Below are 136,243 nucleotides of genomic sequence, written 5' to 3'. Positions count from 1 at the left end.
TAATCTGTACCTCTAACCTGCAAAGCACTTTCATTACTAAAATTCCAACCACTTCAAAGATCATTGGGAAAGATGACTTGAGAAAACTATCCATTGTCCAAACATATGAAACATCCCAACTTTACTAGTGAGATGAAGATGATGAAAATGATCTTAGGTATATGTACATGCTTTTAAGTCCCAAACATCTGTTTTCTTTTTCCCCTTTATGGCATGTAACAATGAGTATGAATTTTTTTTCAAATGATTAATGTAGGGTTTCCATAATTAAATACAGTGGGCTAGTCATAACTTTAATAACCAAACCTATAACTTCATCAATATCAGTTAATTACACAACAGCATACCTTTAGCCCAGGAATAATGCCGCGAGCTGCATCAAAACAAGCACCTGATATTCGTCCATGCTCACGAAGCTCAGGTCTGGGGGCTTCACCTAATCTGCCCTCTGGATCCGACCCAATCACATTGAAGTACCTGAAAGGTTCCAAAATTTGAAAGAAAAAAAGTTTTGTGACAAGTTGCTCAGTATACAGAAAATATCACATGGGCTTGAAGTTTTATTGTGCTCATTATACAGGAAATGAGACAAGTTGCTGACCTTCCCTAATCCAAAGAAATATAGACAAAGATGAACATAATTGTGAACAAAAACCTAAGGAAACTTGCAATTAAAAGAAAAAGTAAAGCATACTAGCTTTGCGCAGAGAACCAATTTGTAAAATGGATTAGAGCCATAACCATCAGAAATCACGGAAAGGTTCTCAAGCTTAACAAAATCCCCATCCAAACCCCCGCATTCATTGCACCTAAGCCAAAGCCCAGGTGGTGCACCAAGGTTTCAAGTCCAACCGCCACATGACTTTAAAGAAGAAAAGCAGGACTTAAGCTATGAAAAGTTCAAGATGACAAAATGGTCAAAAATATTGCCACGTGATTCATGTTTCACTGGCAAAGGAAGATAACTTCAAACCAATGGTCACAAAATGGTTACTAAACAAGGTTACTCACAGGAAGGTACCTGCGTTAAGAACAATTCAAAAAACACCCAAAGGTTTGAAAAAAAAAAATTTGTTATTGGGAAACCAACCTGAGGATCATGACTGCCATGTCTGAATTCTTAGAGAAATCCAAGATAATATCTTCTGCCATCTTCTTAGCTTTTCCATATGGATTAATTGGCACCTGAATTATGCAGTCATGTGAATTTATTGCCATACCATCAAAGTCAACAACTAAACAAGTTTATTTCTTGGAAGCAAAACAAAAATCAAGGTACAGGACAACCCACCTGTGGAGTTTCTTCAGTAATAGGCATCTTCTCAGGTTCCCCATATGTTGCACATGTACTAGAATATATCAAAGTCTTCACACCATGTGCAGCCATTGACTCCAAAACCACCAAGGTATTCGACGTAATATTGTGGTAATACCTGTGCAAAAAACCAAAAATATCATTAATAAGATTATTTGCAAATGTTATAGCAAAAAATGCACCATTTGACTTGCTTATATCAAAGGATAGCCATATAGGAAGTCTTTTCTTTTTCTGGATAGGTTATATTAGTAAGGTATAAAAGGGAGTAGAATCAATGTGGACCAGCAGTCCACAAAAACTTAAGAACTACCCACAATAAAACAAGCCGCCAGAAACAATGCAAATGAAAACAACAAGAGGTCATCAAAGAAACAGAAGAGCAAATGTCAAAACCTCAAAACTGAAAACAATATATAACAAGGAAGTTAACACCAAAAACAATATGATTCCAGCACAAGTAGAGACATTTGAAAATTTCAATGTGGAAAAAGTTGAATATTATAAAGGAAAGCTGAATATATTTCTTATTAAAATTTTAAAAATAATGGTGCAGCCCAGTGAAAGCAATTCAACAAATTCCAAAATATCAGTGTTGTTTGTCACTTAAAACTTCTATAGGCGCCCTCTTGTGGACTAGAATGAGCTACAATTCCTGTAACCCTTAGCGCTACAACTCATGTATTCTTATCCTTGCAGCCATAAGAACAAAAATCCAAAATTTCTTGAATCAAAGAAGTTCCACTGAAAACTCAATGAGCCTTACTAGCTAGACAGATCACACAAGTAAAACAAGCATGCTTTTCAGAAATTCCAGAAAGTCAGGCTTTCTGTCATCCAAAACTTTTATACGCTTTTTTGCCTTGTAATAAAGGAAGCACAAGACTTTTCCTTTCTGTCAGCGAGAAATATAAACTACCATATCAACATCCAACATTACCCCCTAAGTTCCTAACCCTTAGCTGCAATTCATGTATTGCAATCCACATAGCATCACCAAGGGAAAAAATCAATAATTTCTTGAATAAAAAGAGTTCCGGTGAAAACTCATTCACTTTTACCACCTCATGTACAAAAAAACTGCACAAGCAAGACAAGCATAATTTGAATGACAAGCATAATTTGAATAATAGTAAATGCCTGCTCTAGTTCATGCATAGTACTCACTTAAGTGGATCAAGGGTGCTTTCCCCCACGTATGCAACAGCTGCAAAATGCATCACAGCATCAAAAGCATTTTCTGAAAAAATTTTGTTAACCTGGAATATTCAGTTAAGGGCTACATTGGAACTTATCCCTGTTTATTTGCATAAATATTTTGAAAATACTTATCAAGGACATCACAAGGATACAGATTTTGCATCCCCCAAGTCAGCATAAATAAACTGAAGCCTTCCAGGTTCAGGAAATAGTTCTTGGAGAACCTTGATTGCACCTAGGTTTCCCCGTGAGAGGTTATCCTGTCAAAAAAAAAAAACATATCCTTAAAGATATACAGTAATTATCAAGTTAAATTACAAAGAAGACTCGCAATTTAATCCAAAAGAAACCTACCACAATAGTTACACGATATGAATCCTTTAGAAGTCGAAATGCAGCATGTGAACCAATATATCCAGCACCTCCTGTTACTAGGACATGGGTCACCCCTGATTCATGAAGGGAGAACTGGACAGAAATAAATTGTACATGGTAAGAAAAAGTTCATAGAACTTCCTTTCTTGTATCCAAGTTTTCATATCTAAGTATTAAAAACAAACAAAATACGCAGAATATGTGGCCAAACCAACAAATCAAAAACAAACAAAAAAATATGTGCTATCACTCTGTCAAACGACAAGAAGATTGCAGAGGACACTTCAATTGAACCCAAGCAGGTAATAGACAAAAAGCGAAAAGAAAACACGCTGGATCAAGTTTGATAATCCCAACCAGAAGCAAGATGATAAAATGATGATAATGATTTCTCCTGTGAGGATGACTAAAATTAACATCATCTTCTGATCCCTGTTATGATGTCCTAGAAAACGGTGAGGCTATTTGGACCCCTTAAATGTTCAGACAGCCTCATCTATTGTACTATGTCCTTGGATGCATGGTTGCCATATATTATGGCAACTTTCATTAACTAGACAGCCACAAAGACACTTTGTGCTGTTTTGGAGAAACGCATTCAATATCTCTAGACACATAGAAATCACAGTCCCATACAACTTAACAAAATGTGAGATGTCCTATGTATCTTAAGAAGTAATAGTATTCTTCCACATTTAAATGCTCATTCTTCAAGTTTAAACAATAAAAGCAAACTATTGTATCATTAACACTGTTAAAAGCAAAGTCCAAGCAACCAAAGTGTTATGCCAACATACACAATAAGCATATAGGACAATAAGAAAACCTTCACAAGTTTAAATTCATGGAAGATTGCTTTTAGCGGCATGGTAGATAAAATAAATAAACAAGCAATAAGTGTGCTACAATTGAACTGAAACAGGCATACCAGCCTATGCAACTGAAACATTCTCTAATATGTCAGACCTAAAAACTAAAACAATTATTGTTGGGTAATGGTCAAATGGGGCAAGAGTAGTAAAAAGAGATATTGAAAATTATCTAATCAGGAAGGGATTATATTGCATTAAGAAAAAAAGGATCATTAAGCTGATAATCACTTTGATACAAAAATTGTAGGATTAAGGGATTACCGTGCTTGGGGTATTGAAAGATGGGGACTGTTTCAGCATGATAATGCATAATGCTGTAAGGGTAGCAGCCAGAAGAATTTTTCCTACAAAATTGTTCTTCCTCTTGGGATCTGGATAATCCATGCCTACAAGCACAACAGGGTTCAGTACATAGGCTTAAAACTTTCATATAATTCAAGCAGAAAATTCCTACCCAATGCAGTTAAAAAAAAAAAAAAAAAGGGTAAATTAGAGTATTCTTTGAATACAAAACCTACATAATAAACACATTGCGAGGACTCTTATTTCAGTTCAACCTCCTTCTAATCTCCTTTTATCAGAAGGCACGGTGATAATAACAAGATTCATTCTTTTTAGAATGGTGAAATTGAAAAGCTTAAACTATAATGCAATAAAAGAAGAAAAGAGAAAAAGGAGTGGGGAAATCTCTAAAAGAAAAGCTGTATATATACCAAAATAATGTTAACCACTTGACGAAATTGAATTAACATGACAGAACAGAAAAGATTATCCAAGGAAAACGAAATGTCACCTCCAAGAGAAATGGATCTATTGGTCCTTGACTGACTTCTGGCCCTGCCAAAATTTAGCATTTGGGGAATGTCCTCAATGCTTATAAACAGGAATCAAATTTTATGCCTCAATGTCAATGACCAAGTATAACCTATCCTTGAATATGCTTTTGGTGTAATGAACTGCAGTGCAAACCAAACACAATCAGCAAGAAATTCAAATTCATGGGAAATTTTATTAAAACTCAAAAGTGGTTATTACTGGGCCCTCTCTAGAAAAAGGACCAAACGAAAAAGTTCAAATCCCAAAGGGAAAAAATTTCTGAACAGAGAGACACACATAGGAGCCCTGGAAATTTCACCGTTCATCTTCAAATTTCAAAACAGAAGAAAGAGACGAATTCCGAATTACAAGATCCAAGGAGACCCAAAAGAACACACCCATATAAGTTTTTGAAAAAGAAAACATCAACAGGCCCAACATTCCCATATATATACGGGAATCACATGCACATCTTTTGATTGTCAGAACATGTCTGCCAAAGGAAAAAGACGAACTTTAAAGGACCATTTTTCAGAGGTGAAACCGTTGTCTGGAATCTGAAATAGCTGAAGAAAAACAAACCCAATAAGGTAGAGAGACCCAGAACAAACCCCACCGTGAAAACTCGAAATTTCGAGATCCAAACAGACCCACCGGCAATAAACACCACAAATTTTACTCAAGAAAGGTAAAAAATCAAATAGGTACCCAGTTTCTCTGTGATGATCACAGTTATTTATTGTTATAAACAAAAGTACCTGAAGGCTGAAGCAAAAAAAAACAAGCAAACAAACAAACAAAAGCATTAATAGGCTCTGATGCACAGAAATAGAAACCAAAACTATAAGGACCCAGATGCAAAAACATGACAATGAGAACAAAAAGCTTACAAATTTAAGGGCAGAGATGCATGAATCCAATAGAAAACAGCAAAAGCAAAATTAAAAACGTACGAGAGAGAAAGAGCGAAGAGAGAGAGAGAGAGGAAACGTACAATGAGCAGAGGAAAAAGAGAAGAGGGTCACGAGCTGAGGTGTCTTTGTTGTTGTTGTTGTGGGTGGCCTTGGCGTTTGAAAATAAAGAGAGAGAGAAAGCAAAGGAGAGGCTTGTAATTCTAATAGGCGGAGATTTCTCAGCGAGTTCATGTTTGTGAGCTGTTGCGTTCCTATTTGTTTTTGTGCAGAGAGAGAAAAGAAAAGCACAAAGAAAATCGTAGACTTTGAAATTTCTATAAATACAAAAATAAAAAAAGATTTACAATTTTTCCTTCATTTTTTGAGAGTTTAGAATCTAATCTCTCTGTTTCCAATCATCTGCTTTCCTATGAATGTCTTTTTTGCGACGAATGCGGGTCGAGTTTCTCTACACCCACCAATAACATGCCACCACCTCCCTTCCTTTTTTATTTATTTCTAATTCTTATGGACCCACCACTTTGTAGGACCCGTTTTCTCCATGTCTTGAGACAGCTTCTAATTTTTTGTTTATTGGTTTTTTTTTTATAATAACTTTTCTCAAATTTTCTGTTTTGGTAAAAACAAAAACAATCAAGAATACTATCCAAAGAAAGGAAAATTAATAAAATGAATGTAATTATGAGATATACTGTACCCACAATTATAGTGTTTCTTTTGTTGGGGGTGAAAAGACAATTATTGATTTACTCTTTTTTTTTCTTCTAAAATTTATGAATGGATCAAAAAACGTACACGTATCATGAGAGTTTGAACCCAAAGACCACTTAGAAGCACATCAAAAGCGACCATCCGATTGGTATTGATTTACTAGTTTAGTAGTACTAATATTCCTAGCATTGAAAGAAATCTGAAATTCTTGACAGAAAGAGAAAAGAAATCTGAAATTCTTGACAAAAAAGAGAAAAAAATCTGAAGTTCGAATTTTTATCTCTCATTAAGGAAAAATATATATATAATATCATACTCAAATGATGTAATTAATTGGTAGTGGAAATTTGACTATAATTTTATGTAGTAGAAGTAGGGTTTTGCACTTTACTAACTTTGGATGGGTCTCCTTGGACCAGCCTAGAGAAGCCAAAAAATTCATAAATCTATGCCCAGAATCTCCTATCTGCTTGGCCACGTGTCGTCAAAATGAGGTCTCAATTATGTTAGAGATAAACTGATATAATTAAAGAACTAATTACGTAATTAATGGATTGTATTATATGACATATTGCGACAAAACAAAGCATAACAAGGGAGGTGAACTATGCTGATAATTACTAAGTACAAAGATTACAAATTATCTTAGGTTTAATCACAACACGACAAGAACCAACTTGAATTTAACCCAAGTAAGTTTTCATTGTTACCTTACCTACACCTACATGATTGGTTTTTTTCTCTCATGAGGTCAAGGACTTTGGAATCTATTATTACAGGTCGGTTTGACCATTGTCGTTCAGAATCAACATGAAGCCCAAGTTTGGCCAAGCATCTCCATGATCACCGTACTCATTTCCTATGATGTTTTAGAAAGTTGATTGTTGCCTATTGCTTTGTTGTGTGTGGAGTACCTCTCTAGGATGATAGGATCGATGAAGTGATGTTTAGAGTGACATTTGAATTTTTGTCCCTCGTTTTGAAACACACAATAACTTCTATATTTCCAAACGCTCGAGTTTTTACGAAAATAAAAATGCATCTTTCGGCAACCAATATTAGAGTAAATAACTAATCTTATTCTGAATTATAAAGCTAATCTTATTCTGAATTATAAAGCTTGACTATGAGGATTGCAACATGAAGAATTAGACCAAACTATTAGTTTAAATATGAATGAATATTTTTATTTTTTTAGCACTCATGCACATGCTAGCATGTGGAAATGTAAGTGAGTGCAACTTTATATGTCTGTCACACTTGTATTTGAACATGAAAAAACTATATATCAATCAAGAACTATCTCAACTTCCCTTCCCTGCATATACATTTCATATAAGTTTTTTTTTAAAGAGTGGTGATTTCCCCACTCATTTTTCTCATATTTTATCCACTTACACTCCTGTGGGGAAATCATTGTCATTTTTTAAATACTCCATGTTTTGCCTCGATAGTCGTGTTTATTATTGAAGATCTTTATATTCCTTAATATTCCCTTAAGCTTAATTAATTAATTAACTGAATAAAAATATGTAGAATTAATTCCCTCAACCTTGCATGTCCTGAGAGAAAGTAAACCTCCATAAATATCAACCCTATCATTTTTAAACACATCATTCATGAAATTTTAATTTCTGGGGCCTTCTGGTTTGAATATTCCCTAAAGGCGACCCTGCCTGACTCTCTATAATTATAACTGGCATGCCAAACCCTCTCTCTCTCTCTCTCCAGATTCACAGAGTGATGATGGTGGGCCATAATCTCTCACGGGTTGCTTCAAAATATTGTATGTGGCAATCACCATGAATGAATGATGGAAGCACACTCTGAGCTTAATTACTGCAACTTGCCGACAGTGTTTATCATCCTTAATTACATTGTTTAGTTCATCTAATTACGAAAAAAAAGATTGACTTTTGGTACCATATAAAGCAGCTTTGTGGGGTATATATTAAGTGATGTTGTTTGGTCCCCTTTTAATTTTGGTACCAAAGTTGATGTTTACATCTTGTCTGCAAGCTCTGTATCCACCGCTCAGTTTGGCTTAGGAAGTACTTATTAATCACATTCGAGATTGCTTTACATTTGCAGAAAATGGTTGCTTCACATTTACATATCATTCTTAATCTCAATTTGTGATTACTTAAATTAATTAATCTCTCTCTCTCTCTCTCTCTCTCTCTCTCTCTCTCTCTCATATATATATATATACACACACATATGAGCATGTGGATGTGGCCTTTTTCTTTTCTTTTTTGTTTTAAAAGTAAAAACCCTCTGGAAACCCAACGCAAAGTGAAGCAAAACTCATATGTTGTCACTTTAATCACATTACAGAAGACTATATTATCAAACGTAGGTTGACCTGATTTTGGAAACTTGAACACCCATCAAATAGTAAGGAAGTAGTTTATATCTAATGTGTGAGGCGATGAGTCCGGCTTAATTAGTGGTGAGTCTTTTTCAATTAATTAGTAGATCGTATGATATAGTTCTCGAGTTGAATTGTGCTTTTATTGAGATAGAATTGTCGAGTACGTATGATTTTGAACAAGAGAGAACTATTTCGAATTTTCATCTCTAATTTTTAAGTATAAGATAAGTGTTATGTCACTAAAGATGTAATAAGTTTGTTTTTTCTTTAATCAGAAGAATAAAACAAACTTTAATTAGTTAAAGTGTGTAATATAAGCAAAAGATCAGATTAAAAAGCTAAGGACCAATGAGCAAAGATTTACCACTTTTCCACGTCTACAACCAAAGGAATTAAAACAGAGTTGAGTCAGTCGAAGCCAAAGCCATCGTGCATGATGAGTCAAAAGCTGTGAAAGACATGCAGCAAGCCGTCCAAAATGGGATGCTAAAATAGAAGTCTAAAATAATGAGAAGAGGGGGTGGAGTGGAGAGAGATTCATCCAACTTTCAATCAAATTCATGAGGACGACTTTATGGTTGAAATGACATTAAAAAAAAAAAGTGTGGTTAGTACTGGGGAAAACCTAACCAGGCCGGCTGCTGTTGCATTAATAAATAACAGACGTGCATTTTGCTTCCATTCCATGGAGTACATGGACCATGATATACCTACCATGCATGCCAATTGTAACAGTATATTTTAAAGTCTTCAACTATGGGATTCGTCAAATGAAAACATCCGGGTAGTGCTCTCATGTCTTGTATTTCAATCATACGGACACAGGACCATTTGGAATAGTACACCAAAGGTCTGAGTCAATTTCACTAACACTCTACTGGTAAAAAAAAAACGACACTATATATAGATATATATTTTGTATGCAACATACATTACCCTAATTGGAAAATGTCAAGTTGGTTAGGCAGCCCCAATGCAATGATGAGTGACCCTAGGTTTGGACTTCGTTTAGTGCACTTGGAACAAATTTTGGCGTGATTGATGAGGATCTAGAGTGTTTCCCTGGATACATGGCAAAGAATTATCTCCTAGTTGTTGCTTTGCTTGTGGATGTTGTTTCTTCATTAACAAAGAAAATGTACCGATCTCGAAATTAGAACAAACCAAAAAATGCATGAAATGGAAAATTGTACTTTTATTAGGTTTAATTCTAAGACTGAAGTTGGAAGTTCAAAGCGTGGCATGGTGTTGAAGTTGAAACAAACAACCATATAAAGAAGATCTGACAACTAGGGCCACCATATTTATCTTCGTCGGTATCTTTCCTATTATAGGATATTATAGGAGAGAGAGTCTCTTGTGTGAAAGGGAGATAACACTATTTTGTGATTTCCGATCAATCATGGCCTGTCGCATGTGATAATGTTTTCACGTGATATTCTATTATTGATTGTGAATGACAAATTAGTACCATCTCCGTTTTATACAAATTTTTCCTGCTATTATAGGCATCCATTAAATGAGTTGGTGCCCATTGATACTTAAAAAGTAAGTTTATCTGTTAGTTTTCCAAAATAATGTATAATTATAAGTTTAAGAAAAAGCTTGTGAGGTTTTTTGTTTTCTTTTGATGTCAACTTTGTGAGTGAATATTAATATACATATCATCTAATTTATGCTATTATTGTAGAAGGGTGTATAATATATATTTAAAGTCCATTAGAGATTAATTATATTTTTTTTAATGATAGAGATTAAATATTTAAATTCATAAAGCGTCAGAATTAAGGAGATTTAAGTAAATGTATATATCCATCTAATAATGAATATAATGCAGAGTAAAATTAATTATATAAATTCGGCAACTAGCTAGTATAAATAGTCAACATAAATTTGGTATGCATTATTGAGTTTTCTTTGGACCCATAGACTTTGTCTGCATGGATGATGCCTGCCTGCCCACCTTTTTCCACAGAGGAAGGCCATCTGGCACTCAAAAGGTTAGTCAAGTTCGGCTCTTTCTTCTTTGGCTCAGGTCGGCTATGAATACAAATTACAAAGTTGAAAGATCACTTTGTCGTTGGGTTGGGGCCTTTTCCATATCATTCTTTATCCCTCCCTCTCATTCTCATTTTCATGATTAACTTGAGAGGCGACTGAGGCTAAAGATTAGATCCCACGTTCACATTGATCTCAAGTTTTCAACAAGCCTCATCTCGGAGAAAAAATTACTTACACCCGTTTCATGAAAACGGTTATCTCACACATAACTATGTTATGAGAATGACACTTTTATAAGATGCTCGTTTCATAAAATAGTTATCTCACGATTATCATATTATGTGAATGACAAGTGAAACAATATACGAGATGCCAGTTTCATAAAACAATGATCTCACACTTACTATATATTATGTGAATGCCACATGAAACCAATGTTGTTAATAATTTAGGAAACACAAACGACAAGAGATAGAGAGCTTTTTTGTTGAACTGGAGTAAATTATCATTGACTGAAACACAACTTAAATAACACGTACAAAATAACTGACTCAGATAACAAATGTATACAAATTTTTCCCCTTTCTCCAATATCGCCGCTCCTTGTGAAATCACATCTTGAAAAGAAGATAAGATTTTGAGAAAGTGTGGCATCCTTTAATGATGGAGACAAAAAATTATTTTTCACCAACAAAGGGTAGGTAAAAACACATTCGCATTATATAGTTGAGTTGGACTCTTTTTTATTCAGAGATAATATTGATGAATATTTTAATGACAAAAAATTATTTTTCCACAAAACATCAACACACACTCAAAACATTTATAAACACACCCAAAAAATATATAATTGTTAATTTTGGTATGTTTCTATGTTTAAAAACTGTTGAGTTTTTTTATAAATACATTCGAATTGAGTTTATTTATAAATTTGTATATTTTATTATATATCCCCTCCTCAATTTGATTCCAAGATTTGAGGGGGAAAGTGAAGGAGGATATTGAAATCCATGATGAACCATGACCCTCTATATCTTTTGGGCCTTAACGTAAATCCAAAATTGCTCTTTGGGCTAATTTAAATAATTCTCAATTTAACCCAAATTTCAAAATTAGGCCCAATTTGTTATCGGTCCAAACACTCACATTTTGGGCCAATTGTATGTCATTCGTCTTTTAGGGTTTTAGATAGTTTTGGAGGCTGATCTCAAATGCTATAAATTTGCAATTCTAGGGTTTGCGAAACTTCATTTCGGGGCCGCTACCAGAGTACAGAGACATCTCAGCGGGAAGCCATGGGAAGAGTCATCAGAGCTCAGCGTAAGGGTGCCGGGTCTGTCTTCAAGTCCCACACTCACCACCGCAAGGGTCCTGCCCGGTTCCGGAGCCTCGACTTCGGCGAGCGCAACGGCTACCTCAAGGGCGTCGTCACTGAGATTATCCACGACCCGGGTCGTGGTGCCCCGCTCGCCCGAGTCAGCTTCCGCCATCCTTTCCGATACAAGAAGCAGAACGAGCTCTTCGTCGCCGCTGAGGGTATCTACACTGGCCAGTTCATCTACTGTGGGAAGAAGGCCAATCTGGTCGTCGGAAATGTTTTGCCTCTCAGATCGATCCCAGAAGGAGCTGTAGTCTGCAACGTCGAGCACCATGTTGGTGACCGTGGAACCCTTGCTAGGGCTTCTGGTGACTACGCTGTTGTTATAAGCCACAACCCTGATAACGACACCTCCAGGTATCTCTCTCTCCAATCGTTTTATTTTTGTTTGATTAATTTCTTTGGTATTGCGATTAGCATCGGAAGTGTAATTATATCTTCTTTTATGATATATAGTTTGTTTTTTAATAATGAAGCATGAAAGATGACATTTTTATTGAATCCCACTTGTGTATATTCAGACTCACAGTCTAGGTATAACCTATAAGATTAATGGACAGTAGCTAGGTGTTTTGTCTCTTGGATTTTGTTGAATTGGGGCATTTTGAGTTCTGCTTGTGGTGGCTAGTCATAGCGGTGTGGATATGAATAAAGGTAGTAGTAAGATCGGATTTTGAATTTTAGATGGATTGGGTCTCAACGTTTCATTTTAGATGAAACAATGAATCAATGTGCTTTTTCTGATAGAGATTATGATTGGTTTATCTTATTGTTCAGAAGATTGTTGAAATAAGTAAAATTAGAGGGGAAGAAAGTACTTGTCAATAAGAAATAAGAAGATTGTCCAATGTGATCATTCGTTTTTTGACATCTGTTACTGAATGTACTTTTCAATTTAGCTTGTCATTAACTTCTCTGTTTTATTTCACAACGTCTTTTACTATACGTTGATGATTGTAAGGTTTTATTTTGTTGTGTTTGCCCAAATGATGGATGGTATTTGTAATTTGCTTGCTGCGTTTTTTTTCATGTATTTGGTGAGGGACTAACTGATTATGCCTGTTTACATGTTCTTAACAGGATCAAGCTTCCTTCTGGTGCGAAGAAGATTGTGCCAAGTGGCTGCAGGGCAATGATTGGGCAAGTTGCCGGCGGTGGTAGGACTGAAAAGCCAATGCTCAAGGCTGGTAATGCATACCACAAATTCAGAGTGAAGAGGAACTGCTGGCCTAAGGTTCGTGGTGTGGCTATGAACCCAGTTGAGCATCCTCACGGAGGAGGTAACCACCAGCATATTGGACATGCAAGTACAGTCAGGCGTGATGCTCCTCCTGGGCAGAAGGTTGGTCTCATTGCTGCAAGGAGAACAGGAAGACTTAGAGGACAAGCTGCTGCCACTGCCTCCAAGGCTGACAAGGCTTAAGACCAATTTTATATTTATATGTTCTGTTTTTGGACCGCCAAATCCTTTAAGATTGCTCAACATTACCATTTTTCCTTTTTCTGAATTTGCTATTTTGGTATTGTTTACTTTGTGTACTAGTTTTTATCCGACACTAGTGGGTTCATTTGGCAGAAATTTTGTTTGGTTGATCCTTTATGCCCAAGTGTTCAATAATTTCAAGGCTTCATATAATTACAATTTAAAACGTTACTCAAATTCTCATCTTAGAGTTGGTGAGATGAATACTTTTGACCTAAACAGTATCAGTATAGGTTCCACCCAACGAGTGTGTTGTGAGGTTGCCAGTTTAGTTTTATGGAATATGTCAACAAGCAAGGTTCATACAGAAAACATGAAATTTATTTGAAATTATGGTCATTTTAGATGATTGTAGACCTGTGGTCTCTAATGGTTCATGTGGGTAATTAATTTCAAATGACCAAATGTATTTCTATTGAGTGGGGTGATAACATATTAAACTCATATATATTACATGGATGCTAGGACTCGAACTTATGACTTTTCTTGAGGGAGCATTTGCTTTAAACCACTAGTGTAGTGGGTTCTTTGCCCAAATGTATAGATTTAGCTGACATTATAATGTATAGATTTAGCTGACATTATAATGCTAAATTGTTTGCAAATTTAGTTTTGTTGACAAATTCAAATTCTTCTTTTCAAATACCTCCATTCAAATCTTCCCATTCCTATATTTTGATTTCATGCAATGGACATTCTGGATATTATTATTGTGATAGGTCGGCAACTTGGGATTGCTTCACAAGATAGGAAACGTTTTTATCAGAACGAAAAAGAAGATTACTTTAAATATGAATACTATTCATCAAAGAATTCATAGCTGGTTCTGTATGAGTTGTACATACAGTTTCACTTGGTTTAAAATCAGCTCCCACTAAACAGGTTCTATCAAGTTCTCCACAAGCTGCCATAAGATTTTGAAAAACAGGGTTCGACCTATCAGTTCTGTTGATAAGAATGCTACCCTCATGAACTAACCGTACAAAAGTGTCTTTCTGAAACCTTTCTGCATTTTCCTTGAACAACTTCAACCATGCATTCTTCGAGAAGAATGTCTGCAGCTCACCAAGATTTGGATTCGTAATACAGGAGAGAGCAGCAGCATAGTCATCTTTCTCTAGCTTTGTGCAAAACCTTTCCTTGACGAGAGGAGGAGGTGGACTCCGGCCTGCCTCCGTCAAGTGCGTCCAAGTTATGTCCAGTAGCTCACCCTGAAAATCATGAATGGATCCCATTTTGAATAAATTATAATTGTAAATCCCTTATTCTGGGTTGTTGGGGTAAAGAGAAAAGTTAACCCAAAAACTACAACCATGCATCACCCAAGAAGTTTTATATATGATAATATTAATGTAAACATTCGCTTCCTACACATTTCGAAACAAGTGCTGGCCATATCCCAGGAGGTGAGAGAAAATATTAAGAAAATAAATGATACCTTTCCAGCTTCGCTAGCATCCAATATCATCCGAAGATGGCGTTTAGCATTGAAGTGATACCCATGGTGTAGCATCATTTTGTAAACAAACTCGAAATCGTCCCACCTCTTTTCTATGATGCAGGCGTCTAACAAAGTGTTGAACGTGTAGCTATCTGGTATCACCCGAACCTTATGGTCAGATTTGCTGCTGATATTATTCCCATCATCTAACATCTTCAGGAACAGCTCTTTTGCTTCTTCAAACATCCCATGGTCCAAATAACCTTTCAGCATTGTGTTGCAAGTAACAAGATTTGGGGAGCAAAAGTTCTCCATTTGTTTGAAAACATATGCCCCATTTTTAATGCTTCCAGCGTCCAAACAAGCTTGAATTAAACCAGTGTAAGTCACTACTAGAGGCTTATTTGCAACCTTACATATCTTCTCAATCTGTTACAAGAAAGAATGACACAATAAGTGATCCAACTGTTAACTATGGATCAAATATGAGAACATATTATGTATACTACCAGGTAGGTCATAGTTGAGCCACATCCAATTAATCTAAGCATAATTACACAAATACACAAAATATTAAGAATACAGGGCAAATAATTATCAACACATCATAGCATTGGCTTTATACAACATGCTGGACAACATGCATCTCCTTTACATCAGATCTGTATAATTTAAGAATTAAAAAAAAAGAAAGAATAATATTGCAGTAGTGGGGGGAGGGGTGATGACTTTCTGGCCATTCCCTCACTAATTGATAAATTAACATGAAAAGGTAAAATCACTATATGACTTATTTATTGAACCCGAATTCTTTTATGATTGACAAAAATCAGCCTTGCAGCATGTTGCAAATCAATTCTTGGAACATCATGTCAGTATAATGCATGCTGAAGTGCCAAGGCCAAAAAAGAAAAAGAAAAAGGGAAAACAATAATACAATTTTCACTGATAAATGAAACAGACACAGCTCAAATTACCTGCATCAGTGCTTCTTGGCACCGTCCAGCACTACAAAGACATCGAGCAAAGTCATAATAAAGAGCTGCAGAACCTACTATTCCTCGTCTTTCCATGTTCTGAACAACCAATACAGCTTCATCTACTTTACCTTCTCTCCAAAGAGTGTTCACAATAACTGTATTCATAAGGAACCATCAATATTTATCCCTCTATAACAAAATGCAAAGTGAGACAGTAGTCCTGTAAAATCCCATAAAATACCTCTGTAAGTTAAAGCATTTGGTATAGAAGATTTCTGCACTTTCTTGAAAAAATCGTGGACCAAGTTGTACTTGCCACATGCTAACATCACCTGATTCAGTGAAAACATTGTCAGGTGTGCATAATGAGAAATAGATATTCAGGGTAATCTAGCAACCTAGTACAAGAAAGAAACTAGAGGTAACTCATACCTCCATGACAAGTCCATATGTTGTAGTCGCAGGCTGTAGGCCTTGTTGCTGTAACTGCTGCAAAACCCAAAATGCTCCTTCCCATTGTTTGCGCTGGACACATGCATTTAATACCTGCATATACATACAAAATATTATACCAATGTATACAGAACTGCACTAATTTTACATCAACTACCAAGCTCTTCAAAGAATGTAAATCAATCAGGGGAACCTCTTCTATTAGCAATATGAAATTAAAAAGGATGAAGTTAAAAGACATCCTTTTTAGCTTAATAGGTGTCATACGAAGGGTGAAGATGTAATGAATGGGAGAAATCACATATGCATTTCTAAACTAATGTGCACAAAAACTCTACAATTATGTACTGTTTAAGAACTTTAACGGTAACTATTTTAAGGGTCCAACTGATTGTAGGCTGTGCAGCACACTGGTTGACACCACAACCTGACATGTCCAACACATCAAAAAAATTTATTTTAGTATTCTACAAATGAAAACTATTCAATCATTCTGATCACAAATCTAGAAAAGGCTTCAAAGAGAGACTTCAGATTTGAATGTGTCAGCCAACTAATAGTCACTTGCGTTCTGAAATCAAAAAGCAATGAAGTAGTTATAAATCAAAATCTTCCGAACATAAATTATCACCAAGTACTAATTACCGCATGGAAGACAATAATATCTGGTTCCAACCGAGGGTCCCACTTCCCAAGTGCCCCTGTTTTGAACTTCTTCTTGGGAGGAGATCGCATAGTATCAATCACATCAAAAAGTTCCCTCATATGTCCCGCTTGTCCAAGAGTTACGGCAATAGAATGATAAGCTACCAAGTCAGGATATGAGGACATTTCTTGCTGGAGAGAAAAGAAAAAGTAAATATAATATTGGTCGGTGAAAGTACTCCTTCTCCCTATTAACTACAAATGTCTTTCATGAGCAAAAAGCATACTGTAGATAATAGCCAATTTTTGTGAATTACCAGCATTGCATGAAATACATTAAGTGCCTCCACAGGTCTCCTTGCCTTTCCAAGTACATCAAGTGCAGTTGTGTATATGTATCTGAATTTTAAAAGGGAAAACACTTCAAATTTCTCTCAAATACAATGATTAATGACAACTAACAAGAAATACACACCACCTGATTTCTACCTTACATTACAAGAAGTACAATCCCAAGCAGCATAGATTATAATGCAATGGAATTATTCTTCAAGAAGTATTCCATTATCCCTAGGAGATATTACCAAGACATTGCACTAAGTGAAAAAGAAGTCACCATAAATGACAGATGATCTATCTGTACAGGATTCAGAAATAGTATTGGTGATACCTAGAATTTAGTCCTTAAAGTTCCATCCTCTAATTGTGACTTTTTTTCTTCTTCTGAAGAAACTGGGTTGCAGCACTAAAATTCAAGCCCGCAAAAATTGACACAGAAGAATGAATCTAAATGTTGAAATGTTGAAAGGGGGTCTAAGGCTCATGAAAATTGCCATACTTTATTAAGCAGGAGTGCATGCCAATCTTTATATTTAATGATCTAATCTTTATATTTAATGCTCTAATCTTTTCATAGGCAAGAATACCTGAGCTTGTGGGATTTGAAACGCTCACGCATTTGAAGCCACTCAATGACTTGTAACACCCGTCTCCAGTTTCCTAGTTTTCCCAATAGCTGGATAACTCTCAATATTGAATGATCTGTGAATCTGATTTGTGCACTTCGCATCATCTTTGAAAACATCCACTCAGGCATGTCAATGTCTGCACCATTCAGCCTGTTAAAATAAACATTAATGAGATAATGTGAAACCCTAACTACAAAAATTAACACTTGACATGAGATATTAAGTTTGGTAAATTAGACAAAGGAAAATAGAGAAAAATCCAGGACATGACAAGCAAAATTGCTTAAGAAGATGCCAAAGCACATGACCTCCCTAAATAGTTATAATAGGAAAGAATGCTGTATCAACTCACAATGACCATTCTGCAACCCAGATTCGTTAATGGGTATATTTTCCCTTAAACAATTTATGATAGGAATTAAGTACAGAAGTGAAGTGTAGAATGCATGACTTCCATGTTGCATAAACTCCGGACTGGTGACAGTCTTATTAGTTACTTTTACTGAGTGGACTGATGAAGAAAGAAACTACAGACAACTTGTGTAACATAATACATATGGCTAAATAATGCCAAACTTAGCTTCACTTGCAAGCTGCTCTATACCAAAGAAACTGGTAATATTAATATAGCCGAACAGAAGAACATAATAAAAACATCAAAACCATCAGGTCAATTGAAGTGAATTGTCATCAACAAGGTAAAGCTAATGCCATCAATCAAGAAATTTATACTTCCAACATAAGAAAGGAAAAAGACATAGAGTACATACCATTTTGCTAGCTTCTGGATCCTCTCCTCCATTTCCATTTGTGAAACCCGTGGCTTGTCCATAATATCACCGAATTCATCAAAATTCTTAAATGCAGCTCTTTCCACCTTCATGCTATTGTCATAATTTTTTTTGGGGAAATCCCTACCACTCTTAGTTAACTTCTCACTTCTACGAGAAAAACCTCTATCAGTGGCTTTCTCAGCATTGATGTGGTTCCTCTCAAGTCCACCTTGAATTTTAAAACCAACTTTCTCTCTCTCGAAGGATTTATCTGTTGACTTGTAAACTCTTAGGTCATCTTTCATATTTCGTGCCATTGTACTTTTACCTCTGAAGTTCAACTCTGGTTCTAGCCTACCCGAATATTTTGACCTTCCATCTCTTGCCTCTCCCCTTATCTTCTTCTTTTCCTTTTCATCCCTGTTGCTCTGTCTGCTATCATATTCATCCTTAAATCCTTTAACTCCTTGCCTTTTGCTTTTTCCCATAATTCCGTTTCTATTTCCAAGTGCCTCATTTTGCTTTGCAGCTTTTGACGCCTTCTCTTGATTAGAATGCCCTTCAGACTCCCCCAATTTTACATGCTCTTCATTACCCTCAGACACCAGACTCCTGGAAACACCTCTACTCCTCAAATTATGCTTTGGATTCTGCTCTTTTGAGCTGTCCTGCTTATCTCTATCATTTCTAAGTCTAACAGTCCCCATAACCTTCAAGTACTGATCAAATGATGGCTTAAATTCAAACTCTTTCTCTAGAATTTCACCACCAACCGACCTGTTATCAGACCCTTCCTTCGACACAGCACTAATAACTGTTCTTCGATTCGGAATTTTAATACCAAAACCCCGATTCTTCTTCACATTCTTCTCATATAAGCCAACACAGAAGATGGGTCTCCGAAAAAGCGAAAACCCAGATAAAGGACCTGGCTTTGAGATACAATTCGCAGCGAAAATATCATTTCTTTGAAAATTGGAGACGCCCAGTTGAGCATTTGTCATAATCATTCCCACCATTTTCAATTTATCCAACGAACCCAAGTAACATGATTTCAAACTTTCCTAGGCCATGTTGAGCTATGAAGCGAAACAATTACAGAAATACATAAAAGAGAAAGCATAGAGCGAACGAACTACGAACTTCAAGTTTAAGTAGCAGAGCAGCTCAAAGAGGAAATGGCTACCGTGAAAGCAGACAGACACGGTCTCTGTTCTCCTCAGAGCAGGAGGACCTTAACAGCTGGAGAAGAGACCAACTGATTATGCTCTGAAGAAGAAACTGATTGTCGCTCGAGATATCGATTGAAAACCCGGGAATGAAAATCAACAAATAACTGTTGGACTTGGAGGTGTAATAGCTTACTACTGGGGCAGGTTTAGGCCCAATAAGTGTATGAGTTCAGGCCCATACCGTGTTGTTCTTTAAATTGGGCCCGTATTATGTGTTCAGATGATTCATCAGGCGATATAAAGAAACACGACTCCTTTTATTTTATTTTAATACAAGCGATATTGGGCGCAGAGGATTCAAACACTATGCATGTCGAACCAAGGCAAATTATCTTCCAGTATGCTGATGGTAGTAGGAATAACACTGCTGGTCCTATTGGCACAGCATGTGTTTTAAGAGATGCAACTGGTGCTTGGCTTAAGGGCTATTCTACGAATTTGGGTATTGACTCTGTCCTTGAGGCTGAATTGTGGGGTATTTTCTAGGGACTTTCCCTAGCTTGGGATTCTGGGTTTTGAATTGTGGAAGTGGAAAGTGATTCCAAGGTTGCAATGACTCTTCTCAATTCTCTCGCTATTTCTGCATATCTTTGATGGGGTGGGAGACTCCACGCCTTGTCTTCTTTGTTTTTAATTGGCTTTCTTGTTTCCCTGGGCATTAGCCCCCTTTGTTCCAAAAAATAAAAAACACAATACTTTGGACGCAGAACTACTTGTTGTTAACCACTTAAACACAATACATGCCCTTAATTTTAAATTTTAAAAGCTTCTATTTTATTAAACAAAGGATTTCTTAAAATATTATTAAAAAATAATTAAAATATACAAAATTAGTGAGAGATAAATCCGTAATTTCATTAACAAAATTAGTAAGCGTTTTTGTTGGTGTAAATAAAATTAGTCAATTTTTTTTATTTTTGGTAGGAAACGCAATTACAACTTAAATCCCCACGGGGAGTGGGACCCGGGCGCTGAATGCGACCGTTGCACGCCCACCCTCGTATTCTTTCACTCTTCACGGAGAATGGAGAGATTCAAATTTCAAAAATTCAAAGTTGGCCTATAAAGAAAAGCTGCCACTTTAACCGCATAGCTCTCAACTGGTCTTGGAATCGGAGCTTTCATTACTACTACAAGTCCACAAGCAAGCGCCATTTCAAGCTTTACGCCTTCCGTTTGGTCCCAACAAAAATATTTGAACTTTCAAACCCCATTTCATTGCACAACACAGCTCAAATCATGAGCTCACTCTCTCAGTTCAGTATGTTTTTCAGTGTTATTTAAGGCCGGTTTGTGAAACCTCAGCTTTTGGTTGAATTTAGGACCACCCCTATTTCAGTTGAGTGCCATTTTCTAGGCCCTCTGTATAATCATTTTGGTTTTGCACAATGAGAGAAGAGAACCCATCAGAAAGCAGAGCAAGATCGATCAAGTTTTCTGACCAAAATCAGATACCAAAGTGCCAGAATGTGAAGGGCAATAGCAACGCTTCAAAGTTAAGGTCTGCTTCTTCATGGGGTTCTCATATTGTGAAAGGGCTTGCAGGAGACAAGAAGACCAAGGTTCAACCCACAGTGACAAACAAGAAACCACCGCTAATGGGCTCTGATATGGCGAACCAGAAGAACTCATTTGTGCCTTCTCATCCACGCGTCAAGCGTTCGCTCATTGGAGACTTGTCATGCTCAGTCAATGGTAATCAAGTTCATCCTCAAATGCATCCCACCCACCGGAGACAGTCCTCTAGGGACTTATTTATTGAGCTTGATCATTTGAGAAACTTACTTCGAGAATCTAAGGAAAGAGAGTTCCAGTTGCAAGCTGAGTTATCGGAGTGTAAGCGAAACCCGAAAGTTTTAGACCTTGAGAGGGAGCTTGAGGTGAAAAGGATTGAGCTTGATGGCCTAGCTCGAAAAGTTGAGTTGCTGGAAGAAGAAAAAACTAGTCTCTCTGAGCAATTATCGGCATTAACATCGATTCTGGACAGGAATGAAGGAGTGACATTGAAAAAAGAAGAACAAGAAAGTTCAGTGGCATCAGCATCAGGGAGTATGGAAATGGAGGTTGTGGAGTTGAGGCGCCTGAACAAGGAGCTACAGCTTCAGAAGAGAAATCTTGCTTGCAAGCTTTCTTCTGTGACATCCCAGTTGGCTTCTCTAGCAAAGGCTTCTGAGGTACTATCATATCAACTTTACTGATTGATTACTTAAATTGGGTAACTAAAGCTTTATGCTGAGCTTGGTAGAATAACTTTTAGATGATTTTCTTTTTCTTTTCTATTTTCATTAGCTTTACTGGATTATGTGAGTTAGTTGTCCTGGTTTACTTTGTTTGCTTACTGCAATTTGTATTGGTTATTATCAGAGTGACATTGTTGAGAAGATCAAAGCTGAGGCATCTGCGCTAAGACATACAAATGAAGATTTGTGTAAACAAGTTGAAGGTTTACAAATGAGCAGGTTGAATGAGGTTGAGGAGCTAGCCTACCTGAGGTGGGTGAATTCGTGTTTACGAAATGAGTTGCAGAACTCCAATTCATGCTCCACAACAAATTCTGATAAGCCATTAAGCCCCGGTTCGTTTGAGAGAAGTAGTAAATCTGCTGGAGCATTGCCATCTAGAAGCAGCGAGTATTTAGAATACGGTAGTATAAAGAGATTGAATCTAATAAAAAAACTAAAGAAATGGCCTATTGCTGATGATGACCTGCCCAACCTAGAATGCCCAGATGGTCTCTTGGATAAAAGTTGGGTTGATTCAGAGGAAGGTAGAAGTCCAAGAAGAAGACACTCAATAAGTGGATCTAAATGCTGTGCAGAAGAGTTGGTGCAGAGTAATAAGAGAAGGCAATCTGATGGTTTTATGTGTGCTCAAGAAATGGAGAAGGATACAGAGCCAGTAGCTTCTGAAAATTTTGATTTATTCTTCGGAAATTGTCATGAAATTAACAAAATTCCAGCTTCATTAGATGTTGAGAAAAGGGCCTTGAGAATTCCAAATCCCCCTCCAAGGCCTTCATGTTCCATTTCTAGTGGAGCCAAAGTGGATGGTTCTGCCCAAGTTCCACCGCCACCGCCTCCACCTCCCCCGCCACCTCCTCCCAAGTTTGCAATGAAGACTAGTACCACAGGAATGGTACAAAGAGCCCCACAAGTAGTTGAGTTTTATCATTCACTCATGAAGAGAGATTCTAGGAAGGATTCTTCAAATGGAGGAGTTTGTGATGGCCCAGATGTTGCAAATGTTCGTAGTAGCATGATTGGAGAAATTGAGAACCGATCATCACATTTGCTTGCTGTAAGCGTTCGCTTGCCAGTTGTATTTTTCTGCTTGAAGTTCATTTTCTACTAAAGCTATAGTTTTCCATTGTTAAATGCTTGCAACTTCCAAGCCTTTTTCAGCCATTGAAATCTATCCATCCAACTGCTGACAAGAGATGGAGGAAAGAAATTTAATGCTCCATGTCTCTCAGTAATGAGAGGGAGTAGGACTAAAGTTAGTGTGTTGAAGTCATAGGTTCTCTGGTAGACTAATGCAAATTCTTATTGATTGTAATCACCATTTCTTTTGCAGATAAAGGCAGATGTTGAGACTCAAGGAGAATTTGTGAATTCGTTGATCAGAGAGGTGAACAACGCAGTTTATCAAAACATTGACGATGTTGTGGCCTTTGTGAAGTGGCTCGATGACGAACTTTGCTTTCTTGTAAGTGTGATCTCTTTCATGACCTGGTTAACTTGATCTACTGTAATATAATGGTGGATGTGTTTCAAATGGCACTGGGGAAGCTAAGCAAATATGAACAAGGCAAAGTGCTCAATATTATATGTCTGATCTTGCTGATTCCTTAATATTATGCTTGCATTCTGTTGAAAAGGTGGATGAGAGGGCAGTCCTAAAGCATTTTGATTGGCCAGAAAAGAAAGCAGACACACTGCGAGAAGCAGCATTCGGTTATAGAGATCTCAAGAAATTGGAGTCTGAAGTGTCTTCATACAAGGAAGATATAAGACTGCCTTGTGATATTGCACTAAAGAAAATGGTCTCGTTGTCTGAGAAGTAAGAACCTTCATTGGTGTTTTTGCTAGCAATTAATCTGTGGTAACTACAAACTTATCAAGTGTTTCCTTACCTCTTGCAGGATGGAGCGTACTGTTTATAACCTTCTCCGGACAAGGGAGCCCTTGATGCGTCATTGCAAGGAGTTTCAGATACCCACAGATTGGATGCTTGACAATGGAATTTTAAGCAAGGTAGACTTTTGTTGTTGTCTTGTCTATAAATGAAATACTCAACGCCTTTGCATCACATATATGATTCACTGCCAATCCTGCAGATAAAGTTTGGCTCAGTCAAGTTGGCAAAGATGTACATGAAGAGGGTGGCTATGGAACTTCAGTCAAAGGCGGCAGCGGAGAAAGATCCAGCTATGGATTACATGCTGCTTCAGGGAGTGAGATTTGCTTTCAGAATTCATCAGGTTAGTAACATAAGAACTAAACATAGTAAAAAAAAGTGTGCGTTTTATTCCTTTTGAATATGTAGAAGATTGAGATATGTTTCTTGATTGATATGCAGTTTGCAGGGGGATTCGATGCAGACACAATGCATGCGTTCGAGGAACTTCGTTACCTTGCTCATCTTCTTAACAAAAAGTAAAGAGGAAAGGAGGTGGAAGGGGAAGGATTTAACAGAACATTTTTGGCTTACCATCTTAGTAAGCTTCATACGGAAACGTATAATACATTCTGTAGAAAGCAATCTGGCCAGACAACGTGTTTTGGTGTAGTTTTGAGTTTGGCTGTTAATGAGCTTGGTGTGAGAAATAGGAAAGGATTTAGGTTTGGGTTAATACTTAAAATTACCAGAAGTGAAATGATATGTTACATGTATTGCAACGCTTCTTGTAATATGTAAGTTCAGAATTATACAAACTTTTAATCCTTCAAATCCCACAAACTCTAATCAAGAACGGCTCATTAGGTATCCAGTAAAAAAATCGACAGACTTGCTTGGCCAATACTCAGAACTCATTTTCATTTAACTATTTGCACCAAGTGCACCAATGATTTTGCAACATCATGTGACAAATTTGTACATTCTCGCACTATCAACCTTTAATGGTCTAGTCATCATCCTATGGATCGCAGTCCCTAATCTTCGCATCTAATATTCTCCATAGAGTAGGCCATTGTCAAATTTGAACCAAAACGTTCTGTAAACTGCAGAAGTGAACAAGACAAAGTTAATCTTATGTGATACCACTCAAAGTCCATACTGTTTCTTCACAGCATAAAATGACCTCAAAATGCAAAACAAGAATAGAAGCAGATACATTCCCCTGTACCCTCAAATAAGATAAACTAAGACTAGCACCCATGATGAGAAGAGTAAAAGTTCTTGAGAAGAAAATGGACACATAGTTGTAACTTGTATACAACTGGTTATATCTGGGCTCAAGCCGAAACAAAAAGCTATTAAATTTTTGGCTTCATAGAAGTATTGCCTCAAAGGACTGCCTGGTATCAGGATAAAAAGTTCCTGACCTTGACTGCTCAGGCACTAGGCATGAGTGAGGCCTATATGAACTCACCAGAGCAGGACGTCCTAGTATCACGGTAATGCAGTCACATTATATTACACATACACACTAAGCAGGACGTCCTAGTGTTCCCTTCCTACTCCTCACATCTGATTCAGAAAACTCTTACACACATTCCTCTTATGACAAACAGAAGGTCAAGATACTAATCCGACTAGAGTAATGTCGAGAATCCTGTGGCACAATAGATCAAAAAGCAAGTCGACCTGGGAGTTTTAGCAGCTTCAGTGCTCCCCAGTCAATCAATATCTTAATTAGCTTTGCACACTAAGAAACTATCAACATGGAGTAACTCAAGCTGGATAATTGCTAGCCTAAAACTATCAATTTGAATGAACATGCATATAACCAACAATAAATGGAACTAGACTGACAACCAGTTTTTGGGCAAATACCATCTGATGAATGCATTAGAATGAAACATTGCAGAAAAAAAAGCCAATAATTCAGTTATGAATGTAATTATATTTAAAAAAACACAAAAATTCAGTGATTTGCGAATCACCATTCTAGTGCATCCTGGGCCAATAATCAGTTGGTCGTCAACAACCCATCGCTGCTCCACAAACCCTAATCAAAGTGAGCAGCCGCAGACAAAGTAAACGATTCGACAGGAAGCAAGAACTGCAACGGCGATATACGCAGAACACCAAATGCCAGCCGCCAACAACAAATTCAGCGCATCACAGTAGGCCATAAAAAATACCCCTCACACCTGAACCATCAATATCACATAAAAACCACCAAATTATATATAACACATCAAGCAACATACAGAAAAAATTCACGAAAAAGGAAATTTTTTTTTGACAAAATCTAAGGCGAGCTGATCAAAAGTTCATAGCACTGGAACGCAATATACATACATCAAATTGCTTGTAATCGATTGCCGATTCTTCTTGATATGATACTCTGAATGATTCAATTTAGAAAAGGGAAAGCTTTGATGCAATTCCAATGCAGCAATCAGAGAGAGAGAGAGAGAGAGGTTTTATTTTAACTTTACAACCTTATAATGAAGGGTTTACAAACCAAGTGGGCTTGCAGACTTATGGGAAATCCGCAATGTTCAAAATTCAAATACGGGCCCATACTTGGGCTTACTTTGTGTGGGCCTACATGTAGATGATTGTTTTCACCCTTAATATTTTGCTTTAGGGCTAACATTATTTTACCCCCTGAATGTTTGAAGTCATTCTTGAAATGGACCATAAAGTTTCAATTTTGTCAATTTATGCCCTAACGTTTTAAAATTCGACAAATTTACACATTCTGTCAGTTTGACTGATTAGTCTTCTGTTAAATGATGACGTGGCAAACGCAGGGTCCATTTTGTGTAATTAAATATTAAGAAATAATATTTAAAAAGAATTTAAATTTTTTGACATATATTAAAATAAAAATAAAAACATATACCTCTTCTCTCTCTGTTTCTTTATCTCTCTCGACATTCTCATCTCTGTATATCAACCCTCACTCCATCTTGCTTAACACAACACATAAAACCCATCCGCCACACCCCATTCTCAACCTTCAAAATCATCTTCGACCTTTCTAACAATGGTCTCTTTCTCACGGTTTTGATGCTGGTCGTCGATGTACTGCTCGGCTCAACTGTGCTAATGTAAAGGAAGCTAGAGGGTGGGATTCTCGAGTCGTCTGCGAATCTTTGGGAACCTGGTTTTGGTTGGGAGAAGAGTATTTGGTCGAAATGAGGGAGAAGTGGGTGTTTTGGTCGAGACGAGGGAGAAAGAGGGTGGGATGAGGGGGAAGGGGTTGGGAGAACGGGGGGTTTGGTCGGGATGACGGAGAAGGAGATCAGAAGAAGGGGTCGGGAGAAGGGGTTTAGTCAAGAATCGGGATGAAGGAGAAATAGGTCGGGATGAGGGGTTTGATCGGGATATGGCTGGGGGTTTCGTCGGGATGAGGGATAAGGAGAAGGGAGTGGAGGGGCGGTGGGTCGGATGGGGGTGGGTGTATGGTCGGTGATGGACTGTGAGGATATGGGGGATAGGGAGGTGGTCCGTGGTCATGTACAGAGATAGAAGAACATAGTTTTTTTTTTTTGGCCAACGACAAAAGACACCTGCAGATTTGGGTGGTTCTCAATATGGATCATAGGGTATCAATTTACACCCTTACGTTTCCAACATCATCCAATTTCATCATTCCCAACATCGTCCAATTTCATCATTCCGTTAACTTACGTTTCCAACATCGTCCAATTTCATCATTCCGTTAAGTTGACCGTATGATCAATTGTTATGTGTTGACGTGTCTACTATGGGATCTACCTACTAACTAGCCAATTCATTAGAAAATTTATATAAAATGATAAAGTTTTAAAAAAACATCGTCTTCCTTCCCCAGACCAACAAGCCTAGCGCCCATGTTCACCCCCTCTGGCCCAGCACCCTCCTCCATTTTCGAGCTCGACGGTCTGCAAAGTTGCTGGTCCGAAGTGATGGCTTTGGGACCCTAGTTCTTTTGCGCTCCAGATCGGGACTGGTTCTTACTGGAATTGGGTTTTGGTGTTCCGTCGCCGAGCCGACACCCAAGAGAGAGAGGGATAAGGGCTGGGGTTGGTGCATTCAAATCTACCAATAATGGTAACAAACATAGATGGAGAAGCAAGCAAACCTTTCTTGCATTCAGATTCAGGAACCAGCATCGCCGCTTGCATTGAATTTTGAAAACCAACTGCTTCAAGTATCGCAGAGTCTTCCATGTGGTTGTCCACCAAAGTAGAATCAACCCTTTCTTTCACAACCATCCAGAGTCTCTGTAGTATCACAGACATGAAACCCAGAACCTAAATTGCAAGCTTTGGTATTTTCTAATACCAAAAAGTGAGGAAATTTCATCCTGTTATGAGGTTGACAAGGCAGTTACCAAACCCAAACACAAAACTAATCAATCCAATCCAGAAGAGATTTGAATTTGAAAAATTTGCATCAACCTAGTATCATACTTGTTCAATTGATCACACCTACAAAATGAAAAGGAGATTACAAGTTTTAGACCACTTAACAGAAAACCAAACGGTCGAACTAACGGAACATGTAAATTGGTCGAATTTTAAAATGTTTGAGCGTAAATTGACAAAATTGAAACTCCGTAGCCCATTTCAAAAATGACCCCAAACCTTCGGGGTAAAATAATGTTAGCCCTTTATTTTATATTTTAACAAACATAGGATATTTACAAAATACTTTTACAACGAGCCAATACACTCACAACAATGAGACTAGCTACAATTAAGTATCGAACTCATCACAAATATATATCATCATCATCATTCCATCATGTGAATTGAACATACAATCTCCACAAACTAAGTGGGTAGATGGTAATTTAATTTTATAATTGAAGTAAAAAATGTTTTGCTGGAATTATAAATAAGCATTATTGTTTGATCATGAAGTCTAAAATTGTCGACCGTGTAAGTCCAACTGTCCAACAAACACAACAAACAAAATATTTTTTCTAGCTCGACAATGAAGACTGAGACTATGATGAAGACATTGACGAGCGACATTTCGCTCCCCATTCTTGTCGTTTGATCCGTGAACTAATGTGAAGACTTCTCTTCAGGCAGCGTTAGATTTTGAAATAAATCAAACATTTTAAATGGTTAAAATTTTGTTTATTTAGATGATTATTTTGTATCGCTTGCATTCTTAAAAATAATATCCAACTTGTTTAAACAAATAAACAAAGTTTATCCTACAATTATACTTTCAGCTCTATAATTTTTAAAGTTTATAAATCAAAGTATTTGTTTCAAATTACTTATCCGTATAAAGGAAGAAATAATGCATAAAATTTAACTGGTTTAAATAACCAATATAAAATGTTAAAAAAATGAAGTTTTTCGTGCCTATTGATGATGAAAGACTTTTATGCAACGGGAGTAACATCTTTTGTTATCCTCAGTCACTAACGCAATGACACGTAAGATAACTTTTCTGCATGTTAATGTGTTATTAATTTAGGATAGCAAAACAATATTATTCTCGTTATAAGTAAGTTTTTCTATTATTGATGTGATAAAACTATCAACTATCGTCACAAAAATAACACCAAAGTTACTTTTTAACATATATGGATCACGAAAGTACAGATTGACTGATTCAGTGAAAACCTTGAATTGCTCAGTTAGAGATGTAGTCTATCAGTCCATTGTCATTCATTTATATCCCAATTGAGACTATACTTTGAGCAAGACGTAGAGATCGAATTGGATATAAAGTAATTAATGTTACCATATATATATATATATATATAAACTATTTATTCTAGCTCACTCTTCATTATTTTAATAATTTAAAACTTATGATTGATGTGATGAGTGCACAAAACCTTTGTGCAAGAATAATTACCCGTGCGGGTAATTTCTAAAACCATGATGCGTGGTTACAGGTTTGAAAAGCAAAGGAGGACATGAGACTCTTTTGGCATAGACTATATATTTACTGTGTATGATACAGTTGCTGGCATATGTTGGAGCATTCAAAAGGGCAAGCAAGCAAAGCAACCCAAAAGACCAAAATGAGGGATTTGCAGAGCTGAGAATCTTGGCGACCCACGTGCACAAGCCCAGCGCTAAATCTGGAAACAATGTGAAGAGGGAGGAGGAAAAGAAAGAAACCAGGCCTTTGTGTTGTGTGTTTGATTGATTCTAAATCAATGGCAACAAAAAGCAGTGGACAGAAAATGAGTGCCCCTTATATTGATTTGACATGCTTGACAAGATGTAACATTGCCCCATCTCTCTCTCTCTCTCTCTCTCTCTCTCTCTCTCAACTCAGTGCTATACAATAAATAGATTCAAAGAAGCAACCAAAAAAGTCTTATTGGTTGCACAGTCAATCAATATGATCGATCCGTGTACCCCTAATATAATCTTGTTGGGTTTCCATTTACCCTCCATAAATGCTCTCCTTTTCTGGATTCTCCCCCTATTTTCCTTTTACCTTTTTTATTAGCTTTTCCTTTTTGAGTAACATACAAGAAATAATAAGCATTATACGTATAAGGTACGTAAGAATCCACCAAAATCTGTTACGGTCGCTTATGGATGAGTGTATCAGTTGGAAATTTTTGACCATCAATGCATGTGCTGATTGAATAGACTTTATTGACAACAAAAGCTTTGGAGATGATGGGGGAGCACAGAGTGTACAGTTAGAGTCCGTTCTGCCCTAGCTAGGCTTAGGCCAGCAAAAACCTAGCAGTAGCAGTGCTTTTGGGAAATAAATGTACACTCTGTGCATGTATAAGCCAGTTTAATATTGGAACTGAAAAGTAGGAGTAGCAATTTCGGGCACGACCTAGAGTTGGCTGGGTGAGGGCGCTCAAATTGCCGCGCTAGAATTAGGTTTCCAAAGGTTACCCACCAGTCCCATCCGCTGCCTAATCAGTCTTTTAATTCGCAGAAAATCATTCGTCCAGTTTTAGTGTTTCAAAAATACAGAGAGAGAGTAGAAAAAAGCAGGTAAGGTTTCGTATATGTGATCGATATGACGTTTATGAAGTGACATTCAAACTGTCATCACTTGCTTGCGCGACGTGGTTTTGTCTTTGCATGGGGCCCCCTCCTTTTGTCTCCTTCTCTTTCTTCTTAATAATGTCTCCTCCTCAGCCCCTCCTCCCCTCTGCCCGGCCCCTACTTTATATACCCCTCAATACACTCACACGTCTCTCGATCCACCCAGCATATAAATTTCCAACCCCAAAGAGAACAATATTTATACTTGTACCCATCGCACTTGCTATGTGAAATTCCAATCTCTTCAATTTCTACACACACACACACACACGCACTTGCTAATTTTTGATATGTCAGCAGCAGCCGCCGCCGCAGCAGCAGCGGTAGTCTGCCGCTCCAGCTCGACCACCAGCAGCTCCAGCGGCGCCGACAACTACCACCACCACCAACAACAACACCGACTGTTAGTCACGCCGTCACTAACGGCAGCCCCGCCGGTGCTGAGCAGGTATGAGTCGCAGAAGCGGCGTGACTGGATCACGTTCGGGCAGTATCTCAAGAACCACAAGCCGCCGCTGACGCTGTCGCGGTGCAGCGGGGCCCACGTGCTGGAGTTCCTCCGGTACCTAGACCAGTTCGGGAAGACCAAGGTCCACGCGGACGCTTGTCCGTTCTACGGGCACCCCCACCCGCCCGCGCCCTGCCCCTGCCCGCTGCGTCAGGCGTGGGGCAGCCTCGACGCGCTCATTGGCCGGCTGCGGGCGGCGTTCGAGGAGAACGGCGGGCAGCCTGAGACCAACCCGTTTGGAGCTCGGGCGGTGAGGTTGTATCTGAGGGAGGTGAGGGACAGCCAGGCCAAGGCCAGGGGTATTGCCTATGAGAAGAAGAAGAGGAAGAAAGTAGGGGCATCGCAACAGCAACAGCAACAGCAGCAGCAACAGCAGCAGCAACAGCAGCAGGATGAGCTGGGGGAGGAGCAGCAGGGGCAACAGGGTAATTTCGGTTCATCAGGTTATGGCTATGGTGTTCTCGGTGGGGGAAGTGATGGGTCATCAAATAGGGTTGTGCTTGTTGGAACTGCTTCTTCCACTGCTGCTAGGGGCTCTATGATCCCTTTGTCAGCGCTAAACTAAATTAGCGAGTAATTATCCCCTTAATGATATAAATATCTTAGCTAGCTAGCTAGTTGCATGATATGAAAAGAATGTAAGGGCTTTTGATATTTTGTGTTAATTAACCTTTTCTTTAATCTGGCAACTGAAAATAGACCCTTAATTAGTGCTAGATCATCTTTGATTAGCCAAAGGGTTTGTAGTTTTCGTTTTTCCTCCTAATTTATTTGTTTTAATTAACCAAAATTAGATTTTATTACGAACAAAATAGAGAAACAACAAGTGCATTATTGTTTGTATTATAAAGAAAAAAAATGTGTCAGATCAATAAGTGCATTATTGTTTGTATTATAGACGGTGATAGGGAAACAACATTAAGCCAACAGTACAATTCTTCTGTTGAAAATATGATAACTAAAATCAGAAGGCTCTTCAAATCTGACAACATCTTCGTTAGAAGCCAAACGAACTAATTTATACATTATCTTATTTGTCTCTGGAAATATATAAACAAAACTTGAATAGAGGAAATTGTTTGCAGACATGGCCTTAGTAAAGATTGCTAGAATGGATGTGTTTTCTAAATCTGCATCTGAGTTTGAATTCCTCACATTTTGTAATTTAGATTAATTTAAAGGACCATCGCTTGTTTTCATTTATGTTTCTATGTAGATGGAAGAAAAGAGGATAGGTTAAATCAAAGTAAAACAATCTGGAAAACAAAAAATTCAAACTAAAATAAATCATATATATATATACACAGTCCCCTTCTATTCAAGGATTCCTTAAATAATTTTATTTGAGGACACCCTTTAAGTACAATTTTTTTTTCCAAAGATCCGAAGCACCTATTTTTTTAAGTCTACACTCATAGATAATTCTTGCAAAACATTAGACAAATCGGAAACATTCTCATACAAAATCAATTAATATGGTGCTTTAAGAAAGTACTAAAATTTCAATAACACAATTGAGTGATCAAACAAAATTGGATTCAAGTGATTTTTTGTAAATATGTTTGAAGTAGTGAAATATAAAGCGGAATAGGTCCTACACGGATGTCTCTCAAATAAGCTAATTTAAGAGATCCCTCAATGAAAAGGAATTTATATATATATATATATATATCATTTTTGATATTTTATTCTTCTTATCATCTCTCATGCATATATAACTAGATCGTTTAAATTCTCGCATTTGTTCTTTAGTAGCTGAAACGGTAGAGGATATGGTCTACATTTTTTTACAATATCTTAATTGTGTGCTATTATGCTGACAAAATCATGTTCTTTTGCTTTAATTAAAAAAAAATCATATTCCTTTTTTTGTCTTAGTCAAACACACGCAATGAAAAGAGAACTAAGGGACACTGTTAGGGCTTAATCCTGAAGTACACCTGCCTCTAATATATCTTGATTATCGCATGTGCATAATTAAGTTGGTTAATAAGTAATTAATTAGGATAAATTATAAGTTTTATTAAGGTTGTCCCTTATACTGAGACATATTTTTACATCCACATATAATTTATATAATTAGCAAGACTAAGATCTCATATTGACACCTCACATTTCCTATCTTGACAAAGTAGTGGTCGAGAAAAGGCTTTTTTTTATATATTTATAGGACAAATATTTCTTCCAACTTTGGTGTACTCAACAGTCGTATATATGCGTTTCTTCATCTTTCTGTATATATTATTTCATATTAAAATGCTTTCCCTTCTCTCCTCCTGAGATTACACAACACTGACAAGGCTTTCATACATCTTATACATTCAAAAAGATTATCATACGCACGTATTTTTCTATATTCTCCCATATGATTCTTTTAGAGTGCCAATAACATCTTTCGAACACAACGTTTGTAATCACTTTTCATTCGTAAGCGTTAATTTATGATTTCAGAAAACCGGAAGCCATGTGACAAAAGCCTATGTAACACAACTACGGTAGATATATATTCCTGTTAACTTGTGAAGGAGATGATTATGAATGTCGCATCATGCTTGCCTGGAACACAAGTTATTGGGACTTAAAACTGTAATCGAGTCAATATGAGCCAACTAGTTCACTTGAAAATTTAGAACCCGTTTGGTAACGTTTTAAGGGGTTGTTTTCATTAGAGAACAAAAATGAGGCAAAAACACGTTTGGTAGTCCAAAAATAAAAAACACTGATAATGTTTTCATAAAATGAAAACAAGTTCACGTGTATTTGTAGAAAACAGAAAAAAATTGTTTTCATTCTCATGGGAAATATTTTCATAAAAATAACTCACATATTATTATTTCAAATTGTACTACAAGACACGTTTTCATTGTTTTTGTTTTCTGAATATGTTTTCTAATTAATATACAGTCTACCAGACGCATTTTCATTTCTTGAAAATACAAATTCGTTTTCTTATTTTCATTCTCTGAAAATATTCTAAGAAAATATTATAAAACGGGCTTTTAGTTTTTGGCATAGTTAGGTACATCGTCTTTAACTTGTCAGTGTGGTACTCTTTCTTTATCTGAGTCCTAAAAAGATGCATGCTTTCGCCGATAAAGAAAAAGCATGCATACAGCTCATGAAAACTGCAGCCCCGTTTGTACGTTGCCATGTCTATTGGGCAACACCCTATTATAGAAGTACGTGGCTGAGGCAAAACTAATGATTCTGATTAGGACCTAATTAAAGGTACAAATAAATGATTCTGGTAAGATAAGGGGATTAGGTCCATGGAAATATAGGTTGGGTTGGGTTCTGTCCTAACTTTAAGCAACAAAAGGTGGTGGGTTTAGAAAGTGATTAGCTTTCCTACCCGCCATTGGTCTCTCGACGACTAATCATGCTCTTGACCCTAGGCATGCAATCAACTATCTTTGTGCTGTAAAATAATGTCTAATCAAATGATCAAAGATTTACAAACACCAGCTGTGCCTGGCTTAATAAGATGAGGCAAATGCCAGTAGAGTTACGAAGGGGAAGTGAATTTTAATTTTGAAGGCATTTCATGCACGACATCGACATGTCCAATGAAATCCTCCACAAAACTGGACTTGTATCATATGATTTTTCAAAACCAAGAGGTTTTAAGGATCAAACCCAAAAAAAGAAGAGAGGTTTTAAAAAAGTGATCACTTGTAGATCTTTTGGGTAAACATCACTTCTCCATTTGTTGTTTGGGCCAGCAAGGCAAGCACTTTGGAATTTTTGATACGAAAAAGAACTTCTAATTCATGAAACTTTTCCTTATCGTGCCTCCAGCCAATGTAATTAAACACTGAACCCACAATACAGCTAAGCTAATTATACCCAAAATCTTTTAAACCCACAAGATTATTTTTTATAAGTCCTCCTCGGTGCAAATAACACGTGCGTGAACTTGTCTGCTCTTTTTTTTCTTTAGAAAACCTCGACGGAATGAGGAAATTATATTTATCCAAACTCAAATAGGAAAAACATAAGGGTTGGGGGGACAAAACAACCGACCCCTTAACATTACAATCCTCAAAACAATATAGTACATTTGAAAATTCATTTATTCTTTTCCATGCATGAATGAATTGTAATAGTCTATACATTCAGTTTTACCTTACAATATCATATAAATTCATAAATTTAACGTCATTTCATCCAAATAAAGCCTTAATTGGTATGTATGAACTATCGCTATATGATCGAACTAAGCTAATAACTTGAATTATTATGTAGTACTAGACATAACTATGTATCATAATATGAGTCGACGCATTGTAATTAGTGTGTTTAGAAGAAACCAATAACTAAGCCATGTCAAGATAGCCGGTTATCAAAGGATTTCAGGCCAAATCTAACAACAAGGCACCAGTGGTCTAGTGGTAGAATAGTACCCTGCCACGGTACAGACCCGGGTTCGATTCCCGGCTGGTGCAGCAGTTTTTTAATGTCATTTAAATTTTTTGTCTTTGTCAACAAAAGTTTTTCTTTTTTCGGTGATATTTTTCTCACCCAAATTTCACGTACTCATTGAAAAGAAAGCAATCTCAAACCATGGTTTAGTTTCCCACGCGTTTTCAAAAAGACAAGATCAACCCAGGTTACCCAGAGTCCCACGTGGACGGTCGCGATTCAGCTGCCCTCAAAAAACGCGTTAAGCCCAATTTCGCGCGCCTTTATGCACATCCGACATGGCAAACCGGTCCACGTTCGTGCCGTCACGATCGCCGCAACGTGTCGGTTCTCAGACCCCAACTGCCGGTCACTTCTGCCTTCCGTTACCGGTTGGAAGGACCACCTTAGAGCGACGGCAATGTCCTATGGACGTCATCGTGACTATCACGACTCATAATAAACATCGCAAACTCCACTATTTCCCCATAATACCCTTCCCTATCTAGACCGCTGTCTTTTCTCCACAACGATTAACGAGAGGGTAGGTTAGTAGTTTCAAAACCCTGTCTGAATTAATTAATTAAAATGGAATTAAATTATTCTTCTTTTTGGCCCCTGAGTCTTGTTGTGAGTTGTCTGAGTAAAGAAGGAAGCAGAAGAGAAAGTCCTTGGCCTGCTCTCGGTTGAATCATTCAGTTAAGAAAAGTTCTCACGTGAACTCCCGATGCGATCTCTGCAATCAGTTAGTATTATAATTTCAAATTCACAAACCAAAAACATTATCTTTTTTTTGATCGTTCATAATTTTTTTTTTCTTTCTTTTTATGCTTGTAATTTAATCAATATATTTTCAACGGTTGGGGATTGAGTTTAATTGGATAATTGTGGATTGAATCGCAGAGGGCCTTTGAATTTCAGCTATGGATTCTGCACGGAGTTGGCTTCAGAAGTTCCAGCCCAGAGCGAAGAAGAAGGGAGCGGAGAGTGCAAGAGACGAGCAGGAGAAGTCTGCTTCTGTCGATGAGGCGCCTTCAGACGCGACCAAACAGAAGGTCGAGGCAGCCAAACAGTACATTGAGAACCATTACAAGGCTCAAATGAAGTGCTTGCAGGACAGGAAAGAGAGGTGACTAACTATGACTCGGGTCAAAATTGTATAGCGTTGTTGAATTGAAGCGAATGCTGTGGAATTTTGGTTTCAATTTGGTCTTTTTCTGTGGAATTACAGGCGTTGGATGCTGGAAAGGCGGCTTGCCGATGCCGATGTTTCGCAGGAGGATCAGATGAATGTTCTGAAGTATTTGGAGCAGAAGGAGACGGAGTATATGCACCTTCAGAGACATAAAATGGGGGTTGATGACTTTCAGCTTTTGACAATTATAGGAAGGGGTGCATTTGGAGAGGTTCTCTTCTTGCTTGTTTGTACCGTTGTATGTTGTTGTCAGTGGACTTGTTTGTTTCTATCAAATGCATTGGCTTTACATTGTATTTGCTGCAAAAAAATGCAGGTGAGAATTTGCAGAGAGAAATCTACTGGCCATGTGTATGCCATGAAAAAGCTCAAGAAATCGGAGATGCTCCGAAGAGGCCAGGTACTTCTTTACCAGTGGTACCATTGCTATTTCGTAGCTTTAAATTAAATCCATAATTCTGGCTAAATATTGCTTCTTAGTTGTGTGAAATGAACTTGTCCGCCCAAAAAGAAAGGAACTTTTAATAAATATTTTTGTTTCTCTACTTGTGTGTGATTCATAAATTCATCTTCATTCATACTTCTTTTCTTTCATGGAAGGTGGAACATGTTAAAGCTGAAAGAAATCTTCTTGCTGAGGTCGATAGTGCTTACATCGTTAAGCTCTACTGCTCCTTTCAAGATGATGAGTTTTTGTATCTTATAATGGAATATCTTCCTGGAGGTGATATGATGACATTGCTAATGCGCAAAGATATCTTGACTGAAGATGAAGCCAAGTTTTATGTTGGAGAGACAGTCCTTGCCATTGAGTCTATTCACAAGCACAACTACATCCACAGGTTGTTATGTCATTTATTTTTGCTTTGACTGAGTTGGCTCTCAATCACCCACTGATTAGACTTGGAATATAGTTAGGGTAGGCAGACGCAGAATCTTGTAGGTGGTTTACCTACTGATATCTAAACATAATATCCTACTTTCAAAATGTGTGCCCTTGAACTTTAAAATATTTTCGTATGGATTTAGTTTTGCCAATGATGTTCTTAGCTAACATTTCCAGAAGGTTAAAATAAATAAAACTTAGTCCTACATGTTCTTTGTTTGTTTCAGTACTGGTAACAAAGGTAAAATGATAAATGTTACTGACAATCATTCTGTCAGATATTTAATTATGATATAATTGATATGAACCTTAAGTTATTTACATGTAACCTTTTGCACAGTTTTATGATCTGACAGTTATCCTTGAAGTTTGCATGTGTTGGCTTTATTTATTACATAACTGTGCTTATTTTAGTTGCTTATGAGATGAACACTTCAAATATCATGTGAGCGTGAATTTCAATATCTTTTGTAGGGATATTAAGCCTGATAATTTACTACTCGACCGTTATGGCCACATGAAGCTTTCAGATTTTGGGTTGTGTAAACCTTTGGGCAGTAATAGCTTTCCAGATCTTAGTGAGAATGAAAATGCAGGTGGAAGAAATTCGAAATCCCCCTCTGAGAGTCATAAACATTCTAATCTTCCTACAACACCAAAACGAACCCAGCAGGAGCAGTTATTGCACTGGCAAAAGAACAGGCGAATGTTGGTATGTTCTGTCTTTTCTGTATTTACTCATATGTTGTGAGTGGCATCGGTGGGCTAATAGGGATGAGATTTATTTTCTAGACATTAAATTAAAGTTGCTGTGGTGGGACTGGGGACATACATTTAGCAAAGAAAGTAATACATGAATTGAAATGAATTAATAAAATGAAAGAGCAATTGTGGCTTCTTTGTTTGGCAAGCTCGTAAACCTTCCTATGTGGCCAGTACTTTCCTTGCCTGTGGTTCCCTTTGCACAGCTGTGTACCTATCGTCTGAAGGCTTGTAAGAAATAACATAGTTGATTTTAGAGGGATTGCTTTTTGGGTCATAGAGTCTAGTTGCTGTACTCTTTAAGTTGTAGGCGTAGTGTTTTGTATTGCTGACCAGATAGTTGGATCTCTTGTCTGTGACCTGACATTAGATTGTAATTTGTCGACTTCGATTTAATAAATTCTTTGTTTCTCATAAAAAATATGAAAGGGTAATATTAGACTCCCATTGCATGCTTGCTGTCTTGGAAAATTTTGCTTTTTTTTTGGGGGGGGGATGAATTAGAACTTTGGTTGGAATGTTTCTATGGCCGTGCGCTTTATTATGATTCTGATATTTCTTCTAAATCTTGAGGAAGCAAGGAAGAATAAATATATTATTCAGGAATTACTTAAACTGGTTCTTTGTAGTGACAGAATGGAATGTGCACTCATAGATATTACTTAAAAACGGATGCAGAACAGGAATAATCTTATGGGAAAATATATTATTGTCTTGCTTTGCTGTGTTTGTTACAATTTAAATTTCGGACATGAACTTGTTTTTAATTTCTTTTGTCCATTAATTAGGATCTGCTTTTGTTTTGGTGTTTTGTAATAAATGTCCAGTTATTTACATATAAATGGCCCTTTCATATGCCATTTAGGCTTACTCAACAGTTGGAACTCCAGACTACATTGCTCCGGAAGTATTGCTGAAGAAAGGATATGGAATGGAATGTGACTGGTTAGTTACTTTTCCCACACATGTTTCACCTTAAGACATGTTTCCGACTGGTTAGTAATCAGATATCTCTGTCAGGTGGTCTCTTGGTGCAATCATGTATGAGATGCTTGTGGGATTTCCACCTTTTTATTCCGAAGAACCAATGTCAACATGCAGAAAGGTAAATTGAATTTTGATTTTTTGTTTGACCATTTGTAATATGCAACATTCAGATTTCTGAATAGGTTTAACAGTCCAGATTTAAGAAATGGAGTCTTGCTATATCCTTAATAATTTGTGACTCTTTGAATTCTGGAACTATAATTATTTCTTAAGCCGTATTAATTGGGAATCTCCTGCTGACATCTCATTTGTATATTCTTATCAAACAAATGGTTAGTTATGCCATGCAGATTGTTAATTGGAGAACTCATCTGAAATTCCCAGAGGAAGCAAAGCTCTCTCCTGAGGCTAAGGATCTCATTTGCAAGCTCCTCTGCAATGTTGAGCAGAGGCTTGGGACGCAAGGAGCTCATGAAATAAAAGTTAGCATACATGGAACTCTTTCTCATTATTGGTTGATGGGTGTTTTATTTTTTTAAGGAAAAAAAGTTGAAATGTTTTTCCTTATGTTAGGCACACCCGTGGTTTAAAGGGTTACAATGGGATAGATTATATCAGATGGAAGCTGCTTTTCTACCAGAGGTTAACAATGAATTAGATACTCAAAACTTTGAGAAGTTTGATGAGGTGAGGAATTTTTCAATATGGTTGGTGTGTTCGTGCAATACTATTTACCAGCTTGCCATTATCTTAAATGCTGTTCCTTTCATGGGTGCAGTTGGGGACTCCAGCAGAGACTTCATCAAAATCTGGTCCATGGAGAAAGGCAAGTATCAAAGTTCACTTGATTTTGCATCTGTATATTCAAAATACCTGTAGCGCATTAGTGACACTCATTAGGGTGTATAAACACAGATTTATGGTTTAAATGCAGTTTTGGGATCTTTATTCATAAAATAAGATGTAATTTTTCAATTCCACTTCCTTTTCACCTCAATACTCATGCTAGATATGTAACTTATTTATACGTTTGTGATCAGAATTTTCAATCAATTACTACAGATATACACACACATTGTGTGGGATTGCACCTGATTTTCACAAAATTCATTAGGTTTATGCAAATCGTTATATCTTATCAGAAAATACAAGTGATTATATTATATCATAGATATTTGGAAAATCAAATTTTATCCTATAAATTTTTAAAGGGTTATACCTAATTCTTCTTGAAGTAGTATGGTTTAGCCTAGGCTTGCTTCTGTTTCCAGCCTCTCAGACATTACTTTTTTCCTGGGTTGAGTTTTCCTTTTCAAAATTGGACATGGCGCAGATGACAAAACACATCCAACACATCCTACTTTCTTATTTCTGTGCTAGTGCTAGTCTGTTTTGCTGTCTCTGTTGACTGATCAATCATGTACTTTCTTTCATTCCAGATGCTTTCTTCCATGGATACAAATTTTGTCGGTTATACCTACAAGAATTTTGAAATTGTTGATGAGCATCACATGCCTGGTATTGGTAAGTATTACCCGGTAAATTATTAAATACAAATTTATAAACAAAGAAACTAGCTATTGATAAGAATTAATGTGAATAAATAGACATAAACCACTATATTTCAATTGTTAGCAATTTTATCTGTGCTGAGGGCGTGGCATTTGGCCGGTATAATCTTAGAGCTACATTGACCTTTAAATGCACACTCTGATGTAGCTGAATTGAAGAAAAAGAACAAGCCGCCAAAGCGACCATCTATTAAGTCATTGTTTGGTAAGTGCTTGTTGCAATCAGAGTTTCTCAATATTATCTTTTTAGTTCTAGATTGTATTGCCATTCTCAAACCTCCCCTTGGTTTGCTGTTTTCCAGACACACCTGATCCTCCAGACCCATCAGTTCAAGGAAACTCTTCCCACCGTTTGCCCAACCAGTTGGGTGCCTCAGAAGGCTCTCAGCCGTCACGGCAATCTGCTAGACCCCCACAACATCAACACAAACCTCCACGAAGATAACAAGAAAAGTGCACATTACTAGTTATTTCCCACAGGTGGAAGGAAATTGATAGAGAAGTTTACAAAACTGCAAAGGCAAGATAGGAAAATGGTAGCTGAAAGGCTCAGTTTAAGTGCTTTCGTAAGTATAATCGTCTTGTGCATTATTAGCAGGGATGTCCATTTACCACATAATCACTTAGATTAGAGGAAAAGATGTCAAGCTTCACAATTAGGCTCTGATAAATGATTTATTTGTAAGTTGTTGTAGATTGAGGTCATGGCCACACTGCTTTCGTTGCTTTTAGAGTAGGCTGATAGCACATATAGTCGATTGTGTCCAAATTATTGTCGACTTCTAAGCTTATAGCGAGCTTTGTCACGATGATTTATGTTGTAAAGGGTTAGTGACAAGCATATGGTTTAGAAGTGAGTTAAGTGACACTTAATTATTCTTTCCAACCCAGGCCATGTAAATTTTTCCATAATTTTTCTTGTAAACTGCATATGCAACCAGGAGCATTTTCATAGATTGAGAACCTGTGACTGGCAGCAGTCTTCTGTCTTTCGACTTGTTGCCGCCCTTCCTTTCGGTGATAGGCTTGATCCAGAGTTCAGATTTATTTATTTGTTTTTGGTCTTGGCAATTATTCATTTACAAATCTGTTTATAAGAGAGGGAGAGATGGCGTCATTGGTAAATAAAACAAAAAATCATCTCTCATCCTTCATGTGATTTACCAATAGAATTCTTAAAAATTACATGCTTATTTAAATAAAATAAAATCTCTAAAGAATTTAGAAATTAATATTTTACGTAACATTAATAGCTATATATTGAATTTCATAATCCACTAAATAAAGTTAAAACAGGTCATTTTATCTCTCACCTTTCTTATCACTCCCCAAAACAAAAAAATTTTAAACTTACTGAATGGTCCAATTCTTTCCTTTTAATTTCTTCACTTCCTTCTATTGGTGTAATTGATATTATAAATTTATAATGTGAGTGGATAGTGACACGTCTCTCGACCGTTATATTGCAAGTTGAGGTCATTTTTCATTAGGTTATACCTCGTTGGCTATACATGCATGAATTTTAGAATTAATCTATCGTGACAAGGTTTTATTAATCAACAACAAATTATTAATCCACTAAACAAACAAGCAGTGGTGCGCAACTTAAAGATGACTTCTATCTATGTTGTCTGCTGAGCTTTCAAAAACTGCCATTTTCTTTATTTGCCCAAGTACTTAATGATTAGCGAAACCTTGAATTGTGTTTCCTATATGATAGAAGGGATAGAGAGATAAACAAGAAGAAAAGAAGCACAAAAAAAGATATGCAAGGACTGCAGTTTTCCTCAACTTGAACTTCACTTTAAAAGGGGCATAGATAGATAGGATACGATCTCTAAAACAATCCCCAGAATAAAAGACCAAAAGCTTTTTTTGACTTCTTCTCACCGGAAGTAAAGTCATTATAATTTATAATCACATGGGGAAGGGCCACGTGGCATAATTATCCCCTAAACCCTTAATTTAATTATTAATCACGTTATACATGAAAAGAAAAGACAATTGTTGAGTTCCCCACGTATGGGATTATGTTAGATTACAATATTATTCTCATGGTTCCCCCAAAAAAGAGAAGCTTTGGATTACCAAGAGGCAAGAGGCTCCCTTGTTTCATACATTAAGGTGCACTGCCACACTATGGGCCAACCCTATTGCAAAATAAACAAAACCAAAAAAATATATAAATTATTCTAGCTAGCCAACTAGCCAAAGTCTAGAATAAGGCTAGACCATTTTTTTTTTCTTTTTAAATTTAAATTTTATGATATATAGCTAAGCCTAGGCAATAGACATGCACTGTGGTTGGTGGTGAGGAGCCAAAACCCCACCCCCCATGATAGGCCTTGCAAATTTCCTAGAAACTCTTCTGATTGCTAAGCAAGGACTTAAAAAAACTTGCAAGTGGGAAATTAACTTGTCATCCTGTTATTGGCTACTTAGAATGTCCATAATTTATAGGTGCTGATTTTTCCGCTTCCCTTTTATTTACTTGCACTCCATTTTGTTTTTTAGTATTTTTTATTATAACAAAAATGAGAGTATAAGTTGACAAAAGAGAAGTGGGAAAATCAACTTCTTAATTTATTGTAATACTGTTACGAAGACTGAAACATATCAAAAAGCCAAAAAAAAGTGTCACTTGTTTCGTTTGGGAATGATATTGAACACTTCTGTTCATAAATGTTCCTTTAAAAGCTCTTATGTTGGTTAAAAATTATATTGAAAATCCAAGTGCTTCATGAAGAAACATAATATGCAAAAAGCGATTTTGTGAGCTAAAAAAACTTATAAATTTCAAAAACGCTTTTGAATATTAGAAAACATTCCTTGTCTTTTCTTAAGCACTTCCAAACAAGCTATCGCCAACCTAAAAATTGCCCAAGGGAGGAGAGAGATGGAAGATGTTGTGTTATGTTATTTTAATGTGGACCCCTACTTTGACCTTTTCTCATGTGGGACCAAGGGATTTGGAATGTGATATAGCCATCGGGCAAGGACAAAAGACAGCTGGTGGCAAGTAAATCACAGCCGTCCATGTAGAGGATAATGGGTGGGCACCACTATATATTATCAACCAATATATTATACTATCAGAGAGGTCAGTCATGTCGGAGCCTACACGGTAAGGTTGCCGGTAGCTAAACCTTGTGACGTTGAGAGGTCTGAAAATAAAATGCCTAGGCAAAAAATAAGTGTCATGGTGTGTCATGCGTGCAAATCAACAGTCTTATCATAATAATCCGGACTCTCAAGACACCTCATTTTTTTCATAATTTATTTAGAGCCACATTCGTAAGCATCCACCAAGGGTTGGAAGAGCCCTATGAGTCAGGGACTGCATGGTTAATTAATATTATAATTAGGGCATTAATTATATTTAATTAACTGTGTGTGCCTGCTTCACATGGCACTGATGGCAGGATGCTAAGGCCTAGGGATTCTTATGGGAAGACAAAAAACCTGTAGAGTTCTGCACAGAGAATCCCAGTTTAGTTTTGTTCTCTTGTGGGGAGGAGTGTGTGGGAGGAGAGCTTGTCATGCAAGAACGTGGGGCAAGTGTTTGTCTCAAAGCCAGTCAATAATGAGTTTGCAAATTAAAATTAAAATTATAACTTGGATTTGGACCACTAAAATCTTAGGATCCTTTTCTTCAAACGACCCAGTATTTTTGAACTGGTCCAGAGAAGTCAGTTGGTATCTTGTTTTTAAAACAAGTTTAAAGCATACCATCATGACCAACTTGATCATAAATATGAATTGGGTCCTTAGCTAGATAGCTGCTTGCTTACAATTGATATAAAATTACATGTGTTAACTAGACCAGGAGTGCTTAATTAACACATTTCTTCCATTTTGATGTGGAGAGCTACATAAGTCGGAAGAAAATTCATTAAACATAACTCTCCAAAACACGCATGAATGATTATGAATCAAGAGTTCGTATTGAATTTAGGCGCGTGAATCACTATGTTCACATTAATCAACAACTATCAATTATCAATTAATCATGTTTCTCTTTCTATCAATAGGGAAAACATAATTCCAATTTGGGATATCCAATAATTGAAAGAGTAATAACACTAAATCAATAGTTATTAGTTGGCGGGCTGCAAATTAATTACCCTTTTACGTTTCAAATTCTCATATCCACTTGTTATACATGAGTGGTACAATATGAGTATAAATTTTGCGAGAACAGAGAATTATTATATGCCATGAGACTCACTGTGAAATTCACCTTAATCAACAACGGTCAATAATATAAAATCATGTCATAATAACTGACACTGTGTGTTAGGTTGAACTAAAATACAGATTCTCAATTCCACCTATTATGTTAGTGAGTGGTATGTACAGTAAGAACATGTGCCACACAGAGACATGGAAAGCAATAAGAAAATAGTGAGGGGGCTGCGGATGGTAACAATGGTCTTTTGACGAATTCCAAAGCCAAAAACCTTCAAGTGCCCGAGAGAGAGAGAGAGAGAGAGAGAGAGAGAGAGTGGCTGCTACCCATGGTAGATTCTCAAAATGTCTAATCAAACATATATATAAGGTCGGTGATTCCCTCTATGATCATTGCCCCATTATACTTTGAAATTCTAATCACAAGCCACCTCTCTCTCCCCCGCAATATCATCCCCAACACACCAATAATTTTTGTATTTTAATACTAATAGTGATAGAGAGGGAGACGTTTGGGAATTTATTTCTTGAAATTAAAGAAACCCCCCTAGACTTTTTCTTTTGTGAAGGCCCTAAAAAGGTCTAATCAAAACGTGATATTAATCTTTTGAGCCTTGAAGTGGTCATGCAAGACTCCAAAAAGGAACCCAACTTTTGGACCGAAACAGAAGCCATTTTATCTGACCTATAACAACAGAATTAGAATCAAATTAACCTTATATATTAAGCATGCTTAATTACGATTCTAACTCTAATAATCCTTGTCCTTCATCATCCCGACATGTTATATCAGACCCCTAGTTTATGTGCCTCACTTTCATCATAATCACCTTTTTAAAACCGTAATCATACTCACTATTTTTTAATTAAATAGTTAGGAGATCATATTATAAAGTGATCCGTCTGCTGATTGTTCAAAGCAGCATAAAGTTATTAATGTGGAAATAAGTTGTCATAACAAACACCCTACAACTTTGTGTGGAAATTAGGGTGGCTTATGAAATAGTTGAAAAATGCAAAGAAAAACTCTGAAATCCGGAGAAATTACTATGTATCTAATATATATATGGTCATTAAATACCGAAATTATTCTACGAGTAGAGTATGGTCATTATCCAAAAGAGTAAATATGATGTACCACATCGTCACAACTGTGATGTATCGGATACACCCAATAATTTTGGCTATCCTAGCATCTTTGTCTGTATCTCAATAGGTACACAATTTCCTTTTATTCTTTTTCTACTCCAAAAATCCACCTCGAAAAGAAACAATAAGAAGACAGTTTGTGGCTTAATTTATTAAGAAAAAACCGCGTGCAATCTCTTTCTCAACTACTTCAAGAAACTATAATTTAAAAGGCCAACGTCAAATATTTTCTTTGTGCCATTCTCTTGTAATTAAGTTGTCACCACACAACACAAGTGAATATCTCCAATAATTTTATGCATGTTGTTTTTCTACAACTAAATACAATAATAATTTAGAGTTCAACCTTAATACTATTTCTTAAACCCGAAAAAAGAAAAAGAAAAAAAAGTACTCAATCATCAAATTCCTTTGCACTAATCTTGCGATACTGATTTGAACCATGTTACCAAAGAACAAGAATTTTGAAAACAATCTTCTCTTTTTCTTGAATAAAACCCTAATGCTTCCTGATTGACTGTGAAAGACTGAAAGGTACCTCCATGCTTACTAATCTTCTTCTTCTTTTTTACCCTAGTGCCCTTTTTTTTTTCCTCTTTTAGAAAATGTTTTCCTTCATACCAATTCTTCTAAATCTAGTGTAAACGTGCGCCTTTTGAATTGCATGGAGGTGGAAGAAAAGGGATTTTTCTGAGTGAATAAAACATAATTAATAATTTTGATAATGAAGATGATGATGGTGATGATAGTGATGATGACTATGACAATTATAAATAAATAAATAAATAAAACAAAAGGCATATATTCTTTCTCTAATATCAATATTAATAAAGAATATTTAGCCTTTGTATTTTGTTGATTACCTTAATTACTGTCATATTTTCTTGAGCAGCATTAATATTGTGATATTTTCTTCTGGCTCTAGAATAACTTTGATTAGTTTGACTGCAGTGAGCCCTTTGGAGTATATTATATATGCTTGTCTACTATGTCTTTAGCATAGAAGGGAATATTTCAGATCAAGATTCCAATTTGAAGGTTTTATTGATTCCTATGAATCTCTCGAATAATTATTTTTTTCCAGTTTAAATAGTGTCTTTTTCTTTGAATATTGATTTCGAATAGAGTTTTTTGTTTTGTGGTGCTATCTTTTTCCCTTTTAAAACTCATGTAAATGTACTATAAGCAGCTAGTGTGAGAAGGACATTTTACTCGATTACATTTTACAATAATGTTATTTGTACTATATTTTTTGACAATATTACTGACCACCTCTCTCTCTAAGAGCATCTCCAAGGGAGATGTCAAATATCAAATATCAAATTTAAATTTGATGGCTGATGTGGCAATTTAACATTTACATAGTTTTACACTCCACCCGATATGTCAAATAAATAATTATTGTAACAGTCAAATCATTTAAGATAAAGAAGAAAAAAAAATATAAAAACGAAAATAATAAATGAAAGTAACAACCAACTATCTTTAAAAATAATAAAATATTCATTTGACATCTTGCTTTTGGGATGTCAAAAATAACATCTCAACCTCCAGCCTTCATTCCATATCAGCTTTGACACATCGGTTGGAGTGATGTGAGATGTTATTTCTAACCGTTAAATGTCTATGTGGCACTTTTGACACATCGGTTGGAGATGCTCTAATAGAGGTGTGAGATCCACTTATATTAGAGAGGTGATCAGCAATGTAATCAGTAAATATGATCCAAATAGCAACGTCCTGCATTTTATATTACCAGTGTTTCATTTCCATTATGTATTTTCACAAAAAAACATTATTTTTATATTTTATAAATAATTCTATTTGTGAGTGAGATTCTAAGAATATTAATTGGCATAAGATGACAGATATATATTACTCAAAGGAGGTGCAGTAACTTCTAGGTACAAAACATTACTGAAAAGCCAAACTATTTTTGTACTTTCCTTCCTATAGATCAACCATGAAAGCAATGGAACTATATGGCTAGCTTTGCATTTCTTAGTAACTTACACAGCCGTAAAAAGTAGCATGCACTGTAATAGGTTAACAATTTGGCTTTTTAATTCATGTATATGTTTGAATATACAAGTGATTTCATTTTCTTTTACCCTTCACGCATAAAATAATTCTTAAATAAAAATTAGACTTATATAAATAAGTCTTAATTATAATAGATGTAATCAGTAAAATATAAAGTTGTAATTTGTATTTTTGGTGAAGCGGACATATTATGGACGCAGTATGTTCGTCTCTCACGCAAATATAGTGCGACATATTAATTGAGTAAGTGTTGTCTTATCAAATTTATGTTGACATGCGATAAATTTAGACAACACGTTTGAACAAAAATCATGCTATGATAACATAAGTTTCTATGAGAAAAATTCCCCGGCAAACTCATTTCTGAGGGGTGGGCAGCGGCAATGGGCGGGTCCAAAGCACCATATGATCATCACCAAAGGTATATATTGCCTCCTCTCCTCATGCTAAGAGTTTTGATAATATAAAGGAATGGAGGCAGGCAACTAAAAATTTGAAAGAAACGAAGAACACTGTTGAAGTTTCGAAACGTTCCTCCGAGAAATGCGGCTTCTTGCCGCCTCTTTACTTCCCTATCACTTGTTTCTGAAACAAAGGAGGGCCAAAAAAAAAAGGTAAAAAGACTTTTGTGCAAAGGTCTTTATTTAATTTACTGACAGAGGAAAAAAAAACACAAAATATAAAATATTACATTATTTAAATATAAACAATAAATTAATAAAATAAAAAAACAAGCACTACAGTTAGCTCGATGACAATTAGTTTATTATTAGCAATTCGGCAATTTCATATTAAAAACTCTCTCTCTCTCTCTCTCTCTCTCTCTCTCTCTATTTGTTGCGTATGGAGAAGAGCTGTTTTGTATGAAAAGTCAGCTGCTCCTTTCTCTCTCTCTCTCTCTCTCTCTCTCTCTCTCTCTCTTCTTTCTTTCTTCAAAACCATTCTCTCCATCATCACACCTTTGTTTTTGAGAAGAAGAACATATAAAACAATCCAACATCAGCCTTCAAAACCCATTTCTTTTGCTCTCCTGCTTCCTAAAAAGCTTCCTAAAAATCAAACCCCATCTTCCCAAAAATACAAACACTTGTACTAAATATATTAGTCCATTCATATCACTCTGCTTAAATCAACCCAAAAAAACCCCAAATCCAAAACCCAAGAATTGCATGCCTTTGACGTCTCTTTGGGGTCCAAAGAACTCAACAAGATATACACTTGATGTTGCAGCTTGTGCCATAAAAGCATGTGCAGCTTGTTCATGCCAATTACTAGGATGGAGAATTACCAAGGTGATTTAACTGATATTCTTAGAGCTAGCAGTGCTGCTACTTCCGCCGCAGGAGCTTACCATTCTGATCATCTTCTTCATCATCATCATCAAGAACCTGAAGCCGCCGCCGACAGCTGGCACTTCCCATCTGACCATCCTCCTCCCATGAAATTTTCCTCAGCGTCCTCAGTCATGGAGGAGGAGGAAGAAGAAGATTCCAAGGACAATTTTGGCGATCCCTTTTCATCCTACATGCGCGATCCACTTCTTCATGAACTGGACATATCGTCCAGCTCCAGCTTTTTCAGCAGCCCCAATTCCTCATCAGATATGAATATTAACATCACTTCTGTGGATGAAGCTGGCGGTACAAGTAGCACTTTTGGCGGTGCACATATAGTTCTTGCTCCTCCTCCTCCTCCACCTCATCACCACCATCTTCATCATCATCAACAAGGTGGTGTTGTTGATGGGGATCCAATAAAGAGGCCTTGCAACATATTCTCGCGGATGCTTCAGATCTCTCCGAGTGCAAAGGTCCCTGTGACGGCATGTGACTCGCCGTTGCTGGGTGCAGCAACAGCAGTGTCGTCTCCACGGGGAATTAGTAAGGCGGTGTCTGGTTCGATATCTGGTGCCATGGTTGGAAGCGACATGATTATTAATGGGAACAGCTCATCAGGAAAAGGTTGCTTGCTCGAGAACGCCGGGGTGCAGATCTCATCTCCACGGAATCCGGGCATCAAGCGAAGGTGAGAGAGAGAGCATTTAATATTTTTCTTACAACTTGACCATGTTTCCCATGAATTAATTATTACTCTACCACTTAATTATATGTTTAATAATTAATCCTGATTAGTACTTACATTATCATCATCATCATCATCATCATATAGATTAACCACCTTAATGAGAAGTGGGTTTTTTCTTCTCCTTTTATTGCAACTAGTGTTTTGATTGAAACATGATGAAGTGAAGATCTAGAAGATAGGGTTTTGTTATTTAAAGTATATTTTTTGGTTTGACTAAGCTCTAAAGTCTTGAAGAGCTAGTAGGCTCTCTATATGACTGTTGTTTCAGGTGAGATTGTTAAGTATTGTCAACATTACTAGCTCTATAGCTACCTAAACATGATATCTTTGTGGGTTTTAATCAAAGCATGGAAAGGTGGGGTTCTTTGCTTTGTGTCAAAACAACAATCACACACTTAGCTTTCGTCTTTTCTTTCTTTTTTTATATCTGGAAACTACTTTTCTTCCCCAACCCACCTGAAGGGACCTCTCTTGTTCTGATTGATATTAGCCTTCCTTTGGAATATACAATCCATCTCTTCCTGCTTCCTAAAGAAAGCAATCCAAAACAGTTTAATTTCAAAGAAAAAGCTTAATCTAAATGTCAAGTCCAAACCATGCATATATATGTGTGTGTGTGTGTGTGTGTGTAGAGCTAGACCGCTTAGCTTAATTAAAACATAAACATATTAATTATCTTAATCTAATCATATGAGCAGGAAGAGCCAGGCAAAGAAGGTTGTGTGCATTCCGGCGCCTGCGGCGGCAAACAGCAGGCCAACTGGAGAAGTAGTTCCATCTGATCTGTGGGCATGGAGAAAGTACGGTCAGAAACCCATCAAAGGTTCACCTTATCCAAGGTCAGTAAGTTTTACTTCTTTGTCTCCGTTTGTCAAATAATAGAAAGTTCCTAAGTAAAACTAAGGCTAAGGCATATCTCACTGACAACCATGAGGGGTTGTGTTCTCTTTTCTTTCTTCATGTATCTTTTCGCATTCAATGCAGTATTCAATGCAGATGAGTGAGTTAATTCATTATGAGTGTAGCTAGCTCAACTAGCGAGGATATGAAGACACATATCTTTATTTTAATTTGAGTGTCTCTCGTATATGAGGAGTTTGTGTGTCTAGAAAATGCGTGCGTGGAAAAGAATAGTATGCTCGTACGCACGCATTCGTAACACTTTTACATCGTATGTATCGTAAAATACTTTTAATTTAACTATTACCAGTGATTTATGATGAAAGCAAAGATATAATGAAGGATTTTATCATCATTATAATCGTCATCATACTCTATTATCAATGCTATTGAACATGGTTTCAAACTTAATTAATCAATAATTGATACTACTTGCAGGGGTTACTATCGATGCAGCAGCTCAAAGGGTTGCTCAGCAAGGAAACAAGTAGAGCGTAGCCGGACTGATCCAAACATGTTGGTCATCACTTACACTTCTGAACACAACCATGCCTGGCCAACTCAGAGAAATGCTCTAGCTGGCTCAACGAGATCCCAGCCATCCAAAAACGGTGCCGGTTCGAAGACCTCTTCCAATAGTTCTCATCAGCCTCATCAGAAGCCAGCAAGCCCTACAAAGGAAGAACAAAATGAGACCATGAATGATAATAATCATGTGTCTCCAGTTATCACTGCTGGGAGTGCTTCAACAGTGAAAGAAGAATTTGAGGACATTGAGAAGCAGTTGAAGCTTGATCATCATCAATTCAACGGTGATCATCAAGCAGGGTTTCCGTATAGACCATCAATGCCTGATGATCAGTCCAACCAGTCTCATCACAATGAGGACTTCTTTGCTGATTTAGGAGAAATTGAGGCTGATCCACTAAATCTCTTGTTTTCACAATGTTTCACAGCAGATGAGCAGCAAAAGGGAAGCAAGGCTGCAGCCTTGGATCCATTCAATCTCTTTGATTGGTCTGGGGATCAAAACACCAACAACAACAACAACAACAACGCCACCTCATTTGGTGAAGCAGCTAAGAGGCGCTTATAACAAGACCAAGATCACCACCTTGAAAAGATATTATCAACAACAACAACAAACAAACAAACCTCCCCTACAAAAACAAGAGTTAAGAGATTATACTCTTTTTAAGTTAGTTTTTTCTTTTCTTTTTTGGTGGTGCAGTTTTAATAACCTTGTCTTTCTGGTTTGAATTAAATTTTACAAGTGGGGGTGGGGGGAGATGACTACTTTTCTATTTTTAACCTTTTTCTTTCTTTTTTTTACTTTTTTTTTCTTTTTGGGGTTCTTGTTATTTACCAGAATAGTCAGGGATTAGGGAAAGAGATGATCAGTAAAAGGAAGAAAGTGAGAGTGCTGGTTGGTTGATTGGGAGCAGACACATTCCTTTAGGAATTTTGGTGGATGGGACAGAAAGCTGAGGAACAGAAGGTTTCTACAGTAGAAACAAGTACATCCATCGGAGACATGACTGGAAAGCTCAGTCTCAGTGTGAAAGGAGATTTGATATGAAGATGGGACTTGCCTTCATTATTCATCTTTTAAAGTGGGAAAAATTATTCATCCGCAACCTTTGGTCATGTGGGTGTGGGTATTTTAAAAAGGAAAAACAAAAAAACAAACTTTTATAATTTTTATTGCTTTAAGTGAGAGATTTGAAAGCAAAAAAAACAAAACAAAAAAAAAATTTGAAAGATGACAAAAGAATCTAGGGAAGAAAAGAAAGAATTACTACCAAAAAAGCCTGACCTTTCTCATCAATCTTGTCTAGGGATGTGTAATTGTGAGATAAAATAGCATGCTTTGGGTTCCTCAGCTTTCTGTTTCTTTTATTATCCACCCAAGTTCTTGTGCTTACTTTGGATATTGTTTTACTTGAAAATGTATTAATAGTACTTATCGAATATTAGACTGTTTTAGTCTTTTCAGGAAACAAAATTAGCATTCCTTAATCTCATCTTAGCATCTTTTTATCTTTTCCAACGAATCGAGGTTGGTGCTTAATCATTTTGCATGCCAAACAGTCATCTAGCCAGCTACTTGTGTCGTGGTGGTCCTGTGAATTTTATCAGCAGCATGCACGTAAATTTCCTTTTTTAAAGTTCTGACAAAGTTGTTGGCCTCTGGCTGCCTGATTTTAGGCAGTGATTTTCAAAAATTAACTGAGGAAACTATAGGCATGGTCATCATCATGTACAATTTACAAAGAGTTCTGTTTCTGTATCTTGAAATGTGCGTGTGAGCAGAAAAGTGACATTTGGGTGTAGACAAAAATATGTGCAAGGACCAAATCTAGTACTAATACTTGGAATATAATAAACCTTAAACTTATATACGTTGTACAAGAATAATTTAAGAAGTCTTCTTTTCTTAAAATAAATTTAATCTTGTACTATATATATTTGTTAATTATAGATGGTTTCATGCAAAACCAGATAACTTTGATGCCTCACTTGTTAGGGAAGATTAGATTGGACTAGAATAGACTAGCAAAGTGGCTATATTTTAGGCGCAATCAAGGACTAATATGGATATTGTTGTCTAACTTGGTGGATAAAGGAGGACTACCTATAGAAGTTGATCCCGGGATAAGTTTTAGTCATTAACGTCTTATAGATAATCCTCATTCTTCCTCCAAGTTACGCAACATGTGAATATTATGCTTTGAATGCTTATAAAATGTAGGCATTTTCTAGTCTAGTCTAGTCCTCCCTATCAAATAATCCTTGAGGGTTTAGGGATCTTAGTAGATATGGGCTAAATTTTAGTGGATCTTCAATTAATCGAACAAGAAATTTGGAGCTATTTTATGGCAATTTAGTGGATATTCTGTTATTTTTAGAAATGAGGACCAAATCAATTTGAAGTTATCATTCTTGTAAAAGTAAACAAGATTGATCTTTTGTTTTTTATGCACTTTGTTTTGTTGATCCTAATCAGGAAGCGTGAGAAGAAGAGGAACTGATCTCAAATATTAGATATACACCTTGTTTATTAGTGAAAAAAGGATAATATTAAGCCGATAAAACAAAAAAAAAATTGTTCTAAATGCTTTTGGTGATCCCAGACACTAAAAATTTAGGCATACATGTTACAAATGCTCTGGCAGAAATCGATCATTGTTTTCTCGAATTACATTCACATTTGAAGCTCTAAGCTTCTGACTACTTCACAGGTGGTATTAGTGTTTTAACAAACTTGGCAGTGAAGTCTTATTTATTAAATTTAGAAACCTAGAAATGGGGAATGGTTGAATTTTCATTTATGTAAATTGATAAACATAAGCAAATACAGCACAGCAAAAAGTTTGTGTAAGTATATATGAATGTTGATCTATTATGCATATTACATTATTGTATACTATTTGAACATAATTTTTTATTCTCCTTTTTCTTCCTATTTAAACGCTATTATATAGCCAACGGATGTAGTATAGTGAAAAAGAGTCTTGACTTGCAGATTATAGGTCTCATATTTGAATCCACATAGCATTGTAATTGTGTGTATTTGTGAGAGAAATCTTTCTCTCCAATAATTTAGACTACCATTTATACTTAAAAAAATGATGTTGTATATATGTGGTCATCTTTCTTTAAGCACATGTCATATTTGCCCTTGCATGCATCTGGGAACATTGTGCCTCCTTGGTAATGGAAACAACATTCAATCAATTTATTGGGAAATAGTGACCCCAAGTAATGTCAAATCCATCAACTTTAGTGAAATTTTCATATATGCCCCTCAAAATTTGACACTTCAATAAAGATCAGTCCAAAAAGTCACCCTTAAATGGTTTCACATTCTTGGTTGAAGGGGGGTAAGAGTCATTATGTATTTGAAGGAAGTTGGGTGCAATTTGGTTAATGGGAGTGACTGTGATCATGATTTTGAAAAGAAAGAATTGGAGTTATAATTGATGGCACACCATAAAGTTTCATGACCATTTTACTCCTTCATAAAATATTTTGGTAATTTTTGATACACTTTCGGAGCTTTCTCATCACAAAATCTAACAAAAGTTAATCATATGCACTTGAACACATCATTCAATGTCTTCATAGATATGTTTTGGATTTCATGTTACCACACTATTAGGTCGGCAAGAGCTTCCTAAGTTAAAATTTAGCTAAAAACACACCAAAGTTATTTTAAGAGCTCTCTATAAAATTTGAACTCCAATCATACTCCATAATTTAAGGAGTCATAAATACTATAATTATTTTTTAATTCAATATAATTGGTCTATCTTTTTTTAAAATAATATAAAATTATAGTTAGAATTAATTAAAAGTTTAAACTATACATAAAATAAAGTAACATTAAATTATAGAGAGCCAATAAGAATCATTTCTCTCTTCTCGGATTTAGGAGCTCCTAGAGATCTCCATATTTTAGGAAGTGGATAAAGAGCGAGGTTAGAGTTGTATTTTTTCAATTGCTCCCTAAAATTTATCTAATAATAAGATGATTTAAGGAGTCCATTGTGAATGCTTTTACAAAACTAGTATTCTTATCAAATGATTTTTATTAATTATTAATTGCATGCACAAAGTTTTCATTGGTGTTTTTTTTAATTATTATTAAAAAAGTTCTCTGCATTATGAGTAAATTATAGAATCCAAGTATCGATAATGTGTCATGAAATAAGTTATTGCAATCGTGATGTCACTTAAAACTATTTAATTCCTAAGTTATTATCACCAAATATCTCACAACCTGTACGATTTATTTTTATAGTGTTCAATGAAGTCACCACAACAGCAGAGAAGGGCCAGATGTCCCCCAAGAACAAAGAAAAGGAAATGACTGAAAATGACTCTGGGGTGTGATGTCTTCTGACAATCAAGTAAAAAATGTAAATTCTGACAAGTTCTAGTATGGAAGTTGGGAGAAATTTTCGTGTGCGTCCGACCTCCTTTGCTTAGCTAAATTTTTTGGTTTGAATGATGTCAGCTCAAATTCAATTATATATAGTTGATAAAAAGACATCAAATTAAATAATTAGTCTTTGCATGTGCAATAAGCTTTCGAAGATTAACGAACGTAAATTAGGTTAATTAGTCAAAACAATGTGATCGTCTTTATCAATTGGCCAAAACAATGTGATCGTCTCTTCGCCCACAAATTGGTCTATCATCACATAATTTCAGTTAAAATGTCATATCACATTGTAAAGAAGAGGAAAAAAACCATTCGAAGTTTTGGTGAGCACAAGGATTTCTTCACCTTATCTCTTATTTTGTGCGCCCTCTATTATTATCGTGGGACCTATAAACATACCGTCGGTCTCATCAACTTCAGTCTTTTTGTACATTACTACATTATTGTTTGTTGGCCATAATATGACTATGATTTTTGTTGACGCTTTCAAAGTTACAACCAACTTTCATTTGAAAAATGGTTCCTTAATAATGATACTATTATGACCATATAATTATTTTGTCTACATCTAAATATACTGGTGTGATAGGAATTAATTCAAACATTTTGTTAGCATAGTTGCAAACTCGCAGTATGCAGACTATCCAATAAACAAAGAGAGTAATTCGTCTACTACGTTAATAAAATAACGGAACGAATAAAAGTCATTTGTGTATGTGAGTAATTATATTTAACAAATTCCTTAATTCAGTATCCTTAAAAGATGATTTGACCTGATTAGAACACAGATGATGATGATTTGCTTGATGGTTGAGCTTCATTCTCCATGCCATATTGATTGGTTGTGAACAAAAGTCAAGTCACTTTCTTGAACTTCAAATGATATACAATAGCATTTAGAACTCACGTTCAAGCCAATACGGGCTGGTCCATTGTGATTTTTTAAGCTTTCTCGAGTTTCTTGTTTGGGCTTTTAGATGACTCAAAGGCCAGAATCCAAACTCAGTTGACAACAAACTGGCCCAACCAGTTGCCCCAAATAAAGAAGGAAAAAAACACAGTTTCTGTATTTTTTTTTTCTGGAAGCAAAGTCCAAAATCAATGAATAAAAATATTTCAAAGGTGGCAGATTATCAACCACATATGAAGTGGTACGTTGCAAATTTGCAATGTATGAAGTGTTAGTTAGAAGTAGAGCAAACCAATCAATTAGTAGTTGCAAACTGCAGACATCAACAGAAAGATCGGTTGGTCTCTTGTTTTGGGTGGACAAACTGAAGATGTACAAACTGAGACACTTGTTTCTGAGCCAACAATGCTCGTTCATGGCGATGACATCTCTGAGACTGATGCGGGTAAGGACCCAAAGGGCCTCGTTTTCTTCTTCTGCTGTGAAATGGGAAGGTGGGGTTTCCATGGTGCAGGGTGCATCCAGAGGAATTGGCCTTGAATTCGTGAGCTTCTGTTTCTTGTATTCATTTGCTTTGTTGCATACATATATATTGCTGTTTTGGCAAACGGGTTGTTCTGTTTCATGTTGAGAGTTTGATTGAGATATAGAATTTCACTAGACAAGTGCCAAAATATGTAAATCTAGATAGAATCAAAATTGCCCATTTCATTGTATATCAAGAAAAAGTTTGTTATTGATGAATATGTTATCACAGTGGTTACAACAATTGAAGAGTACTATTGACATTGCTTTGAAATAGCCAGGTTGGGGTTTGCAGGCTGGAAATTCAGTAAAACTAGAAAGTGTGGTCTTTGTATTGTTTACTGGAAAATGTATTTTTGGGATTTTTTATCTTCAGTTTCATTTCAATTTCCCTGTACAAAAATAACATTTCGAAAAGAGAATGGTGGGCAACTTTTGGTTCAATGACAATGCCAATCCGAATACTTTCTGTAATTGTTCTCTTATGGCTATCAGAATGATAGAGTTGCATTTGTCATTTGAAGAGGACTATGAAGTTGAATTATATTCTAGTGATGCATTCTCAGTTTTATTTTCAATTTTTGGGGGTACTTTGCATGGTTATATAACACCTCTGGCTGACTTGTTGGTTGGTTTTACCTTTGGAGGAACCGGAGGAACCTGTGGTACTCTGCAGGATTTCCATGTAATTAATCACCCAACACTTGATATCTGAATTCTTATTGTTCGTGCAAGATGCATCTCCAAATTGAAATAGTCATATTATGTCAATATCAATTCAGACATAACTGGTTGTAGCCTGTAGGTTCTCACTTTCCGTTTGTGACACTTTTCTGCTTAAAATTGTGACAGTTTTCATTTTATGTATAGGTTAAACAGTTGTTGGAGAAGGAAAAAGGTCATGTTATTGCCACTTGCCGTAATCCTAGTGGGGCAACAGGTCTTCTTCATCTGAAAAGTAAATTTGCTGAACGCCTCAGCATTCTACAATTGGACGTGACCAATGAAAGCACCATAGAGGTTACATAACTCGGTTTCTGCAAGTTCATTTCTTATCTTGCTCCATTCTGAAAGAAAAGTAACCATTGAAGTTAGATGCATTTCACCATTTCCTTTTTCTACCAACACTTGGTAAATTAGTTTGCCTGCTAGTCAGCAATGAGTTCAAATATCAAAATTTGGCACTTTGAGGTTTTCTTGATTACTCTTAACTGTGCGGTGGTAAATTTACTGAAGAAAAAGAATTTTTGGTATTTCTTTGTCATTTTGGAATGAAGATGCATCAATGAAACTTCATGGTAAACTTCATGTCTATAAATGGATTAAAAAAAAAACTACTTCCTAAATGTTTGTTTGTGTCTTGCATTTCAGGAATCTGCCAAGTCTATCAGTGAAAAATATGGCTCTTTAAACCTTCTCATTAATGCATCTGGGATTCTTTCCATACCTCAAGTACTGCAACCAGGTATGCATCTTGGATCATTGCTTGAACAAAGACTTTGAAGTCTAATCATTATCTAGAACTGCAAAGTCTTACTCAGAAGTTTATCATTCGTGTAAAAGCCAGACTGTCATTTGGGTTCTTTTATTTCCAGTACAGAAACGACGCTGAGGAAAGTAGAGAAGTCATCTTTGCTGCTTGCTTATGAGGTTAATGCTGTAGGTCCTATTTTAGTGATCAAGGTATGCTCACTGGAATTTCATTTTCAAACTTGACTTGGTTCTTGAATAAAATACACATACCATTTCAGAACCGAAGTCCTTGTAAGTTCCCTCACATTAATCTTCATGGAAGTGCATATTAGAGTTGGCTAATTATTGTAATCTGTAATTTGTGCAAGCAGCATATGTGGCCTCTCTTAAGGGATGGAGGCGGCTTGGGAACTGAAAGGGATGTCGCAGTTGTGGCCAACTTAAGTGCCAGAGTGGGATCCATAGGTGATAATCGCCTTGGGGGTTGGCATTCTTATCGAGCTTCAAAATCTGCACTTAATCAACGTATGATTTCTTACTTGAGGTCTCTTAACATCAATTTTTATTTTTATTTTGATCAAGCATGTTTAAATCAGATTGAACTAATAGTAGTTTTGCAGTAAACTTAAATAGTTATATTTCAACTTTATAATTCTGGTTGTCCACTGTATTTGCAGTGACAAAAAATATATCAGTGGAATTTGCACGAAGGAAGGATCCAATTACGTGCATTTTATTGCACCCAGGTACAGTGGACACAGATCTCTCCAGGCCATTTCAGAGAAATGTTCCTGAAGACAAACTTTTCACAACAGAATTCTCAGTACAGAAGCTCTTAAGCATCATCCACAATGCGAAAAGCCATGATAATGGAAAGTTTTTCGCCTGGGATGGTCAGGAAATTCCTTGGTGACCATTGAATTATTTCCAAATAGGAAACAAGAAATAAGTTTTTATTGAGTTGAAATATTTAAGCCTTCAATTGTCTCTCAAACAAATCAAAGCTGTTAAACAAATATGTTTGAACCTTCAATTGATATCAGAATAAAAAACATTGCGCTTTTACTTTTTCACCTTTTTAAGTAATTATTTGAACCAAAACCGTCGTATGGTTGAAACTTCTACAAAATTTATAGGTTAACAACTACATTTTTACATCAAAAACAGCTAACAAATAAAAAAAAAAATCGAGATAAGCTATTCTGTCTCTGATGAACCATGTTGATACAAATGAAGATAGTTTCCTCCTTCACGGGTCATGGCTATGCAATTTATTCTTCAGGTTTGAGTTTCCTCCATCCCTCCCCACACCGGTCTCTGCTGCCTTTTGAGGCCTGCATTTGGGTTCTCTTTCATAAGCTTTTTTCTAAGGAAGATTGTTTTTCTTTTCATTGGAGGGGATCACTCCCCTGACCTATGGTGAAGTAAGAAACAAAATCCTGTGAGGAAAAGGAATTAAGAAGAATGCTTAGATTTCGTTTCACAATAGAAAGAAAGTGAAGGGCCGATCAAGAGAGAGAAGATTTGTTCACCTGCTAAAGCCATTAGGAAGGTGCATCACCAAATCTTGTCTGTGACTGTGACTCGCTTGTTCTATATGGTGATGATGTAACAATAGTCAGCTGCAAAATAAAACATGTGCTCTCGATGATGAAACCAAAGGCCATCTGTTCCAGCAGCAAAAGGCACTTGCAAAGGTAATATGCCTGTGAGATGAAAACCTTCTGAAGTAGCCTGCCAGTGATGCAAACCTAGCAGGGGCAGTGAGGTTCTTGAGAAATGCATGCTGCAGCATTAAAACCTGATTATGTCAAATTTTAATGAACATTTGAGAATGGATAAATTCATTGGAAACCTAACAGACTCAGAATAGAAATGCTAAATCTTGACTGACCTTCTCTTTATGGTTCCCAAGCTTCCATAAGGAGAATACCACGTGAAGAAGCACCAAGAGAAATGTTTTGACTGTGTTCTAGGCAGTATAGAAAGATTTTTTGTTACTTGCTACTTCAACTTCATCATCAATTACCATAAAATTATCATCCTCCATACCGGTTTGCTTGCCCTTATCATATTCAATCCAGCTATAACCTGGATCCTTAATGACCTGTTTGTCACTCATTTTATCTCTCACGTCCCTTGCCTCATCCCATCTTCCTAAAGAAGAATAAATATTGCCCAGAAGCACATAAGGGGCTGAATTATTTGGGGTCAAGCGGAATAGTTCATCTGCTGCTCTTTTTGCTAACCCCACATTAGCATAAACCCTACAAGAGCTAAGCAAAACCTCCCATATAACTGGATCATCTTTATATGGCATCTCATCTATCAGGACTTCTGCTTCATGGAAACGACCAGCACGACCTAGAGCATCAATAATGCAAGTATAATGATCCAAAACTGGCACCACTCCATGTTCTTGTTCCATAGAATTGAATATTTCAATGCCTGCATCGACCAATCCGGAATGGCTACAAGCAGTCAAAACAGCAACAAAAGTTATACAATCAGGTTTCTGACTTGATCCAACCATGTCCCCGTAAAGCAGAACAGCTTCATCTCCACGTCCATTTTGAGCATACCCATGAATCATTTCATTCCAAGTAACAGTATTTTTACTAGGCATCATATCAAAAAATTTCCTGGCCTCATCTACATCACCACATTTGCAGTACATATCAATGAGAGCACTCCCTACAAAGAGATCACTCATATATCCATCTTTTGTCATCTGAACATGAACCTGCTTCCCTTGAAATGAAGAAGACAGCTTCGCACAACAACTCAGTACAGTAGCATAAGTGAATTGGGTAGGTCTCATCTCATCATGCCGCATCTGCTTAAAGAAAGTGAAAGCTTCCTTATCTTGAGAATTGAGCGAAAGACCTGCTATCATAGAGTTCCAACAAACAATATCTAATTCAAGCATATTATGAAATATATGCTTTGCCATTTCTGTCTGACCACACTTTGAATACATGCCAAGAAGTCCACTTGCAACATACATGTCTGTTTGAAAGGCAGCCTTTTGTGAGGCAGCATGTATTTCTTTTCCAGCCTGCAGAAGCCCCATTGCTGCACAGGAGCTGAGGGCAACTGCCAAGGTAGTTCGATCAGGTTGCACATGTTGAAACTGCATTTCCCTGAAAAGCTCGATTGCCTCCTTGTGGTCCCCACTCTGAAAATAGCCAGAGAGAATGGCATTCCATGAACTCACATTTGGGCATGAAATGTTATCAAACATTTGACGGCCACTTTTTATATCACCAGACTTGACACATGCTGCAAGCATATGAATATAAGTAACCTCATCTGGTTCAAAACAGCAAGATCGCATTCTTTGCAGATATTCTAAAGCTTTCTGAGTCTCGCATATCTGGCCATACCCAGCTATCATGATATTCCAAGACACATTACTGACTTTTGGCAAATTAGCAAAAACCTTCTCAGCGCTATTCATATCCCCATTCTTAGCGTACATATCAAGCAATGAATTGTTCAAATGAAGATCTCCCTCAAATCCAAGTTTAATTGTAAGACCATGTATTTGTTGTCCATTCACATTACATGGAAATCCATCACCCTGATCATCAAGACGATACTCGCCGCCTCCTCCTCCTCCTTTCGCACAAACACCCAAGATGCTCGACAACGAGACAGAATCAATACGAACCCCTTTCCTACACATCATTCTAAACATTTCCAAAGCCTCCATGACTCTGTCCGTCTGCGCTAACCCACCCATGATAGCTGTAAAAGTAACTTCATTAGGCTCAGCCATGTCACCGAAAATCCGAATTGCATCCCTAATAAGTCCACATTTTGCATACATGGAGAGTATAGCATTGCCCACATAAATATTCTCCTCAAGACCAATTTTGATGGCAAGACCATGACATCTCCTACCATGCTCCACATCCAACAATGCTCCACACGCACTAAACACACTCGCCAACGTGAAACGAGTAGGCATGAATCCCTCCAAAATCATTGTATCATAAACACCCAATGCAGTTTCCTCTTGCCCATGCCGGACTAACGCACTAATCAGAGTGTTCCAGGAAACGGTGTTTCTCTCGGGCAATTTCAAAAACAACTCCTGAGCATCCTCTATACTCCCAAATTTACAGTAGCCACCCAATATGGCATTCCAAGAATACACGTCTCGGTGAGGCATTTTATCAAACACCCGGTCTGCATAACCGATATTACCACATTTAGAGTACAACTCAACGAGGCGGTTAGAGAGGAAAGTATTAGACAAGAGGCCATTGCTACGTAATATGAAAGCATGAATGAGCTTGCCGGCCAAATGGGCTTTCTTGTCTATGCAACCCTGCAAGAGATTTGCTAAACTGGTAGCTTTGCCTTCCATGGATTTCAAAGCTTAGAAAGCTTGTTCAACATTGCGATATAGTACAGTACCTGAGGTACTTGTTCCTTCTATCCACCAATGACACTAAGCCACGTAGGCACAAACAAATTGTCCTACAATTCTTCAAATAAGTGCGTGAATATATGAGAGAGAAGCGCGAAGTTTGAATTGGATATGAGCCCTATGACTCCTATCCTAGGGTTTTTAACAAAGATTGAATTGAATTGGGAGCCAAACCTGAATGATGCGCGACCGAGGAGGCCTGTATAAATAGAATTTTCAACGGTATAGCCGTTCACCAGTATAGCCGGACGGCTATACCCTATGAATGGTAGCCACGGCTATACTCTATAAATAGAATATTTCAACGGTAACGCCAGTTATACTCTGTAAATAGAATTTTCACGGCTATACCCTATAAATATTTCTCTTTTTTAATTACTTTACTTAGTAGTTATCTTTTAATTTTAATTTACCTAATGAATAATTAGTATTTAAATATTTTCTTAAAGAAAAAAAATTAAAAAAATTTAGTTACTATTTATTAAGTAATATAAATTGTGAAGTTAATTAAAATATTTAATACTAATTATTCACTAAATAAATAATAATGAAAACATAATTACTAATGAAAATAATGAAATAAGGCTGAGATATTATTTAATTACTAAAAAGAAATTTTTTAGTCCGGCAAATATAAATTCATTTTTTTTTTGTTGGTGCAATGTGGAAATATTTTTAAAGCATAGAATTTTTTAAACTTATAGCCGCGCGGCTGTACTCCATAAATAGACTTCTCAAACGTATAGCCGCTCGGCTATAATATGTAAATATAATTTTTATAACAGTATAGCCACTCGGCTATACTCTGGAAATTGAATTTTTTTAAAAGTATAACTAGGGTGGCAATTTGGACACGACCGATACTGACTTCAAACCCGCGAGAAATTAGCGGGTTCAACCCGTCTGATAAAAACAGTCAATTTCGGTCAACCGTTCGGCCGTTTAATAAGCAGGTGGGTTTCGGTCAACCCGCTAACCCGCTTATAATACCTACCTAACCCGTTTATTAAGCGGGTCGTGTCATGTCGTGTCAACCCGCTATAATACCTGTCAACCCGCTAAAAAATGAAGAGAAATGGAGACTTCAGCACACACACAAGGGGTTTCGAACCCCTACCACTCTCATTTCTCTCAAACACCTTATCCACCATGCTACAAATAACTTTGTGATTTTATCATATGTCTTTTAGTATTTATAATGTTTCTTTTTCTTTTGTGTTTTCCTTTCTTTTCCATCTCTCTTCTCCACTTTTTTTTTTCTTTCTCCTCTTTTTTTTTTTTCTCTCTTTTCCTTTCCTCTTCTCTCCTTTTTTCTTCTTATTTCTTTTCCTTCTCTTTAGTTTTTCTCATCTCTCTTTTTTCTTTCTTTCTTTCCTTCAATCTTCTCTCTCTCTCTCTCTCTATTTTTTTCTTTCTTTTCCTTCTCTCTTCTCTCCTCTCTTTATCTTTTTTTTTCTTTCTTTTCCTTATATTTTCTCTACTCTCTCTGTTTTTTTTAATTTAAATTTTTTTCAATTGTGAGTTTCGTAACATGCATATAATTATTTATGAACCCGTTACACGACTCGAAACCCGCACGATAAAAGACGACCCGAACCCGACACGACACGTTTATTAAATGGGTTGGGTTCGGGTTGAGCATTCTTGACACGTTTATTATCCCGACACGACACGAACCCGACACGACACGACCCATTGCCAGCCCTAAGTATAACCAGTGTACTACATAAATAGAATTTTTCAAAAGTACAGCCGGTCGGCTATACATAGCCGCCCGGCTATACTCTGTGAATATGTATTTGAATTTCTAATATATGAAAAACAATGGAATTCTTTTCCAGCTGGCTTTCATTTATTTTATTTTCTTCTTCTTTTGTTTTGCCACGCAGATAATCTACGTCATCGTCGAGATTTTAGGTTTTCATGCAGCATCACTCCATTTTATACTCCGAGCTAATTGCAAAAGACTTCAGCTTTGCTTCTGTGCGATGTCGTTTGGCCAAAGAACCGTTTGACAGAGCCAACAGCCGCCAAAACCAGACCAGAACTCGAGTCTCAATGGAGAAAGGTGGGACCTTAGAATTCCTGCTCAGATACCTTGTAGAAATTTAATAGGAGAAACACTTCGTAGAAGTTTTCTTGTATATATCATAACAGGAAAAGTTTACAAAGACTCAAGCATATATATACACAAGGAGAGAAGAAACAGACTTCAATATCTCCTTGAATCACGTCCTTAATTTAGGGACGGATCACAGCTACCAACAAGGATGGCAGCCGTGCACAACAAGGTATACACAGTAGTGCACCAGGTTATACACACCGATTTGACTTCCAATACTACGAGAACGTAAGATCAAATTAAGGGTCAAGAAACCATTTTGACCGTAGTATATGTTTATTTTTATTTTTATGAATGACCTTGTCAAGGAACCAATATGTCTTTCCTTTTTAAGACAAGTTTATGTTACCGTTGTGAGTTGAGCAAGAAAAATGGGTTCCTCAAGATCATTGCTTTTCTTCATTACTCTTGCTATTATTATCTTAAACCTTGTTGCCCCCACCATATCCCAATATGATGGTATGTGCACAGAAAGAACTGATTACTGCTGGAAATGCTCTGATACTGGCATCTACACACCAGGTGACAAGTACCATGAGAACCTCAACAGCCTCCTCTCCTCCTTCTCCTCCTCCAACACGCAAAACAATTATGGGTTTTACAATTCATCATTGGGGCAAGACCAAAACCAAGTCAATGCAATTGCATTATGCAGGGGAGATATCTCAGAGGACTCTTGTCATGCTTGTATCAACAAGTCAACTGATGTTCTCTTGCAAAATTGTACACGTCATCAAAAGGAAGCAATCGTATGGGCAGAGCCTTGTATGGTGAGATACTCAAACAACTTGATATTTGGTATTGAACAAGTGGACCCTGTTCAGCATGTGCCTAGCGAAAAATATGCCAGAAATGACCTGCTGCTTACCTCCTTGTTGGGTATTTTAAGTGACAGAGCTGCGTCAGGGGATTCTCTTAAAAAATTTGCAGCAGGCCATGCAACTGTCTCTGGAGGTGAAAAAATATACGCACTTGTTCAGTGCACTCCAGACCTAGACAAGCAAAATTGCAGCAATTGCCTTAAACAGTCCGTCTCAGAAATTCAAACCTGTTGCGGTGGAAAAGGAGGAAGAGTTCTTAGACCCAGCTGTAATTTAAGGTATGAGGCTGGTCTGTTCTTTGAGTCTACAGCCAATTCGTTAGTAGATATTCCAGCTCCAGCTCCGCCAGCACCAGCACCCGAAGAAGGTACAGCACCACCACCACCACCACCACCCGAAGAAGGTACAGCACCAGCACCCGAAGAAGGTATGTATGGTTGGTTACCCTGCAAATCTTAAATTTGATATCCATGTCTTACAATTGTGTGGTTCGGTTTTGGCTTTTGATAAGATATCCCATCCGATTTTCAGCAAAAAAGAAGAGTAACACAAAACAAACAGTCATCATCATCGCTGTGGTTTTGGTTGTTTTTGTCACTATTTTCAGCAGCATATGCTTTTTCTTCAGAATTAGGAAACGAAGGGTTAAACTTGAACAAGGTAAGTTCAACTCTGTTTATTTATCTTATCTGAGGTTTTGAACTCTCTTTGCTAATTAATTTTCCCATTTTCAGATGAGAATTCGGAAGACGTTAGTCTGGTGGATTCGTTGCAATACGATTTTGAAACTATAAGATCTGCAACAGATGACTTCTCTGATGCAAATATGCTTGGACGAGGTGGGTTTGGAGCTGTTTACAAGGTAACAAAACAATCACTTTCACAAGAGAAAAAAAAAAATCTAAGCATGGTTTCCTTATTTTTCTCTTTTAAACATTCAGGGCAGGCTATTAAATGGGCAGCCTATAGCAGTGAAAAGGCTCTCCAAAAATTCTGGACAAGGTGATCGTGAATTTAAGAATGAGGTCGTGTTAGTTGCTCGGCTTCAACACCGGAATTTAGTGAGGCTCCTAGGATTTTGCTTGAAAGCAGAGGAAAGACTCCTCATTTACGAATATGTGCCTAACACAAGTCTTGATCACTTCATTTTTGGTATATTTGCTCTGCCTCAAATTTCGTATAATTTATAGTAATTTCTTAAAGATTAAAAAGTTCATATTTCTTTTAATAAAATTGTGTTTAGACCCAAACAATCACGAGCATTTGGATTGGGAAACACGTTACAAGATCATAGGAGGCATTGCTCGAGGGATTCTTTACCTCCATGAAGATTCTCGGCTTCGAATTATTCATCACGATCTCAAAGCCAGCAACATTTTGTTAGATAAAGATATGAACCCCAAAATTGCTGATTTTGGAATGGCAAGATTGTTTGTTATTGATCAAACTCAAGGGCATACAAGGACAGTAAGGGGAACCTAGTAAGTACTGTGATAACATACACTTTCATTTTGTGCTCTCCTTACAACAGAAAGCTTTCATTGAAAAAGAAAACAACTTTGCATGTCTAATAAATGGAATATAATTCGTGCAGTGGATATATGGCTCCTGAGTATGTAATTCATGGTTGCTTTTCTGTCAAAACGGATGTCTTCAGTTTTGGGGTGTTAGTTCTTGAAATTGTAAGCGGTAAAAAGATTGGTAGTTTCCGGTATGGCGAGAATGAAGAGGACTTGTTGACCCATGTGAGTATGAATACATTAAAGTCAGTATATATTCTCTCTTTTGCCGTGGTAAAATTTCTTTTTGACTATATTGATGTACTTCTATAGGCATGGAGAAATTGGAGGGAAAATACATTTCAAAACATCATAGATCCCGTGTTGACGAGAAGTTCACTAATGGAAACGATGAGATGCATCCACATTGGTTTACTGTGTGTTCAAGAGAATGCGGTGGACAGGCCAACCATGGCTTCAGTTGTATCCATGCTTAACAGCCAGTCTCTCGCACTTCCAGTACCCTTACAACCTGCATTCTGTAAGCATAGTACCAGCAGCCTCCCTCCACATGTCTCAAAATATGAGCCTTCAAATATTACTGAACCATATCCCCGCTAGTGGTTGAGTACCAACCGCACGGTAACAGATTTAGGTTTTAGATTTTGTTTATTTATTTAGCACCAAAGTTTTGTTGGTAACTTCTTGCTTCAAATGCGAATTGGTATTTATCGTTAATAAAATGGCATCCCGTGGCTTCACAATATTATGTCTGTTTATCTCCATGCAGTTCTTATTACACTCTCTAATACAATGAGAAGGGCAATAAAAGTTAATAAAACAGTGAAAATGAATGAAAGCAAGTAAATAAGCTCCCTTTATCCCTATACTGAACTGACCAATCCGGACTGGAAACAAATTTTCAACAAAACCCAAATTGAACCAACCAGTTCAGGAGACTATAGGAGTTCAGAAGGTCATTGGCTCTTTGAAATCCTATGAACAACGATTGTAAAGGCACACTGAGAAACTAACAGAAAAGGCTTTCTCTAGCCTGAGTGTGAACCCCAGAGAGCAGGTAAATGCTGCCCAATGCGGAAGTTCTAAGTCCAAGAAGAATTGGAAGCCACAGAACAAGAAGAAATGGGATGGGAAGCCTGGAAATACTTTCAAAAAGGAATATAAGAATGAAGGAGCAAAGGGTTCTTGCAAAATCTGTGACAAACTGCATTATGGTATTTGTTGGTTCAAAGGCAAACCTAAATGCACAAACAAATTGTCCTACAATTCTTCAAATAAGTGCGTGAATATATGAGAGAGAAGCTCGAAGTTTAGATTGGATATGAACCCTATGACTCCTATCCTAGTTAACAAAAATTGAATTGAATTGGGAGCCAAAACTGATTGATGCGCGACCGAGGAGGCCTGTATAAATAAAATTTTCCACAGTATAGCTGAACGGCTATAACTACAGCCGCACGGCTATACTCTGTGAATAGAGTTTTCAAATGTATAGCCGCGCGGCTATACTCTGTAAATAGAGTATTTCTACGGCGAAGCCGACCCTCTGCGAATAGAGTTTTCAATGGTATAGCCGCGCGGCTATACCCTATAAATATCATAATGTGGATTTCTCTTTTTTAATTACTTTATTTAGTAGTTATCTTTTAATTTTTATTTACCTAATGAATAATTAGTATTTAAATATTTCTTAAAGAAAAAAATTTAAAACATTAGGTATTATTTATTAAGTAATATAATTTGTGAAGTTAATTAAAATATTTAATACTAATTATTCACTAAATAAATAATAATGAAAACATAATTACTAACGTAAATAATTAAATAAAGCTGAGATATTATTTAATTAAATAAGTTTGGCAAATATAAATTCATATTTTTTTTGTTGGTGCAATGTGGAAATATTTTTAAATCATAGAATTTTTCAAAAATATAGCCGCGTGGCGGATTATCCGGCCTGAATTTTCATAACAGTATAGCCGAGTTGTAGTATAGCCGCGCAGCTATACTATGTAAAAAGAAATTTTCAAACGTATAGCCGGCCGGCGATACTCTGTGAATATAATTTTTCTTTGTTTATGTATTTGAAGTTCTAATATATGAAAAACAATGGAATTCTTTTCCAGCTGGCTTTCATTTATTTATTTTCTTCTTCGTTTGTTTTGCTACGCAGATAATCTTCGTCATCGTCGAGATTTTAGGTTTTCATGCGGCATCACTCCATTTTATACTCCGAGCTAATTGCAAAAGACTTCAGCTTTGCTTCTGTGCGACGCCGTTTGGCCAAAGAACCGTTTGACAGCCGCCAAAACCAGACCAGAATTCGAGTCTCAATGGAGAAAGGTGGGTTAGACTCTGCTGGCCGAGAATTCAAGAACGCAGAGGAGATGTGGAGAGAACAGGTCGGAGAAGACCAGAGCAAGAAGACTGAATGGTACCGTCAAGGCATTGGCTACTGGGAAGTCAGTGCTTTTGGCAATCTTCTGTTTGTGCTTTTCTTTTTCTCTCAGTCATTTTGTCAAGCATGTTGTGGACGTTTGGAAAGTGTTTGATGTTTTTGGTTGTTTCGTTGTTTGTGGTGAGAAAAGGGTGTGGAGGCCTCGGCGAATGGAGTGTTGGGAGGATATGGACATGTCAATGAGCCTGACATAATGGGCAGTGAAGCTTTTCTTAATACGCTTCTCTCTGAGCGTTTTCCTGATGCTGCTAATAGCCAACGCCACCTAGTTGTTCTTGGTACACAAAACTCTCTCTCTCTCTCTCTCTCTCTCTCTCTCTCTCTCTCTGTTTGTTTTAAGTTGCTTAAAATTATTGACTTTGTTGAGACCTTGGTTAAAGGAACCTTATTTATCTGAGAAAAGAGTTGAATTCATATTTAATAAGTTCATTTATGTTAGTCATGTTTAGGGCCTGGCTATCAAGCAATCAAATTTGAGAAGGGCTGCAATCCAAATTTGGGCTCCCTAGTGTTGAATATGACTTTTTGGTTTGTGGTTTTAAAATCAATTCAAGGTTCTTACCAGTATTTAATTTTCTACAGATTGTGGTTCTGGCATTGGGAGAGTCACAAAAAATCTTCTCATAAGATACTTCAATGAGGTGAGTTCAGTTTCTGGGCAGCACCTCCCTTTCCTACCACCTTCTTTCCACATTTAGTTTCCCTGATATTCATTTCATATTACTGTACAATAATTTTTGAGGTCTTTAACTGGACTTGTATCACATGGTGTTTGTTTGTCAATCATGAATAGTGGAACCAAATTTGGATAAGTTCCAACTGCTTAAATGTGAAGTGCATCCATATTATTAATGGCTCTTTATAATGGAATATTATGTTCCTGGTTCAAACAATGTACAAGACAGAGTTTCAATAGTATTAAGACTGAATCATGGGACCTCAAATATATGTCTTGGTAGAGTTGCTACTTATCTTTCTTAGCTTTCAAATTTTTGCATCACGTGTGAGCTTGAGTCAAGATACCAATATCTTTACCATGATTTAATGTATTGGATTTTCCATCAGACTGGATCTTCTTATGTGTTTGTGTTACATGGAACAAATCAGTGTCACTATAACTTAATAGAGTTTATTATCCGTTGTAACCTTCTCAAGTGAGTTCACACATTTATTCTCTTTGATTGTTTATTTCTGTTTTCTTGAAACCCCAGGTTGATCTTCTTGAGCCTGTATCACATTTCTTGGAAACTGCTCGTGAAAGTTTGGCTCCTGAAAATCATATGGCCTCTGATATGCACAAAGCCGCTAATTTTTTATGCGTGCCTCTTCAGGTAGTATACTCAAATACACTAATATTACCATACACATTGGCATATGGTCTTGACATGCACAAACCGGCTAATTTTTAGAACACCTGCCAGGCAATTTGGTTTTCCAATGCACTTATTAAGTGTCCGCCTTTCTTTACTTTTTCTAAACATCCATCTCTTACCCTTGCTGAGTCTTTTGCAAACCTCTTGAACGTTTTCTGTCCTTCATTTTAGGAATTCACACCAGAAGCAGGAAGGTATGATATTATATGGGTTCAGTGGTGTATTGGGCATCTGACGGATGATGACTTCGTGTCATTCTTTAAAAGGGCAAAGGTAAAACTGTTTTCTTGAATATTAATGTAAATTATGTTTCAGATGTCAAGGTATCTAGTGGGATTGTATCACTATCACATCATATACAAGTTGCCTACAATCTTCTGACCATTTAGATCCATAAATCTATGAGCATTAAACCCTTTGTTAAATCTAAAATTTCTGCAGTCTCTGGTTCAAATTGAATTTGGACTTTGTGAGGATAGTTTGAACATGATTGACCCCTGAAAAGTTTGAACATGCATTCTGGACAGGATCCTCATTTGCCTTAAATTGCCGTAGAAAGTTACCATAATGCTGACTGTGTTTAGATCCTCTAAATTCCTAATTCCAGACTTCCAAGGTTTACGACTCAGAAGTTTGATTACTGTTCCAGTCAACTGAAGCCATAATTCAACGTTTTAAATTTCTTTTAAAGCTGATTGTCACACAAGCAAAGAATTTTGGAGAGCATTGGATTCTAATGTAAAACTAGTGCCCTTATCCTGTACCCTATTGTTGTTAGTTTTGTGTCAGAAAGTACTAACAGTTTATATGTTTACCTGTACTAACAACCTTATCTTTCTAGGTTGGATTAAAACCTGGTGGTCTTTTTGTCCTGAAGGAAAATATTGCAAGAACCGGTAATTTGCTTTCTGTTTCGCTTCTTTTCTTTGTGGTTATGATAAAGTTTCCATTTCACCTGTTTCCACTACTACTAAGAAGGGATGAGGAATAGGTACCTATTAGGTGTTAGGGTTGTGATAATTGGGGTGGTGGTGGTGATGCTGATGGTGGGTACCCACTGTCCATTCCTTCTGCCAGGGTTACCATGCTGTAAAAAGTATATTTGTCTGCATTCTTTTTTGTACAGTAAATTTGATGGAGGATAACAATTTGCAGCAAGAGAATGAATAGTTGAGAACTGATTGTGTTGATTTGTAGGATTCGTGTTAGACACAGAAGATCGGAGCATCACCAGGTCCGATTTATACTTTAAGGAGCTCTTTTGCCAGTGTGGACTTCAAATTTACAAATCTAAGGTCAAATGTGAACTTTCGTACCATGTCCTATTAGCTCTAGAATTTGATGTGAACATAATTTCGCTCTGTTTCTATCTTCTGCTTTTCTTTTCTTTTTTTCCTTTTTTTGTTGCTGATAACTGATTAGTCTAGAATAGGTTCTCATGGTCACTAAAGGTTTCCAAACTTTAAGTTGTATGTGGAGTGTGGACTTCATGCCATATCAGTTGGTAGATTTGTTGCTCGTATTTGTTGTTTGTCGTATTGATGCCAATTTTCTAAATGAAATTGAATTTGCCTTCTCTAACTGGAAATTAGTTTACTGGCTCATAACTTTAAAACAAAGTGAAGTAGTTGAGCATGATTATATATACTACCTAATTCATTTTGACCACTGATTGATTAAATAATCGTCTTTGATTGAATTTATATGGAATCTCTACTGTCTTTAGCATCAAGATTTGCTTGGTTTATAATGCCAGTTTTTCCTTGCATCAGGATCAAAAGGGATTGCCTGAGGAGTTATTCGCTGTGAAAATGTATGCATTAACTACTGACTTGCCAAAGAAGGCCCATCGGACCAAATCTAAAGTGCAAGCCAATAGACCCGGTGTCATCAAGTGAGAACTTCCATCTTTAACTTACATAGAGACAGATTTATTCCTTTTGACAGTAGTTTTTGGTCCTGAGTCCTTGTAATATGCCATTTTCCCTTTCCAATTGTACCCCTGAGTTTTGTGCAAGAACCAGTTCGTATTCAGCAGCAAATTCTGTATCTTGATATTCTTGATGAGGTGCATATTGTTTTTGTTGTTTTGTTGTGTAAATGTAACATACTAATAAAGCCAGCAATAGACATTGTTTGGTTATGTTCACATTATTTTTCCACCCTGACTTTGTCTTGCGTCCCTGCAAAGCAAAATGATATTTGTGAACTGATAGAAGTGAAAGAGGAGAGGGTGCTGATCCAGATTAAGTAGAGTTACCAAGAAGGACATCGATCTTAATACCGCAATGAAATGTTACAATTTAAAATATCCCACATGGGAGAAACAAAGCATTTTGTGATCACAGATATAACTTATAAGAAAAAGATTTCTTTCAGGAATCTGATTTACAAAGTTCCATGAATTGAAAAGTTCATCTTGATTGCATGCGCTGGTGCCCTTTACCCCTTTCTGAATGTAACCTTTCATGATTATGAGAAGCTAAAACCCTGCAAGACTGGTAGGCTTTGCTCATGATATCAAAGACCTGACCCAAGCTGACTTCTTGGTTGCTTGATGCATCTGTGCACATTAAGCCTAGGCCTATTGCCTGTTTAGCTTGATCAAAAGTATTTTGTGTCATTTCCATTTTCTGGTCTATCACTTTCTGCAGACTCCCAGGATAATGCATTCTGATATACTCAATAAAACCAGCCTCACCCCTCTCGAATTCTTCTTCCGGCCTCCGGTTTAAGAGCATCTCTAGTAGGAGCACTCCAAATTTGTACATCTCTGAAATGCAAAATTTAAAATTGTCAGATCAGTAAGTTAACCGAGTACAGAGAAGTAAAAGCAAACAGAAAGAATTTACGCAGCTTCATATATAGATGTGACTTACTTCTATTGCGGCTGATGCTTTGATCCCGAATCTTAAACCTCGAAATTCGGGGCTCCAGATTGTTAGACAACAAGATGCTGCTTGTCCTGAGGTCATAACCAACTTCAGGCCACTCCTCTAGATAACACATGCCTTCTACAACCCCCATTAATATTCTCAACCTATGGCTCCATGGTGTAATATTTGACCCCATTAGCCACATCTCAAGGTTCTCTCCTTCCATCCATTCGGTGACAATGGCTTTTAGTCTTCGGTTGTTACACCAACCCAATACATTAACCAAGTTCTTGTGGCATAACTGAACAAGAATCTTGCATTCTTCGATCAATGTAGGGTGTCTTTCACCTCTGTAAATCTCAATCCTGACATCAGCACCATCTCTCAGAGTTCCTTGGTAAATATAAACTGATTCACTCTTCCCCATCAAATTCTTCTTTGAAAATCCATTGGTTGCTGCCTTAAGCATTGCTGGTGTAAACCGGTGCTTTGGTTGAAGCATTCGTGGGAGGAAGTCAGGCCTGCGGAAACAAAGCCATCCCAAGCAAGACACCATCAGAATCACAAAGATTGGGAAACCAACCAACAAGAGTACAGCCTTGATCCTGAACTTTTTTCCATCCGGGAGGAGACCCGAATGAAGAAAGCTTGAAGAGTTAAATTTTTTAAAGAACGGGATATCAGAGATTTTATTCTCTGAGAAGTGATTATACGATAAGTTAAGGAGTGTGAGGTTGGTAAGGGGAGAGAAACTCTCTATTGGGACATCACCAAAGAGGTTATTATGGCTCATATCAAGAGCTTGGATTTGGGTGCATTGAAGAACGTCAACAGGGAAATTGCTTCTCAAAGAATTGTTTGACAGATCAATAGCCAAGATGCTCAGCGGGCAATACTTCCAAAAGAAGTTGAATGACAAGTAGAGTGGCGCCATCTTTGGGTCGTTTTGAAGGTTTATCTTTGGGAATGATTCGACACAGTTTGGGTTCTTGGACTCGTTGCAAAGATGGCTTGCGACAATGGTGGATTTGAAAATCTCATCAAGGTCCATAGGAGAGGAACTGCAATATCTGAGAGATGGGTTGTGCTGACAGTTTTTCAGGATTGTGGTGTTGAAATCATGAGGTGGTTTTAAACTTTTAAGATCTTCTATGACTGACGCAGAGAGAGCTGCAGAAACTGAGGCTGAAACTGTGACCAATAGGAGGATGAAAGTTACAGAAAGGGAAGCCATGGAGAAGTTTGTGTGTGTATGTGTTTGCAGATTGTCTTGATATATACGTTTAAATTGTAAATCGAGTTCAAACGGTTACCAAGAAGTGGGGAGCCCATTTTTTCACGTTGAAGGCTAATTTTGGTGGTTACACTACTCCCTCGAAAAACAGTTTAATTTTTATAGCCCTCAAAGCATGCAAGCATATGTACAACACTTTTTTCTTGTCGACTACGGTCCTAATTGCATTTACATATGTACAACACACTATTTTTATTTCTAGTCACAGAATGATGTAAAAGGAGGCTGCACTGCATGCAATATGCAAAGAATCAACAAGATTTTGTTCCATGCATAACCAATGATATAGGGTAGGAATTCATTGAAGCAGCAGGAACATTTCTTTTTTAAAGACGTTGATATTTCTGGCTTCACTGCTTTTCTAAGAAGAATAGACAAGATCATGGTAGCAGGAACTATATTCTATAAAAGATCCTCTCCAAATTGTTTTAGTTTTAGAAATGTAAATACTTAAATTTGAAGAAACGAAAAGAAGATTACAAAAGCACACACATGCCAAGTAATAGCCTATAGCTACAGGCTTTATTAGTTCCTTCAAGCTCACACCATTGATATTAAGTTGTATAATTGAGGAATCTTAAGTGTATAATTACATACCTGATCATCAGGTGGGATAATTCTCTTACAAGCTATCCCTTTCGAAGATGATTACCTCATGAAAAGGAAAGGATCGATGCCACATTTAGATGTATCTGGTTTCATTCATGGTCTTAATCAGCTTTATAGGCATATTCTCTATTCCCTTGGCTTTTGAAAGGCACCACAACGTCTAGCTCACAGCGGGTTTGTTTGGAGAAACTAGATTAATTTGGAACACACGGCGTAATTAACATGAGACTATATGTCACTGTTAGGATTAACATGTGAATAGCTTTGATACCGTACTAGAATGTGAGTATTCAACTCAAAACCATTTGATAATAGGTGGAGAGGCCGAAGATCATTTTAAACTATTACTACAAGACTTCCATTTCTAATGTGGAATAATACTCTCAACACAACGGTGAATGCAAATTGCCAGAAAAGTGGGATGGACAAATATTGTATTACGCATAGGCCAAAGCAAAGCAAGGATTATTGCATGCATGGGCCTGATCATATGTAATTCTTCCAACATTGGAATAGATGCCATATTTTTAACCAGACACAAAAAGAAGAAGCAAATTTGTGAAAAATCTAGGAGTCTTTCTTGAGACTGATTCCAAGCGTTGTCTATCCCTAGGACCACGAAAAATGGTACGTATATCGAACACTTCTATTTTCCTACCAGAAATAGATTATATTCCAAACCAATATGTCTTAGTTGCCTCTACTTTATTATTATTAGGACCATGAAAATGATGTGGTCGATCGAACAATTTTATATTTTCACAGCAAGTGAAATAAGATTATATTCCTACTTGAACTGCCGATCCTTACTAGAACAGTCAAAGAAATGCTCAAAATCAGTCCTCAAAAGTCATATTAATATTGCACCTCATAATCATCATGATGAGCAATAATATTCATCGCACGGATGTGGCTCTATACACACTGAGAGAATATACCATTTTTAAATCAATTAATTAACTTTAGGAATTCTTATAAATACCGACTACCACCATGCAGATTGGCCTCAGACCTCTCCTTCTACAACACAACCTTCCTTGGTATCTCAAATATTATATAGTCTCTTCTTTCTTCCATTCAAATTTGAGTTCAATTCATATGTAGTATAGTATTTTGATATTGGGTAAGGATTGGGTAATCTGCATCCTGAGGTTTAAATCAACTTTATATATATTTGTTGTATCTAGCCCTCGGGGTGCAGATTACCTCATCCTCACAACCAATGTAAGTTATAACACCTATTAGATATGCAATCGTTTTCTTCTCCATACATATATAACCTCATTGAGCTTAATTGGGTAATGATCGGGTAATCTGCACCCTGAGGTTTAGATCAACTTCATTATAATAATTGTTGTATCTAGCCCTTGGGATGCAGATTACCTAATCCTCACTGCCAATTAATGCAAGATAGATTCACTTCTCCTATATATCCTCATTGTGCTCATTATAAAATTATTTTGTATCGTGAGGTTTAGATCTACTTCATTACATGTTGATATTCTAATCCCTGGGATGCAGATTATCTCATCCTCACTACCAATACAACTTGTGTCGTTTGACTAATTTCATAATGTGTTATTAATTAGAAGTATGATATTTGGGTAAGGATCGGGTAATCTGCATCCTGAGGTTTTAGATCACCTTATAATTATTGTATGATCTAACCCTTGGGTTGCAGATTACCTTATCCACACTGACAATGCGACCTGTTATGCAAGGAGTTCCATTGGAGATTATGGACAAGACAATGGTTGCATAGAAAAGGTAAAGGCGTGGTTGCTAGTATAAGCACTAGCTTTTCAATGATTTTTCCTTTTTCATATATATAAGGTTTTTTTTCCTCCTGTAGAAGCGCTACAAATTAGCTTTGTACAACAACTCGATGGAAGCAAAAGAAGGAAAGATGAGAGCTGTCAATTCCAAGCGGGCATAACTTTGGGCTCCACTGGGACGAAATCTTTAGCCGAATAAGGGCCAAAAGAAGGCCAAATCCGCATTTGAAGTTTTTAGCAAATTATTTGAGCAAATTTGTGACTTCAATGAGGATTAGTTTTGTTAACGGGAGCTAGTCTAGTGAAAAAAGATATTGATTTGCAGATTCCTTTACTTTGTAGACTGTAGTTTAGACTATTGCTTATTCTATAAAAAAAAAACATTGAGATTCGTTTTTATTATTTGAAATTGTATTTTTATCAGCTTATCAAGGAGTAACTCCTTTAACGAAATTGTTAATTCATCGAGTCTCCATTCATTTTTCTTAATTGCTAGTCATCATTTGAACAATCATAATTAATGACAAATATAATTAACAAAACTGATACCGTGTGAATTCTCATTGAGATCCAAAGGGTCTGCAATTAACATTACGATTTTAAATTAATATCAAACATTTCTTTTGGCCCCTCGACAATCCTTTTTTCTTTTTCTTAAAAAAAAAAACTCTATCCTTAGTAATTGGAGAATATCTAAAGCTTGGCACAGGGGCGCAACCAACCAAATATATAAACAGAAACTGCAATCTGAGAATGACATGATTTTTTTTAACCAAACAAAAAACAATCTCACACTGACAGAATTCTTACATGAAGCCAAAAAAAATACATTTCTTGAAAATTAGAGATTTACAAGAAATTGGTTAGATTAGCACCTACAAAAAAAGGTTAACTAGCTAGAAATTAATTAATACAACAAAAAGAACAACAGATTAAGAAATTAACAAACAGGGCCTTGAACGACTAGAATTATCTGGCTGGTTATCAGCAATTGGTTTGCAGCAACTGAGCAACACAGTCCTTGAGCAAGGGTTTCGATTCGATGTCGTGATCATTTGCGAGGACTTGAACAAATTCTTTCGAAACCAAGCACTTCTCCTCAGAGTAGAGCTTCTCTTGAACAACTGGGGATGCAACAGCTTGCAGATCCTTCTTTTCCTGCTTGAAAATTTCAGCAAATATCTAAATTAATTAACTAGATCACCACTAAAGAAAACAGAAGAAGAAATTGAACTTTTTTTTTTGTACACAGTACAGATGAAATTATTAGTACCTGATGAACTGGGGAATCCGACATGAGCTTGAGAACTGAAACTTGTGCCTGCAAGAACTTGACATACTTGTAAGCAGCTTGCAACATTTCAGCAGTGTTCATCTTGGTGGCACCAGGAATGAGCCTTCCGAGCTCTTGAGTCTTCTCTGTTATCCTCCTCCTCCTCTCCCTCGCCGCAATGCTCTGCGCTGACAGGGTTACTGCCCCACCATTGGGCTTGTTCATCTTAGCACATTCATAGGAAGGCTGCTGCTGAATCTGGGTTTGAGGACTTGGAGTTGGAGCAAAAAGTTGAGGCTGGAGAAACTGATCATCATATGCATTGAAAAAACTGCACATGCCAAACTTTTGGCGTTTTGGGTTCTGCTGATATGAGCAGCCATATTCATCAAGGCTAGGGAAGATTTCTGGTGATTGGAAGGAGGATAAGTTGATGTTTTCTGTTGGCAAATAGAAATCGGGGAGGAGAAAGTTTTCAGAGGAGGAGGATTCGTAGGTTTCGAAGAGTGGATCAATGCAAGTAGTGTAGTCTGGGAAGTTAGGTAAGCTATAGTCCTGCAGACCCAAGATGCCTGAAGCAGCTGCCAGCTGCTCTTGCTGTGCTTGGAAGCTAACCATATTCATATCTGGGTTGAGAAACTGAAGAGAGCCCCAGTCATCTGCAGGGCAAAAACTACTCATCATAGCCATGGAAATTAATAAGTAGAACCCTGCAGAACAGACATGATTTGAGAAATTAAGACAAATGAAAGACCAACAAGAGAGAAAGAAGAGATATTGATCTTACCAAATGAAAATTAGTTAAGTAATTAAGTAAAACAAGATGAGGAAAACCTTAAGACATGCATGCATGAGAGAGAGGGAGAGAGAGAGATATACCTGAGAGAGAATTAGATATTCTTGTGTCTGGGGACCTGGTTGGTTGTTGAATTGCAGTAGACTTAGTGACAAACTAACCTTATCAAAATATATGCAAATTAACCAACTGAAACATATATAACAACACCTGCTGTAGTGCTGGCTGCTGCTCACTTCACTATAAGAGAGAGAGAGAGAGAGAGAGAGAGAGAGAGATGCGGGGGGAGGTGGGCAGTTGGGTTTTCATTTCTTTTGGCGCAGATAAAGGAGGTGGTTTCAATGATCATGGAGAAATATTATAACCACCATCTCCAATTAATCTCCTAATTACCAGCGACCACACACTCACCCTTTTATTTCTAGGGTTTTCATTTTATGTTCTCTATCTATAACCGTTACTGACTCCTCGTTGGCGGCTATATATTACTTAATTATATGCCCTATTAACTAACTAATTTATTAATTCTCAACGTACATATTGTACTCTTTAGTACTAGTGCTCCGTCTATTTTCATGATTTGCCATTTCTTAAGTTCAATAATTTTTCCATTTTTTCGTCCAAAAAAAATAAAAAATTTCCATTTTAAAAATAATGATTTTTTTGTTGTTGCAAAAAAAGTTAGGAAGGGGAGAGGGTTTTCTCACACACACTTTCCAGGTGTTATGAAGATTCAAACTTGAGACCACTAGTCAGCAAGTTAAGACTCTTTTATATTGGGCTAGACTCTGTTGGGAATTTTTATTTATTTATAAAATTGATGAAAATTTCCAAGTCACTATTCACAAAGGAGGGAATACTAGAAAAATATGTGTGTATAACTAGCAAATGTGTGATCGGTGCATGCATATATTCTTAGTTTTTTTGAAGTCTCAACCTTTTTAAAGAGTAGGTGGTTGATTGTAACAAATGTTATCCTTTCCTTTCAAAAATAAAAATAAAATAAAAAAGAAGTAAATTTCATTAACCGGAAGCATTAGTTACAATAAGGTCATCAGTAATAGAATTCATTAGCCACACAAGGCCTTCCTCTAATCAATAATAAGGACTTGTTCGTGTAAAGCAAAATGGGCAATAGCATGAGCCACCTTGTTACGCTCCCTACGTCGAAATTGCACTTCCTTTAAAGAAAACTACATGAGCAAGTCTCTCACACCATCCACAATGTTGTCGAAAGTAGCCCAAATAGTCTCCCCTGAATTAATCATCATAACAACTGGAGTAAGTTTTTATGAGGAAAGGGAAAAAAACCAGCATCTGCCTTTTTGTGTCACTTGTGGTCCTTAAGGTTAGTATGTGCGATCACAAATGGCCCCTGTAGTTAGGTTCTATCAAAAACTCCGTTAGTTTGCTGATGTGGCATATATATATATATACATATATATCACAAAACATCCATGAGGTTCACACACTTATCACAAAATGGTCCCTACGAATTTTTTTATTTTTTTCATTTAAAAATCATAAAATTCATAAAATTTTAGTTTTCGTTTTAAAATTATTTATAAATGAAAAAACCATTTATAGAAGGATTTTAATCTTGAGGACCATTTATGAACCCTAAACCCTTAGTTTTTTCATTTTAAAATTTTATGAATTTTAAATTATTTTTTAAAAACTTCATTAGTTTGTTGATGTGGCATATATATGGAGCCCACATCTACAAAAATATAGTGTCACATGTATTTAAAATATAATATGTATTTTTAAATAATTTAAAAATTCATAAAATTTTAAAAAGAAAATCAAAATTTTATTAATTTTAAATATAAAAAATTAAAAAATTTCGTAGGGACCATTTATGATAGGTGGGTGAACCTCATGAATGTTTTGTGATATATTTATATATATATATATATGTCACGTCAGCAAACTAACGGAGTTTTTGACGGAACCTAATAACAAGGACGTTTTGTAATAATAAGGATGCAATCTGATAGTTTCGTAAACCTTAGGGACGTTTTGTAATAATAAGCCTAAAATAATTGAAGAAATAACTCCAGCCCAATTAGCTGAACTGGTATTTTAGCTATAAATCCTAAAATAATATGACAAAATTGTATATTTAAAGCGTATAGCCGTTCGGCTATACTATTAAAATATATTCAAATATTTTTAAGATATCGCCGCGGGGCTATACTCTTAAAATATATTATTTTAGAGGTACAGCCGTGCGACTGTAAGCATTAAATATATTATTGTAGAGGTACACAAGGCTTGCACTCGTAGTCACAGCCATTTCGCTTCTCTATGAGCTTTCAAGATTCAAAACTCGGTCTTAAACCTCTCTCTATCTCTCTCTCTCTCAACTCAAGGTTCGATTTTTTTCTTTCGTTTCAGTTGCTGCGTTGATTGGATTGGATTGAACTCTCTCTACGAAAACCATCAAATTTCATTCAGCTATTGAAATCTCCACTATGATAACAACTCTGATGCTATAAAATCATAAAATCCTTTGAAGAAACTCTCTGATAATTGTTTTTCCATTTAAACAAACAAAACAAAATTGCAAAATCAGAAACATACGTAAATTGGACGCCATGTTAGCAACGGAGAGAGACTCGAACTCGTAGTTAGGCGGTCTGGGAGAAGCCAGGCGGCCCCTAGGCGGTCCAGGCGGATCTAGGCGGCACCTAGGCGGTCTGGACGGAGCTAGGCGGTCTGGGCGGATCTAGGCGACCTCTAGGCGGTCTAGGCGGATCTGGCGGCCCCTAGGCGGTCTGGGAGGAGCTAGGCGGCAGCTAGGCGGTCTGGGCGGATCTAGGCGACCTCTAGGCGGATATGGCGGCCCCTAGGCGGTCTGGGCGGATCTAGGCGGCCTGCGCGGGTCTAGGCGAGTCTGGGAGCCAAGGTGGGTTTGCGTTGGTGTTGAGGTCTGCTGCTCTCATAAACCAGAAGTGCCATGTGAAGAAAGGATATTAGGAAGTTTCTTGATGGGATTTATGTGAGTGAGAAGAGGAGTGATTAGATTTTTGGGATTTGTACTTGTTAAGAGTGCTTTTTCTGATTTTGATTTTGAGTTTTTCATCTGTACTCTCCTTTTTTTTTTTTGTTGTTTTTTTTTAATTATAAAAATATTGTATGGAAATTTTGGTGAGTAAGTTTTACTATATTTTGGGTTTCTGTTGCCAAACATAAATTGTGGAATTCTGGGATTATTTTATGCTGTTTATTGATTTTTAAAGTGAGAAATGTGATGGCCAATCTTTCATTTTGCACAATCTTCAGTTTTTAAATGTTTGTCTTTGAGCCAAAATCGGGAAGAACACTTAAAATAATTTCCACTAATAAAAATGCCCCAAAAATGGTTCTTTATAGTTGCACCATCAAGGAAGTTAAACCCTGGACAAAGTAAGGTGTCATGCCTTTTTAGAATTGCTGAACTGATTGTGAATTCCGCTAAAAAACCAACCCATTAAAGCTTGATGCAGTGATCCCAATTTTTAAATTAGTCCAAGAAAGTTTCTTATCCATATCAATGGAGGGACGCTCTTATTACTTGGCAATGGTACGGGTTCAGCTCATATATGGTGGATCAAACATCCTCATAAAATTCTCCCTTGCAGAAGGACTCAATCCAATTGTCTTCGTCGTTTACCGCGGCATGTTATGGCCATGGTTTTGGTAGGACCATTTGCTTATGTACTTGAAAGGTAAGTTATCGATTCTTGCATCTCTTCATATTTCCAGGCAGTAACAACAGAGAAAACTAATTCTTGAATGGATTTGTAAAGCAGGAAACAAAGGCCTTCACTCTCATTTTCTGTAGCTGCCAAAATTTTTGTGCTTGCCTTGTTTGGAACCACCATCCATCTGAATGTGCACTATGCTGGTTTAGCATACACTTCTCCAACAGTTGCATGTGCCTTGAGTAATGTTATTCCCAGCTTGACATTTCTAATGGCAGTTCTACTTGGGTATATTCTCTGTCCTTTCCCTTCCCTTTCTTAAAGGGGAATATAAATGTTCTTTTTTCCTGTTCTGCAATTTGCTTGATCTTACACAGGTTGGAGAAGTTGAAGTTTAGAACTGCTAGAGGTCAAGCTAAGGTGGCTGGCACACTTTTCTGCATTGGTGGTTCTCTTGTTTTCACTTTCTGGAAAGGAGGATACCTATTTAAAGGTTTTGTAAAGAGGCCACTGATAAATATATCTGTTGGGGAGATGAGGCATGTTAAGGAAAACTGGATCAAGGGGGTTCTTCTTATTCTGACGAGTCACATTGCATGGAGTGCATGGCTAATCCTCCAGGTGATTTTATAATTGAATTAAGATGACACCCTTTTATGTCATGTAATGTCCAAGTTTAGTTCTTTGTCCAACTTTGGCTCTCTGGTCTCACAGGCTCTGGTCTCCAAAGTCTACACTGCTCGATTATTGCTAACCACGATGATATGCTTTTTCGCGTCGTTGCAATCTTCTTTTCTTGATCTGTTTTTCTATCAAGAAATCCAATTTCAGATTGGAACCTGCAACTTTCAAAACATCGCCTACTGCGTGAGTGTTCTCTTTCTCATATCTTATTATTAGGTTCACAACGTTGATTTCAACAATTGATCATGCAAATTCTTATCCGAATCTGTAATTCGATTTAAAAACCTCACAGCAGAACATGTAGAAGAGAACATTGTCTTTAGTGTGTGTGTGTATAAAGTAAATAAATGGGACATCCTATTTTGTTGTGTCTTATTGGGTGTTTTTCTCCTTGTTGGTATAAGATATATTTGAATCTGTCACAAGTTCTGGTCTTCATCCACTCCTTACTTTTGCAATAGGGAGTTGTAATATCAGCATTGGCCGCTACCTGCAAACATGGTGCATCAGTTACAAGGGACCAGTCTTCGCAGCTATGTTTAGTCCACTTCAAGTCATTATAGTGGCATTGTTCTCGGCAATTTCTTTCGCAGAGCGACATCGCTTTGGCAGGTAACCTGAAGAACACAGACACCTTCTTCCTATTCCATCTTACTACTTCCACATTTGATGGTTTCACTTATCCATTCTATCACAGTAGTTTGTTTGTCATGAAAATTAGTCACAAATTTAATGTATTTTGTGTAAGTGGTGGTGTGCAGCTTGATCGGAGCATTTCTCATTATCGTGGGCCTTTACTGTGTGCTGTGGGGAAAGAAGGAAAGACAATCTTGTTGCTGAACAGACAGAGAATGGAAAAGGGGTACTTGAAGACATTAAAGTGTTGGAGAATGATATTTCAGTCATAAATCCAGTCACTAGAGAAAGGACATGATCGTAAGAGTTCAGTTTCTTTTTACACATGTGCAGAAGATCAATCCCAGATAAAATTTCAGAGAGGTAAATGCACACCACCTAACTATAAATGATTGCCAAATTGATAATGGTTTGAGCCCTACAATCCAATCCATATGAGCTTATTAATACAAATCAACAAGAGAAATCCTTGCTCTCTTTCATGGTGTCTATTTCAGGGAGTTTTCAATATCGACACAAACCGGTATATCACAACACTTTTTAGTAGCCTCTCAATAGCTTCATTTGCAGATTGAATTGGAATTATTTCAATCATTGGATGAATTCCATTTGAAGCACAGAAATCTATCATTTCTTGGATATCCTTTGTTCCACCTGTTACACAACCAGAGAAGGTTTTCATACCTGCTAAAAGGTCAATGCATGGAGTTCATTATATATATACTTGCAATTGCAATAACAGTTGGATATATAAAACTGTCATTTCAATCATTTGAAACATGCCAATGTACCGATATGAAGGTTGGCAGGACTGATTTTGACTTCACTGGGGAATCCCACCATAAGACCAGAACTCCACCAGTTTCAATAGTTCCATGTATGGATCAAAAGGGTGGTCACCACCAGATGCTATATCAATTATAAAGTCTACCGACTTCACCAGGGCCTACATAGCAAACAATAACCGATAAATACTAAACCTATAGGATGAGCCATCATTTCCACTATTTTTTCTATTGTTCATGTGATGAGGTAAGAAACTTTATGTATTTTTACCTTCATCTGATTTCTGTCAGATGAGACCACAAAGTTATCTGCACCCAGCTGACTTAAAGCTTCCTCTTTCTTGGATATGCTAGTGCTGAAAATTGTTACATTCAAACCAAATGCCTTGCCAAACTTCACTGCCATGTGACCTAGGCCACCAAGGCCAATCACCCCAAGAGATTTACCAGGTTGGTTCATCTTACGGCGTACCATCGAAGCATAAACAGTAATTCCAGCACAAAGTAGAGGGGCTGCCGAAGCCAATGGATAGTTTGCCGGTATTAATGTATGATTGGATGCAGCTTGCTTTTTTATCAAACCAGCGTCCTCATGAAAAGTTGGATCTCTTACTCTTGTGAGATACAAGAGAGGTATTGCACTTTTCTCCCCTCTTAACATTGGGAATTTCAGGTGCACGTGGATATGGTATATGTAAGAATGAGATGCTACTTCTCATCTAACACGTTGTTTGAAATCTCATTTAGAATACTTCGTATATATATCAATGCCATATGACCTCTGATACCTTCAATTTATTTCAAAACTCTTCTCTTCGTTGTCTCATTAGAATGTTTTGTATCCAATTTTTCATGTGCGGAGATTATATTGATGTATCTCAAAGCAGAAGAGCAGGTTGTCAAGTGCAATGAGAAAAAAGGTTGTCATTGGGTTTAGTTCATAATTACCATGGATACATTTTAAAAAGTAAATTCTTACACTAGCAATTTTATGCTATGAAATTCAAGATTCTTTTATACCCAAAATGTTGGTGGATCCCTATTTTTTGTTGTTGTATTTATGGGTATAACCCGTAATATTTCTCATAAATCAAATCCATTTTTTATTCTTGCCTAATAGACTAATCGCTGGAAATCATTAGAATGGGAGGTATCGGAAAGAATTTAAAATCTCATTCCCCAATATCACTGGTATAAATAAAATAATTGAATAAATATCTCTATCCTCATTAGCTAAAGTGGTATTTTAGCCCTAAACCCTAAAATAACATGAAAAAATTGTATATTCAAAACGTATAGCCGGGCGGCTATACGGGTTAAATATATTATTTTAAAGGTATAGCCGCTCGGCTCTACGGTTTGAATATATTGGAATATTTTAAATATATAGCCGCTCGGCTATACTCTTTAAATATATTTCCAAACGAACACGAAGCTTGCACTCATAATCACAGCCATTTCGTTTCTCTGTAAGCACTTCCAAGCTTCAAAGACTGAGTATTGAGCCTCTCTCTCTCTCTCTCTCTCTCTCTCTCTCTCTCTCTCTCAACTCAATCTTCGAAATTTTTTCTTTCGTTTCGGCTGGTGCGTTGATTGGATTGGATTGGACACTCTCTATGAAAACCATCAAATGTCGTTCAGCTGTTGAAATCTCCACTAAGATAACAACTCTGATGCTATAAGTAGTTAGGCGGCGTCTAGGTGGCCTGGGCGGATCTAGGCGGCGCCTAGGCGGATCTAGGCGGCACCTAGGCGGCCTGGGCGGGTCTGAGCGTCCCTTTTTTTTTTTTCCAAATGAAGACGGACGAAGCTTGCACTCGCAGTCCAATCTTCAAAATTCAAATACTCGGTTTTGAGCCTCTCTCTCAACTCAAGCTTGGATTTTTTTTTCTTCTGTTTCGGTTGCTGCGTTGATTCGATTTTTTGTGTGCTTTTCTGTTATTGAAGTTGGCAACGTCAGATGAACATCCAAGGCAGTTTCTTAGTATACCAGAAGAAGCCCAGCAGATGGTTCTTTAACCTGAGGCACACCTTGCAGTTTGGCATTGGATTACACCATGCCGGTCTAAATGACAAAGATAGATCTCTGGTTGAGGAACAAGATTCAGGCATTTCTGTTTTACCTCAATAAGCATGAGTCTTTCCTGAAAAACACATTCGGAAAAGAGAATATAAAAAGATCATTTTCTTAATCTATATACTGATTAGGCATATGTATTAAATTATAGGTATTGGTTTGTACCAGCACATTGGCATGAGGTGTAAACCTTCCAGGTCATCATCTGATCATTATTAAGGTAAGGCAAAATTTGTGCGCTATCTTTTTCATTTGGTTCCTATATTCACAAAGGTTTCTAGCAGGAGTATATTGCAGCAGCTGTTCTTCAGAACAAATTTACGTAAGTGTTGATTCTCTTGTAGTTGCAGGGAACATAATATTATGATGGGAAGACAAAGAGAATATGTTGATTTTCCAATATCAATCACAGATATATTGCAAATGATGGTTTTGGTCACACGTGACTATATATATAGAATAAAAAATGGAAAGAAAGAAATACGTGAATCAGATTACATGCTTTTCTCCTTTTATAATCAACAGTTGCTCAGATTCTACAAGAAAGATGGGAGTATATGTCCATCACAATCCGCCCGCGCCTAACAATCAATAAACACGAATCATATTACTTTATGAATATTTGCCTCAAATACTAGGAATCAGGTTGTTTGGGGTTTTGAATATCAGAAAACCAAATAAAGTCAATGGATGAAGTCTTGCAGTCCTAAATCTAATCAATAAACCATTTTCCTTTTTATTTTTTCAATACTCTGCACCTATCTTTTTTTTGCTGTTAAAAGTTCAGAACGCCCATCATTTGCATTGCTGCTGTGACAATGATCCTCTTGTACTTAAATGTGGTGAAGACACAAGTTAAAAGCCTTTAAATGTGCCCTTAGTATTTGATTTATTGAGCCTTTACAAAATCTTACATGAGCGTGTAGTTTTCTACAGATGTTTAATCCAGCTTACTATGGCTTGGACAATACTGAACCTGAGTTTTATATAAAGTGGATAAGGACCGCTTAGATGATCCACATGTCAAATCCAATCTGCTATTTCAGCTCAGAGTTGTCTTCAACTATATGTTTTTCGAATAAAAACTTCATGTCGTTTTGCTTTTTAGTTCTCTCGTCGTTTTATTCTCCAACCATGCATGAATTCTGCATTCAAGCACATTTCTCGCAGTTAGAATTACCAATCAGTGATTACGTCACAGACTTGAAGTCAGTAATGGATCAAAGTATGCGAATCATCCAGGCCATGATAGATATATGTGCTAATAGTGGGTGGATTTGAAGCTCAATTACTTGCATGCATCTTCTGCAAAGGGTCGTGCAGGTATTCTTCTTAGTAGTTACAATTCTGACTTCTTAGTAGTAGTACTTGCCTAGAATAAAAGACGAGTGCTAGTGCGAATTGGGCATTCTGCCTTGTTTATATTATTACATTCGACAGCTAGCATATCAGTTGATTAGTTAGAGATGTTAATCGGGGATGCTGAGCACCCTTGAATGTTGTTAGTCCGTGCCTCTTTCCTGTATTGTTTATCTTTGTTTTGTTTTTTTCCCCTCTTAACATTGGAAATTCACTTGCACGTGGGTATATGTAAGAATGAGATGCTTCTTCTCATCTAACACGTTGTTTGAAATCTCATTTAGAATAGTTCGTATATATATATATATATATATATATATATATATATATATCAATGCCATATGACCTTTGATAACTTCAATTTATTTCAAAACTCTTCTCTTCGTTGTCTCATTAGACTGTTTTGTATCCAATTTTTTATATGCAGAGAATATACTGATGTATCTCAAAGCAAGAGCAGGGTTGTCAAGTGCAATGAGAAAAAGGTTGTAATTGGGTTCAGTTAATAATTACAATGAATACATTTTTAGAAAGTAAATTCTTATACAAGCAATTTTATACTATGAAATTCAACATTATTTGATCCACAAGATGTTGGTGGATCTCTATTTTTGTTGTTGTATTTATGTGTTTAACCGGTATTATTTCTCATAAATAAAATCCGTTTTTTATTCTTGAGCAATGAGATAATAGCCGGAAATCATTAGAATGGGAGGTATCAGAAAGAATTTAAATTCTCATTCCCCAATATCAGTTGTATAAATAAAATAATTGAAGAAATAACTCTAGCCCAATTAGCCGAAGTGGTATTTTAGCCCTAAACCCTAAAATAAAAGGAAAAAATTGTATATTTAAAGAATATAGCCGTTCGGCTATACTATGATAACATCAACTCTGATGCTATAAAATCTTTAAATCCTTAGAAGAATCGTTTTTCCATTTAAACGAATAAAAAAAATTGCAAAATCAGAAACATACGTAAATTGCACGCCATGGTAGCCACGGATAGAGACTCGAACTCGTAGTTAGGCGGTCTGGGCGGGCCTAGGGGTAAATTGCACGCCATGGTAGCCACGGATAGAGACTCGAACTCGTAGTTAGGCGGTATGGACGGATCTAGGCGGCCCCTAGGCGGTCTGGGCGGATCTAGGCGGCGCCTAGGCGGTCTGGACAGATCTAGGCGGCGCCTAGGCGTCTGCGTTGGTGTCGAGGTCTGCTGCTCTCATAAACCAGAAGTGCCATGTGAAGAACAAGGATACTAGGAAGTTTCTTAATGGGGTTTACATGAGTGAGAAGAGGACGATAGCTGAAGAGGAGTGATTTTTATGGAAATATCATCAGTGCCAAGAGCCCTGATTAATTAGAATATAATCATAATCAGTCAACCTTCAAGGAAAATCGTATGATGTAATTATCGTAATAAGTTCTTAACTTTTATGACTAATCACAATTGCAATTTTGAAACGTTGAGGAGAAAGCTACAATGAGAAGCCGCGCGGCTATGCTATTTTTCAAAAGGACCCTCCAGCGATTAGGAGCCATGTGTCCAAAAAAACGTATAGCCGCTTGGCTATACTATTTTTCAAAAAAGAAAAACATAGTACAGCCGCACGGCTATACTATATAAATACACTATATTTTAAAGGGCTACACTATTTAATAAATAAATAAAAGAAAAAAGGACCCTCCAAGTTGCACTAGTTTGTACTTTATAGATATTAATTTGATAGTTTAAATATATCCGAAGTAGATATTAATCGGCCACTATATATATATACGAACTATTCTAAATGAGATTTCAAACAACGTGTTAGATGAGAAGAAGCATCTCATTCTTACATATACCCACGTGCAAGTGAATTTCCAATGTTAAGAGGGGAAAAAAACAAAACAAAGATAAACAATACAGGAAAGAGGCACGGACTAACAACATTCAAGGGTGCTCAGCATCCCCGATTAACATCTCTAACTAATCAACTGATATGCTAGCTGTCGAATGTAATAATATAAACAAGGCAGAATGCCCAATTCGCACTAGCACTCGTCTTTTATTCTAGGCAAGTACTACTACTAAGAAGTCAGAATTGTAACTACTAAGAAGAATACCTGCACGACCCTTTGCAGAAGATGCATGCAAGTAATTGAGCTTCAAATCCACCCACTATTAGCACATATATCTATCATGGCCTGGATGATTCGCATACTTTGATCCATTACTGACTTCAAGTCTGTGACGTAATCACTGATTGGTAATTCTAACTGCGAGAAATGTGCTTGAATGCAGAATTCATGCATGGTTGGAGAATAAAACGACGAGAGAACTAAAAAGCAAAACGACATGAAGTTTTTATTCGAAAAACATATAGTTGAAGACAACTCTGAGCTGAAATAGCAGATTGGATTTGACATGTGGATCATCTAAGCGGTCCTTATCCACTTTATATAAAACTCAGGTTCAGTATTGTCCAAGCCATAGTAAGCTGGATTAAACATCTGTAGAAAACTACACGCTCATGTAAGATTTTGTAAAGGCTCAATAAATCAAATACTAAGGGCACATTTAAAGGCTTTTAACTTGTGTCTTCACCACATTTAAGTACAAGAGGATCATTGTCACAGCAGCAATGCAAATGATGGGCGTTCTGAACTTTTAACAGCAAAAAAAAGATAGGTGCAGAGTATTGAAAAAATAAAAAGGAAAATGGTTTATTGATTAGATTTAGGACTGCAAGACTTCATCCATTGACTTTATTTGGTTTTCTGATATTCAAAACCCCAAACAACCTGATTCCTAGTATTTGAGGCAAATATTCATAAAGTAATATGATTCGTGTTTATTGATTGTTAGGCGCGGGCGGATTGTGATGGACATATACTCCCATCTTTCTTGTAGAATCTGAGCAACTGTTGATTATAAAAGGAGAAAAGCATGTAATCTGATTCACGTATTTCTTTCTTTCCATTTTTTATTCTATATATATAGTCACGTGTGACCAAAACCATCATTTGCAATATATCTGTGATTGATATTGGAAAATCAACATATTCTCTTTGTCTTCCCATCATAATATTATGTTCCCTGCAACTACAAGAGAATCAACACTTACGTAAATTTGTTCTGAAGAACAGCTGCTGCAATATACTCCTGCTAGAAACCTTTGTGAATATAGGAACCAAATGAAAAAGATAGCGCACAAATTTTGCCTTACCTTAATAATGATCAGATGATGACCTGGAAGGTTTACACCTCATGCCAATGTGCTGGTACAAACCAATACCTATAATTTAATACATATGCCTAATCAGTATATAGATTAAGAAAATGATCTTTTTATATTCTCTTTTCCGAATGTGTTTTTCAGGAAAGACTCATGCTTATTGAGGTAAAACAGAAATGCCTGAATCTTGTTCCTCAACCAGAGATCTATCTTTGTCATTTAGACCGGCATGGTGTAATCCAATGCCAAACTGCAAGGTGTGCCTCAGGTTAAAGAACCATCTGCTGGGCTTCTTCTGGTATACTAAGAAACTGCCTTGGATGTTCATCTGACGTTGCCAACTTCAATAACAGAAAAGCACACAAAAAATCGAATCAACGCAGCAACCGAAACCGAAGAAAAAAATCCAAGCTTGAGTTGAGAGAGAGGCTCAAAACCGAGTATTTGAATTTTGAAGATTGGACTGCGAGTGCAAGCTTCGTCCGTCTTCATTTGGAAAAAAAAAAAAAGGGACGCTCAGACCCCGCCTAGGTGCCGCCTAGATCCGCCTAGGCGCCGCCTAGATCCGCCTGAGCCACCTAGACGCCGCCTAACTACTTATAGCATCAGAGTTGTTATCTTAGTGGAGATTTCAACAGCTGAACGACATTTGATGGTTTTCATAGAGAGTGTCCAATCCAATCCAATCAACGCACCAGCCGAAACGAAAGAAAAAATTTTGAAGATTGAGTTGAAAGAGAGAGAGAGAGAGAGAGAGAGAGAGAGAGAGCTCAATACTCAGTCTTTGAAGCTTGGAAGTGCTTACAGAGAAACGAAATGGCTGTGATTATGAGTGCAAGCTTCGTGTTTGTTTGGAAATATATTCCAACCGTAGAGCCGCGCGGCTGTACCTTTAAAATAATATATTTAACCCGTATAGCCGCCCGGCTATACTCTTTGAATATACAATTTTGTCATGTTATTTTAGGGTTTAGGGCTAAAATACCACTTTGGCTGATTAGGATAGAGATATTTCTTCAATTATTTTATTTATACCAGTGATATTGGGGAATGATAATTTAAATTCTTTCCGATATCTCCCATTCTAATGCTTTCCAGCTATTAGTCCATTAGGAAAGAATAAAAAATGAATTTGATTTATGAGAAATATTACGTGTTAAACCCGTAAATACAACAACAAAAAATAGGGATCCACCAACATTTTGGGGATAAAAGAATCTTGAATTTCGGAGCATAAATTTGCTAGTGTAATAATTTACTTTCTAAAATGGATCCATGGTAATTATGAACTAAACCCAATGACAGCCTTTTTCTCATTGCACTTGACAACCTGCTCTTCTGCTTTGAGATACATCAATATAATCTCTGCTACTCAGCCCCGCCTAAGTGGCTGGTTTAAGCTTCTGAGTAGAGGTTCTTCAGTTTCTTCTTCTCCTTCCTTTTTATTCTTTGAGTTATTTGTTGATCTTTCTTTAAAGTCTAACCCGTGAGTCCTTTTTCCAAACAGTAAGTCCCTAGTGTAGAGGGCCTGAGTGGTGGGCAGGAGACAGAAAATTAAGAGAGGTTAATAAGTTTCTTGTAGGGTAAACGGTCAGTTTAGGAAGCCCCTGTTTATCTTCTTCCTCAGAAAGCCAAATCTAAACACTTGAGTAGTCATGAGTCATTTATTTAGGACAAATTCTTGTAGTTCGAGCAGTTCTAAAACCAGTATAAGCCGACTCCCATAGATAGTTAATGAAGAACAATTTGAATATGATTCCAGTAGTAAAGAATAATTAGACTTTAGAGATTGGAATATACCTAAAGTCCCGAGTCAAAAAATATTTAAGAAACATTGGTTGCCTTCTAGTTTTAATAGCACAACTCATGTTAAAACAGTTGAAGAAGTGTATGCTTTGAGTAAAGAACATGAAACCTACCAATTGCTTAATCTTGAATCAATTAAGAAGCATAAAAATGATGGTAATAACTTTCTGCATATTGGTTTAGTTCAAGTTGCAGTTAAACCGCTAACCAGATTAGGATTAAAAGCTTCTATTCTTCTTTGTTTGCGTGACGCTAGATTTACTGAATTTAGTGATAGCACCTTAGGAGTAATTGAGTCCAGTTTATGTAATGGCCCAGTACATTTTGATTGTTATCCAGATTTCACTGTAAGTCTTAGTGATCCTCATATACTAAAAACTTTAACTCTAAACATTAAGACTGAAGGTTATAATGTCCTCCCAGGAACCCAACCTTTATCCGTGGTTTACAGAATTTATTACAAAGTAGCAGGTACTAATATGAATTTCCAAGCTCTTAACCCAAAAGACCAAACTGTTTTAATCCAAAGTCATACAGCAGATGCCCATATCCAAGTCCCTCAGACCATTAAGTGGTCAGAAGTTGCCCTTCCGAAAGATTGGACCCTAGTCACCGAGAGCCAACCAGTTCCAATACAGTGTAGTCTAAATAATTTAGATTATATCCAACAATATCTAGATGGTACAGTAAAAATTAGATTTGAAAATCAGCCCCTGAAGAAGTCTAATGTCCAGTTATAACAGTTGCCGACCCCTGGTCAATCTCAAAGGCATGCTCCTGCTAGGCGCTCCTTTGCAGCCTCGTCCTCCACTCTAGAATGAGACCTAGAGTTAGAAAAGGCCATGATTGATTTCAAACTTGAGTCCCTGAGAAAATCCTCTTAGGTAAACCAACCTTGTTATGGCAAGGTACCAATCCAAGATGACAAGTCCGATTCACCTGAGTCACTTACACAATTTGACTTCCTAGTTGAAAACTTTGCAGCAGTTGATAATCAACTTAGAACCCTTAATAAAAAATTGAGATTAATTGGAAAATCTTAAATCATCATCTCAAGACCCCGGAAAATCAGCATAGGAGAAATAGTTATCACCAAGCTTACCCTAATAGTGAAAGCCATCAAAAAATCTTTAATGAATGGAAAGATTATATGCGGTCAGCCAAAGTTGAAATTTTCTACCTTGTTTTTATTGAAAGCCGCTATATGTCTAATGAGTTAAAAACTCTAACTAAAGAAAAATGGAAAATGGTAGACAAATCAGAAGTTGAAGCTAGTCATCCCCCAGTTGACACCATAATCATCAATCATAAGAATACACATATGCCTGCTAGCCCCTTCAAAGCCTTTGAAAGCAATGATACTAATAGAAGACTAATTGAGCAGAATAATTATACCAATCTGAGTCTAATTGTCATAGGGAAACAACTGGATACAATTGAAACTAAGATTGACAAGATAAGTCCCCCAGAAACTAAGTTTAAACCAAAAATTGAAAAACCAATAGTTCAGTTCCAGGATCTTAAGTCAAGCCCCACGCTTAAGATTAAACCTACAATAAAGAAAATTGAAGAAATGTTAGAACAGTTGACCCCAAGTAAAGCTGAAAAATCTGGTCTTAAAACACTAGTTTGAAGAAAGAAACTTCCAAACCCAGTTTTCAGTTTCTTCCGATAAATTGTACGAATGGAATATTGATGGTTTGTCTGAGCAAGAAATCTTTAATAAGTTACAACATATGTCCATGGTTGCCAACAGTTACATCACCAATCACAGTTTCAAACAATCTGAGACTGTACTCAAGTTAGTTACTGGGTTTACCGGTACTCTCAGATATTGGTGGGATAAGTACTTAACCCTTGAGTCCAAGAATCTGATTATTCATGCTGTAAAACTTAATGAAGATGGTCTCCCTACACAATCTGATTCCCTATAGAAGACGGAGTCAACACTTTGTTTTACACAATAATTGAGCATTTCATTGGAACCCCTAGTAATACTACTGCCAGGATCCATGACCAGCTTAGTAATCTTAAATGTCCTAAGTTGTCTGATTTCAGATGGTACAAAGATGTCTTCATCTCTAGAGTCATGCTTAGGGATGATAGTAATCAACCTTTCTGGAAAGAAAAGTTTGTTAATGGTCTTCCAAATTTGTTTGCCCACAAAATACGCACGACCATGAGTAATGAACAAGGCCATATAGATTGGGATAGCTTAACATATGGAAATATCATAAGTACAATCAACCAAGTTGGTATGAGAATGTGTATTGACTTTAAAATTAGTAGACAAATACAGTCCGATAGGAAATCAGCTAAATATGAATTAGGAAATTTCTGTGAACAGTATGGTCTTGCCAGCATCCCTCCTTCCAGGAAAAATAAGCCTAGTTATCCCAGTCACATTCGAAAAAATCGTCATTATTCACGTAGAAAACAATTCTCCCGACATAATAATGATAATCATGAGTTCTATAGAAAAAAGAAATTTTCCCCCAAGAAAAATTGGTTGAAAGCCCCAAGAAGTCAAAAGAATAATCATTCCAAGAGAAATAATGATAAAACCAAAGTCAAATGTTTTAAATGTCAAAAGTTTGGTCATTATGCCTCTGAATGCAAAGTAAAGGATACTATTAAACAGTTGAAAATTAGAGATGAAGAAAAAGAAAAGTTGATAAAGGTTTTAGAGTTGCGAGACTCTGAAACAAGCAATGATGAAACCATAGTGGCCAGCTCTGAGTCTGAATCTAACCAGTCTTCAGATTCACAGTCCAGCTCACCTAATATCCAAATTGGTTGTAAAGATAAATGTTGTAATAGATTAAAATCCATTTTTGTTCTTACTAAACAAGAAGAACAAGAACAATTATTAATAGATTTAATAAGCAAAGTTGAGAATCCTGAATTGAAATCTGAGTATTTAAAGAAGTTAAGAAAAGTCATTAGCCAAGAAAGCCCAAGTCAGTCTGTTCCCCAACCGATTAGTGTAAATACCACTTTAGAAAAATTTGCTAAAAAGAAAGAAATTACCTTACAAGATCTACAATTAGAAGTAAAAATGGTTGAAAAAGAAATAGTTGAATTAAAACATATAAGTCACAAATTACAAAATGAAAATTATGCAATCAAGCCAGATTTAGTCCGTCTTATGGAAAAAGAGTCTTCTGAGTCCAAAAGCCAATCAGAAAGTCCTCACAATTCTGATGGTCAAACAAGTCAATTTTAGAAAATGGTATTCGAAAGTGACATTATTTGTCCAAAATTTTGAGTTCAACACAGTTGCCCTATTTGACTTAGGAGCTGATCTTAACTATATTCAGGAAGGTCTAATCCCTACTAAGTTTTACCAGAAGTCTAGAAAATCCTTAAGCACTCCAGTTAAATTTTGAGTTACCAAAAGTCCATGTATGCCAAAATAAAATTTGCTTTAAAACCTCATTTGTCTTGGTCAAGAATATCACTGACGAAGTCATTCTAGGATTACCTTTTATTGCCTTATTGTATCCCTTCCAGGTAGACTATGATGGTGTCATCTCTACCTATTTAGGCGAAAAGGTTAAATTTGAGTTTCTGTCTAAACCAGAATTGCATAACCTGAAAGCTTTGCAAAAGCAGTCAGTGTCCAAATCAGACAGATTATTAGAAAAAATAACCAGTTGAATTTTCTTAAAGAAGAAATTAAATTCAAAAGAGTTGAAAAACAGCTTAGTGATAAATCTTTACAGTTGCAAATTCAGTAGTTTGAAAATAAGTTGAAAAATGAGATTTGCTCCTACCTGCCTAATGCTTTTTGGTATAGAAAACAACATGTTGTTTGTCTTCCCTATATCAAAACCTTTAGTGAGAAAAACATTCCTACTAAAGCCAGGCCAATCCAGATGAGTCAAGAAATAATGGAGTTTTGTAAAAAAGAAATTAATGAGTTACTTCAGAAGAAAATAATTCGCAAAAGTAAGTCCCCTTGGTCATGTCCTGCTTTCTATGTCCAGAAGAACGCTGAGTTAGAAGTTAGAAAGAGGAGTCCCAAGATTAGTTATCAATTACAAGTCACTTAATTCGGTCTTAGAATGGATTAGGTATCCCATACCAAATAAGAGAGACCTGATTAATAGATTAGAAAAAGCAATTGTTTATTCCAAATTTGATATGAAGAGTGGTTTCTGGCAAATCCAAATAGATGAGTCAGATAGATATAAGACTGCATTTGTCACCCCTTTCGGTCATTATGAATGGAATGTAATGCCATTTGGTCTGAAAAATGCCCCTAGTGAATTCCAAAATATTATGAATGAAATTTTTAATCTTTACAGTCATTTCTCAATTGTCTATATTGATGATGTTCTCATCTTTTCTGAGTTAACAGAACAACATTGGAAACATTTGCATAAATTCCTTCAAATTGTCAAACATAATGGTCTAGTTGTTTCTGCCAAGAAAATCAAGTTATTCCAAACCAACATCAGATTTCTTGGTTTCAATATCTGCCAGTCACAAATCTCCCCAATTGATCGAGTCATTTAGTTTGCTGATAAATTTCCTGATCAAATTCTTGATAAAAGTCAACTCCAGAGGTTTCTATGACAGGACCCGCCTGAATTTCCCAAACCGAGGCGGACCCGTCTTGGTGCCGACATCACACTGATGCCGGGCCCACTTACTAAAACCCAAGATCTCCTACCAAAATTTTGGCAGAGTCTCCCCTGTAAAATGCTCAAACCCAACAATATTCAACCTGCATAATTTACATGATAGATAAATTCCAACTGCCAGCATGCTTTTAACATACAACAATCCAACATAAAATGGCATCCGGCCTCAAGTAACAACCTAACATGGGCGATAACAGAGCATCTACAGAATTTGTTTACAACAAACAGTGGAGTAGAAAGAATTTACACAGACCCTAACAACTGATGAAAAGTTTGAAGCTCGCAACTGCTCGAACGCTTCCAAAAGCAACTATTGCCTGGGGGGCGCAAAACAGAAATATGTGAGTGGACAAAAATAAAGTTTGCACTTTAAATCAACATAATAACCCCACCATGTAAAAATAATGCTCTAGCATGCAGTTCCACAATTCATAAATCAAAAACTCCAAACATATCATCCCAAAATCCAACAAATCTCCAAATCTCAAATCCACAACTCATTTCCCAATGATATGCAACTCTCATCAACCCGTAAACACTCATACATATATATATATATAACTATAAGTATAATATAATATATACTTCTCTCCATACTAATGTACCGGGGAAACAATCCAACCGGGGGATTGTTAGCTGGTACGCAGGATTTCTGAACACTAACCCGCGTCCAGGGATAAGTAGTCCAACCGGGGGACGGAACTCCATAGCTCACACGCCGGCACTGCCAACGACACGTGTAGCTCACAAATCTCATAACAAGTCTTACGCGCGCAGACAGTATCATCACCCCACCGGCACGCCAACGACGTGTGTAATGATACTTAAGCAATATACATACTCTTCCCATACGCCGACACTGCCAACGACACGTATGGAAAGTGTCTCACCCACCGGCACTGCCAACGACATGTGTGAGACCCGCAATCTCATGGCCTTCCCACCCCACCGGCACTGCCAACGACGTGTGTGGGAAGCCTAGTAACTAGGGAATGGTACTCACCTAACATACTCATACATCTCACAACCATCCCTCAAACTCATATCTTTCCACAATCTTACCACAACAACCTCTCATACTATATACATAGACAATATAGATAGTCAATCCCAAAATCCATATCAACATATTCATCATACTCAAATACATATTCATACTCAAAATATATTGCCAATACGTATAAAAATATTCAAATCCATCAACCCAATAATTATTAAATCAAAACCACTATTTAAAATATATGCACAAGTCTTCTATCAATAAAACCATGCATATGCTTAAAACAAAGTCCACTCACAAATAATCCCAAGCTGCCCGACCCCGAGAGGGTCCTGCCTGTTGCGAATGGTCGACCGAAGTACCTATTTCGAGATACGAACCCTTGATTAATATAACGTACTTCAAAACGGAAATTCACAAAAGGAAATACTTAAATCCCCAAATTCCCGGTGCCCGTACGTTCAAAGGAATATCCTAAGGTCCGGTTACAGGTTTGGGAATCACTTCCCAATCGTACGGTAATCGCGATTCCCCAAACTTCAAATTATTGAATCGGAACATCCGGGGCTCCGATTCACGATCCGCGAATTCCTATAGGTTTCTAAGAGTACCTAGATCAACATACTTCAGTTTGGAAATGATCCAACGGTTAGAACTTATCGAACCCGGATAACGCACAATATGCGAAATCCGTTCGATAGTCAAACGACATCCAAATTGAGATCCGCAAAATCCTACGCACTCGTGACAACCTAAGGATCTCTTCAAGATAAAAAGCAACTTCACCAGCCTTGCCCACGCGCCGCCACACGTGCCGGCAGCGCGCGGGTGTGTAGAGAAATTTCCGGCGACGGAAAATCTCCAAATTACGAACCACCCTTCCAATCCTAGATGCTACTCGACGAATGGAGCATCTTTTTCAACTACGGCAACGTCCAATTCGGACAGCAAGTGGCCGGAATTTCACATTGAAAATCGGCCAAAACCTAACTTCCAAATTCGTGAATTTAAACTGCAAATCGATCAATTCCTATGCAACAGCCAGCTAGAACACAGAAAATGGATGAGAAACCTCACCTTACCCGTCGGAAATGGTGGTGGAGGAGAGAGATCGAGCGGTGGAAGTTCCAATGATTTCGGCAGCTTTTCTGCGTTTTCCGCGAATCCGAAGGTTCCTGAGTCTTGGCCGGGAAGAGAGAGGGAGAGGTGGCGGTTCGAATGGAACCGGTCTCGTCGGACGGGGTGGTGGAAGTGGTGGCGGTGTGGTGGTTTCGCTCGTGAGCGATATGGAGGGGGAAATCGCAAGGGGGAGAAGACGCGGGAGAGAGAGAGAGAGAGTGAGGTAAAAATCGTAAAATCTGATTTTTACTCCAAACTTTTCGAAATATTTACGGTTCCGCCACCGAACATATTTTGATCGTCAAAACTTCGTTAAACCTCCGATTCAAGCCTACCGCCTGTCTACGGTTTCGTCTCAGTACCACCTACGCAACCAAACCACTCGTGGTCCCAAAATCTTCTCGAATAAGAAATTGACCAAAATTACCCTTAACCCAAGAGTAAATTAATATTTTCTCTTAATTAAATTAAAATAGGAAAATAATCGGAGTCGGGGTGTTACATTCTAGGATCTCTAAATTATGTTTCTGACTTTTACAAAAATCTGAGAAAGCAATGTAAGCCCTTGTTTGATAGATTGCAGAGTAATCCTCCCCCATGGTCAACCATCCATACTGAAGTTTTCTAACAGATCAAAGCCCATGTCAAGACACTTCCCTGTCTTGGTATTCCTTCAGTTGATTCCTTTAAGATAGTTGAAACTGATGCCCCTGACATAGGTTATGGTGGTATCCTCAAACAAAGAGCCTGTCCAAATTCCCCAGAACAGATTGTTCGCTTTCATTCCAGATACTTGGACCCAGTCACAATATAATTATAGTACTATTAAAAAAGAAATATTAGCTATTGTCTTATGTATTAGTAAATTTCAAGATGATTTGCTTAATCAAAAGTTTTTAATACGAGTTGATTGTAAATCTGCAAAACATGTTTTAGAAAAAGATGTTCAAAACATTGCATCTAAACAGATTTTTGCACGATGACAAAGCATTTTAAGTATATTTGATTTTGATATTGAATATTTGAGAGGAAGTGAGAATTCAATCCATGATTTTCTTACTCGAGAATTCTTGCAGGATGCACAGTGGCACCCAAAAAAGATAAGCAAAAAGAATCAGCAAAACAACCCAAGCCATCCCAGTCGCTCTAAATCCTCCCCCCATCCATGAGTCAAAATAAGCCAGAAACACCCAAACAGTTGGTCCCTTTTCCTAGTTGCACTCTAATCTCAGTTGTCACACCAATATCAGTTGCTAATAGATTCTCTAGTTTAGGTTCCACATTGGCCAAATTACTTGATTATCAATCGACCTTATTCTCCAGCTTATGATCCTTTTTAGTTGATCCCTCAGGGTCCCTCAGTTGCCTTCAAAAAGACATCTCCTTATATGCCCAAAAGCAATTTTCACCTGTTTGTTGTTGAGCCTATTTATGATATTAATTCTGATCCAGTTGCCATAGCTAGACACTATTTTCCCCTGGGATTTCATTATATGCCGCCCATTCCATACAAGTCTCTCAAGTATTATAGAGATATATTACTTGAAACTCAGTCAGTTGAAATTAAGCCGATAAAGGATCGCAATCACCCTGAGATCATCCTTTATCATTCCCTCTATATCCACAAAGTCATAAGTCAAGATTCTTTCAGTAGCCACCCTTATGAGTTGAAAAACCTTCAGTCAAAATTGCAATATAATTATTCTGATTATATTGAAGCCTGGTATTCTATTTTCCTCCACCAATATGAGGACTTTAGTTATTCCTGGTTTATAAATTTTGACAATAAATTCAAATGCTCTTTTCCCTACTGGTTCCTCTATTGGTGGGAAAAACATGGTCCAGTTGATGAAATTCTGCCTGTTTCAGTTTATGAGCTAATTCGCCATTTCACTAAAAAAGCCAAGTTCTCCAAAGTTGATTTATTCTTCCCAAAACAGTTGCTTTTTGTTGCTAAATACAAAGTTCCTTGGATCCTCAAATGGTCCTGCAAAGTAACCAAAGATACCAGAATTTTTGCCCGCCAATTCTCTGTTAAATGGTGGGACAAATTCGAAGTTGATAAAATTGCCAAATATGTCTACAATGATTTGCCCCATGATTCTATTCCGCATCCGGCCTCCCCCACTGGTTCAACCCAATCTTCCCTTTCAATTGAAGGAAAATCGAAGTCTGAACTCCAAGAGATTGCTCGCCAGTTGATAATTCAAGCCTCTCAAATGAATGATGATGAGGACATTGAAAATGACTCTCCTTCGTCGTCTAGCTGCCAGCCCATGCAGAGCCCTGCTAAGCCTAAGTCTTGGTATGAAGACAGCCAGGACCCCTATGATGCCTATGATTTGAATTCTGATTAGGCTCCTAGTTGCAGACACAATAATTGCCCAGGAGAATATGATTGAAGCATCTTAAAGCAGCCACCTGCTTTCTCGTGTCTCTACAATCATTATTCCCCGTCACTTCAGCAAAAGTTGCCTGAGCAAAAGCATAAAAGAAAAGTTATTCCTTCTGAAAAGGACAAAATTGAAAGTTGAATTGGTTCTTTCCCATGCCTCTACAGTAACCATAGTTGCTTTTTGGTTACTATAGTTACTTAACCATAGTTGTTTCTTTCTATTTAAGCTGGCCTCGGCCTCAGTTGTAAGTAGGTTACAATTTACAATTCAGTTTTTTTAAAGATTCTCTCTAAACAATTTGGAGAAATCATCTTTGTAAACACTGAGTGTTTTTGTATCCGAAGAGACTTCAGTAGTTGCTGTCTGAAACTTTTGTGAGTATAATGCTTATATGAAATTACTCAAAATAGAGATAACTGAATATATATATATATATATATAAAACAACGTGTTATATGAGAAGTAGCATCTCATTCTTACATATACCATATCCACGTGCACCTGAAATTCCCAATGTTAAGAGGGGAGAAAAGTGCAATACCTCTCTTGTATCTCGGAAGAGTGGGAGGTCCAACCTTTCATGAGGACGCTGGTTTGATAAAGAAGCAAGCTGCATCCAATCATACATTAATATTGGCAAACTATCCATTGGCTTTGGCAGCCCCTCTACTTTGTGCTGGAATTACTGTTTATGCTTCGATGGTACGCCATAAGATGAACCAACCTGGTAAATCTCTAGGGGTGATTGGCCTTGGTGGCCTAGGTCACATGGCAGTGAAGTTTGGCAAGGCATTTGGTTTGAATGTAACAATTTTCAGCACTAGCATATCCAAGAAAGAGGAAGCTTTAAGTCAGCTGGGTGCAGATAACTTTGTGGTCTCATCTGACAGAAATCAGATGAAGGTAAAAATACATAAAGTTTCTTACCTCATCACATGAACAATAGAAAAAATAGTGGAAATGATGGCTCATCCTATAGGTTTAGTATTTATCGGTTATTGTTTGCTATGTAGGCCCTGGTGAAGTCGGTAGACTTTATAATTGATATAGCATCTGGTGGTGACCACCCTTTTGATCCATACATGGAACTATTGAAACTGGTGGAGTTCTGGTCTTATGGTGGGATTCCCCAGTGAAGTCAAAATCAGTCCTGCCAACCTTCATATCGGTACATTGGCATGTTTCAAATGATTGAAATGACAGTTTTATATATCCAACTGTTATTGCAATTGCAAGTATATATAATGAACTCCATGCATTGACCTTTTAGCAGGTATGAAAACCTTTTCTGGTTGTGTAACAGGTGGAACAAAGGATATCCAAGAAATGATAGATTTCTGTGCTTCAAATGGAATTCATCCAATGATTGAAATAATTCCAATTCAATCTGCAAAGAAGCTATTGAGAGGCTACTAAAAAGTGTTGTGATATACCGGTTTGTGTCGATATTGAAAACTCCCTGAAATAGACACCATGAAAGAGAGCAAGGATTTCTCTTGTTGATTTGTATTAATAAGCTCATATGGATTGGATTGTAGGGCTCAAACCATTATCAATTTGGCAATCATTTATAGTTAGGTGGTGTGCATTTATCTCTCTGAAATTTTATCTGGGATTGATCTTCTGCACATGTGTAAAAAGAAACTGAACTCTTACGATCATGTCCTTTCTCTAGTGACTGGATTTAAGACTGAAATATCATTCTCCAACACTTTAATGTCTTCAAGTACCCCTTTTCCATTCTCTGTCTGTTCAGCAACAAGATTGTCTTTCCTTCTTTCCCCACAGCACACAGTAAAGGCCCACGATAATGAGAAATGCTCCGATCAAGCTGCACACCACCACTTACACAAAATACATTAAATTTGTGACTAATTTTCATGACAAACAAACTACTGTGATAGAATGGATAAGTGAAACCATCAAATGTGGAAGTAGTAAGATGGAATAGGAAGAAGGTGTCTGTGTTCTTCAGGTTACCTGCCAAAGCGATGTCGCTCTGCGAAAGAAATTGCCGAGAACAATGCCACTATAATGACTTGAAGTGGACTAAACATAGCTGCGAAGACTGGTCCCTTGTAACTGATGCACCATGTTTGCAGGTAGCAGGCCAATGCTGATATTACAACTCCCTATTGCAAAAGTAAGGAGTGGATGAAGACCAGAACTTGTGACAGATTCAAATATATCTTATACCAACAAGGAGAAAAACACCCAATAAGACACAACAAAATAGGATGTCCCATTTATTTACTTTATACACACACACTAAAGACAATGTTCTCTTCTACATGTTCTGCTGTGAGGTTTTTAAATCGAACTACAGATTCGGATAAGAATTTGCATGATCAATTGTTGAAATCAACGATGTGAACCTAATAATAAGATATGAGAAAGAGAACACTCATGCAGTAGGCGATGGTTGAAAGTTGCAGGTTCCACTCCAGTCTCCATGAAATTGGATTTCTTGAGAAAAACAGATCAAGAAAAGAAGATTGCAACGATGCGAAAAAGCATATCATCGTGGTTAGCGATAATCGAGCAGTGTAGACTTTGGAGACCACAGCCTGTGAGACCAGAGAGCCGAAGTTGGACAAAGAACTAAACTTGGACATTACATGACATAAAAGGGTGTCATCTTAATTCAATTATAAAATCACCTGGAGGATTAGCCATGCACTCCATGCAGTGTGACTCGTCAGAATAAGAAGAGCCCCTTGATCCAGTTTTCCTTAACATGCCTCATCTCACCAACAGATATATTTATCAGTGGCCTCTTTATAAAACCTTTAAATGGGTATCCTCCTTTCCAGAAAGTGAAAACAAGAGAACCACCAATTATAAAGAACCATTTATCAGTGGCCTCTTTATAAAGAACCATTTTTGGGGCATTTTTATTAGTGGAAATTATTTTAAGTGTTCTTCCCGATTTTGGCTCAAAGACAAACATGTAAAAACTGAAGATTGGCCATCACATTTCTCACTTTAAAAATCAATAACCTGCATAAAATAATCCCAGAATTCCACAATTTATGTTTGGCAAAAGAAACCCAAAATATAGTAAAACTTATTCTTCAAAATTTCCATACAAGATTTTTTTTTTTTTAATGAAAAAAAGAAGAAAAAAGAAGAAGAGTACAGATGAAAAACTCAAAATCAAAATCAGAAAAAGCACTCTTAACAAGTACAAATCCCAAAAATCTAATCACTCCTCTTCTCACTCACATAAATCCCATCAAGAAACTTCCTAATATCCTTGTTCTTCACATGGCACTTCTGGTTTATGAGAGCAGCAGACCTCAACACCAACGCAGACCCGCCCTGGCTCCCAGACCCGCCTAGATCCGTCCAGACCGCCTAGGGGCCGCCCAGATCCGCCTAGATCAGCCCAAACCGCCTAGCTGCTACCTAGCTCCGCCCAGACCGCCTAGGGGCCGCCCAGATCCGCCCAGACCGCCTAGGGGCCGCCTAGATCCACCTAGACCGCCTAGCTCCGCCCAAACCGCCTAGCTCCGCCCAAACCGCCTAACTGCGAGTTCGAGTCTCTCTGCGTTGCTACCATGGCGTCCAATTTACGTATGTTTCTGATTTTGCAATTTTTTTGGTTTGTTTAAATGGAAAAACGATTATAAGAGAGTTTCTTCAAAGGATTTTAAGATTTTATAGCATCAGAGTTGTTATCATAGTGGAGATTTCAATAGCTGAATGACATTTGATGGTTTTCATAGAGAGAGTTTAATCCAATCCAATCAACGCAGCAACCGAAACGAAAGAAAAATATCGAACCTTGAGTTGAGAGAGAGCGAGAGGGGTTCAAGACCGAGTCTTTGAAGCTTGGAAGCTTATAGAGAAGCGAAATGGCTGTGACTGCGAGTGCAAGCCTTGTGCACCTCTAAAATAATATATTTAATGCTTACAGCCGCACAGCTGTACCTCTAAAATAATATATTTTACGAATATACTCGTGTGGCGATATCTTAAAAATATTCGAATATATGTTAATGGTATAGCCGAACGGCTATACGCTTTAAATATACAATTTTGTCATATTATTTTAGGGTTTAGAGCTAAAATACCAGTTCAGCTAATTGGGCTAAAGTTATTTCTTCAATTATTTTAGGCTTATTATCACAAAACGTCCCTAAGGTTTACGAAACTATTATATTGTGTCCTTAATGTATTTTTGTGTCATTTGTGGTCCTCAAGATTAGTATGTGTGATTACAAATGGTTTTTGCCGTTAGATTTCGTCAAAAACTCCGTTAGTTTGCTGATGTGACATATATATATATATATCACAAAACATCCTAGAGGTTCACCCACCTATCATAAATGGTTCCTACAAAATTTTTTAATTTTTAAAATTTAAAAATACATATTATATTTTAAATACATGTGACACTATATTATTGTAGATGTGGCCTCCATATATATGCCACATCAACAAACTAATGGAGTTTTTTAAAAATAATTTAAAATTCATAAAATTTAAAATGAAAAAACTAAGCGTTTAGGGTTCATAAATGGTCCTCAAGATTAAAATCCTTCTATAAATGGTTTTTTCATTTATAAATAATTTTAAAAAGAAAACTAAATTTTTTTGAATTTTAAATGAAAAAATTAAAAAAATCGTAGGGATCATTTGTGATAACTGTGTGAACCTCAAGGATGTTTTATGATATATATATATATATGTCACGTCAGCAAACTAACGGAGTTTTTGATGAACCTAACGTCAGAGACCATTTGTGATAGCACATACTAACCTTGAGGACCACGAGTGACAAAAAAAAAATTAAGGATGCAATATAATAGTTTCGTAAACCTTAGGGACGTTTTGTGATAATAAGCCTATTTTTTAATAGAGATTGATTAATTAAAAAAGAGTTATAGCATTTATAACTCCCTAAACTAGAGAGCATGATTGAAGTTTAAATTTTATAGGGAGTTCTTAAAATAACTTTTTAGTTAAATTTTAACTAAAAAATAGAGAGCATGATTGTGGATGCCTTAAGTGTTTTTTTTTCTTCTTGATGCAGCACAAGCAAATAGGTTACAAATGTAACCTAGAAAAGAACATAAGCCTTGAATCCACCAAAAAGTTAGAGAGAAAATTCTCACTATTTGTATTATTTGATAAAAGATGAGTTGAGTTCAACCATATATGACGGCTAACTAAATACATCGTTCTCATCCTTTGGACTGGCCTGAGGAGTTATTGAAAGCTTAATAGAAAATAAACGGACAGTTTGTAAATTGAATACAATCTTGAAATGCAGTTTTGGAAGCCCAAACGGTCTCAGAAGCCCAAAATCCACCTTATGTCACAACAAAGCGGTGAGTTAGACACGTGGCGTCGTTCCTTTTTCAAGAAGGTATTATGAGACCTAATTGAAGCTCGGATACCATATCTGTAAATTCTTGCTGCGTCACTTTTCCCTTCTTCACTCCAATTCTTCTTCAAACCATTCAACCATTTGTTGTACATCACTTCTAAATTCGATTATTTAACATTTTAAAGAGTTTTTTTATATATATATTATTATATGTATATATTTATTTATTAGTTTAAAAAAAGAAAAAAAGAAAAAAAGAAAAAGAAAAAGAAGAATGCAAAACATAAATATCCAGAATCCAGAAACCAGTACCAAGAAGAAATCTAATGAGTGCTTCAAGTCTGTGCCTTTATCGTCCTCTCATCACTGCACTCTTCTTCTCCAGACGCCGCGTAATTAGCAGTTCCCTATCATCAAGTAGCCCTTTAGTCCGTGTTTGGTCTTACTCTTCCTCTCATTCCAGCAATGGCCCAACTCCACCACCAGGTGTTTGTTTGCCTCTCTCAAACGCATCAATTTCATGAGAAAGCTCCTTCTAGTGCCTTGTTATTCTTGTTCATGACTTGGGTGATTGTTGTTTTTGAAGCTATTGTGGAAAAAATGGAGGAGCAGACCATTGGCGCGGCTAAAGTCGATACCTTGAAGCAGAAAATGGAGCTTCTTGGGATTCTTTGTAGTGATTCTTGTGTGCCTGGACGCTATACTAATCTACTGTGTCCCAAGGTACTGCTTGCAATACTTGGTTGTGATAATTCTTGGGTTCTTTTATGTTTTGTAAAATTTCAATGATATAATCAAATGCTATAGAGTACTAGCAAGGATTCAATGAAGTGGAACTTATTTTGGTAATTGATCTCAAGTTTTTCAATGTTTTGCCAAAACAGTGCAACGGTGGACCGTCAATGGAGAGGAGCTTGTCTGTTCACATTGTCCAAAAGGGGTATGCTGCTACTGCTAGTTTCTTTATATGTGTCACTGCATATTTCCAATAATGGGTTGTTCGAGAAATTGGGTTGTAATTACTTTGGTGATTGGATACTGTAGGGATTTGGCAATGTGGAGGTGTTTTCGAACTGATTGTAGTTGGGGTGACAAGGTGAACACAATACAATTGTGTAATTGTGTTTTTTCTATGCCCAAAAATTTAAGAATTTAAAAGGTAGGACTCATTAGATATGAATCATCTCATTGTTTCGTTATAGGTATTCATAGATGGCAGGGCAGCACATAATGAGGTGAAGAAGATAGTCCAATTCTCTGGACAAATGACAGAGGAGAGCCTCAGGTTAGAACCACCAGGGGAAAAGGTACTTACATTGACGTATGTCTACCAATGTCTGATCAATGCATGTCCATGTTTGCAAAAATCTTTCTGGTATAAAAATGACCAATAATTTAATTGCTTGGCCCTCCTGTCCTGTCATGTGCTCTTCGATTCCAAATAAAATGGTAAGTATGGTAACGTGTATTAGAGGTATTTCCAAATCTTGTCCTCTTCAATCCCAAATAAAATGGTAAGTATGGTAATGTGTATTGTAGGACACTTCTATTCGGAAGACGCTGAATGACATGATAAAATATCTTCCCAAAACATGATTTTAATTAATTCAAAGACATGCATGTTATACCATGTCTCCACGGTTTAAGTTGAAAACGGACACACATTTGTGTCCAAATAGCAGATTATAATCATTCCCTTGTATTTTACATTGTCAGTCTCTCTTTGTCTGTCTTTGAGTCTCCTATGTTGTGCTACTTCTGACATGTTACTATCTTGTATAAATAAACACTCTTTCATTATTTCAGGTAACTGCATACTTCAGTGAGCGAATGATATCTGACGAAACTCTGCGGAGAAATGCTGTAATGCAACGTTCTGGTGATAAGGTACCCCTGAACCTGAAGTTATCACTTGCTGGACTTGCTAATTTATTTTTGATGGGTGATTCTGGGATTATGATTAAATTTGACCTATATTCAGTTATTTACCAATATTTCTGCATTTAGCATCTGTGAAAGAAACTTCTGAACTTGTTGGGCAGTTATATTCTTTGTAGTGGTCAACAGCTTGTGTGAGGTTGTTCACTTCATCATTTTCTGATATTAATTTGCTTGGATCCACTGTGAGTTGGTATGATTCAGTCAATTGACATTCGTTCCAAGAGAAACCGGTTGAGATAAAACTCTGATTAGGAACATTTGCAAATGTATAATCATCCTAAGTTTAATTGCTTAAGATTGTCAAATCCATTTTCTTGCCTGTGCATCCTTGAGCGTCAAATAATCAAAATTGCAACCACTCGGAACTTGTCGAAAATTTACTTTACTCATAAAAAAAAAAGTGTAATATATTTTCAGTTATATACAGATAGAATAGATTTGATTTTGTCATTTCTTTACTAGAATATGTTTTGTTATCAGTGATTTTATTATCAACAGAAAAACCATATTCAATTTTGGACCACTCTTCTATTTTTCATGCATTTTAGGTGGGAATAAGAAGCAGTTCCCACCCACCCTAAGAACCTTGCCTTCATTTCGCATACTTTTATTTAATCTAAGCAAGCGTAGCGAATCACATAGGTAAGCCCCTACCTGTGACACATGCTCAAACATTTACTTTCAAAGCACTTCATCATTGAGACGTTGATCTATTTTAAAACTACTTTCCAGGATATCATTGCATTTACTTATAAACGTAATGGACTGCTTGTTGGCTGCAAGTTCCGACGCATAGAAAAAAGATACTGGCAGGTACACATGCTAAACTTTCCCCAGGTTTTTTGTCCTGGAAAATGTACATGGCTATGATGTGAAATGTGGATGCTTTCGAATCAAAATTTGATTTCAATTTCCCCTTATGATTTTCAGGAGAAGGGTTCCGAGAAAACACTATATGGAATTGATGACATAAATGATGCAGCTGAAATTATCATTGTGACTTCAATTTCCCCTGTTTTGTAATGTTTCCCCCCTCTCTCCCCTGGTCCCCCACCTTACTTTTGTGATTCTGATGCTGCTTGTAGGTTGAAGGTGAAATAGACAAGCTTTCAGTGGAGGAAGCTGGCTTCTGCAATTGTGTGAGTGTCCCTGATGGTGCGCCAGGAAAGAGTTCTAATAAATTGCCACCTGTGGAAAAGGTGTGAGCTAATCCTTTTGAGGCTATATATGTGGTTTAGATTTATAGTTTTATTTCAAGTGGCAACATAACATGGTATATGAAACTGTTACATAGCAGAAGCATCGCAAAATACCTATATACGAGTATGAAGTTAATGACATGTCCCAATTAATGAAATGTTGCTCAACTACGGATTTAACAATAAACTATAGATGTATCAACATCTGAGGGAAAATTACTTGAACGAATTTTTATTGACAATGTTCCATCTTCCTCGCTGCATGCATATTAGGACACTAGATATCAGTATCTGCGGAGTTGCAAACAGCATTTGGATAAGGTATGTAAACTGTTGTCTGCCCTCCAATTAAACATTCGTAAGTAAACTGTTGTTTAACACTTTTACCTGTTAGGTTTCTCGGATTATCCTGGCAACTGACAATGATAAACCAGGACAAGCTTTGGCCAGAGATATAGCACTCCGCCTTGGGGCGCACAGGTTAAAGAAATTTTCTGTAGCTTGTGTGTTGTATTTGAAGAATCCTTCAATCTGTTTGTGTACTCAATTTTTTATGCAACTCATTAGATGAATGACTTCCATTTCATTTTGTAAATTGTTTCTTGCAACCAACAATTTCCATGGGACTTGCACTTACTACTGGTGCCATGGAGAGATGTTTTTATATCTCGCATTTAAAAAACTCCTCTTTCTTGTGTAAAAGGCAATTGATTCAGAAAATTAATGTTCACTCTTGCTTAATGAAACAGGGCTAGGGGAGGCCTGTTGTTAGACCACTGGGTTAGATTGCTAAAGTTCATGAAGTCTATGAACTTGAACATAAACAATTTTCTAAACTGGGGTTCTTAACTGTTGTGAAGACTGTCAGACTCAAAGCTTAGATACTAAAATGCTCAGTTTGGTGTTTCTATCAGAAAATAAAAGGGGCATTACGCCATATGCCTACATATGCATAGATACCGACATGTATATTTGTCCACTTATTTCCTTTTATTTTCATTGGATGTCAGATGTTGGCAAGTAAGTTGGCCAAAGAAAGATGAGTCCAGCTATTACAAAGATGCTAATGAGGTCTGGTGCTTCCACTTTTTTCCCTTATTGTTACTGCTGTTGTTTTTAATTGCTACTAGACTACTAGTTGTTCTAGGGTTGTATATGAGCTTTTTTCAGGACCAAGGTTGCCAATATCTTCTTGAGATCCCAATTTACAGTTATACTTGGTCACTGACTTGGAACTATAGTTTTGAAATTTGTTAAGAAATATAATGTTTTTATTCCTTGTTAAAACTTCTAGAAATGAAAGCACAAATTCAGTTAAAGCCTTATAAAGCCACATGATTTTTGGACCTCAACTTACCACACAAGCACACCCATACACAGATGACAGGATTCTTTCAGTGTGGTTTTGGTTCATGGCTTTGTTTCACAAGGAAGAATTTGTATAGGGTTACATAATATAACATTTGTTATATATTTGCTTTCACACTCTGGAAAAGTACTGATTTCTTAGGATTCTTGGCCTGCTTTCTATCTAATGTTTGAATTATGACCATAGGTTCTAAGGCATATGGGACCTGATGCTTTGAGAAAGGTAATTGAAAATGCCAAACCGTATCAGCTATGCATCTCAGACCAAGTAGTAAGTTCAGACAAGCATAAGCCAGAAAGAATACCAGCTTCTTATCACACGAAGCTCACATGAAGGCTGCAAAGTTTTTACAAGATTTTCTACTTGTCGTTCATATCCCCAGGGGTTTAGGTTGATTTAACTTTGTATAGAAGAGAAGGTAGAACAGGTTAACAATCATTGCTTAGTTTGTATAGAAGGAACTCGCTATACAGATTCGACCCCATTGTTGGAAATAGGTTGAAATTCTGGGGATTTACCTCCCCGAATCTTCTTGTGAATTTTACTCTCAACCATATGTAAGCTCTTTTTTTTTAAATTTGTTGTACTGCAATAAGTTACCATATATGTTAATTCTAACTGGAGCTTTATCTTCAGTCAAGTTGACATTTTTTTGGGCATCAGAAAAACAATTCCTTTACGTAAGAAAAGAAAATGTCCTGGGCATCCAACCAAGTGCAAATAAATACCATTAAACTAAAGGCTAGTTGGTAATGTACCAAAATATTTACCAAAGAGTAATGTCACAAGGGCAAAAATAAATGTATACTATTTAATTTTAATTGCAAAAAGAAGAAAGCTTTTTAACTTTTAATTTTATTTATAAAAAAAAAGAAAAGAATTTATGCAAAAATGCAAATAAAACTCAAAGAGGATGATGCAGTTGGGCTTGCGAGCGTAATAGACCTGTCCAGGCTGCCCTCGATTCACCAATCAACTACTAAACGCAAAATTTATCTCTGTTATCGGACAGAGACACTACCTAAGTGTGCAGCAGCCATGGACGTGCTCTCAATCTCATCCCCGATATTCCTTCACACCCCTACTTCCAAGCTTTCTCACAGCTCTCGCTCCAAACCCATCTCCCACTTTCCTTCTTCTTCTTCGAAATTTCCCACAATTAAGTCTCTTTCTGTCCAAACCCCAAAACCTACTTTCACCTCCAAGTCACAAGCACTTGACGGCTCGCTCCTGATTTCCTCAGCTCCTCAGACGCCTGCTACAGCCATGAGAGGCGCCGAGGGTGACGCCATGGGGCTTTTGCTCAGGGAAAGGATTGTCTTTTTGGGCAGTAGCATTGACGACTTTGTGGCTGACGCTATTATTAGCCAGCTGCTTTTGTTGGATGCCCAGGACTCCAAAAAGGATATCAAGCTCTTCATTAACTCAACTGGCGGCTCTCTCAGGTTCTTCATGCTTTTTACGCATCTGTTTATTTTTCTCGGTTGTTGTTTGAAAGCATGAAAGTTTTCATTTTTTTATGGGGCCTTTGAGTGATATAGGATACCATATTTTCATTAGGATGTTATTTGATTACATTTCATTCTAATCATTATGTTGCGGGGAAGACACTGATTTGGTCATCATTCATGACTCGTTATTGGTTTAGAATTCGGGTGTTCGTCTTGCTATTTGGTTTAGTAAGTGTAATTTTTTTTTTCTTTCCTTCTATATTTTTAGCATTGGTGTTAAAAACTGTGAAATATGCTTATATAGATGTCTCAGTGTATCATTTTTGCACTTCCTAATGGTATGTTTGCGCTTGTGCTTTTGTCGGATGATACTGATACTTGTCAAGATAAGAAAAGTTCATTTAGGTGGTTTCTTCATGTGTAATGGAGACTTAATGGAACGGCGCTGTTTGATTATCTTATGAGAATAGATAAAGGCCAAATCCGTTGGCATAGGTTGGGAACAAAAGCATAGTGCACCGCTCTCTCTTCATGTTCCCATTGAAAACTTGGCATAATTTTTCAGGTTTAGAACATGGTCAAATTGGAGTTTATCCAGTTACAACTTTTGTGCCCATCTTCTTTTATGTCAAGATATTCATGTAGCATCTGCACTGATGCTAGTTATTGTCTCCTAATAGTAAAGTAACTGTACAAGTTATATGCATAAAACATGCATTCAAGTGCACATACATAAATTTTAAACATGTGATTTAGGTTTTGATTCATCAGTGTCTTTATCATTCATGGATCTTAGAGACCCAAGTGACCTTAGATGTCTATGTGAGAGGTAGATATAATATCATCTGCAAATCAGCTGAGTGTGGGGTAATTGCTCATGAAAGGGTTAATAGTAGTGATAGTATGTAATGGAGGAGGTCTAATATTCTATATGACTTTCTTGGTGTCTTATTGTGCAAGGAAGCAGCTGAGCATATTGACCTTTTATTCCTCCATTGTCTACTTTGCATTTAGATTATTGCATAAGCTTTTAGGGAGGCAAGGTTGAGTTGTGCAATCTGGAATCTTGTATTTCTCTATTAATCGAGATTTTTTGTGCTTATGGTGGCGGAAAAGTTTTGTGGAGCTGTAGTGTGTTGGCTGTTTCTCAGGTGACTCAGTAGGAAATGAATTTTAGGGTCTTTGAAGGCAAATGTGGGATTAGGTAGGTTTCTTGTGAAATAGATAGTGTTCTTTTAGGATGCCCACAATTTGGGCATTGGTTTTTGGAGTTTAGATACATACAAATGTGGGATTAGGTAGGTTTCTTGTGAAATAGATAGTGTTCTTTTGGGATGCCCACAATTTGGGCATTGGTTTTTGGAGTTTAGATACATACACTTCTCTTTATTTATGCGATTGAGGGGGCCAATGAATCTGTTGAATTATGAGATTAAGCTTATGAGTTGTGGAAATATGATGTAAGCAGGGAGTTCATGCTTCATATATTTTTTTTTATCAAGGGAGTTTTGCTAAGACAAGATCACTGGACCATTTTTTTATTCTGCTTTGTTCACATTTAGCTTATCATTGTGGGGATGATGATTATGCTATGATGTTTCTGTTTGCATTTAGTATGACTTTACAATCTCTGTACTTAATGCACAAAGTCACACACAAATAGCTTAGTAGCTCACATTCACTGAATTCAGTGGAAGCAAACATACAATTGATGCCATCAGAAGAACTAAATGAATTAGTTAATTTCATGTTGAACATTATTCTTGTGTCTAATGTTTTCATGGTTTTTCTGCTCTGTCTTATTTGCTTGCTGATTTACCTTTTTGTTATTTGTGTTAGTGCTACAATGGCTATTTATGATGTCGTTCAGCTTGTGAGGGCTGATGTCTCCACAGTTGCACTTGGCATTGCAGCATCAACAGCGTCTATAATCCTTGGTGGTGGCACCAAAGGCAAGCGTTTTGCGATGCCCAATACACGGATTATGATTCATCAACCTCTTGGAGGTGCTAGTGGCCAGGCAATAGATGTGGAAATTCAAGCTCGAGAAGTCATGCATAATAAAAACAATGTCACAAGAATTCTTTCAAATTCCACTGGTCGCCCATTTGAACAAGTCCAAAAGGATATTGACAGGGATCGCTATATGTCCCCCATAGAAGCAGTTGAATATGGAATAATTGATGGAGTTATTGATGGAGATAGCATTATTCCTCTGGTGCCTGTCCCAGACAAGGTGAAGCCGAGAATGAATTATGAGGAAATTAGTAAAGATCCAATGAAATTTTTGACACCAGATGTCCCTGATGATGAGATATATTAGTTTTGGCCATTTGTATGAGAGGTACATTAGCTTTCTGATTACATGTTAGTTGCATACAACATTGTGTTCAAACCATGATACTTTAGAACCCAGATTTCTGTAATTAAACCAAGTATGCCCTTTCATTCCAAAGTTTCAGCAATTATTTCAGTTTATTGTTATTAAGCAAATTCTGCATTTGATTTAGACTGCTTGGGAAGTAGGATTCAGCATCTTTAAAAGCATGGATATGTTCTGAAATTGCATATTTGATGAAGATGAGACCTATTTCTTCAGGCCCCTGGCTTCATAGGCTTTGAATAATGAGCAGAGATTGTTCATTTGCTTCATGAGTTGCTAGCAGGCTTTTGGGAAAGTTTTGGAGTCTCCCAGAGTTTCCAAACCAGAGTGCTAAAGTTCCAAATGCATATAATGGACATGCTTCTTCCATTTACTCATTCCCTGATTGGGAACTGAGAAGAAATGTTGGAGTTGAGCAGAAGGAAAATTTCTTTTATAAAGCAGCAACTAGCAATCATACTTTCTTTTGTTTATTACACACATGGAATGGGGAGTGTGGGTTCCAGGCCTAAAAGGCCAAAGGGTTATTTGCATACAGTCAAGATGCTTGAGTGATTCATTGCCAGGGATATCAGCCATATATGAATCTTATATATATTGTATCAAAATGTGACCCGTTTAGACTTCGGATAGGGTCGGTTTCTGTATTTGAAATTGGGGTTGAAAATTAGGCCGGCCCATTAATTATTTCCAATCGCATTGCCAGCATCAAGGCATAGTCGTTTTATAATGAGGGTGCCATATATGAACTATAGATGTGGACCTTTATATTAACTACAATATTCATCTAAATAGTAACTTCACTTAAGTTTAATGAAATGATCCTATAGCTAATATGAAGGTCCACATGAGGGATTCATATACGACACTCTTACTACAGAATTTCGCTATCAAGGCTTCACTTTGTGGATGTCATGTTCATTGATCAATGATACTCCTCATCATCACCACTGTTTTTTTATTTTTATTTTTATTTTTAAAAAGTAAATAACGAGGAGGTAAAAAAAAGTGTAATGATGGATGCAAAAGTATTTTGAGGATAATGTATGTTTTGGACATGCAAGTGATACTATAAGAGTGGGATTTTAGACAAAACTACGACGGTAAATACTATTAACCATTTGAGCCATTCCTGACAAAATGATCTTTATAGTCTTTTTGTGTTGTTGGTAATTTAGATCTTTATAGTCATCTGTTCACTGATGGGCTAAACCAGAATTACCAAAAAATAAAAAAAAATGACAAGGCCCCGTTTGGGGCGTTTGATGTGATCGAGTACGGGTTGACGGGTAGATAATTGGGTCCCGGGTCGTGGTTGAGATTTAAGAAACGGGTTTTACCCTTAAACCCCTTTTCTCAAGTACCTTACCCTCTTCTTCCCTCTTCTCTCTCTTTCCCCTCTTTCAAAACCCAGTTGCTAGTTTGCAGAGACATGCGTCTTCTTCTTCATCGACCTCTTCGTAAGCTCTCCTTTTTATCCTCAAGCGCTGGTCTTCTAATGGGCACCGTGCAACTCTTCAAGTCCACTCCTTGCCCAAACCCATTAACTCCTTCACAAAGACACTCATTTCACTCCCATAGACTCGTTTTCTCTCCACTCTCGCCAAAACCCATGTCTAAAACGCGGCCACTTTGCCTTAGAACTAATGGGTATTCCTATGTCTCACATGCCAATGGCGCCGCACCAGGTATGGCCCTTTAGACTCCTGTTGGTAAAGTTTTGCTTAACGATATGCTGTTTTCAACTTTTGTTAAGTAAATTTTTCTATGTGCCGTTTTTCAAATTCATTAGAAAACCTCAGAACAAACTACGCATGTGTAAAAGTGAATCTTTTGTGTGTGTGTGTGTGTGTGTGTAGAGGATTATGATAATATTATGTGTATAATGATATGTTATATGTTTTTCAATTGTATGTAGCTGAATTAGAAAACGCAGAAGAAAAGAGAGTGGACTTTAACCAATTGTCGCGTTTGAAGCTGAAATTGGAGATGCTTGGCATAGACTACGGAATATGTATGCCAGGGCAGTACAACCACTTGATTTGTCCAATAGTACGTTAAGAGTTTTACTTCTGCCGCCATTTATATTTATTTCAGAAAATCTTTTGGGCTTTGATTTGTTTTGGCTTTTGGATTTCATGAATTATTTAATCTTTGATGGTAATTGTAACAGCATACACTTATGTCCCATTTGTGTTCATTATTTTAATTTATGAAATCTATAAGATGTTCAGATATTCCTCAAATGCTAGGCATCTTAGCTGTAAATAATTAGTTGTAGGAAAAAAAACGACATTTTCTTATGGATAAGTAATTGCCATTGTGTATAGTAATAAAATAAGTTACCGGTACTGTTTTTAATCAAAAGTTTTAAGTATGAGCAGACTTAACCTGAAGGAAACTATGTGGAACTCAAGGTAGTTATTGAGAGTAGTTGACATTATCTTTGGACGAAAAGAAGTACTTTCTTGACTAGGTAACTCGTTCAATAAAGGGATTCTGTAAGAATATAACAATGACTTTTGAGAACAACAAAGAGAATTTCTGTGGACATGTCCTCATCTAAGGCCTGTAGACACATTTAAGGGTGAAGCAGGCGCAAAAATATGGAAAATTTTCATACAAGTAGATTAAGCTGAGATTTTTTTTTAAATTTTATATTGTTTAGAAATTATAGGATTAAAAAAATCAGGGAATTGAGTGGACATGATGACCTAATACCATGTATACATGCTTTTATTTTAAATAAGTAAAAGGAAGGAGTGAAATTTCAGTGTGAAACTGAAGTGAATTCTCATATGCTAGTGCAAAGGTGGTGATTCAGAGGAAAAGAGCTTATCGGTTTATATTTCAGAAGATTGGTATGTTTTTCCTAGCCTTTTACAAGTTTTCCTGATTCTCTATTAACAGATTGCAAGTCATATTTATATTGGCATTTATGAGTTCTTAGGGGTTCTGCTTTTTGGTGTTGCTTTCGTGGGAAATGTGGGTGGCAAGGCAGAACAACGGTATGGTTTCTATTCCAAGCTTGATTTAGAATACATTGCTATCATATAATATTGAAAATTGATGACAAGAGAGTCACTTGGTCTAATGTCATCCTTTCTTTTCAGGCCGTTGGAGATAACAAGTTGTCACGTGAAACTTCAAATCAAATCGCCAAAGTGAAGAAAAAAAGGGAAATCACGGTGGAAAGTCTAGGACTGGAACCACTTTGTGAGGAGGTTCGAGTGCTTCTTGTACTGGATTGTGACACTAATAATATTATCAGTAAATTTATGTTTAAATCTTTCTGAATGCAACATAGTGAATATATATTCATTTTGCTCTTATTTCAGCTTGTTGCTTATTTTTCGGAGCGAAGTATATCAAGGGAAACATTGAGAAGAAATGCTGTAATGCAAAAAACTACAGGTGTTCAGGTGCATGACGCTAGGGAAAAAGATTTTCACTTTTTCCTTTTTATATCAAGCTGTTCACGATCTTAGTTGTGTAAATTAGAACAACATGCTTATGTGGGTATTACAAATATCTAGATTACTACACTTTAGAAGTTTCCTCTTTTCACCTGTAGCAATCAAGTTTCAAAACTGAACTGCACAGATGAAATGGGATCATAATTTTTGTTAGTAAAAATGAAGTAAAAAATCTTCGTAGGGCTCTCTATTTTGACTTTAGGTTCCTTCAATATAATGCATTAAAATGCCGGATAAAAAACCCAAAAAAGAGAAGCAAGCTTGAAGTTTTCTATCTTTAGGGAAGAACTTTGAAACATCAGACAGTTCACTAAATCCATCACAGCTCGGACAAATCGTATAAACACCTGAATGGTTCATAATGGTTTGAGTGTTATACTTCCTGCATATGAAATATATCTTCTCTCTAGTAACTTTGAAACATTAGACTTCTATTGATTATATACAAAGCATATGGATTTCAGAACAGTGCACTGATGAAGTTATACTTATGGCACAGAACTTGAAAAGTTGCATTTAAGTTTCACTGTCCCTTTAATAGAGAGTGGTGATGCAATAATTCTTGATGACATAAATTGAGAAAACCTAGGGTGACATAAGCTACAATTATTATCTCAGTCCTGGGGCAGATATTTGCACTTCAGTCTACTTGACCTAGATGTGACTCTGATTTTGCCTGACCTAATTGCTTCTGAAATTTTATATGCAGATTTGTATTGCATTTCCTTATTGGAGAGACGGAATGCTTGTTAGTTGCAAGTATCGGGACATCGAAAAGAAGTTCTGGCAGGTTTTTGCAATAAGTGATGCTTTGTATATCTAACCAAAGTGTTTTAACAAGAAATGGCTGAAATGTTGAGCATTTAATATATAATTATAAGGGACCTTTTTATATAAGCACATACCAACACATACACACAGAGTATGTATATATCTAAGAGAGAGCGAGAGAGAGAGGTTTATTTATTCATTTTTGGTTTAAGTGTTAGTAATACTGTCATTTGGATCTCATTATTTTGCTTTTATCTCAGGAAAAGGATACTGAAAGGATTTTTTATGGGCTGGATGATATAAAGGGAACTAATGATATCATCATTGTATGGCTTCCATCATTTTTTCAGTGATTGATGCCTTCAAACATTATTATTGCACTTGATATGTATTTTCTTTTGTTTTGTTTTATGACATAGGTTGAAGGCGAAATTGATAAGCTTGCAATGGAAGAAGCTGGCTTTCATAATTGCGTGAGTGTGCCTGATGGTGCTCCTGCAAAGGTTTCCTCAAAGGATTTGCCAGCTGAAGAGCAGGTTTGTATCATCCTTGAGATAGTTCAATGACTTTTTCTTACTTTTATTCATTTAATTTATTGAGAAATGTTATACAGTGTAGAACGACTCTACAAATATCTACGTGGCACTTGACTTCTAACTGTCCAATGCAAGTTTACCCATTAAAAAAAAACACCTTCAAAGAATAAAGTATCTTAACATTTTTCTTTTTCATTCTAGGAAACATATACTTCTATAAATGGAAGGGGTAACTGCCATTTTGCCTTGTGAATTATGAAGCTAGTGTCAATTTAGTTCTCGAACTTTTTTTTGGTTAATTTAAGTCACGAGGTATTGTAAAATTGCCAATTAGAGGCTTACTGTGCGATTTTCTCACAATCCATCCATTTGCTGTTAAAACATTTCACCTGCCCACCAAGCACGTGAACTACATTCTGATCAGAGGAGAGGGTTGGGTGGGTTTCCTTTTCTCAACTTCTGTTTTTTTTATTTTTCTTAGTTTTTAATGGTCCTTTAACCCAGAATTATGTATTTGCCCTCAAAATGGACGGACAATTGGATGATCTTGGCTCGCAAATTAGGTTGGATCAAATTTGGCCTTTCTTTGAACCCAGGAGTGGATTATAGGGTCAGCCAAGCTGTACCCTTTCTATTTAGGGTTATTTCTTCTGTTTCTAACTTTTTTAAAATGCTTCAATTATCTGAAATTAAGTTATTAATTACTTCAGTTGTCTGCAGTTAAGTTATTAACTATTATTCAATATCTGTGGAAAATTTGGATCTGATGTTCCTTTTGTCTATTCTGTAAAGCTAGGATACAAAGTATCAATATCTGTGGAACTGCAAAGAGTACTTAAAGAAGGTTCGTGGATAAGTTTCCTGCTATTATTTAAAACACATGAGCGTAGGAGTTCATAGATTAGGTTATAATGATGTGATTTTTGATAGGCATCACGAATTATACTTGCCACTGATGGAGATGAACCTGGTCAAGCCCTAGCTGAAGAGCTTGCACGTCGCCTTGGAAGAGAAAGGTTTCCATGATGGTGCCCTGTTGTTATTGTCTTCTGTTGTTTTAGTTGAAACATTCTCAATGCAGGCTTGGTAAGAATAACTGTCCCTCCCCATGTGACTGCAGATGCTGGCGAGTCAGATGGCCAATGAAAAATGATAATGAGCACTTCAAAGATGCAAATGAGGTCTGAGACACTGTTTTACAATGATATGGATTTATTTTAATTTAGAATTTAATATTTTCTCCAAATATTTTATGTTCGACGACCTATACATATAATGATAAACCGAAGATCATCTTACCTTTGGTTTCATTTTGAAATATATGCATACACATGTATGTGATTGTTTGTTTAAATATTTCTTATTGAGTTGATTTCTGAGATGACAGTGATGTTTCACGTTGCATGTTCCAACATGTGTATCCATATGAAGCTAGTGAAATTGGTTTTTTTTGGTCACATATTAGCACAATATTATGATATTATTTTTAATCAAGTTGCATGGTAACAAAACAAACCTTTGATACCTAATGAGTTGCTTCTGCATCATCTTGTGTGATGATCTGTTTCATGCATCTTCCCTGACACTGAAAAGGATCTTATCATCAACTGCTCACATGGTTTGTTCTGAAGAGCCATTTTAAATTATATTTTATATTTTCAGTTCACTAAAGCAATCCTTACGATTTCTTATAATTTGTTTGTACAGGTTCTTATGTACTTGGGTCCCGATGTATTGAAGGAAGTAATTGAGAATGCTGAATTATATCCTATACGTGGATTGTTCAATTTTGCAAATTACTTTGATGAACTTGATGCATATTATTATCGGACTCTTGGATATGAGTATGGTGTCTCAACTGGGTGGAAAGGTCTGAATGAGCTGTACAATGTAAGCCTAAACCTGGACGTTCCTGAGTGAAAAATAATACCTAACATATATAATTTTGTAATTTTTTGTTTTTAAGGTGTTGGGTGATATTAAGGTGTATGAAAACATAACAAGAATGTATTGTTATTTCAGATTAAACTCTCTCTCTCTCTCTCTCGGTTCCCTGGGGTGTTGTGGGGTGGGGGATGTGTTCTAGTATGGAATTATGGATAAGAATGCAGATATGTCAAATGACTCATTATATCACTATATATTATTGTAAAGTAATATATGTTGAAGTGGAATTTATACTTTTATATGTTCTATGCATACAGATTGTAAAATTTTACCAAATGATCTGATCTGATCTGATCTGATTGTTTGTTACTTTTTCTATGCATATATATATGTGTGTGTGTGTGTGTGTGTGTGTGTGTGTTCTTATTGTCATCATGAGTTGTCAAAAGTATATTTAGAGTATTATTTTACGTCTGCTTCCTTCTTTTGTATTCTGTTCCGCCGAAAGCTGGATGGGGATGACTAGTTGCGGCATGTGTTTCTAATTCTTTTGTTTTTATTTTAAGATTGTTCCAGGTGAGTTGACTATAGTAACAGGTGTCCCTAATTCAGGCAAGAGTGAGTGGATTGATGCTCTGTTGTGCAATCTCAGTGAAAGTGTTGGGTGGAAATTTGCACTTTGCTCTATGGAGAACAAGGTAATCTAGTTTATTTTTGTTTTCTCCGATATGTACCCTTTCCGGTGTGACTTGATTTACGGTAGATCATTATGAGAGAGATGTTCCACATGTGCATAGCACTTGTGATTTGGAGAGCAAATATAGCTGTGTAGTTGAAGTGAAACATCTCTCATGTGAACATCTCTCTCATAATGATCCACTGTAAATCAAGTCACAAGGGAAAGGGTACATATATGCATGTGGGAATGATGAAAAGTTGAATATCACTTGTGATTTCCCTTCTCAATAATGATTTACAGGTTCGGGAGCATGCGAGAAAATTGCTGGAGAAACACATAAAGAAGCCTTTCTTTGATAAACGGTGAGTTTGGGTTCACATTCTTTGATTCTGTTCTTAAAATGTATTTGGTGCCTTTGGTTTTCTTTTTCCTATGTAAATTATTTAATGAGAAGTGTATGGTATGAAAGGAGCCAGAAACTCATTGATTCCAATCTTTATGTCTTGAGTTTGCAATAGCTTGCGAGAAGCTGATTTAAAATCATTAGATTATACATGTGATATGACATGGGAAATTTTAGAACTTCTTTTCTACTTTTTGAAACATAAAGCTCGATTAGCCCAAACAAAAAGGGAAGAAAAAAGGAGGCACAAGAGACTGTAGTTCCCACTTGTCCTTGGTGACACAGATTTGAGGCATGATTCACAGCCTGTCTTCATGTTGGCTCAAAAAAAGAAAGAAAAAGAAAAAAGAGGGCGGATCTACTATTGTATTCACACCTATGCTGTGCATATACAATAGTTACAGCTATCCTGTGTGTATTTTGCTTCTTGTCAAGTGGCAGGAAGATATTTGAGAAGAGTTTACATAGCTTAGGTACTAACTAGTCAGCATGGTGCCAAAGGCCTTGATCAAAGATTTGTCTTCATGTTCATTCAGAAAAGTAACTAAGATGTTTAAAAATGGTGTTTCTTCAACACCTTATTTTTTGCAGTGTTTTAGTTTGATTAAGTTCTTACCACATCAATTGGTTTCCAACCTGCTTTGTTTTGGTTTTGGTAACAACTATGTTTCAAAATTCAACAAAAGAAAAACTAAAATAAAGTTTGTTGGAAAATTTCGATTTACCAAAGTTTACTGTTTACAAGATGATAAATAGAATCAATTTCTACTCGAAAAGAAACAACCGGCATTCTAAGAAATATATTATATATATCTGTCAGAAACCGATGGTAATTACTCTCTTCAAAGAAGGAAACAAAATAAAGAAAGCAAAGTACAAAGACATCATGCATGCTGGTGTTTAACTATTCTCTATAAAATGTAAATTTCATTTTGTCGTGTTCAAGTTTTACTTCCACCTACGCAAATCTATAGTTAGTAGATTGTCTCCTAGTGGCTCTGCTTAGCGTGAATCCAAACTGGCTGTCTAACACTATTGATTCTTTCCTTAATCTTTGTGCTTTTATTTACCTTTTCCTGTAATTTCATAGTGACTCATCAATTAGAGTATTTCATGGTTTTCACAGTTTTGTATGCCCCATGGTTTTTATAAGTCAGTACTATCTTTCTTTGCAGTATCCTTAGATCTACTTTTTACCTTTTATTGTAATATAAGTTTCAGTTTTGCATGTTATTATCATTGATAGTCTTTGATTTCTTGGCTGACTAGTTATGGTGGTTCTGCTGAACGAATGAGTGCCGAAGAATTTGAGCAAGGGAAACAATGGCTAAATGACACCTTTTACCTCATAAGGTAAGTTGCGGTATCGACTGTGCTTTTCGGATAATATGCCTCAAACCTACTTTTAGTCCAGGCCAGATTGCATCTCCGTGTCTGTCACCCTTGCACTGTTGTTAGGGCTTGTATATTGCAATGCAAGCATGTCAACAATGGTCAATACAAATTTGTTTTCTTTACTATTAGAAACCCAGGCCTGGGGTAACAGACTTCCAGATTTTAAATACATAGTAAAAACGTCATTTTATTGCATTTTAAATAGTTTCATTGTTAATCAAACTCCATGGAGGTTTTCAATGCATTTCCATTTCATAACTTCCAATTCTCCCACATTTCATTTCTCTTCTCTCTTGCTGTGTGTGAAGGCGATCAGCATGGTGAGACCGTGCCTTGATGAATTCCAAAATGTTCTATAGCCTTCTTTATTTGCCTCAATCTGCTGGACCAAAGGGTACATTAGGGGACCAAAGGCTTGAAACAAGAAGTCCAAAAACAAATAAGTCTAGGTCGGGCCCTCAAAGGGTCCCCAATAATTCAGCAATACTGTTAGAACAACCTCCACTCCCTACTATCGCCTCAAAACTAAGCCCTTTAGCCCCATTCTAATTACCCCTTTTGAACATCCATCTGGATTGACCTTGACCAACACTCATTCGAAAAACAGCAAGTTTCTCATGAAGGGGCGAAGAAAATAAAATCCAGGCAAAGGAATCGTAAATATATTTAGCCTTCTTTGTTTGCCTTCCAAAGATGCTTTTGCATGCAGTTAAGTTATGAACTATGGTATGCAATCCAGCAAAAACAACTATGATAAACTCCTTTTTTTTTCTTTCCAGAAAATAAAACACTATCATCTTTTCTCACTTGATACTATAGTCAGTAAAATTTATTTACTCTTTTAGTTACTCAACAAAATTTGGAGATACGTTTGGACTTTTTGATTGGCTCCATATGAAACAAGAATTACTAAATGATCATAGACTGTTATGGAGTCTTTGAGAAGCATCGGATTATATCTTTGATTTTTCATGTTTTTGGGTCATCAATTATAAAAATATGTACCTATTTAGATAATACATTGTGGAGTAGAAGTGTTGGACTCCTTTATCTGAGTTCTGATTATATTGGTGCCCATTTGATTTTTACTCGTATGGCCATGTTATAGGTGCGAGGATGATTCCCTTCCAAGTATCTCTTGGGTTCTTGAGCTCGCACAAGCAGCAGTACTTAGGCATGGGGTGCGTGGACTTGTAATTGATCCTTACAATGAGCTTGATCATCAACGTCCCCCGAATCAGTGAGTCTTTTCATTACATCTCCTATGTTGCTGTTTTACTTGTGAACCAGCACAATGTAGTCCCTGAATTTTTACTTTGAAGTTTTCACTATATTAAGCTCTTCATTAGTTCTAACTTTTGGGGAATTATTGTCCATTATAAAATAGTAGACATTTAAGGAATTAAGTTATTTTTTTATACAAGTGATGTTGGGGGAGGGGGATCGGACACAGGACCTCGGGTGTAGGGGTAAATGCTCTTAACATCTTGAGCTACAAGCCCCTTACTAAGAAATTAAGTTATTGACATACTGGAAAATGACAGATTTTTATTTTATTCTTTGACCTGTAGTCATTGGTGATTAGCCGCAGATCCTCAATGTTTTAGATCTTATTGCTTGTTGTTTGGCTGATTTTGTAGTGACTTTTGCCCTTTAATATACGCGTATTCTGCTTAACATTACTATTAATATTTTTTTTCTTGATAAAGAAACATAGAATAATGTGAGAAGCCGACCTGTTCAAAAGTTCTAGGAGTGATCATGACTTATTTATAGAGATCTCTTATCATGCTCGCTAACGCTGCCCTTTGTATTCCTTGTATTTTAGTTGAATGTCCTAATTCTACAAATTTTTTTTTTTCACTTACAAGAAGATTACAAATACTTGTAAACAGGACAGAAACTGAGTACGTAAGTCAGATGCTTACCAAGGTCAAACGGTTTGCTCAGCATCATTGTTGCCATGTTTGGTTTGTGGCACATCCGAGACAGGTTGGTTACTTTGACCTTGATCATGTCTTTTTCTTTTATTTGGTTTGTCTAATTGTACCCCTTGTAACAGTTGCACCAGTGGGTCGGGGGTTCCCCCTAATCTCTATGATATAAGTGGAAGTGCACACTTCATAAATAAATGTGACAATGGAATTGTAATTCATCGTAATCGGGATCCAGGGGCTGGTGTATTGGATCAAGTACAAGTGAGTATTGTACCTAGAATTTCTATACACAAAATTCAATTATCATCTTTATTTCCATATAAAACTGCCACCACCAGCTTGTTATGACCAATTTCATTATTATTATTTTTGTTGTTATTGTCATTGTTGTGATTGATGTTAAATGTTGCTATCATTTTGCAAACTTTGCAACTCAGGTTTGTGTTCGGAAGGTACGGAATAAAGTTGCAGGAACAATAGGTGACGCCTATTTGACATACGATAGGTATGTTAAAACTTTAAGCATTTTGGTGTTAGAGATTCAAAAGTTTGATTACGAATATATAAAAGTTAGTCATGAAATTTTCATGCTTTGAGTAACTCTTATCCTGAGTAAGAAAGAATCATTCAATATAAGAGTCACTTGTGAAATATCATTTCAATTATACATCAAAGTTGTCTCCTCATCATAAAATAAAATGACAATATATATAGAACAGTGGTTCTCAGGCATATTTTGATGTCTACTAGAAGGCTTTGAGGTTATTATTCCACTTAATCATTTCTTATTTTCTTATTTTCTTATTTACATAATTATACCGTTCTCTTTCCCTCCCAACTGTATGCGTGGAAGTTAAAGTTCGGAATCTGGATGATGTTTTCAATGTTGTGCTTGAGCAGGGCAACTGGTCAATTTAAGGATATTGGTATTGAAAAGAGCACATGAGGAGAAACAGGGAATTCATGTGATCAGCTCTGAACATCCTTGTACAGTGGAATCTAGTAGCATGTTGGGGTGTCTGGTGAGTTTCCTGATGCCTTATGGGAGTTTTCATGTCGCGAAACAGCATGGTCGTGATCCGTGACAAAGAAGGAAACTGCATCGAACCACATAGGAGGGTTTACCATCAAATTTTGTATGCTTTCCTCATTGGAGATGTAGATTTAGTGATGTATTCAACAATGTAGAATATTCAAACTGAATTATGTGTTCTATTCTGACATCAGGATTCTTAATTTTGTATTTAATATATATTTTTTTCTCAGCCATTAGAGATGTGGCCATTTCACCTTTGTTTGCTGTGGTTGGAAAAAGTGGTAGATGAAATGAGCATATTTTGGGGTGACGGTGGAAGCAACCTATCAGCCTTTCCTATTAGTAAGAGCCGTTGTACGTGACAGGCTGTCAACTGTTGATTAACAGCCACCACAACCATGTAGGGGATTGGCAATTGGATTTCTCAAATAATACAGTATGAACGTGTGGGCCAATAGTATTACCCTAATTAGCACTCCAAGAATTCTTAAGCAAACATGAGATTGATTCCAATCTAGAAGAACCAAATTATTTGTATGACCGACGGTAAAGATTAATTATCAATTAGTCGACCGTATCACCCTAAACAAAATCGCTTAACACATTGATAGCTTGTCAGACGGTGTGCCATAAAAGAGAATTTTACAGGAAATTCAGGAAATCGTTTCTTAAATAAATACAAGACACAAAACATTAAATATCACAATATAATTAATTTACTAATATTTTTTTGTTAATAAATTAGATCTTCATTTTAAAAATACTAATGACAGTTATAAGAAATATGAACTTTACAAGGAAAGAAAAATCTTGCTGTCCACAAAAACAATAAGAAAACAAACAAAAAGAAATTAAAAATAATAAAAACGCCAGTTGGCAGTGATGGTATGAAATCAATGTCTATTGTGCTAATGTCTGTCCCACCCAGCGACGAATTGGTCAAAGGAAAAATATTCTTCTTTCTTCTCTGACTTCTGCAGCCATGAGCCAATGAAACGGTAGGCATGTAGTTAAGGTATTTGAGATTGAGCACACAGGATCTTTCTCTCTGTAACGTCAAATCAGTGCTGGCTTCCAGGCTATCAAAACCCTCGGAACAAGAATCCACCAACGGCTCTCCTATGCGGTGGCTTACAGATATGTGACCGTTTGTGGGCTCCATCACCACCCTTCGAGTTTTTCGAAATATATAGCCGTTACAACTCCTTCCCAAATCCCAAGCAAGCCCAACTCTGTCTCTCTCTCTCTCTCTCTCTCACTCTTAAACACCACAAGCTCACAACCCCTTTTGCTCAATCCCTCATTAGAATTTTCTCTTGCTGCAAACATAGCAAGCAACTTTCTTCTCTCTTGTTTCTTGGTTTTCTCTCTCTCACATTTTTCTTGGTTGATTGGGAAAATGACTGTTGAGGTTAAGGTTGAGGAGACCCTGGTGGCTGAAGTTGGGGTTGTTCCTCAGGAGGAGCCCATGAAGCCTGTGATTGAGAATGAGAAAGTTATTGAAGGAGATGATAACGTGAAGGAAGTGGCTGAGTCTGGATCCGAGCCCAGAGCAGTAGAGAAGAGCTCTTCTTATAAGGAAGAGAGCAACTTTCTCTCTGATCTGAAAGAGTTTGAGAGGAAGGCTTTGAGTGAGCTCAAATTGAAGCTGGAAGAAGCCATTTTGGGCAACAATATCTTCAAGAAAGAGGAGCCAAAGGAGAATGAGGAGAAGGAAAAAAAAGTAGCAGAGGAGGAAGAGAAGAAGGAAGAGGAGGAGGACGAGAAGAAGGAAGAGATAGCGGAGGAGGTTGATGAAAAAAAGACAGAGGAAGGAGATGAAGTACCGGTAGCTGAAGAGAAAGAAGCAGCAGCCCAAGAAGGTGAGGAAGAGAAGAAGCCTGAAGAGGGGTGCGAAGTAGACAAGGATATCTCTCTTTGGGGTGTGCCCCTTTTCCCTGGGAAAGGGTTTGAAGGCACTGATGTGGTGCTCTTGAAGTTCTTGAGGGCTAGGGAGTTCAAGGTCAATGAAGCCTTTGAGATGCTGAAGAAAACCCTTCAATGGAGGAAGGAGTCTAAGATTGATTCAATCTTGGATGAAGATATCTGTGCTGATCTGAGCTCTGCTGCTTACTTGAACGGCGTTGATCGCGAAGGCCACCCTGTGTGCTACAACATTTTTGGGGTGTTTGATAATGAGGAGCTTTATCAGAAAACTTTTGGAAATGAGGAGAAGAGAGGGCAGTTCTTGAGGTGGAGGCTTCAGTTGATGGAGAAGAGCATTCAGAAGCTTGATTTGAGGCCTGGTGGTGCTTCTTCTTTGCTTCAAATCAATGACCTCAAGAACTCACCTGGACCTGTCAAGAAGGAGCTTAGAATTGCCACAAAGCAAGCTGTTGGGCTTCTGCAGGACAATTACCCTGAGTTAGTCGCCAAAAATGTAAGTCTTTTTACAATGTTTACTTCAGAAATTGACTTCATTTGGCTAAAATGTATGGAGGAATTGATGGGTTGTTTATGCTTTTTGATTTGCAGATTTTCATTAATGTTCCATTCTGGTACTATGCACTCAATGCCCTATTATCTCCTTTCTTGACTCAAAGAACCAAGAGCAAGTTTGTGGTTGCTCGCCCAGCTAAGGTCACTGAGACCCTTCTCAAGTAAGTAACATCTCTACATCTTTGCCTACCAAAGGTCTCATTTTGACACCATTAGAAGCTTACCCAAGTGAACTTTGATTGTCAATTTCAGGTACATTCCAGCTCAGGAGATACCATCTCAATATGGTGGCTTCAAAAGGGACAATGACCCTGAGTTCTCCTCTGAAGATTGTGCTGTTTCCGAACTAGTTCTTAGGGCTGGATCCACTGGAACCATTCAGATAGATGCAGCTGAGGTACAAATAATACAATGCTACTGATTTTTGTTAGATTGTTCCTCTTGGGATTTCACTAAGTATTGGTTGTGATGGTGTTTTTTAATAACAGGCTGATAACACATTAGTCTGGGACCTGACTGTTTTGGGCTGGGAAGTGAATTACAAGGAGGAGTTTGTTCCTACTGATGAGGGCTCTTACACCATTATTGTTCAGAAGAGAAAGAAAATAGGCTCCAATAATGAAGGGCCTATCCGCAACACTTTCAGAAGCAATGAACCAGGGAAGGTTGTTCTTACAATTGAGAACACTTCAAGCAAGAAGAAGAGGGTTCTGTACCGGTACAAGGCGAAGAAGTGCTCCACCTTCTGAGAGTTCAACTGTGAAAGGTTGCTGCAAGTAATTTGTTTGAGAGGGCATTGTATACATAATTAGAGCTTATTCTTTTAGACTGGGGCAATAATTGAGTGAGGATAGAGAAATTAATAGTTCATTTTTTTGGAGGATCCATATGATTCTGTAATTTCATATGTTTTGATGTGAATCTTTTGCTTTGGGATTTCAATTTGGCAGACTTTGTGAGTGAAATATATTGGTTTATTCATTTGGAAAAAAAATATTTGTTAAGCTTGAATGTTTTTTCCCTTTTCTAGTATTTACTTGCTTAGCAGAATTCAGTGATCAAAACCTCAATCATAGATGCGTTAAAACATCTTATGACAATGATCTCTAACTAACAGGAAGTTTTTCACAAATGCAGTTGGAAAATTTTCAAAACAAAGAGATGGTTAATGAATTGACAACCTATTTATGGAGATGGTTGTCAATTCATGTTTTTCATGATCTATAACTATAGCTGAACGACAATCCAATTATCATGTTTTTCATGATTAAGGCCTTTGACTGAGTGCCGAGTCAGCCTAGTCTACAATGACAACCTCACCACTTGAACTTGGTTGAATCTTACCAGCCTAGTCTCTAATTCTTTCTTCAGACCAAAAAAAAAAAAAAAAGTCTCATTCTTTCTAATTAAAACCAAATTAAGCTTTTGTTAAACTCAAATTAAAAGGTAATTATGCAATTGAGCTATACTTTCGATAGTTGCTCACACACGTGTCGTCGTTTATGAGTGAACTATAAAATAATTCACGCCCATACAAGTGACTGTCCTTAATTTTCCCCGTTGCAATAAAAAAAGGTGGTGTACTCATCATGTTCTTATGTCAAAAGGCGTGGTATATGTGACGCAGAGGGGGTTGTGGAGAATTGCGTTTTATCTTTTCCTTGTGTCCATATAAACTTAATTTGGTGGAAGATAGTCTACTTTCATTGAACGCGGGAGGATGCAGCCATTTTTGGCCATAAAGATTTCGTCTTCAACACAAACAAGTTAATATATATATATATATATATATAATTGAGGATATGTCTCCATCGTGCATTAATGGGGATTTGAAAACTATGTGCACATATCACATCAAATCGGATAGAGGATTTCATGTTAATCAAGTATATGGTGCTGGTAAGGGGGATTTGGAAACTAGTGCACATAACACCATCAAATCGGACAAAGCATTTTATGATCAAGTAACTGTTCCAGGTAAGGGGTGTGAAGGAGCCAAGTCGAGTTTACTACTAAGGTCCTCAAGCTCGGGTCGAACTATAATCTTCGAGCTCAAGTTCGGTTTAAGCTTGAACAAAGCTTGTATCTACGAGCTTTGTTCAAATTTGGACTTGAACTTGGCTCAGCTTAATTTATTTATAGATCGAGGTCTCAACTTTAATTGTTTCTTTTACGAACGGAACTTGAAAGAGCCAAAATCTTCGAGCTCAGTGTGAGTCAATCCCAAACTTTATCAAGCCAATTTACAGACCAAAGTACCCTTATTTAATGATGTTTGCATGCTCTCATATATACGTACCTTGAGATCACAATTTTTTCTTTCTTTCTGGTGTGTACATATTTTGTCAACTTCTAGAAATCAGGCACACCATTTGAAATTCTTTTTGCACGCAACAATATGGGGATGTCCCAGCGGATCATTCCTTCATTGTAGAAGAGATAAGTTTGCAGGCTGTCTATATTGCTTAGAAAGGAGTCATGAGTGTGGGCTGTTTAGCCATTCAATCAGATGGGCATATGATTTTCTTTTTCTTTTTTAATTTGATAGAAAATGACATGAAATTTTATTTTAATTTATTTATGTTCATCAGGTTTCAGTTTTAGTCTAGTCCGTTGACTTGGTCCCAGTTTGGTTTTTAATTATATAAGTGAATGTCCCCGGTGTTCTAGCCTGGTCTATTATAGGGAATGGAAATGGATGTGGGCGATAATCTATACTTATCTGGTTCATTAGTTCTTGAGAAAACAACTAATGGAAAAATAAACGAATACATGAAGGACTGATTAGAAGGAGACTTTTTATTTGATGATTAATTAATAGTCATTTGGTAAGATTCTTAAGAAACCTTAAGATATTGTTCTTAACTTAAAACCATTTTGTTCTTCAAACTCCAATCAATATTATCAATGATGTACAATTACTAACCATACAATGTGGGTAACCTATATATATATATATATATATATATATATATATGTGTGGTCCACAAAGTGGCTCACACGTACAAATCGTGTATATATAAAATAAAAAAAAATTGGAAGTACTTTTTTATTTTTTTTTTAATTTTAATGACAAGCAATGTAGAATTTTATTAGAACAATTGAAAAAAGTATAAAGGGAACCATCCCAATTAGCAGACATGGGTAAATTTCTCCAGTGACCTAAGCTAGCTTAAGGGCTGAAACGATCTGGAAAAAATCAATCTAAAAAATTACTTGTCTAAACCCTAATCTACCATCTTCATTAATATCGTCATGTGCATTCCTTTTTTATTTTATGGTTTTGTTAAAAATGAAATTATTCCATCGTCAATTATAGAATTTGTATACTACTTTGTGTACCATCTCTCTAATAGAGGTTGAGCTCATTAATACAATGTGGCTAATAGAGGTGGACGGTACAGAATGGTATATAAATGTGATATGATTAGCATTTTTATCCAAATTAATGGAAAGGCACATGTGACCCGAGTTACCGTAGCTATAGATAGAAAGATAAGAAACGAATCAAGCATCTTCCAACTATATGTTTCTTTTGGCTGAAGAAAAAGTGTGTTGAGGTATAAAAACTAGGAGTTT

The 136,243-nt window shown here is 36.8% G+C and overlaps 17 protein-coding genes, 3 long non-coding RNA genes, 1 other non-coding gene and 2 pseudogenes across 39 annotated transcripts in view; 14 read left to right on the top strand and 9 right to left on the bottom strand.

Annotated features, from left to right (window-relative positions):
* MUR4 (NAD(P)-binding Rossmann-fold superfamily protein) overlaps positions 1 to 5,880 on the bottom strand; it is a 6,704-nt gene extending 824 nt beyond the window's left edge. Inside the window, exons 1-10 of one of the 4 annotated variants that reach the window (XM_008227470.3) lie at positions 5,573 to 5,880; positions 4,556 to 4,718; positions 4,024 to 4,148; positions 2,870 to 2,983; positions 2,668 to 2,775; positions 2,483 to 2,574; positions 1,292 to 1,433; positions 1,091 to 1,185; positions 348 to 477; positions 1 to 17 (exon numbers count right to left, since the gene is read on the bottom strand). The exon at positions 1 to 17 is cut by the window's left edge and continues 128 nt beyond it. In XM_008227470.3, coding sequence (XP_008225692.1) covers positions 1 to 17; positions 348 to 477; positions 1,091 to 1,185; positions 1,292 to 1,433; positions 2,483 to 2,574; positions 2,668 to 2,775; positions 2,870 to 2,983; positions 4,024 to 4,148; positions 4,556 to 4,616 — 884 coding nt within the window. In that variant the 5' untranslated portion in view covers positions 4,617 to 4,718; positions 5,573 to 5,880. Of the gene's footprint in view, positions 18 to 347; positions 478 to 1,090; positions 1,186 to 1,291; positions 1,434 to 2,482; positions 2,575 to 2,667; positions 2,776 to 2,869; positions 2,984 to 4,023; positions 4,149 to 4,555; positions 4,719 to 4,875; positions 5,106 to 5,286; positions 5,350 to 5,468 lie in introns of those variants that run through there. The other 3 variants (XM_089048422.1, XM_089048423.1, XM_089048421.1) reach the window with 3 other exon arrangements.
* A 5,933-nt stretch (positions 5,881 to 11,813) lies between these two features.
* LOC103325312 (large ribosomal subunit protein uL2x-like) lies at positions 11,814 to 13,556 on the top strand. The gene is made up of 2 exons (XM_008227469.2): positions 11,814 to 12,313; positions 13,037 to 13,556. Exons 1-2 carry the CDS (start codon positions 11,874 to 11,876, stop codon positions 13,377 to 13,379), a joined length of 783 nt encoding a protein of 260 aa, XP_008225691.1. The 5' UTR covers positions 11,814 to 11,873; the 3' UTR covers positions 13,380 to 13,556.
* Positions 13,557 to 14,195: 639 nt separating this feature from the next.
* EMB2279 (pentatricopeptide (PPR) repeat-containing protein) lies at positions 14,196 to 20,023 on the bottom strand. Its single transcript, XM_008227540.3, has 9 exons — positions 18,697 to 20,023; positions 17,885 to 18,076; positions 17,276 to 17,357; positions 16,959 to 17,150; positions 16,293 to 16,406; positions 16,102 to 16,192; positions 15,858 to 16,015; positions 14,878 to 15,309; positions 14,196 to 14,650 (listed from the first exon to the last, which is right to left on the bottom strand). Exons 1-9 carry the CDS (start codon positions 19,716 to 19,718, stop codon positions 14,225 to 14,227), a joined length of 2,709 nt encoding a protein of 902 aa, XP_008225762.2. The 5' UTR covers positions 19,719 to 20,023; the 3' UTR covers positions 14,196 to 14,224.
* Positions 20,024 to 20,971: 948 nt separating this feature from the next.
* On the top strand, positions 20,972 to 24,790 carry LOC103325309 (protein CHUP1, chloroplastic-like). Its single transcript, XM_008227468.2, has 7 exons — positions 20,972 to 22,105; positions 22,296 to 23,228; positions 23,505 to 23,636; positions 23,809 to 23,990; positions 24,073 to 24,184; positions 24,268 to 24,411; positions 24,510 to 24,790. Exons 1-7 carry the CDS (start codon positions 21,320 to 21,322, stop codon positions 24,588 to 24,590), a joined length of 2,370 nt encoding a protein of 789 aa, XP_008225690.2. The 5' UTR covers positions 20,972 to 21,319; the 3' UTR covers positions 24,591 to 24,790.
* Positions 24,791 to 24,943: 153 nt separating this feature from the next.
* LOC103325311 (uncharacterized) lies at positions 24,944 to 26,559 on the bottom strand. The gene is made up of 3 exons (XR_513621.3): positions 26,400 to 26,559; positions 26,039 to 26,248; positions 24,944 to 25,153 (listed from the first exon to the last, which is right to left on the bottom strand). It is a non-coding gene; the product is annotated as an uncharacterized LOC103325311 (long non-coding RNA).
* A 4,638-nt stretch (positions 26,560 to 31,197) lies between these two features.
* Positions 31,198 to 32,288, top strand: LOC103325308 (protein G1-like1). The gene has a single exon (XM_008227467.3). The coding sequence runs from the start codon at positions 31,375 to 31,377 to the stop codon at positions 32,155 to 32,157; it is 783 nt and encodes a 260-aa protein (XP_008225689.3). The 5' UTR covers positions 31,198 to 31,374; the 3' UTR covers positions 32,158 to 32,288.
* A 3,678-nt stretch (positions 32,289 to 35,966) lies between these two features.
* On the top strand, positions 35,967 to 36,037 carry TRNAG-GCC (transfer RNA glycine (anticodon GCC)). Its single transcript has one exon. It is a non-coding gene; the product is annotated as a tRNA-Gly (tRNA).
* Positions 36,038 to 36,430: 393 nt separating this feature from the next.
* Positions 36,431 to 42,348, top strand: LOC103325307 (uncharacterized). 3 transcript variants are annotated; one of them, XM_008227465.2, is made up of 14 exons: positions 36,431 to 36,738; positions 36,897 to 37,122; positions 37,225 to 37,399; positions 37,505 to 37,588; positions 37,789 to 38,030; positions 38,549 to 38,786; positions 39,702 to 39,781; positions 39,857 to 39,941; positions 40,174 to 40,305; positions 40,397 to 40,510; positions 40,602 to 40,649; positions 41,263 to 41,347; positions 41,543 to 41,599; positions 41,697 to 42,348. In XM_008227465.2, exons 2-14 carry the CDS (start codon positions 36,917 to 36,919, stop codon positions 41,837 to 41,839), a joined length of 1,689 nt encoding a protein of 562 aa, XP_008225687.1. In that variant the 5' UTR covers positions 36,431 to 36,738; positions 36,897 to 36,916; the 3' UTR covers positions 41,840 to 42,348. The 3 variants fall into 3 exon arrangements, with proteins under 3 accessions (XP_008225687.1, XP_088904545.1, XP_008225688.1); XM_008227466.3 differs by having other exon boundaries at positions 36,563 to 36,691; XM_089048419.1 differs by lacking the exons at positions 41,543 to 41,599; positions 41,697 to 42,348 and adding an exon at positions 41,459 to 41,540.
* Positions 42,349 to 49,605: 7,257 nt separating this feature from the next.
* On the top strand, positions 49,606 to 53,778 carry WRKY14 (WRKY DNA-binding protein 14). Of its 2 annotated transcripts, XR_016125563.1 has the most exons (4): positions 49,606 to 50,799; positions 51,558 to 51,698; positions 52,198 to 52,933; positions 53,129 to 53,778. XR_016125563.1 is itself a non-coding variant. In XM_008227463.2 (3 exons), exons 1-3 carry the CDS (start codon positions 50,021 to 50,023, stop codon positions 52,853 to 52,855), a joined length of 1,578 nt encoding a protein of 525 aa, XP_008225685.1. In that variant the 5' UTR covers positions 49,606 to 50,020; the 3' UTR covers positions 52,856 to 53,778. The 2 variants fall into 2 exon arrangements, 1 of the variants encoding a protein (XP_008225685.1); XM_008227463.2 differs by having other exon boundaries at positions 52,198 to 53,778.
* Positions 53,779 to 57,805: 4,027 nt separating this feature from the next.
* LOC103325305 (NAD(P)-binding Rossmann-fold superfamily protein) lies at positions 57,806 to 60,688 on the top strand. 3 transcript variants are annotated; one of them, XM_016792963.2, is made up of 6 exons: positions 57,806 to 58,062; positions 59,013 to 59,162; positions 59,514 to 59,607; positions 59,743 to 59,825; positions 59,987 to 60,140; positions 60,293 to 60,688. In XM_016792963.2, the coding sequence occupies exons 1-6, from the start codon at positions 57,877 to 57,879 to the stop codon at positions 60,526 to 60,528; spliced, it is 903 nt and encodes a 300-aa protein (XP_016648449.1). In that variant the 5' UTR covers positions 57,806 to 57,876; the 3' UTR covers positions 60,529 to 60,688. The 3 variants fall into 3 exon arrangements, with proteins under 3 accessions (XP_016648449.1, XP_008225684.1, XP_088904533.1); XM_008227462.3 differs by having other exon boundaries at positions 57,808 to 58,161; XM_089048407.1 differs by lacking the exon at positions 57,806 to 58,062 and adding an exon at positions 58,193 to 58,827.
* Positions 60,649 to 64,252, bottom strand: LOC103325304 (Pentatricopeptide repeat (PPR) superfamily protein). Of its 3 annotated transcripts, none has more exons than XM_089048405.1 (3): positions 61,510 to 64,252; positions 61,148 to 61,416; positions 60,649 to 61,054 (listed from the first exon to the last, which is right to left on the bottom strand). In XM_089048405.1, the coding sequence occupies exon 1, from the start codon at positions 63,988 to 63,990 to the stop codon at positions 61,588 to 61,590; it is 2,403 nt and encodes an 800-aa protein (XP_088904531.1). In that variant the 5' UTR covers positions 63,991 to 64,252; the 3' UTR covers positions 60,649 to 61,054; positions 61,148 to 61,416; positions 61,510 to 61,587. The 3 variants fall into 3 exon arrangements, with proteins under 3 accessions (XP_088904531.1, XP_088904530.1, XP_008225681.2); XM_089048404.1 differs by having other exon boundaries at positions 61,148 to 61,401; XM_008227459.2 differs by having other exon boundaries at positions 60,649 to 61,029; positions 61,148 to 61,401.
* A 2,150-nt stretch (positions 64,253 to 66,402) lies between these two features.
* Positions 66,403 to 69,259, top strand: LOC103325383 (cysteine-rich receptor-like protein kinase 15). Its single transcript, XM_089048408.1, has 7 exons — positions 66,403 to 67,423; positions 67,528 to 67,656; positions 67,731 to 67,858; positions 67,938 to 68,148; positions 68,240 to 68,477; positions 68,591 to 68,741; positions 68,829 to 69,259. Exons 1-7 carry the CDS (start codon positions 66,547 to 66,549, stop codon positions 69,114 to 69,116), a joined length of 2,022 nt encoding a protein of 673 aa, XP_088904534.1. The 5' UTR covers positions 66,403 to 66,546; the 3' UTR covers positions 69,117 to 69,259.
* A 1,370-nt stretch (positions 69,260 to 70,629) lies between these two features.
* LOC103325303 (alpha amino-terminal protein methyltransferase) lies at positions 70,630 to 74,496 on the top strand. 2 transcript variants are annotated; one of them, XM_008227458.3, is made up of 8 exons: positions 70,630 to 70,978; positions 71,105 to 71,252; positions 71,557 to 71,615; positions 72,186 to 72,305; positions 72,519 to 72,620; positions 73,189 to 73,243; positions 73,545 to 73,642; positions 74,120 to 74,496. In XM_008227458.3, the coding sequence occupies exons 1-8, from the start codon at positions 70,724 to 70,726 to the stop codon at positions 74,243 to 74,245; spliced, it is 963 nt and encodes a 320-aa protein (XP_008225680.2). In that variant the 5' UTR covers positions 70,630 to 70,723; the 3' UTR covers positions 74,246 to 74,496. The 2 variants fall into 2 exon arrangements, with proteins under 2 accessions (XP_008225680.2, XP_016648326.2); XM_016792840.2 differs by having other exon boundaries at positions 70,635 to 70,978; positions 73,545 to 73,581.
* A 132-nt stretch (positions 74,497 to 74,628) lies between these two features.
* On the bottom strand, positions 74,629 to 76,575 carry LOC148918578 (Leucine-rich repeat protein kinase family protein). Its single transcript, XM_089048406.1, has 2 exons — positions 75,227 to 76,575; positions 74,629 to 75,120 (listed from the first exon to the last, which is right to left on the bottom strand). Exons 1-2 carry the CDS (start codon positions 76,455 to 76,457, stop codon positions 74,762 to 74,764), a joined length of 1,590 nt encoding a protein of 529 aa, XP_088904532.1. The 5' UTR covers positions 76,458 to 76,575; the 3' UTR covers positions 74,629 to 74,761.
* Positions 76,576 to 79,758: 3,183 nt separating this feature from the next.
* LOC103325381 (basic helix-loop-helix (bHLH) DNA-binding superfamily protein) lies at positions 79,759 to 81,104 on the bottom strand. Its single transcript, XM_008227537.2, has 3 exons — positions 81,054 to 81,104; positions 80,175 to 80,884; positions 79,759 to 80,059 (listed from the first exon to the last, which is right to left on the bottom strand). The coding sequence occupies exons 2-3, from the start codon at positions 80,862 to 80,864 to the stop codon at positions 79,886 to 79,888; spliced, it is 864 nt and encodes a 287-aa protein (XP_008225759.2). The 5' UTR covers positions 80,865 to 80,884; positions 81,054 to 81,104; the 3' UTR covers positions 79,759 to 79,885.
* Positions 81,105 to 84,472: 3,368 nt separating this feature from the next.
* Positions 84,473 to 86,620, top strand: LOC103325380 (WAT1-related protein At5g07050-like; annotated as a pseudogene). The gene is made up of 6 exons (XR_016124888.1): positions 84,473 to 84,683; positions 84,768 to 84,947; positions 85,037 to 85,280; positions 85,374 to 85,514; positions 85,787 to 85,955; positions 86,105 to 86,620. The product of XR_016124888.1 is annotated as a WAT1-related protein At5g07050-like (transcript).
* LOC148918577 (putative cinnamyl alcohol dehydrogenase 1 pseudogene) lies at positions 86,473 to 87,425 on the bottom strand (annotated as a pseudogene).
* A 502-nt stretch (positions 87,426 to 87,927) lies between these two features.
* Positions 87,928 to 90,406, bottom strand: LOC148918576 (uncharacterized). Its single transcript, XR_016124889.1, has 2 exons — positions 89,007 to 90,406; positions 87,928 to 88,908 (listed from the first exon to the last, which is right to left on the bottom strand). It is a non-coding gene; the product is annotated as an uncharacterized LOC148918576 (long non-coding RNA).
* Positions 90,407 to 103,908: 13,502 nt separating this feature from the next.
* On the bottom strand, positions 103,909 to 108,250 carry LOC148918575 (uncharacterized). 6 transcript variants are annotated; one of them, XR_016124895.1, is made up of 4 exons: positions 107,049 to 108,244; positions 106,369 to 106,955; positions 105,316 to 106,219; positions 103,909 to 105,208 (listed from the first exon to the last, which is right to left on the bottom strand). It is a non-coding gene; the product is annotated as an uncharacterized LOC148918575 (long non-coding RNA). The 6 variants fall into 6 exon arrangements; XR_016124896.1 differs by having other exon boundaries at positions 103,909 to 105,546; positions 105,652 to 106,219; XR_016124892.1 differs by having other exon boundaries at positions 103,909 to 106,219; positions 106,369 to 106,520; positions 106,764 to 106,955.
* Positions 108,251 to 109,951: 1,701 nt separating this feature from the next.
* Positions 109,952 to 114,809, top strand: LOC103325302 (primase homolog protein). Of its 2 annotated transcripts, XR_016124956.1 has the most exons (14): positions 109,952 to 110,209; positions 110,310 to 110,446; positions 110,608 to 110,663; positions 110,768 to 110,819; positions 110,926 to 111,030; positions 111,530 to 111,610; positions 112,397 to 112,477; positions 112,595 to 112,660; positions 112,750 to 112,863; positions 113,137 to 113,184; positions 113,258 to 113,343; positions 113,613 to 113,759; positions 113,874 to 113,934; positions 114,419 to 114,500. XR_016124956.1 is itself a non-coding variant. In XM_089047738.1 (13 exons), exons 1-13 carry the CDS (start codon positions 110,050 to 110,052, stop codon positions 114,563 to 114,565), a joined length of 1,194 nt encoding a protein of 397 aa, XP_088903864.1. In that variant the 5' UTR covers positions 109,959 to 110,049; the 3' UTR covers positions 114,566 to 114,809. The 2 variants fall into 2 exon arrangements, 1 of the variants encoding a protein (XP_088903864.1); XM_089047738.1 differs by lacking the exon at positions 113,613 to 113,759 and having other exon boundaries at positions 109,959 to 110,209; positions 114,419 to 114,809.
* A 345-nt stretch (positions 114,810 to 115,154) lies between these two features.
* On the top strand, positions 115,155 to 118,176 carry CLPP4 (CLP protease P4). Its single transcript, XM_008227455.3, has 2 exons — positions 115,155 to 115,677; positions 117,523 to 118,176. Exons 1-2 carry the CDS (start codon positions 115,271 to 115,273, stop codon positions 118,004 to 118,006), a joined length of 891 nt encoding a protein of 296 aa, XP_008225677.1. The 5' UTR covers positions 115,155 to 115,270; the 3' UTR covers positions 118,007 to 118,176.
* A 1,246-nt stretch (positions 118,177 to 119,422) lies between these two features.
* Positions 119,423 to 130,439, top strand: LOC103325299 (primase-helicase Twinkle, chloroplastic/mitochondrial). Its single transcript, XM_008227454.3, is given in 22 exon segments — positions 119,423 to 119,754; positions 119,985 to 120,118; positions 120,872 to 120,927; positions 121,017 to 121,074; positions 121,180 to 121,290; positions 121,405 to 121,488; positions 122,252 to 122,332; positions 122,574 to 122,639; positions 122,733 to 122,849; positions 123,646 to 123,693; positions 123,780 to 123,865; positions 123,970 to 124,030; positions 124,557 to 124,739; positions 125,303 to 125,434; positions 125,716 to 125,777; positions 127,088 to 127,171; positions 128,322 to 128,453; positions 129,109 to 129,205; positions 129,276 to 129,296; positions 129,298 to 129,411; positions 129,588 to 129,655; positions 130,051 to 130,439. Coding segments are annotated over 22 exon segments (2,097 nt in total). The 5' UTR covers positions 119,423 to 119,498; the 3' UTR covers positions 130,097 to 130,439.
* A 968-nt stretch (positions 130,440 to 131,407) lies between these two features.
* On the top strand, positions 131,408 to 133,691 carry LOC103325298 (Sec14p-like phosphatidylinositol transfer family protein). Its single transcript, XM_008227453.3, has 4 exons — positions 131,408 to 132,605; positions 132,701 to 132,825; positions 132,917 to 133,061; positions 133,153 to 133,691. The coding sequence occupies exons 1-4, from the start codon at positions 131,586 to 131,588 to the stop codon at positions 133,411 to 133,413; spliced, it is 1,551 nt and encodes a 516-aa protein (XP_008225675.2). The 5' UTR covers positions 131,408 to 131,585; the 3' UTR covers positions 133,414 to 133,691.
* The last annotated feature ends 2,552 nt before the right edge of the window (positions 133,692 to 136,243 follow it).

Source organism: Prunus mume, linkage group LG3 (assembly GCF_029339155.1).
Source record: "Prunus mume cultivar Tortuosa linkage group LG3, ASM2933915v1, whole genome shotgun sequence".
Classification (NCBI taxonomy): Eukaryota; Viridiplantae; Streptophyta; class Magnoliopsida; order Rosales; family Rosaceae; genus Prunus; species Prunus mume.
This window is presented reverse-complemented; position numbering and strand designations above follow the sequence as displayed.

What these genes read in the sequence shown, in the direction of transcription:
- LOC103325303 (XM_008227458.3), top strand. Translation starts at nt 70,724, where the DNA reads ATGCGGCATCACTCCATTTTATACTCCGAGCTAATTGCAAAAGACTTC. An exon ending in TTTTATGCGTGCCTCTTCAG is followed by an intron (nt 72,306 to 72,518) that starts GTAGTATACTCA and finishes CCTTCATTTTAG; the next exon opens with GAATTCACACCAGAAGCAGG. An exon ending in TTCAAATTTACAAATCTAAG is followed by an intron (nt 73,643 to 74,119) that starts GTCAAATGTGAA and finishes TCCTTGCATCAG; the next exon opens with GATCAAAAGGGATTGCCTGA.
- LOC103325305 (XM_008227462.3), top strand. Translation starts at nt 57,877, where the DNA reads ATGTATGAAGTGTTAGTTAGAAGTAGAGCAAACCAATCAATTAGTAGT. An exon ending in ACCTCAAGTACTGCAACCAG is followed by an intron (nt 59,608 to 59,742) that starts GTATGCATCTTG and finishes TTTCCAGTACAG; the next exon opens with AAACGACGCTGAGGAAAGTA. An exon ending in AAAATCTGCACTTAATCAAC is followed by an intron (nt 60,141 to 60,292) that starts GTATGATTTCTT and finishes CTGTATTTGCAG; the next exon opens with TGACAAAAAATATATCAGTG.
- LOC103325302 (XM_089047738.1), top strand. Translation starts at nt 110,050, where the DNA reads ATGAGTGCTTCAAGTCTGTGCCTTTATCGTCCTCTCATCACTGCACTC. An exon ending in CTAATCTACTGTGTCCCAAG is followed by an intron (nt 110,447 to 110,607) that starts GTACTGCTTGCA and finishes TTGCCAAAACAG; the next exon opens with TGCAACGGTGGACCGTCAAT. An exon ending in AATTGCCACCTGTGGAAAAG is followed by an intron (nt 112,864 to 113,136) that starts GTGTGAGCTAAT and finishes CATGCATATTAG; the next exon opens with GACACTAGATATCAGTATCT.
- WRKY14 (XM_008227463.2), top strand. Translation starts at nt 50,021, where the DNA reads ATGTGCAGCTTGTTCATGCCAATTACTAGGATGGAGAATTACCAAGGT. An exon ending in AATCCGGGCATCAAGCGAAG is followed by an intron (nt 50,800 to 51,557) that starts GTGAGAGAGAGA and finishes TCATATGAGCAG; the next exon opens with GAAGAGCCAGGCAAAGAAGG. An exon ending in AAAGGTTCACCTTATCCAAG is followed by an intron (nt 51,699 to 52,197) that starts GTCAGTAAGTTT and finishes TACTACTTGCAG; the next exon opens with GGGTTACTATCGATGCAGCA.
- LOC103325381 (XM_008227537.2), bottom strand. Translation starts at nt 80,864, where the DNA reads ATGGCTATGATGAGTAGTTTTTGCCCTGCAGATGACTGGGGCTCTCTT. An exon ending in CGGATTCCCCAGTTCATCAG is followed by an intron (nt 80,060 to 80,174) that starts GTACTAATAATT and finishes ATTTTCAAGCAG; the next exon opens with GAAAAGAAGGATCTGCAAGC.
- LOC103325308 (XM_008227467.3), top strand. Translation starts at nt 31,375, where the DNA reads ATGTCAGCAGCAGCCGCCGCCGCAGCAGCAGCGGTAGTCTGCCGCTCC.
- LOC103325312 (XM_008227469.2), top strand. Translation starts at nt 11,874, where the DNA reads ATGGGAAGAGTCATCAGAGCTCAGCGTAAGGGTGCCGGGTCTGTCTTC. An exon ending in CCTGATAACGACACCTCCAG is followed by an intron (nt 12,314 to 13,036) that starts GTATCTCTCTCT and finishes TGTTCTTAACAG; the next exon opens with GATCAAGCTTCCTTCTGGTG.
- CLPP4 (XM_008227455.3), top strand. Translation starts at nt 115,271, where the DNA reads ATGGACGTGCTCTCAATCTCATCCCCGATATTCCTTCACACCCCTACT. An exon ending in TCAACTGGCGGCTCTCTCAG is followed by an intron (nt 115,678 to 117,522) that starts GTTCTTCATGCT and finishes TATTTGTGTTAG; the next exon opens with TGCTACAATGGCTATTTATG.
- EMB2279 (XM_008227540.3), bottom strand. Translation starts at nt 19,718, where the DNA reads ATGGTGGGAATGATTATGACAAATGCTCAACTGGGCGTCTCCAATTTT. An exon ending in ATCCAGAAGCTAGCAAAATG is followed by an intron (nt 18,077 to 18,696) that starts GTATGTACTCTA and finishes TTATTTTAACAG; the next exon opens with GCTGAATGGTGCAGACATTG. An exon ending in CATATGGACTTGTCATGGAG is followed by an intron (nt 16,193 to 16,292) that starts GTATGAGTTACC and finishes TCACTGAATCAG; the next exon opens with GTGATGTTAGCATGTGGCAA.
- LOC148918578 (XM_089048406.1), bottom strand. Translation starts at nt 76,457, where the DNA reads ATGGCTTCCCTTTCTGTAACTTTCATCCTCCTATTGGTCACAGTTTCA. An exon ending in AAGCATCAGCCGCAATAGAA is followed by an intron (nt 75,121 to 75,226) that starts GTAAGTCACATC and finishes TTTGCATTTCAG; the next exon opens with AGATGTACAAATTTGGAGTG.
- LOC103325298 (XM_008227453.3), top strand. Translation starts at nt 131,586, where the DNA reads ATGACTGTTGAGGTTAAGGTTGAGGAGACCCTGGTGGCTGAAGTTGGG. An exon ending in CTGAGTTAGTCGCCAAAAAT is followed by an intron (nt 132,606 to 132,700) that starts GTAAGTCTTTTT and finishes TTTGATTTGCAG; the next exon opens with ATTTTCATTAATGTTCCATT. An exon ending in TTCAGATAGATGCAGCTGAG is followed by an intron (nt 133,062 to 133,152) that starts GTACAAATAATA and finishes TTTTAATAACAG; the next exon opens with GCTGATAACACATTAGTCTG.
- LOC103325383 (XM_089048408.1), top strand. Translation starts at nt 66,547, where the DNA reads ATGGGTTCCTCAAGATCATTGCTTTTCTTCATTACTCTTGCTATTATT. An exon ending in AGCACCAGCACCCGAAGAAG is followed by an intron (nt 67,424 to 67,527) that starts GTATGTATGGTT and finishes TCCGATTTTCAG; the next exon opens with CAAAAAAGAAGAGTAACACA. An exon ending in AAGGGTTAAACTTGAACAAG is followed by an intron (nt 67,657 to 67,730) that starts GTAAGTTCAACT and finishes TCCCATTTTCAG; the next exon opens with ATGAGAATTCGGAAGACGTT.
- LOC103325304 (XM_089048405.1), bottom strand. Translation starts at nt 63,990, where the DNA reads ATGGAAGGCAAAGCTACCAGTTTAGCAAATCTCTTGCAGGGTTGCATA.
- LOC103325307 (XM_008227465.2), top strand. Translation starts at nt 36,917, where the DNA reads ATGGATTCTGCACGGAGTTGGCTTCAGAAGTTCCAGCCCAGAGCGAAG. An exon ending in TTGCAGGACAGGAAAGAGAG is followed by an intron (nt 37,123 to 37,224) that starts GTGACTAACTAT and finishes GTGGAATTACAG; the next exon opens with GCGTTGGATGCTGGAAAGGC. An exon ending in CAATGTCAACATGCAGAAAG is followed by an intron (nt 39,942 to 40,173) that starts GTAAATTGAATT and finishes TATGCCATGCAG; the next exon opens with ATTGTTAATTGGAGAACTCA.
- LOC103325309 (XM_008227468.2), top strand. Translation starts at nt 21,320, where the DNA reads ATGAGAGAAGAGAACCCATCAGAAAGCAGAGCAAGATCGATCAAGTTT. An exon ending in ATGGTCTCGTTGTCTGAGAA is followed by an intron (nt 23,991 to 24,072) that starts GTAAGAACCTTC and finishes TACCTCTTGCAG; the next exon opens with GATGGAGCGTACTGTTTATA. An exon ending in ACAATGGAATTTTAAGCAAG is followed by an intron (nt 24,185 to 24,267) that starts GTAGACTTTTGT and finishes CCAATCCTGCAG; the next exon opens with ATAAAGTTTGGCTCAGTCAA.